The sequence below is a fragment of the Haliotis cracherodii genome, unplaced genomic scaffold (genome assembly GCF_022045235.1).
Source record: "Haliotis cracherodii isolate W230 unplaced genomic scaffold, xgHalCrac1.p SCAF_2, whole genome shotgun sequence".
NCBI classification, from domain to species: Eukaryota; Metazoa; Mollusca; class Gastropoda; order Lepetellida; family Haliotidae; genus Haliotis; species Haliotis cracherodii.
Window position 1 is genome coordinate 34647376 of NW_027266275.1, and position 139579 is coordinate 34786954.

Sequence of the window (139579 nt, forward strand, 5' to 3'; positions counted from 1 at the left end):
TATTCAAAATAAGAAATTGTTTTAATCGATGACATGGAACGGAAATCAGGTGAGAAGAAGGTCAAATTCCAGGAGTATAGTCCAATTACATCCTGGGCTGTTCTCGCTACGGACCATGGACTGGGTGGCCCTTTGTCTCGTCGCCGGGAGGTCACGCAGTTGACCTCTCTTACAGGTCCAAGAGCACAGATTGAGAAAAAACAAACAAACCCATCATCAGCTCTACTATCCCATTATAAACCTCCTTCTCAACTCTAGCATCCCATTCTGACCCCCTTTCAGTTCTAGCATCCCATTCTAAACCTCCTTCTGAGCTATAGCATCCCATTCTAAACCTCATTCTCAGCTCTAGCATCCCATTCTAAACCTCCTTCTCAGCTCTAGCATTCCATTCTAAACCTCCTTCTAAGCTCTAGCATCCCATTCTAAACCTCATTCTCAGCTCTAGCATCCCATTCTGATCCCCTTTCAACTCTAGCACCCCCCTCTAAACCTCCTTCTAAGCTCTAGCATCCCATTCCGATCCCCTTTCAGCTATAACATCCCATTCTAAACCTCCTCCTCAGCTCCTGCACCTCATTCATCACTTTCATCTGGCCTGCAAGGAAGACCCTTCAGTGTTCCCTCTGTAGTATCATGTTATACAACATGACGGAACAAGCGTGATCCAGTCGTCTACGGCAGCACAACTCACTGTACCAAAGATGCGTCCTTTAGATGTGCCATTTGCGTGGGTTCGAATCCCAGGTTCTCCCAAATTATGTTTCACGGTTTGTCATCACCATACAGAGCTCGTGGATTTCACAAAAGTGGCAAACTTCTAAGAAGCGGCATCACACACGACTCACTCACTCACTCATCAAACCTTATACATAGCTAAAGATTACTGGAACTTCGATAATCCGGACCCTGTTAAACTGGAAACCCCGCTGTCCGGGCGATTAGTTGGGGACATCTCTTGGGTATTATTTGTGATTCGCTAACCTGGAAATAGAAATTAGTTAAAACAGGCGATTTAACTTGCAAGGGTATATTCTGGATTAACGGGGCTGCGGTGTGTGTTTGAAGCCAGTGGAAAGTACGCGTTCACTGAAGAGTACCTCTAGTTGTCTAGTTTGTGTGTGTGTGTTGGGTGATTGGACGAATGACTATGGTTTTACGCCGCATGTAACACCATTCCAGCAATATCGCGACGGGGGACACCAGAAATGGGCTTCACATATTGTACCGAAAAGAGGAATCGAACTCAGGCCGCCTACGTGATGGGCGGGCGCGTTAACCACTGGGCTACGCGGCCACCACATTGTTTGTGGTAAGGAAACCATCTTCCTTGGTTTTAATATACAAACACCTCTACTTTGAAGGGTTCGAACAAACCAACTTCGTGCAGTATGTTACATTGGTTCTGTGGAAATGTTATTGTTAAAGGAGATGTTTGGCTGCTCCAGACTTGATCATTTCCTGGCCGCCCTGATTAAGCATGGATCTAGTGCTGACTGTGGCATTAAACAACATTCACCCACTAACTCGAAGGCCATAGCGAGTGAGTGAGTATGGTTTTACACCTCTTTTTAGAAATATTTCTAGCAATATCACGGCGGGGGACACCAGAAATGGGCTTCACACATTGAACCCATGTCGGGGATCGAACCCGGGTCTTCGGCGTGACGAGCGAACGCTTTAACCACTAGGCTACCCGACCGCCCCTCGAAGGCCATAGTATTATATTGATGTGTTTAAGTTTAATTTGTAAGAAATCATGTACATACATTTCTATTATTTTCTTTAATATGTTCGGATACACAATGACATATTCGTGCAAGGAACGTGCACATGCAAGCGACCAGCGAGGCGACTAACAGGATCGGGTGTTCAGGCTCCCTGACTTGGTTGATGCATGTCATCTTATCCCAATTACGTGGATCGATGCTCATGATGTCAATCACTGTATTATCTGGTTCAGACTCGATTATTTACAGACTGCCGTCATATAGCTGGAATATTGCTGAGAGCGCCGTTAAACAACAAACAAACAAACATATTCAAACAATATAGGTTAATTGGCTTATCTTAATAAAATCTTTTCGAGTGACTGACAAAGTTGATATTTAATGGAATGCTGATATAAACAAGACTTATAGTTTGGCAAGAAAAGAGAAATGTTGCCAGAAGGAACAGTTGTGTGGCAAAGTTTGGGGAAAATTGGCCAATGAACTACTGAATTGCTTCTGAATATCAATGAACAGTCGCTTGGTACGTATAATATACTCATTTGTATTCATGCCCGGGCAAATATATGGCCTTGTCTGTGTGTCAAGAAATATGAATATCTCTATGTGTAACATGTACTAGGTTTTACGCATTTCGTCTGACTGCCTCATACTGTCACATCCTTATCCTGACTATGACTACCATAACACACATGTCGAACATGAGAAAAGGCAACCTCCTGCAAGGAATATATTTGTTATCTATTTTCTCATTGACCTGATTGATCTTAAACTGAAAAACATTCTGCCATTGAGGCAGACTGAAAGTAGCAATTTCATGAGAAATATCTCTGGCAGTATGGGTTCGAATCTCGGATGGGACTCAATCACAAAAAGGTACTAGAATCTAGAAAGTGTTATCCCAAACATAACATTTGTTACATTTGATCACTTTCAAAATAGCATTGTGTATTCATCTATTACATATTTTCAGAAAAAATGCATTTCATCACGAAATGCAAAAGAATAATTATTTTAATGGCATTTTGATGTATCAATATGAACTTTATGTTCCATTATTATTGACAATATATGCCACTCACCTTTTCAGATCATAAGTGTGTATTTCTGTTTATATATACACTTGACATATTTTGGAATAAAATGAAAATATCTGTTTTGTGGAAAGAAAAAAATCCTTATCAATAGTGGAGTGCATGGGCGGATACAGCTTTTTTGAAAAGGGGGTTGCACAATTAAGATCTATTTATTGTCTTTGGTGGTAATTTATACAGAAATAAAGATTTTTTCGAAATGTATATTTGACTTACAGTATAACATGGTTATGAGATGTTGCGTTCAATGCTAGCAAGAACCATAATCAGGGTAATCTTGGATTCGAACCCACGCAATGAATATGTCAAATTATGAATAACACAGTTCTCATTTAGGCAGCAAACAACTCGCCGATGGGCTTTACACACAATTCAGGAAATTGCAGTAGATTAGAGTGAGTGAATTGGGTTTAACGCCGCTTTCAACAGGATTCCAGCGTGTCAGCTTAACGTGGGAGGAAAGCCCGAAGTGATGCAGGTCCCAAACGTTTACCACTCCGGTGAAACCCACGAGCACGGGTATGGTGGTGACTAATCTAGAAACAAAATCGGGGCGAAGCGGGAACAACCATAGGTTTCTGGCGTGTCAAAGGGACGCAACTCTGCACAGCGAATCGCGGCGCCTTAGACGACTGGGTCACCCGTGCCCCCTCAGAAAATATGATATGTAGTCACATGATGTTCTTTATGGAAAGTGTCAACGATACACCTTCACCAGGGAATAGTTCTCAAATGTACCTACAGACTGAGGGTCGGACGTTGTTTAGCCACAGAAACCTTTAAAATGTTGTCACATCCTAGCAAATCTGGATCCATTTCAGCTATGGTCCTAGTTTTTACACCGTCGGTAAAATGTCAAGGTTATACGTCATTTGTGTGTGTGACATTTGAAGAAAATGTGCAGATTTTAGCACCGCGTCTGATGTTATTTGTTTTCAAAAGATACACATGCATAGTCATCACACTTACTCACTCACTCTAACCAAAGTTTGTTTGTTGTTTAACGCCGCACTCAGCAATATTCCAGCTATATGATGGCGGTCTGTAAATAATCGAGTCTGGACTAGACAATCCAGTGATTTACATCATGAACATCCATCCACGCAACTGGGATCGATGACATGCATCAGCGAACCTGACCACCAGATCCCGTTAGTCGCCTTTTACAGCAAGCATGGGTTGCTGACAAACCAAGAAACAAAATGGGAGGGAACCGGGATTCGAACCCACACTCACAGGTTACTTACTGGCTTGCCCAAGGGACCAAACTCGGCACAGAGAATTACGGCGCCTTAGCCGAATGAGCCCCTCTAGTCACAAGGGAGGGGGAGTAGCCTAGTAGTTAAAGCGTTCGCTCGTCACGCCAAAGGCCTGGGTCACTTTCTCCATGTGGGTACAATGTGTGAAGCCCATTTCTGATGTCCTCCGCCGTGATACTGCTTCAATAGTGTTGAATGTTGCGTAAAACCATATTCACTCAGTCGTCTAAGGCGCCGCAAATGGATGTGCAGACTTGCGTTCCTTGTGGACGTCACTTGGGTTCGAATCCCAGTTCGCCCCGATTATATCTAGGTTTGTTCGTTTATCAACACCATACCCGTGTCCATGGGTTCAACGTCTTAGCATGGTAAACATTAAGCCAAAACGCCATGATGAAAAAGAATACAGTTAAATTCGGTGTCAATCCCAACTTTATACACGCTGTCTAGTTCCCCATAGCATTGATATAGGTAGGTTTGTGTGTTACACGTCAGACAAAATAGAATAAAATCGATATATTATGCTGGGAGTATTAACAATTTCAAACGGATTTAATTTTACCTTGATGCCCTGAATACTGGCGTTGTCGGATTTATCTCCGACATATGGAAGCCGACAGTGACGGGGTTTTTAACGTGGTCGCGTAGTTCACGGTGATTACAAACGTCAGCTTTATAATCCGTCTGTCGTGAAGTCGGAGTTAGTACCCTTATGAATGTTGAAACTATATAAATAAAAGTCTCGATGACTTCATGTCCTGTCCAAAAGATTAAATCATATACTTACTTCTGTGCCGTGGTTTTATTTCAAACAAGGACTCCACTTGTTATATTTTAATAGGTGTAGCTGCACCCCGTCAACTGGTTGATAAGAAGCAGGTGACGCAACCCTATCGCTGGGTTCTTTAACAATACGCCATGTAATTAAAGGGACCATGCAGTCAGTGTCAAAGTATGGTTTCTCCCCAACCACAAAACTGTTTACAGAATTATTTTGTTGATATTTTCAAACATTTTGAACATTATTTGTTTGTTTTAAGACTGACACTACAACGGCGAGCTCCTAAAATGACTGTTCATAACAAACATCTTATCGATCGCGACGCGAAATTTCGCAACCCGGTCGGTATCGTTTGATGGACAAATAGTTTTTACCGACTTGAGACCGATTTTGCGACAGTTTTCGGGCTCCAATCGCGGGTGAGTAAGTGAGTGAGTGAGTAAGGGTGGGACGGAGGGAGGCAAAGCTCTATATGATCCAAGCTATGACCTTGATGAAACCCAAAAGGACGCCATGTTCACTACACCACGTTACCCGTGAAGATCCGGGTTAGAATAGGTCTTCAGCAACCCATACTTCCCGTATGAGGCGACTATACTTGTCGTAGGAGGCGACTAACGGGATCGGGTGGTCAAGCTCGCTGACTTGGTTGATGCATGTCATCGTATCCAAATTGTGTGGATCGATGCTCATGACATCAATCACTGGATTGTCAGGTACGGACTCGATTATTTACAGACCGCCGTCATGTAGCTGGAATATTGCTCAGTGAGGCTTTAAACAACAAACAAACAAGCAAACACTACACCACGTAGGCGGTTCCTGATATATACAATGCTGATATGCCTTCAGAGTAAAAGCCCCTGGAACGTAGGATTTGACATTGACATGTCTACATACTTTCTTTCTTTGTTGTTTAATGCCGCACTCAGCAATATTCCAGCTATATGACGGCGGTCTGTAAATAATCGAGTCTGGACCAGACAATCCAGTGGTTGACATCATGCGGTCTACATACTAATATTCCATGGAACGTACCGTAATTGCGCGTCGTAAATAGCGTATCTATTACTAAAGCTTTAAAAGACTTAACAATTGTATGCCTATAAAAATGGTTTTGAGAAAGATCACAGCTCGTGTTCCACAGAAAACCCGATGACCTACATTTCCAGAACTGGACAAATGATTCAGCTGCATCCTACGGGGCCTTTAGCATCATTCCAGCCATATCACGGCATGAGGACACCAAGAATGGAACCCATCTCTAAAATCGAACCCAAGCTTTCGGCGAAACGAAACAACGCTCTATCCACTAGGCAAGCCTTCCGCCGAAGAACATGAACGTGGACGATACGTCCCTTTCTGCACCGGAAGTTTTTGATTCTTCTGACATTGATATATGATGGTCGTGTATCTTAACACTATAAGTTCCTCTTCAATAACCTTTTTCTCATACAAAATATATATGTCTTTTTCATCAAACAAATTCAAACGTGATATATTGGGCACGGTCAAAATAGGATAAGCAAGGGTTCTAAGAAAATACGTATTGCGTACCTTTAACGAAATTTGAATAAGACCTAACAGTCACTATGTGAATAAATATGTATAAAAGGCCGTGTGTCTGATCTGAATAACAAACAACACATAACACATAACAATATTTCCTGAAACAAACGCCTGACTGTAAATATGGTTCTTCTCAAAACATTCCCTAATTACTTCCTTGAACAAGTATTCATGTCCTGCTACTAGATTCAAATATTTGATGTCAGTTTCGGAAAAAATGTTGTACCATCAAGTCATTTTCTCACGTGAAACTTCCCTGAATCTATTGTCCTTTTACCAGGAATTGAAATGACACTTCATTTATGCAAACGAGCAATTATGAATGGACTTCCTCTGAATCTTTGCCCCCGTTTACCCCTACCCGCATCTGATGACCAGGAAACCGTTCGCGTCGAGGTCGTCGACGAGTGGCCGAGGTCAGCGTTATCGGAGTGTCACCTGTATCCTGCGTGACATAGATAGGTGACACACGCCACCCCGGCAGTGTGGCATGATAACCCACCATGCTATCTGCAGTGGTGGCAGATCACCACGTCACCCACTCCACAGAAACCTCGTGCTCCTCGTGCTTCTCGTGAGCTGCTCGCGCTCACGTGACAGACCCATTGTTTCTTAAATTGTGATGAATTACTTTAGAACGAGTTTTAGATTTCGTAAACAATATCATATTGGCAGAGACAGCTTAGAAATAAAATAGCAAGTTTTTTTACATAATCAGCAGTGTTTGTTTTGTGTCATACCATGACAGGAGGAGATTTTTGATTATATTATCAAATTAAATCTGTAATTAAAATGATGTGTTGGATCTGCTTAATGGCTGTCTGTGATCAAAGCCACTGCTTGGTTGAACGAACATTAAATCCTAAAGAGTTTAAGGTTCTATTTAAATTCAAATAATTCATTGTTGAAATTATAATTACATCTATAAGCTTTAATTCAACCCCATAAACTCCACATACAGAAAACCTGTTTAATCAAATTCGACAATACAAAGTAAATTGAAATATTATTACTTGAAATAATTCAATAATTTATGGAAGAATGTATGTAAAAGCGACAAAATACATTTCCATAATTATAAGAAATCTCTACAGAAAGCAGAGTCCATTGTACTATTCCGATTATTTCTTACCCATGTGTTTATGCATCACTATTAAACCATGATGATGTCAAGTGTTCGCGAAAGCGTGTGCATATCCTACGCCACGGATTTGTAGCTATATAAGGCATGTGCCTTTAACGTGTATTCCGTCAAGGAAATTTGTTCTGGAGAGCCAAAAAGCAAATATGTTAAAACTTATACTAAACTATTTATTTATTTTTTGCACAATTACAGAACGACTAGCCACCGGAAACAGCTTTGCTTTATGCCATTTATTAGAAAAATAGAATTGATACCTTGCTTGTTTCTCAATGGCGAAAGTCCATCTACTACGCTTATATTAGGACATCCTATCTCAAAATGGCGAGGTATTACAATTGTATGTCTTCTGAAGATTCCTCGCCTTGAAGGTTTTAAGACTCGGCGAAATATAGTTTCAAATTCTAAATATCTGCGAATTCAAAGACACTTCCCCGTATTTAGTTACAAGACTTAAAATAGATGCTATATGTGATATGTCTCGATAATAACATCTAGAGACGTGTTAACATGGCTTCGTTCTTGTCCTTAAACGAATTCTCAATTCGAAATGGCTTGGGATCTTTTTACCAATTGTAGCTCATTATGATCGCGTAACGACGAAGTACTTCGGACACATTGTGAATAAAAGCTCGTCAGTCGCTGCCATATCTATTGTTAACCGGTTATGTGGATTTGAAGCCCAGATTGAACAATGTCATGATGATTTGTGTAAATCGCATCAGGCGATGCTTGGGTGAGTGAGTTGGGTTTTACGACACTTTAAATACTATTTCAGTTAAACCACGCTTCATTTTGATGAAACCCACAGGCATGAATAGGGTGTCGCTAATATAACGGTCTTGTCCGGGAGGGGGCGTGGGGGTAGCCTAGAGGTTAAAACGTCCGCTCGTCACGCCGAAGTCCCGGGTTCGATTCCCCACATGGGTATAATGAGTGAAGCTCATTTATGGTGTCCCCCGCCGTGATATTGCTGGAATGTTGGTAATTGCGGCGTAAAACCATACTCACTCACTCTTCTTGTTTGTGTTTGTTTGTTGTTTAAGGCTGCACTCAGCAATATTCCAGCTATATGACGTAGGTCTGTAAATAATCGAGTCTGGATTAGACAATCCAGTGATTTGCATCATGAGCATCGATCCACGCAATTGGGAGACAATGACATGCATCAACCAAGTCAGCGAGCCTGACCACCCGATCCTACGACAAGCATAGTATGGTGTCCTAGAGAAAGATCAGTGGCTCCAGGTGCGACTAGGGATCGCAATAGTTCTGCTTGAGTCTCTTAAATGAGGAGGTGTCCGATCACTTTACGCTGGTATTTACTGATACGTAGGTTGTCTCTGAATGGCGGCAAGTCCAGTCAACTTCGCTTATTGTACGACATCCTATCTCAACATGGCGGTGGATGAAGTAGGAGGTAATCAGTAGGTGTTTTCAGACATGTTGTTATTGAGTACTCTTTGAAAAAAATCTTTGAACCGACGGCGTTATCTGAAAATAAATGTATTTATTAATTAGGCGAAGCCCACGATAAGACAGTGGTTCATATTCGGGGAATTACCGGATCCAGGTACCAATTCAATACATCTATTTCCAGAAATAATGTCCCAAATTCTGGAAAAAATCTGTATCATTTTTAAATTCAAAACCACATCCGTGGTCTAGTGGATAGGGCGTCTGTCAGTGGTTCGATCTCCGGCCGCGTTACACCAACAGTCGTTAAAAGATGGTATTTGTTGTTCTTTAATAACCTGCCTGGCGCTCGGCATCAGGGGGCTCGGAATCAGTATACTGTGTCTGAGTGGGGTAGCCATGTTAAACTGCGACATGGTATCTCAGTGGGTTAGCACTGTAACCGACATTAGTCCACACTAGTACGCAGAGAGAGAGAGAGAGAGAGAGAGAGAGAGAGACAGAGACAGAGAGAGAGAGACAGACAGACAGACAGGCAGGCAGACAGACAGATAATCCTGAACGCGACCCATGTCACCTCTTGAAAAGATCAAGAAAGGCCATATGTTGTGTTACCCATAACCCAATAACGAAAACAGAAGATAAACGGACAAAACAGTGTTTTTAATATCCTATCTTTAACAAGTTGTCTCGTGCAATGCTGTACTCTCACTAAAGGACATACGAAACTACATGCGAAAAAACTCGAGTAATTCGATCGGAAGCATAGGTAAGTTTACTTACAAACAACTGACATTGAAAGATGTGCTCACCATCTTTAGAAAACAAAAGAAAGGACAAAGCATGCAGAGCCAAGGTTGGTTACAGAAGCCTACCGAACATTTTTTCCCCACAAACGTTTTCTTTTTCAGAAACAAACTGCTTTGGAAACACTGCATTTATTGAAGTTAAATTTCAAGTTCTTCAAAATTGAAAATAGAGATGTCGAATGTTTCAAGGTTGCAGCAGCTCATATACAGATGGGTAATTGTCACCTACTAGTTTTGAGGACATAATTTCTAAGAACTTACATTACTTGGACGTCATGAGGGGGCATTCAAAGAAATTATTTTCAGCTGCAAATTATACCCTACAAACTTGACACTGTTCTCTCTCGATCTTCGTACATCTTCATTAATAGAGATTCGTTGAATCACAGCGGGATCCTGCTTTTGTGAGCCGAGATGTAAGGTGCAGTCGAACATCAGCGTGGCTCGCTCCTGCAGTTTATTAGTCCAAACTAAGAAAGACTTTTACATCAGCAGAATTTACTACCTTGTTTTGGCTTGAATTCTGCTGAAGCCAAGAAAGAAGCTTGAAGGAGAGGTTATTGTTATATAGCAAGCATCTTGGTGAAGATAGTAGTAGTAGTAGTTGTGGTAGTAGTTGTTGTTTGTTTCTGTTTTTGTTTCTGCTTGTTTGAATTTAACGCCGCACTCAGCGATATTCCAGCTATATGTCGGCAGAGCCCAGTGATTGACATCATGAGCATCGATCTACGCAATTGTGAAACGATCTCATGCATCAAGCAAGACCACCCGACCCCGTTAGTCCGCTTACGAAAAGCACAGTCGCTCCTTACGACAAGATTGGGTTATCTCAGTACGTTTGACCCTGGTCAGTGGTAAGTACGGGGTGAATTTTTGTTTTTAAATATTTAAAGTATCTAAATTTTTACACAATATCCATTCAGTCACAATGCTAGTTGCGTGTATCTTGATTCTGATTCAGAGTCGCTGGGAAAGTAACGCGAGATTAACGTCCTGCATCAAGGATCAGATGGATTATTGCTTTAATTACATTTTGCAGCTATGGTGCAAGTGTAAAACATGTTGAAAACTACGAACGTTGTGCATCGGAGTATATTCTGTGGATTTCAATACCTTGCCATACATGGAATATATACAATTGTACACACTCCCCGTGAGTCAATGTGTAATCTGTTTTATCGTCGTTAGTGTGTGTGTGCGTGCGTGCGTGCGTGCGTGCGTGCGTGCGTGCGTGCGTGCGTTTATTACGCTTTTTATTACGGTTTTATTACGCCGCAGTTAAACATGAATACCCCACTCAGACACAGTGTACTGACTCCGAGCCGACCAGTCCTTGTTTTATACCCTTAATGCCGAGCGCCAGGCAGGGTAACAACAGGTACCATCCTTTAACGACTTACAATGGTTTGACTTGGCCGGGGATATTTATCAATATCTTTGTGAAAATTGCGAATTACTAAACTAGAATATAATAAAATATACTTACAGAATTACACAAATGAAGTTGAAGAACAGTTATTTTTTACATTGTTAGTTTTAAACTAATATCCCCGTGTCAAAAGTAAAAGAGATTTCTCAGTTGTGAATGTTTATGGTTTTCTTAAAAAATAAAAATCGGATTTCAAAAAATTCCAAATTTCCAAATTAACTAGATGTTTTTATGCATGCTTGTCGCAATCTTTTCTTCAACAATCATTCATGTATTGTATAGTTTTTAAATACTGTGATCTCAAGCAATAATTTTCCTTTATCATTATCGGAACAAGTGAGTGAGTATGGTTTTACGCCGCTTTTAGCAATATTCCAACAATATCACGGCAGGTCTAATCGGAATTACGTGACCATACCCTACATTAACCTCTTAACTTAATTAGTAAACTAAATGTACATACTGGTCCATGGCTTATATGAATTTAAATGATTCTCGCAATCTAACGACGTCCCGTACATGTTCGAATCTGAATCAGACAAACCAGTGATTGAAAGTATCAGCAACTACCCACGCCATGAGGTCACCGTGACACGCAATCTGACACCAGTTGGCGAACTTATCCCCCGATCCGCTTCAGTCGGGTTTTATAGGAAACATGGAGTACACAGGGTCCAGTCTGAGCTGGAATACCCTCGGGGACCACTTCAAGTGACTCGTTGAAAGGCTATGGGCCTATAGTATACACTTCAGTGGCGGTAACTGATACAGGTGATTATTAAGTACATTCTTCATGTCCCACTGGCTTCCACCTATGTGTCCATCGTGTTGTGACAGTATTATCCCTTGTTGTCAACAGCTTACCTATGTCATCCCACTCATATAGGCAAATGTTGTTACTGTTAAACCTCTACTGTTATCCTTCACCTCCTATATATATTCTGTACTAAGTCCCTCATTCAGTCTTGCTTGACAATGGTGTAAGGATCTATACCGAAACGTCGCTTTTTACAGTATTAAAGAAGTTGTTATCCATAAAATTGTGTCTACCTTGTAAGTACATGCTCTTCTGTTTAACAAGGCATGGTGGACAAACATTGGTCAGTACAGTTGTACATAGAGTTGGTCTGTAGACATTAACGTTATACATTTACCTAAGTTGCGGGTTGCTAGGAAGTATACCAACATATATTTACGACGGTTAGTATCGTATTTGGGGCAAATCAGAAGGAAAATAAATGATTGTCATCTTTGATACATCTTAACTTACACATTTTGTATATCCTTTCTTTTCTATCCATTCCTATTTGGATTAAAGGTTTATGGGAATACGTGTACATCCAAAATGCGCCAATGCGAAACGAAATTTATGCAAACCTCTTTCTGTAAGGTAGGGTTCAGTACGGGGTTATATTGGAAATATATGTCGTCTTATCTGACTATCTAGCCAATGGATAGAACTAAAATGTCTTGGTTGGTTTAATAGACATTTGTCAATATTTAGTCAGTTATTAGCTGTATTGGGGAGGTCGGGTAGCGTAGTGGTTAAAGCGTTCGCTCGTCACGCCGAAGACCCGGGTTCGATTCCCCACATGGGTACAATGTGTGAAGCCCATTTCTGGTGTCCCCCGCCGTGATATTGCTGGAATATTGCTAAAAGCGGCATAAAACCATACTCACTCACTATTAGCTGTATTAGAGACTAGACAAACTAGTCAGAAAGGTGAGAATAATTCGTTAAAAATAAAATCACTAAAACCATGTATGTGTTTATGAATGTGTATTAATCTTGTGTTTGAACCTCAGGCAGATATTTATATAATTTGTCTTTCTATGACAAATATTATCGAGACACTATCATGTGCGTTAAAGATTTTTTTCCAGATGTTGAATGTATCGGGAAAAATGGGGTTCGAACCCGTACCCGCTTCCTGCTGTGGATCACCCACCCGTGTACATCTAAGTGTAAGAGACCCAACTGTCACTGATGGCAGTAGTTCCATTGAACTTTGTCACATTGTAGTGACAAAAACATGCCAGTGGTTTGTGACGTCATGGATTCCGTCACCGAAAAAAACCAAACTGAGTTTCTAACTGAGGTCTTTGAAATATTTGAGACGTATTTGTGTCCTGTGACATCTGAGGGCTCCACCAGAGTAAGTAATTTCCCATTCTCTAATTACAGACCTAAAAAGACACAATAAAGGCAGCGAATGGACTTATTGGAAACATTTTCTCTGATGAACGGCATAATTACAGCTGATCTCGCTTTCTTTGGAGCTGTTTTTATCTGAGAAATTGATCGCATATACATGTTTCAAAGTATTTGTAATCGCAGTCGCTTCCCCTTGATGTAATTACCCAAGAATAAGTCCTCATCCCTCCAACTCACCTGGAATTAAGCGAAGAAATTAATAGCCTGCCCGATCCCTGATTACCTGAAGGGTGTCTTCGCCATGCAGGCAACTTACAATTAGTTTCTAGGCTACTTTCATCAAATTGACCTCATACGATACCTTTGAAGTCGGCCCAGGTATCGCTACATCACTACGATATATTTGCATTAATCCCTCTCCCGCTGCAGATCAAACGTCAGGTTAAATCTTTTTTCTCAAAACTCGTTTAACGGAGAAACGTTGTTATAATCTTTTTATGTCTATCATGCAAAATTGATTAACTCGAGCCAAGTTTCTTTCCTGCTCGCCGAGAGTGGCAAAGCCCATACAGCATATCATTCGAGGGTATTGTTGGGCATCTTTTAAGCGGATGTGACGTCATCGGTTGCTTGGTTACCATGTTCCTTCTTGGCTGATTCAAATGACGTGGTTTTCTTTTCATTTGCTCTATCGACTTGTAAGTTGTTCTTGTGGGGGTTTTCTCTGGCGCTAACAACACCCTATTGTCCGGAGTCCTAGCCTAGGTCGGCCATTGATCTCACCTCAACGCCAGTAGCCTCGGGCGTTGCAGTCATCGTGCACGTCGTCCCTCGGGCTTACGAGGCGCCCGTGCAGTGTGTGTGTAGTCGTCGAAGGTGTAGGTTTTACCTCAGCAATTACAGCGCGATGATTACCAGAGGGAACCCATTGATTTTTAGGGTTCCTTTTCTGGTTTGTTCGGATCAAGAAGTAGAATCGGGTTTCTCCCTTTCTCAAGGAGAATCTCGGGAACACGAGATCCATCAATCATAGCCATTGATCAAGTTAACCCATTGCTCAACCAGTGAGTGTCACTCACCACACCGTGTTGGAACATCACACCCTACTGGTGTTGTACTTACACATCCAAGATGGTGGCCCGGTGCCCGACTTGACACGCCAGTTAAAACGACATAGACATCATGTTCTAAACCATTCAATAAAACGCTTGTCGTTAATAATGACATTTATGATTTAGTAAAGACCCATTAAATCACCCATACGGCGCCGGTTACAGATATTTCCATTATGTCCGAAAAAAATAACATCGATTCCTTAAACGCAGTACAAGATCACCTAATCCAGGAACGTGTTCCGCTAAGCGGTCTGACGTGATTAACATTGATTTGGGCTGGCTTACCAGAGACGGCTTAAGAGACCCTGGGTCCTCACACCCGAACTTTAAACTACCCAAGAGGGTATAGTTTATACGTACCTGATAAGTACATTTACAAAATCGTGATCCTGCTGTAATAGACATTCTATAAATCGTGTTGTCAACGAAACTGAAGTTTCAGACGATATACAACTCGATGTTACTTTTGGCACTTCTTGTGCTGTCAGTGCTTTGATGTCTTTAATTGTGTTTGATGTTGGGAGTATCTATTGTCTATACTGTTGGCCCCGTATTGATTCGGACGACGTTGTGAGGGATATGAACGCCGCACAAAGCAAACATATGTCACAAGAAAAGAATGACGAATCGCAATGGTAAACGTTACTTTTATATTAATAATATACAAAATAACATGAACGTCTTAAGAAAGATTAAATCTATGAATAGACCTGCCATATGTTCCCGGTCACTTGTGATTTTATCGCTTTGATTTGCACGCCAACAATCTGTAAAAGGCAAGTTAGAAAAACACAAATTGTATCTTAGAAGATGGGAGACACCGGCATTCTAAATCGATCAGCTTGGCGAAGTGTTTGGTAGAATTTTGACAAACGAGTGTGGATCTTTGTCATGTAGCAGAAATTAGGAGAAAATACAGGCGCGTGCCCTTCTATAGAGAGGCTACAGAAATATCTTGTGACATGGTTTCCGATGATTTGGCTCGGTTTATGGTATGCTGGGTCACTCCTGCAGTATGTTGTATGGGACGTTTGAACTCTTCTTCTTCATCAGGACAGCAGTGACATGTCAACTCCACACCCATACCAGGTTCATTGGCGGGGTGCAGGATGAGGGGTGGAGGGGTGTTTTGAAGGATGGAGAGAGCATTGTGAAAGACGCAAAGACGTTTTTATGGAGGATGAGGGATGCAGGCAGCGTTGTAAAGGGTGAGGGATGCAAAGAGATTTTCGAAGGGTGCAGGGAGAGTTATGAGGCATGCAGGGAGCATAAGGAAGGATACAGGGGGCGTTGTGAAGGATGTAGGGAGCGTTGTGAAGGATGTACGGGGCAATAGGAAGATGAAGGATACAGGGGGCGTTGTGAAGGATGTAGGGAGCGTTGTGAAGGATGTAGGGAGCGTTGTGAAGGATGTAGGGGCAATAGGAAGATGAGAGATACAGGGGGCGTTGTGAAGGATGTAGCTATAGGGAGCGTTGTGAAGGATGTAGGGAGCGTTGTGAAGGATACAGGGGGCGTTGTGAAGGATGGAGGGAGCGTTGTGAAGGATGTAGGGAGCGTTGTGAAGGATGTAGGGGGCAATAGGAAGATGAAGGATACAGGGGGCGTTGTGAAGGATGTAGCTATAGGGAGCGTTGTGAAGGATGTAGGGGGCAATAGGAAGATGAAGGATACAGGGGGCTTTGTGAAGGATGTAGGGAGCGTTGTGAAGGATGTAGGGAGCGTTGTGAAGGATGTAGGGGGCAATAGGAAGATGAGAGATACAGGGGGCGTTGTGAAGGATGTAGCTATAGGGAGCGTTGTGAAGGATGTAGGGAGCGTTGTGAAGGATGTAGGGGGCAATAGGAAGATGAAGGATACAGGGGGCGTTGTGAAGGATGTAGGGAGCGTTGTGAAGGATGTAGGGAGCGTTGTGAAGGATGTAGGGAGCGTTGTGAAGGATGTAGGGGGCATTAGGAAGATGAAGGATACAGGGGGCGTTGTGAAGGATGTAGGGAGCGTTGTGAAGGATGTAGGGAGCGTTGTGAAGGATGTAGGGGGCATTAGGAAGATGAAGGATACAGGGGGCGTTGTGAAGGATGAGGGATGCAGTGGAAGTTATGAAGGATGTAGGGAGCGTTAGGAAGAATGAGGGATGTACGGCAATTTATTAAGGATGCAGGGAGAGTTATGCAGGGAGCGTGAGGAAGGATGGAGGATGCAGGGAGTGGAATAAATGATGAAAGGTACAGGGGAAATTATAAAGGATGCAGGGAGCGTTATGAAGGGTGTACGGAGCGTTGTGGAGGATGTAGGGGGCATTAGGAAGGATGCAGGGAGCGTTAGGAAGAATGAGGGATGTAGGGCGATTTACGAAGGATGCAGGGAGAATTATAAAGGATGTATGGAGCGTTGTGAAGGATAAAGGATGCAGGGTGAGTATTTGTATTAGTTCGGGCAGCTTGTCGTTCTTATATACAAAGCACTGATTGCTTGTTAATGTGCGTGCGTGTGAGCATGGGTATCCACAAACCCAAATCGAAAAATACAATTCATAATTATGTAATACGAATATAATAAATAGAGGATATTTCATTTGTCGAGTGTTCCGTGAAGCTCCGGGGTAGAATAGGTCTTCAGCAACACATACTTGCTGTAAAAAGCAACTATGCTTGTCGTAAGAGGCGACTAACGGGATCGGTTGGTCAGACTCGCTGACTTGTTGATGGATGTTGTCGTATCCCGATTGTGTCGATCGATGCTCATGATGTCAATCACTGGAGTATTTGGTCCAGACTCGATTATTTACAAACCGCCGTCATATAGCTAGAAATATTGCTGAATTGAGCCTTAAACAACAAACAATACAAACCAAAGAAATCATGTGTCGAGTGAAATATCGCGACAACCAAAATCAAAAGGGTTACAAGCAAACAAACCCACAAACAACGCATGCCTTTAGTAAAAGGATAATTAGTGTACCACCAAACAATGACACGCAGTATGTCCAGATAATAACATCTAATCTATGATCATAATACCTCAGGGGGCAGCTGAGCAGAAAGTGTTCAGTTGAAGAGCTGCCCATTTGTGTGATTGAAGACTGGGTTTAGCAGGCCGTTACGCTCCTCCGGTGGGTTAGCGCAACAATGAACGGCTGTACACTACACGGGACTGGATCAGTCGAATGCTTTCTAGAATTACTCCTTAACTCTGATAGGACTGGGCTCCATTGTGTGAATACCGTGAGCGACGAGCGAAATACACTGGATCCGAGTATTGTGCGGGACCGGATTAACATCGCATTTTCAGTAATCATTCGCCGCAGTCCAAGATAGTGGGAGCGATTATACGTTTTCACTGATTCCGGGTCTATTTGATATAATGGCGACACAAGAAGGCGGAGACTCTCGGTGTGACCACGCTTTGTATATAGTGCGGGCACCCCTATAGCACACAATGACTACTGTACTTGACCATTACCATTATTTGTACAACATGTTATTATGGACTTAACCACGCCTGATCTTATGGACTTAGTATTCAATTTGGACCTATAAACGTTTCGGATTTCTCCGAATTGGTGGTTCTTCTCGTTCATGCTGAGTTAATATTGTATTAAATATTGTGATGAAAATATTTCGGAAGTATGCATTATTAATTTAAGTTCTTCCAATGAAAGAACTTCCATTTTTTAGAAATAAATGTAGAAGAATATTATAAATGTTGACCTGGTATTATTATTTGGTAATTCCATTTTTTAAATTTATTTATTTATACATGTTTATTTTTATTTATTTTTATTTTTATTTAATTTAATTTAATTTTATTTATTTATGTATTTTTTCATTTAAAAAAAAAAGTGTGTGGGGGGGGGATCTTGAGGACTCCATCAACACGAGAGAATTACTGTTACAGTAACAATGATCCCCCGAATCGATTATTTATTCATGACGTGTTTTGTGTAGTCATAAACAGCTGCACGTCCTTTTAACATTACCGTTACAACAAATATGTAACAACATCGAAATAAAATTTACAATTCAATGAGTATTCTGCATGTTTCAAAAGGACAAACTGGTTAACTCCTGGTTTCATTGGAGTAACTTTGCTTAACATAACCTCTGAATTTGATATGTTGTTTACGCTGATTTTTATTGAACTGATTTTCTTGTACGATGCCATCATTTAGAATGAAATGGGCTTTGATAATTAATACAGTGACTGAGTGTTGTTTGAAGCCACCTTTGGCAATATTTCATATCACGAGATCGACGAGAAGCACTAATGGATAATTAATACAAATAACATTAGTATAGTGTGTGCAGGAGTGTTTCAAGCAGCATGCGGCAGTTCAATGTAAACGTTCACATGTTAACCAATGATTTAAAAATCAGCTTTGAAAAATTCAATTTGATAATGTTCAATAAACCGTTTTACGTTTTTTTTAAGAATCGGTATTTTGTTACAACCATTTAGCCGCTGTCATGCGCAGACAGCAAGTGGACATAATGTTTGCTCGTCGCTATGACGTGTAGAGGATTTCGAGACGGGGGGGTTGTCATATCGATATTAACACTCGGCTAGGGTGCAGAGTCGACGGTAATATCCTCAAGTTAGATGGGAGAGCATGTAACGAAGCTCTACGCGTCAACGAAACGCCATTCTTCTAACACCAGCACATCACGATTGCAAGTCGTACGCGACGTGCGATGACTATTGCGCTTCATCGTTCAACGACGGCTGAACATTATCAATGTCAATTTTGAAATTTTCTCTGCTATCGGAATCAGAATTCTCGAATTAGCGGATTTATTTCTCGGTATCGGTGAAATATCCTCTTCGCGGACATTTTGTAAATGTTAGATTGATCGCAACTGCTTAGGCTTCGCATGCGCTCGCCGGGTCTTTTTCTTTGAATTAGAGAGTAAAATGCCCACGGGGAACGAAATTTTAATTTGCAGCAAGTCATGCATTGGCATTATCTTGAATATCCTCACGTCGGGCTCATAATAGGCAGGAAAAAATGGCGGGGGAAGAAAAACCCGCAGTGAAATCCTGACAGTCATCGCCATTCGCTGAAAAACAATCTTATGGATAGTTCCATTTTATACTAGCAAAATTCTTCAACTTGTTAAAGCGGAACTCTCAGCTTTAGCTCCGATTGATTAGAGCGCTTCGTCTCCTGGTCAGCATTGTGTTCGGACAAACTCGGAAATATTCTCCGATGTCGCTCCGAATGCTATAAAACCTCGAAAGACGATAATGATTCGAATGAATCTACTTTGTTCCCGGGATAGTATTGGTGGCGAGCGCGTTACCCTATAGGCGGGGGTTGTAGTGTGAAGAAATGGTACGCAAGTGAAAGCTATGGAAATTTAGACACATTTATGAGTTTCTATTTAGCACTTCTTACGGGTTTTAAATTAACTCAAGTTTTTCATATAATTAATCGGGAAATTCGTTGGGGGCATTAATATCACGTATGTTTTTGTAACAAAATAAGCTATGGCTTGATCAACCATGAGAACAATATTTTTTCCTCTTCTGATTTCAACAAAGGGGTTTTCTGTGCTTTCTCTGCAATCTTTGAAAACATGGAATTATAACCAATGTTATGTAGTATTGCTCGTGTCTGTACGTTTTATTGAAAATAATTCCGTGCGCTCGTTGAATGATATTCCGTCATTGCTTAACAGTTAAAGTTGAAATATTGAGGATCACAATAATATTCATTTAACGATTTCTGGTATATATTCGTACAAATAACAATAAAATAATACAGATACGGGTAAGACTGTGAAATAAAATTTTAATTGTCTAATAATTAAGACTTTTGTAAGTAGTTGTATGACATCCGTATAAACGGATGTAGTGAAAGATTTCTTCATCAATGAATTAACTTAATACGGATACGTATGTGTACACATGTCTGACAAACGGAGATATACATACGTCTAAAGCACCGTGACCTAAATCCTTTGTTAGCGCCAACGAATATACCCAGAACTTGAATATGCAGATACGGTTGTACCTAAATTAATCGGGGTAGCACATTGACATTGACATAATTTCTTAACCAAATTTCGTGCAAAAAATCTATTAAAATCTGAATTTAGGCTATCGCTTCAAAAGATACGGAATTAATGATCAATGATTTGAAAATGATGGAGACCAGTCCGCAGCCATCTTTCAATAATAATGAAGGGGTGACTGGTAATTCCAGGGCGGGAACGACAGCGCTCGCGGGTAATAGGCGGACAAAGCGGCTCCGACCTCGGAACCCGGAGTAAGCGACCGGACCAGACCAGTCGGGAGGCGACCATGTTCAATCATACTCCACTTAAATTTATTTAAACGGCTGTATTGATTTCGCTTACTTCTTACGAGATGAAAATCAACTCAAAACTCACTTTGGCAAATTGTGCATGCGTGTCTTCTCGAAATTATATTTCATGCATGTGCTCGCAATGAGACAGTAAAGTGGTGCTGCTTTAATTTATTGAGTAAAAAGAGCGATATGATGGCAGAATTGCTCATTAATGACGCAGTAGAAGCATGTGAAAAAACGGCGCCACTAGTGACAAAAACAATATTATTGTTTATTTAGAATGTCCTTACACTTTCACCACTATACTTTTTTCATGGAGCTCAACGTTGAGCGATATAATGTGATGGCGAGACTCGCGCCTGTCATACTGGATGAACACCTCACGAATATGTTGTGTTTTTAATTATAAAAGACAAATTACTATACTTATTTTATCTTCAGAGGCGGAAACACACGACTTACAAAGACTATTAATTTGTGATGCCCTTCACATTGTATGGTATCTATAACACTGAATGGAGCGTCTATACAAGACAATAACTTAGTCTTGTATAACGATGCACGGCCGTAGCCCGTGTGTCAGTATCGACCAACTGCCTGCTGGAGGCGACTATGAATGACAGGCTCGAATTATTCCCGCCGTCAATGTACGAAGCTACACCAATATAGTAGAGTTGTGGAGCTTTCGATATTCTAGATTTGTTTCTAATAACTTATTTCGTATACGTTTTGGAACCTTGCCATATAGCTTATTTAGCCCAACCCAACCCCAAATGGAATCGCCTTGTTCGTCTTGAAAGATTACATTGAATCATCTGACACGATATACATGGTTTAAGATAGAAATGATGAGGTTTTAAATTTACCTCAAAGACTGAAACCATATTACCACAATGACACAATCAAATACCTTGACTCAGAGTGGTTAACCAACTTCACCGCCCCCCCCCCCCCCCCCCCCCCCCCCCCCCCCCCCACACACACACACACACCTCATTGGTTCAAGTTATAATAGGGAATTGCATCGGGCATCATGTTGGTCACCGGTGCGTCTAGCTTGGAAATGCCATTGAAAACCATTAAAACTAGCACATAGCCCAAAATCATGACACCTCCAAGACGAGAACAATGGAACCAAACGGTTTCCACCCAACACATGCAGCCGTGGAATAATGGCATATATCTCCAGGAACCACGGAACTTTTTACAGTTAACTACGGTTATAACGAACTCAAATGGACCACTAATTTTGGTTCGTTATAACCGTAGTTCGTTACAAGCATATATACAACATCTATACAGCAAATGTCAAGGACCAAAAATTAAGTTCGTAATATCCGTCAGTTCGTTATAAGCGTGTTCGTTATAAACGTATTTTACTGTACAACCATCAAAGATCTGACTTCATGTCATCATCATCAACCCAATGTCACCGTAACATATATATGCTGCTACACTACCACGTGATCTATTTATCGGTCATGGTGACATGATGATGAAGTAATAATTTCCGCTTGATATTCTGAGCGCACTGCAAAGAAACCAACCGTAAACCTGAATTCTGTCAAACTTAATAGCCGATCAATCAAACGCTTATATTTATTGTGATAAGAAAAAATATGTATTAATTTCTGCGTGCTTTGACAGCTAGTCATAATGAGAATCGTCTATACCTTTGTCTTGATTGTGGGCCCGCCTTTAGTAGGAAAACAGGTACATGTCTGTTCCATCCTTTTACTGGACACCCTACACACATATCAAACAATACCAACGCAAATTCAGTACAAGCTTTCTGTATATAATATTATTGCAGGAACCACAAAATATGTTTATATGTGTAGAAATCACGCCATCGGGTACGTTTGATAAATTGCACTTCAATGGCTTCAGATTAATTCCAGCTTACATCTGTATTTATTGGTTCCGACCCAGAACAGGTGCTCTGGCTGGGTGGGGAATTCTCGTCCCGAGGGTGCGGCGTGCGAACACATCTCGACTTTATCTGAGAGTAGCCCGGGGCGTGTAGTTCATACTCATAGCCGTCGTTTGATGTTGCCAGACAGTTTTTCAACATTTGATTCTTTTCTTAAAAGTGTTTGATGTTCGGAATGCGCTGCCTGTAAACTTTTGGATTTAGGAGATAAACGGGTTATGACAATCATAACATACTTTATTGGTGATTTATCAAGCATTGGCTGATTTACATGAAGGATCAAAGTTGTTACGTCAATCCACGTTCTACGTTAATTACGCACAATAAGAATTGATATCTTGATGGGCCTCGGTTCGCAAGCAGCAGCCATTTTGTGCCGTGCCGCTTGGGTAAATGCACATGCGTGTTAATTGCAGCGAGAAATATTTTGTACGGTGACTGCCAAAGGGGTCTATTATGTGAAGTTATTATGTAGGCATGTATGAAGTAGTACAATATAAATATTTTCCAGAAATAGCACTTAACAAGCTTCCAGTCTGTTACGCATTGTTAATTATACCCTTGGTGTCTGTCAGGGATGGGACCGACGTTTGTCGAATGAACGATCGTCGCTTGGCGTGTTTTAATCGCTAGAAGAAATCCGTCACTAAATTAAATTTTGAAATAATTAAACAGAGATGTTGTAAAAATCAATATTTTTACCCTGTTATTGCTTTGGTTTCAGGACCATGAACTAATTCAGTTAAGAAAATCGGTAATTATGTTTTTTATCTCACAATGAATTCGTACTTTAGTATATTCACATCATTTACCTCGCCAAAATATGCCATATGGCTACATTAGTTGATGAGAAATTATGTTCGATTTCATACGGTACTTATAATATTCATTAACTAGATTTAACAATGAACATTTCATGGACTTGGGTAGTTGTAGAATTGATCACATTTCTAGGGCTCAACTCTACCGCGACTTCACTTTATTACGACAGGTTTCAGGAACACCTGGTGTCTTTGTAGAATTCCATTTATTCGTGAGTGTAATGGTTTTTATGAACTTGTCGCTTCCAGTTTGACTTGTTAAGACAAAAAGTAGTAATGTGTACTCACAAGTAACACGTTCAAAGTTCGCGAAGATGGAGATTTCAAGAAAACAGAAACAGAAACACAACTGGGCCCGCTTGCACAAAGCGATCTTAGTGCTAAGATTACTTATCTCCCATACTTTAACATAGGCTTACAATAGTCTTAGCGCTAAGAATTGTTTTGTGCAAGTGGGCGCTGGTGTCCGTGGCTACGATCCATTCGCAATACACATGAACATTTTGTTAGGAGTGTATTACTTTCTCCTTGTCCACACTGAGCGCGCGAGCACGCACGCACGCACGCAAAGACGCACGCACCCGCAATATAGTCAATTTACAAACAGCTTGATTCGCCACAATAATTATTTGACATATTGACTGATGCTGCCAGTAGGAAAAACCCTACCTAAATGTGATTAAACAGTTTTTCTTCGCCTCAAACAAACGTCACGTAAAAAAAATCACGTAAGACAAGTAGAATATATGGTAACACCAGACAGTAGTATGCATGCTAACACTAGCAAGTAGCACACCGTATGATATCCTGCTTCGTGATCGCGTTTACAACCAGTAGAAACTGTCAATTTGTCATATATATAAAATAACACATCAGGGAAATGAGCAGCACGGCTCTTTTTATGTCACACGAAACTCTCGGGTAGTTTTTACAATACACATTCACCTAATTCAACAAAATAAAGACAGTGTGATGTTTTGAGAAAGAAGAGAAGGAAACGGAAAACACAGGCATTGACATCAACATACATTTAATGCACTTGAGATAGCAAGACATGATGTTTGCATTACACAACATTATTACAACGCATTAGGTAACGTGTTGGTACATATGCGAAACGCGATGCATCAGGACATATGCGAAACGCGATGCATCAGGACATATGTGAAACGCGATGCATCAGGACATATGTGAAACGCGTTGCACCAGGGCATATGTGAAACGCGATGCATCGGGACATGTGTGAAACGCGATGCATCAGGACATATGTGAAACGCGATGCATCCGGACATATGTAAAAAAGCGTTGCATCAGGACATATGTGAAACGCGATGCATCAGGACATATGTAAAACGCGATGCATCAGGACATGTGAAACGCGTTGCATCAGGACATATGTGAAACGCGTTGCATCAGGACACGTGAAAAGCGATGCATCAGGACATATGTAAAACGCGATGCATCAGGACATGTGAAACGCGATGCATAAGGACACGTGAAACGCGTTGCATCAGGACATATGTGAAACGCGATGCATCCGGACATATGTCAAACGCGATGCATCAGGTCCAGCAAATATACCAACAAATCCATGTCTCAAAGATTAACCATAATCTTTAATACATTCAAGGAAGGCCTTGCTCCTATTCACAGATATGGATTCTCAAAAGCTCAAAAGATTCGTTTGACTTTTTGTAGTCTCAGAAAGAACCAAGTGCAATTCGGGCAAAACATTTGATTTTTTAACTTTGTACACCCCTATCCCACATGACAAACTTAAGTGAAAACATCATTCCTTGATCCATGGTGTTTTTTTTGTTACAAAACGTGGTGACCATAGATATCTATCTTCAGAGGTTCAGGATAATATGTAAAAATGAATGCAAATTCCATCTGAAGTTACCTGAGACAACAATATGTGAAATGCTAAATTACATGTTAAAAGCATTGATAAAATACCATGAAACATTAGGGGGTAAAGTATTTTGACAAACAGTAGGTATCACAATGGGCACCAATTGTGCTTCCTTTCTGTTTCTTGATGCATGTGAATCGGAATTTCTGCTCGGACTGACAAGATTATTTGGTCAAGAAGTTTAACTTAAGCTTCAGGTACATCGGTGATCTGGTATCTTTTAATAACCATCAAATAGTCATTTCCCTTCTACTGATTTACCAACCTGAACTCGAAATTTAGGAGACCAGTGAGACCGCTTCATATGTTTCATATTTTGATCTATGCATAAAGACAGTATGACAAGGGGAATGACTTCTACTTTCCAAAAGCCAAGTTTCACTTTATGTCGAGCAATATTCCAGCCGCTCCAGCCTTTGGTGTTTACATTTCACAACTTTTGAGGCACAATCGAAAATACTCCTTCTACAAAGATTTCAAAGAGCGTCATACGGCTCAGAAGTTGTTTGATCAAGGTTACAACATTCAGGGCCATAGTAAAGCTTACAAAAAGTTTTATGGTAGACATATGGAGGACTTTCTACATTTGACGCGTCAGTGACAGAGATGATGTCCGATGCAATTCCTCATTTTGACTGGTACGATATGTTTCCGCGTTTTTCAGGTGAACAATTGACTTTTCATGTATTTGTGACGGGTGCCGCCGGTAGGCAGGATACGCTCACCTTTTCGCAAACACCTGGCATCATCACTATGGTGATTCATAAAGACATGCACGTGATATAGTCGAAATCGTACAATCAACTCCACTTTTAGCACTGTTTTCTTATGAATATCGAAAGGCTTTGTCGCTTTTACTTTGGTAATGTTTGGGCTGTGGGACGATAGCTCAGAACACAACAAGTGTGTATTCCGTGAAGGATTTAAACATGTTCCTAAACGTGTTTAGATCTAACATCTCTTTAATGTGTTCACATTCTGAACACAGTGTAGGAAACCGGAAGCTACTTTAAGACACAAGATGACCGCGACGCATTAAGAAACGGAACATCAACGTTCATTAGACAACGGAAACAGGAAATATGAGAAACATTATGCCTTTGGAAACAGAAACATATTGTCTCGGGATATAAGAGAAACATTATGCCTTTGGAAACAGAAACATATTGTCTCGGGAAATAAGAGAAACATTATGCCTTTGGAAACAGAAACATATTGTCTCGGGAAATAAGAGAATCATTATGCCTTTGGAAACAGAAACATATTGTCTCGGGATATAAGAGAAACATTATGCCTTTGGAAACAGAAACATATTGTCTCGGGATATAAGATAAACATTATGCCTTTGGAAACAGAAGCATTGTGCCTCGGGACGAAAGAGAAACACGGCGATGTGGCAGTAAAGGGCACCGAGTTCTCACTTCCAGACGCTGGTCGTACTGACACCATGCTCGTACACGGTGGTCATTAGACAACAATAAAATTACAACGAATCAGACAGCGAAATACATACTGTGCATTCATTTTCAATAAGTGAAAGAGAACTAATCGGGCAGCAGAATGGTCAAACTGCATATGTAACAAGAGAAAAGACTTTAATTGGGAATCTCAAAACGGATAAACACGACACACCCTCGCAAATGAGAAACACAATGCTTTGGGAATTGCAAGAAAAAATATACATTTGGAAATAAGAGAAACATTGTGCCTTGGAAACAGAAACATATTGTCTCGGGAAATAAGAGAAACATTATGCCTTGGAAACAGAAACATATTGACTCGGGGAATAAGAGCAACATTATGCCTTTGGAAACAGTAACACATTGTCTCGGGATATAAGAGAAACATTATGCTCCCGGAAACAGAAGCATTGTGCCTCGGGGCGATGAGGCAATACAGTGCACCGAGTCCTCACTAGCTGGCACTGGTCGTACCGACACCATGCTGGTACACGGTGGTCAAGGGCCTGTTGAGCTGTTCAAGGCAACACGCTGTGGCCATTCACCATTGTCTGAAAATAGTATATAAACACAATTACGTACATCAAGCCATGTAATAGCTCTCTATTGTTACGCACATTCACTGTGTTATTACACTCGGAAGACATCCTCATGAACGACCAACACGCCGACACTGTGAAGTCGTTACGACATAAAGTTTAAGCGGCTCCAGATTGAAGGATGTGTCGACCGCTAATCTCTCCCTCTATTTTCCATCTCCACTTCTCGACAAAATTCTTGGCCGAAGTATGACAGAAATTCACACGCGGTAATTTAAATATTTATCACGAGTCTCTCATTTCATTAGATCGCGCGTGTTTGCCGTGCAATAAATTACTCGTTTGAAGTGTCGGTCTTCAAAGAGCGATTTATCAACAATATTGGGACCAGACTGAAACGGGTGTCCCGTTGCTTTGAAGTTCCGTCCTAATAGTGCCGTGATCAAAGCTTACACTCAACACCATAAATTTTACTTTCTAATATTTATTTATGCTTTTCACCGAATGACGTTTGACTAACCTTGTAATATAATCTAATTTATCCACTAAACGATCGTTTAGTTTTTTGGCACACAGAGTTGCATAATTTAAGTGAAATCCCTTCCGGGCTACGAAGGTTTGACTAATGAGATTTCCTAGACATTTCGACGACTTATTTGTTTGTGATCATAATATATTTTATTGTAAATGGAAAGAATACATCCCTATCAATGTCAGATATGTATAAAGCTAGCCATCATGACATGCATGGCTATCACTAAAGAACAAAGCCTTTGAAATGGAAAAAAAATCGAAAGGATCACTTATTTCATGTTTTACCCGTCGGCGTTTAATAAACGTATTGATGTTATTTATTCTATTTATGTAATCGTTACTTGAACAACTTCAGGATTAGGATTCAAAAATAATTCAATGCGTGATACAGTTATTTCCCTTTTGGTTGATGACGTCTATCCGACAGTATAAACCAGTGTTGTTCTGGTTCCGCTTTCCTGACGCCCTCTGTTGGAGTTCTTGTAGAATGGGTATGTCCGTTAGGTTTTAGCTTTACAACTTCCGAAACAGGACAGCCAACCATTCTTTTGTTTGTCTGTTTGTTTGTTTTGGGTTTTGTGTTTGTTGTTCAACGCCGTATACTCCAGCTATATGACGGAGGCCTGTGAATAACCAGTGCTGGATAAGACAACCCAGTGATTGACATTATTATTAACGTGCCACGCCGTCGAGGTACGATGACACCAATCAACCAAGTCACCGAGCCTGATCCATTTAGTCGCCTCTTCAAGCTAAGGTTATTGAGAACAATCCTGACCCGGAATCCCAACATTTGAATTATTTTTTTATTTTTTTTATAAAATTTTAATATTTGATAAAACCAAAAGACCTCGAGGATCACATTTGAAATTGTTTTACTTCTTACAATGGAATCCTATAAAAGACAAATGCGACCATGTAAATATATATCGGCAGGTTATGTCTATGTGTGTAGATGTCAAACAATCAGGAGTCTGTAAAGTCGAAAGGTGTAAGTTTACAAGCATCAAATTAAAATATTCACTTTAGACACAGAATGTAATAACAACTATAAAACCTGGAGAGAAAAAACTATTACCAAAAAAAGATAATGACCATTAGCAAGTAACTTTTTTATCTTCTCTGAAACTACTGATCAATATCCAACAAGTTCACCATCAAAATGGAGCTCGTCCTTTAACGGCGTCCAGATGGTGCATGTCGAAACGTCAGTCTTATCTTATAGTTCAAAAAAATAAAATGAAATATTTACCTTTGACTTTAGTATATTCAATTTATGTCATTTTTCTATCCCGTCTGTACAATATTTAAGTTTTAATCAATATAAGCTACAGCCTATTAAGAATGGATCAGATCTAACATTTGTTTATTGTGAAGTTAATGTTCGTTTCACCTGGCGCAACATTTTCCATTTGGCTCCTATAATGGCTTTGCTTGTTAGATATATCACATTTACATATATTATGTAAAATCGATATTCTTATCTTTTGCAAGTAACCCAAATTATCCCATTTCTCTTTAAATGCAATAAACGTGGCAGGGTGGCGCGTGTATTCTCTGTCTCTTTAGAGTACAATAAAATACATATGATTATAGGTTCTTTTTAGAAACAAAACTTTATTATTTTTTTAATTATAGATGACTTACATAATACAGTTTGTGAAAATACCGTTTCCTAGTCTGCCGCACAGTCCCTAGAGTATATTATATTCCCTTCCACCCAGCCCTTTCTGTAATGCAAAAGCCCCAAATGAAGCAAGTCTAGATTTTCCTTAGGTTCTGCCATCTCAGTTATTTGTTTCTGTCAAAATAATATGTTTTCAAATACTATACATTAGTCTACCTGTTTTCCTTACATCTGTCAATATCCTGTGCTCTTCTTAAAATATTTTACTTTCCTTATTTGTTTCACACACCGTATATTCAACATAATAGATAAGGGTTTATTGCTCACTGTAAGATTAATGTTGCGTTTATGATTGTCATAAAATAAAATATGCACTTTATGATATGGCATATTTGATGCATGCATTAAATGCATGTACTTGGGCGCCAGCATGTGCCGTGTTTATAACCAAATATCAAGTATTCATGTTATGATAATTTACTATTGACATTTGTCGACACTCATTTACGACACATATTAAATGAAACGTAATGTTGTCGTCTCCATCGACGAAAACCGTTTCACCGCATCACAGTACCATCCCCTTCAACAACAACCTTACTACCGCATCACAGTACCATCCCCTTCAACGACAACCTTACTACCGCATCACAGTACCATCTCCTTCAACGACAACCTTACTACCGCATCACAGTAACATCCCCTTCAACGACAACCTTACTACCTCATCACAGTACCATCCCCTTCAACGACAACCTTACTACCGCATTACAGTACCATCCCCTTTAACGACAACCTTACTACCGCATCACAGTACCATCCCCTTCAACGACAACCTTACTACCGCATCACAGTACCATCCCCTTTAACGACAACCTTACTACCGCATCACAGTACCATCCCCTTCAACGACAACCTTACTACCACATCACAGTACCATCCCCTTTAACGACAACCTTACTACCGCATCACAGTACCATCCCCTTTAACGACAACCTTACTACCGCATCACAGTACCATCCCCTTCAACGACAACCTTACTACCGCATCACAGTACCATCCCCTTCAATGACAACCTTACTACCGCATAACAGTACCATTCCCTTCAACGACAACCTTACTACCGCATCACAGTACCATCTCTTTCAACGACAACCTTACTACCGCATCACAGTACCATCCCCTTCAACGACAACCTTACTACCGCATCACAGTACCATCCCCTTCAACGACAACCTTACCATCGCATCACAGTACCATCCCCTTCAACGACAACCTTACTACCGCATCACAGTACCATCCCCTTTAACGACATCCTTACTACCGCATCACAGTACCATCCCCTTCAACGACAACCTTACTACCGCATCACAGTACATCCCCTTCAACGACAACCTTACTACCGCATCACAGTACCATCCCCTTCAACGACAACCTTACTACCGCATCACAGTACCATCCCCTTCAACGACAACCTTACTACCGCATCACAGTACCATCTCCTTCAACGACAACCTTACTACCGCATCACAGTACCATCCCCTTCAACGACAACCTTACTACCGCATCACAGTACCATCCCCTTCAACGACAACCTTACTACCGCATCACAGTACATCTCCTTCAACGACAACCCTACTACCGCATCGCAGTACCATCCCCTTCAACGACAACCTAGCTACCGCATCACCTGTTTCACGGAGACGACCACGTTTCTATCGTATCGCCGTACCATCTTCTTCAACGACAGCCTTACTACCACATCACAGTACCATCCCCTTCAACGACAACCTAGCTACCGCATCACCTGTTTCACGAAGACGACGACGTTTCTATCGTATCGCCTTACCATCTTCTTCAACGACAACAGTACAACCACATCACCGTCCCATCCGCCTTAATGCCTACCTTACTACCGCATCGCCATACCACCCGCTTCAAGGACAGTCTTCCCCCATCACCGTCCCATCCGCTTCATCGATAACCTAACTACCGCATCGCCATACCACCCGCTTCAAGGACAGCCGTTTTACCCATCACCGTCCCATCCGTTTCATCGACAACCTAACTACCGCATCGCCATACCACAGCCTGAACAACAACCGACCCACCCCATCACCATCCCATCCGCTTCACGGACAACCTTACTACCCAACGCCATACCGCAACAAATGGAGGCTTTCTCTTAATTTAGATAAATCCCAGATTGTAGTATTTCGGAAAGGAGGATACCTACGCAACTACGAAAAGTGGTTTTACAAAGGAACACAGGTTAAAGTTGTGCCTTTCTATAAGTACCTGGGACTCGTCTTCACGCCTAAGGCAGTATGGACTCGAGCAACAACGACATTAGCACAGCAAGCCGAAAAGGCATGCCAGCTTATCTATAAACTCCATTAAGTGTGGTGGACTGCCAATAAATGTTGCTGCAAACCTATTTGACAGAATGATATTGCCAATCCTTACCTACGGCGCTGTAATTTGGGGGTTTCAACGGATTCAATGTATCGAAACAGTTCAGCTAAAATATTTCAAGAAGATTATCTATGTTCCTCAAAATGCATGCAATGCTGCTGTTCTTGGTGACTGTGGAAGAAATACTGTCTTCGTGACGCAAGTAATGAAACTGTTATCTTTTTGGACTAAACTTATCTCAATGGACAACAATCGACTTCCAAAGCAAACGTACATAGTGTTACATGGACCGGACAGTGTAAACCGTACATCGTGGGTGTCATATGTTAAAGAAACTCTATTTAGATACGGATTTGGATACACTTGGATCATGCAGGACTCTGGAAATAAATCTGTATTATTATCAGAAATAAAACGACGTATCATCGACGTAGATATTCAACAATGGCAAGCAGACATTACAGGCAACTCTAAACTATGTTCCTACTTTACTTATAAATCTGTTTTAAATGTCGAACTTTATCTTACACATATCAATTTACGGACTTACAGACAAGCACTATCAAGATTTAGATGCGGATGCCACAATTTAATGATTGAACTTTGACGAAGAATGGGATTGGATGAAGAAATCAGATTATATTCATACTGTAGCCGTTATGGAATAGATGTAATTGAAAACGAATATCATTTTTTACTTGTCTGCAAAGCCTTCTCTCAACTCTGGGAATCTTATGTTCAATCTATTTATTATAAAAATCCTTCTGTTACAACATTTGTAAAGCTTATTAATTCCAAATGCCCTCAAACACTTTTAAATTTAAGTAAATACATATTCTTCGCTTTTAAACTGCATCCTACACTTCATCAATAATTCCTTGTTGTTATTTATATATATATTGTTTTAATCCTCTCGTGTATATTGTAACTATCTATTTTGTTTTAATATTGACAATGTAGGTCCTGTGGGCCAGTGGCCTTTTTGACTTGAATAAACACACGTTGATACCGCAACTTCAACAACAACCGGCCCACCCCATCACCATCCCATCCGCTTTATCGACAACCTTACAACCACATCGCCGTACCACTTGCTTGAACGACTCGGTGTCCTCATTGTATTTTTCCATTTAATTTATGATGATAAGAAATTTCAAACAGTGTTTGCTCTACTTCATCAGCCAGTAACTGAATATGATAGGATGAAAAGAAAAGTCAGTGCCTTCTTAATAACTTTTAGTCAATCTGAAAAATAATTGTAAAATGATATAAATATTTATACTTTGCCAAAGAGAAAATTATACACATTACTGATTTTACACATTGACTGTATATATATATATATATATATATATATATATATATATATATATATATATATATATATATATATATCGCCAAAACGCATCACGGCAACAGCCAGATAACCAGATAAACGTGAGTTCATTGCAAATTGAAATGCACATGCGTTCCCCCATTTCTTGCCCTATAAAAATCCACCCAGATCGGATAACATTCATTCGTTAATGAATTGCTTCCACATGCCAAGATTGACAAGAGATGAGCAACACCAAGCCCTTGGACGATTGCAAGCTGGACAAACCACCCGGCAAGTAGCCAATGCATTTCAAGTCCACGTAAGGACCATATACAGGCTCCAGCAACGGTACCAGACCACCAAGACAACAGGTGACCGACCACGTAGTGGAAGACAAAGGGTCACCACCCGACGTCAGGATCGTCAGATTGTGCGACAGCATCTTCAAGATTGCTTTGTTACTGCTGCGGAAATTGCTCGACAGACCATGGGGACACACTAGCGACACATTAGTGCGGACACCGTGCGTCGACGATTGACGAGCAGACATCTCCACTGTCACAGGCCACACCGAGGACTCATTCTGCAACCACGTCATCGCTGGGACCGTCTTCAGTGGGCCACACAGCACCAGCATTGGCGCCACCAGCAGTGGAGAAGAGTCCTCTTCTCAGACGAGAGCCGTTACTGTATCTCAACGGCAGATGGCAAAGAGAGAGTCTGGCGAGGTCCTGGGGAATGTTATATGGATGCTTGTGTTGTTGAGAGAGACTCGTGGGGTGGTCATGCACAGAGGGTCGGCCCTGTGGTCGCCACAACCACGAGTTTCAGCATGACAACGCCCGTGTCCACACTGCGAGAGCAACAAGAGACTTTCTCCAGCAGACTGGCATCAGAACCATGCAGTGGCCTGTCCTCAGTCCCGATTTAAATCCCATTGAGCTCCTGTGGGACGAGATTCAAAGACGGCTGAATGACGTCCGACCAAGGCCGACAACCGCAGCAGAGTTTGGGCTCAAGTGCCTATGGCCTTCATCAACTGCCTCATCCATTCAATGTATCGACGTTGCACGGCAATCATCAATGCACATGGCGGACACACGAGATACTGACTTGTGATGCCATTTTCTCAGAGACTAGCGTTATGTTTCACTTTAAGAACATTTGATACTTTATTTTCAACCTTGATGATCAGTTTTACCAAATTTCATCTTTTTATTATGCCTTAAAGTATGTTTACAGTGTTTGGACAAATAAGGCTTCTCATATATCTATCCATGGTGACGTTTCTTTTGCGGTTCAGTATATATGTGTTATCTAGGATTAAGGGACAGATAAGAGTGTGACCCAAGAAACTGTTACCTTAACTGCATGTTCTTTAAGGGATTTAAAGAATGGAACGTATCTTTATAAGACACCTTCACAACAAACAAAATTGTTTTATCCACGTGTTCAATTTAACAACCATATCTGCTTCATCGCCTGTTTCATGCCAAGTTCGAATTAGCTTTTGTAAAATATCATCCATTTGCATAATGTATGTCAAATCAATAATTTTCTCAGTTGAGTAATAGACAACGTATATTCATTCTCTTTAAGGGATAATCAACATGGCTGAATTTCTCGACTTTTCAGACAGGTAAGTGGTATAGGTCGAGTCAATAGATGCTAATTCACAAGCTCTTTTTAGATTTCAAATGTTTCATATATGCAATATGCTTACGATAGGTTAAATAATGACCCTACTTCCACAACTTTTCACTTTCGATTTTCGTTGTCATTAAATTATAATAAACTAGACCTCTGGAAATCACTATATATGATAAGAAATCTATAAGTCGATACAAAAAAATCAAATATACTGAACAACAAAAGTTCCTGTGACATCGAATTAGATTTAATGCAAAGTGATGTTTTTTTCACCAAATCTGAAATAATTTCGGTTTGCAACAGATAAAAGACTCCTCTAAGTGTTCAAATGGTTTAATTCGCCATACCGACTTCAGAAAATGCGTGATTTCATAAAAAAAAAACCATGAACATGCAAAAATGTCAATTTACAAATCAAAAGCGTGTGTGTCCACCTCTGGTTGCGATGCAAGCAACACATCTTCGCCTCATGGAATGGACCAGGCGTCACACAAAGTCCTGTGGGACATCTGTCCATATCTACTGGAGCATGTTTCGAAGTTCCTGGAGTGTCTGTGGAACACGTGGTTGACGTCGAAGGCTCCGATCCATCTCATCCCACATGTGCTCGATTGGTGAGAGATCAGGGGAGCGAGCCGGCCAGGGGATAACATTCACGTTGTTTTGTTGAAGAGAATCATGAACAAGTCGAGCAATACGAGGCCAGGCGTTGTCATGTTGAAAGGTAATGCCTGGGGCATGACGACGCAAAAACGGTAGAACAACAGCGCTGATGATCTCGTCGCGGTAGCGCTGTCCATTGAGATTTCCCTCGACCACCATCAAACGGGTCCTCTGTCTTGCTGTAATCCCATCCCATACCATAACGCTGCCGTCCCCGAACCGATCTTCTTCCATGACACAATGATTGACGTAACGTTCACCTCGACGTCGGTACACTGTGGCTGTGTCCATCGCTGTGGCTGAGGTGAAAATGAGACTCGTCAGTGAATAGAACTTGTCCCTACTGCATGGCCGTCCAGCGTAGACGCTGTCTCCACCACTGTAGACGTGCTTGACAGTGGTTTCCTGTCAAAATGGGACGTCGGGCGGGTCTTATGGTGACAATCCCTGCACATGTGAGGCAACGACGTACGGTTTGTGAAGATATTCGTCGAAGTCCGGGGATGCTTCTAGCAGTGACTGTTGCTGGCTGGAATTCGTAGGTGTGTTATTCGAATCCAGTTGTCTTTTCGATTATTGGTTGCGCGTGGCCTGCCACTCCGAGGATTGTCTGCATTCGTCTGTTGCCAACGTTGCCATAAACACCAAATGGTGTTTCTGTGGACGTTAAATTGTCTTGCAACATCACGTTGACTCGATCATGCTTCAAGCATACCAATGGCTCGCAGACGCTCATTTTCGGACAGGCGTGGCATTTCGTAATGCTGAATAACTGCGTAACTTTGTTGTTTTTTCTGAGTGGTTGTTATCAGCACGAAGCTAAACAATGCATATGTTTTTATACCTCTCTTGGGTAGTGAAATGAAAATCAACTTTAGCATGGAATGCATGCTTTTCTGTAGCAGTTGCGTTTTTGTGACTTGATTCCATACATGTGCTACAATATTGGAAACCAAACTTTACTTGTTTGAAAAATACACTAAAATATTGGTTTCACAGGAACTTTTGTTGTTGAGTATAATATACAATGTTTTCGTATTTTAAAAAAAAATATAAGCGACAAAATCATAATGCATAATCATAAGAAATACCTTGACTTTACGCACTGTATTCACCTTGAAGTCGAAACCGGCCCTCTCTGAAAACGGGCCAGTATTCCAGCCATGACGGCGGCCTCTCTACTATCGGGCCCGTATTCCAGCCTTGACGGCGGCCTCTCTGAAAACGGGCCAGTATTCCAGCCTTGACGGCGGCCTCTCTACTATCGGGCCAGTATTCCAGCCTTGACGGCGGCCTCTCTGAAAACGGGCCAGTATCCCAGCCTTGACGGCGGCCTCTCTACTATCGGGCCCGTATTCCAGGCCTGACGGCGGCCTCTCTAAAATCGAGCCCGTATTCCAGGCCTGACGGCGGCCTCTCTAAAATCCGGCCCGTATGCCAGCCTTGACGGCGGCCTCTCTACTATCGGGCCCGTATTCCAGGCCTGACGGCGGCCTCTCTAAAATCGGGCCAGTATTCCAGCCTTGACGGCGGTCTCTCTACAATCAGGAAAAAAAATAATTTTATGTTCCAGTTTTGTCGTTAAGGAAACATGATGATTTCTATTTAACTTTTTGTGTTATTACAACAAAAGAATCTGAAAATATATTATGAACTGTATTACATGAAAATGAGGGCCCATTGGCGCCTGTTTGAAGACTTCTATCGGAGAATCCCGAACATTGCTTTTGAACTTTTCAACTGTTTAGACTATCAATACATTGCTGGTGTGATTCATTATGTCGGCAGTGGGTTTGCACTGCTTGATGTATGAAATGTGCATACATTATGTCAAATCAATAATCTTCTTGTTTGGTTGCAAGTCAGCCTAACTCTTTCTCTTTAAAGTAAGATGAAATGAACTTGGTATTTACAGAACATCTTGCCAGATCATCGACCTCGCTGCCAGCTAGGTTGGAAAAGCAAAACACATTTTCTTTCTGTATTAATAACACTTACATAGTATTCCATGGTTAAGGAATATCGTTTGAAAATATAATTTTCCTCTGTAAAACACATCTAATCATAGGAACAGTTGATATGATTATATTATTATATTGGACGTTAACCGCTAAAGTATCAGGGAATAGATTTAAAATCTGTTCTCTACTCCTCAACAAAATGAACAGTATTGAGAAGAATCCATGACCCTCGGGATCTGGCAGCAAAGGGACGTAACTCTGCAAATGGAGAAATGGAGTTTTGTTCCCTTAGATCATTTGGTTACCTGAGTACCCGCATTCACTTATAAGAAAAATAACAAATAAATGTGTTTAAATTATATAAATATTTGCATTATCTAACGCATTGTGTTTTTCTGATGTTCCATTCCATGCCAAATGTTGGGTCTGTGAGGTAGCCTAATGGTTAACGCATTCTCTCAAGGCGCCCTCGGTCCAGGTTCAAGTCCCCTACATGATTACTTTGAGTATAACTCATTTCTGGTTTCTCCGCCGTGATATTGCTTGGGTATTACTGAAAGCGGCGCAAATGAATACTCACCCATGCCAAATTGTGAATAGCATTTATTTTATTTTCAATCTCAAATTACGTTGCATCAATGATGTTCCTATTTTAGCTTATCTGCTACATCTTAAAAGCACAATGAAATAGACAAGCTATGTGTTTGGTTGATACACTGATGACCTTTTTCTAATAGTATAGATCTAGTAGAGAAGTCAAGGATTATCGACTTGTCATTCGGGAAATAAGTCTTAATCCATGTATTTTACTTTTTATGTACAGCATACTCTTTGTGGGTTTATTTTGTTTGCTATCTAAAGTATGCATATCGATAATCTTCTTAGTAATTTGCAAGTTTCCATTAAAGTAAGATAAAATAGACACTATCTGTCAGAACAACATGTTGGTTTATCGACAGCCTGCAGGGTCGGTTGGGTGAGTCATATGGCCTTTCATCGACTTCTAAGTATATTTTATATTGTTCATTGAACAGGCTGAATTGAATTATCAGAAATGTGTGTATCATTTGCACATGCATGATAACTTAAAGGCTCAAGTTATGTTCCTGGATTTAAATTATGCATAGATGAGGATAATGAAAATGTTGATTATGAAGGTGTTAATAATGTTGATGATGATGATGATGATGATGATGATGATGGTGGTGGTGATGTGATGATTATTATTATTATGATGGTGATGATAATGTTAATGACTTTGGTGTTGGCGGTGTTGATAATGATTGTTGAATGAAATTTTGCCATTTCATTAACAAAATGTAATATCTTTATACAATCTGATATATTTCAGATGACACTAAAGGCCATTTATATCGAGGTCACACCGGAAAGTGTATAACACCTATTGTCTTTCTGTTTTAGAAAGCTCACAAAAAAGGATATTGTATTAATGTACGAATACTTTGACACCCTTGTCACAAAACGGGACAATTTATCATAAAACAATGTCCGTATTTGACTACATGACATTTTTTATGGATAACAACTTCTTTTATTCTTTGTTGTTATCAATGAAAGTGTCATGTATTCATGTTCTTCCAACTTCTAAATGGCTATCAAAGACTTCAGTGTCCATAGTGCTCTTGCGTCTCATTCTTAGATATTACGTACCCAAGACGTACCTGAAATATATGCCACACACTGATACAATGTTCAAATAGAATTTTATATAATGGTTTATTTCACATAGGGAAGAACAGACAAAAACAGTGAAAACTCTTTAGTCATGTTCACAAAGAGACACTGCACCGTAGCCATTATTCATTAATCCGGACATTCTTTAATCCGGACAATATCACGGGGCACGTTACCTTCCGAATTACAGGTTTCGTTACACAGGACTTAATGCTTTATTTAATTGTTATACTGACACTACAGAGGCTGTGTGAATGGTGGGAATCGTTGTATTATGTAGTGCCACCATCGTCCTCCAAGAGACTACAGTAAACTACGGTTATAACGAACTCAAATGGACCACTAATTTTAGTTCGTTATAACCGTAGTTCGTTATAAGCATTTATACAACATCTATACGGCAAATGTCAAGGACCAAAAATTAAGCTCGTAATATCCGTCAGTTCGTTATAAGCGTGTTCGTTATAAACGTATTTTACTGCATTATACTTTTTACTCCATGTAACGCGATGAAAATGCTTAAGCTGCCACGCTGTAAGCTGCTGGTGTGTTTTTACTGCGTCTATTGTGATTTTTTCTTTTTTTAACTATACAACATTTGCATACCTTATTCAAATCAATCATCTTCTCGTTTGCGTACAATCCGGCTTATCTTCTGTCTCTTCAAATTACAATAAAATAGACACGATATATCGACCCTCAGTGAAGGGGGGACGTCTCGCCGGCCTCGGCCCATCTGCCGTGTTCTGACATTTGTACTCAACACCTGAGTAAAACCAATACACTGTCTCGGTTAAATGTCGGTAACCATCTCTTGGAAAATACGTAATATATATCGAACTAACAGGCCGACACAATGGTGTTTGAGTGAATCTAAATCTCTGTGGCTGCCAGTCTCCCTTTAAGTAGGAAAGATAAAAGTGACAAAATCCTTTTCGTAATCATAACTCCGACTATAGCATATATCAAATAGTCATAATACCAGGTTTTCGCGGAAAGGGGAGTGCATCCTGCCCCACTGGTGCCACCCTCACAAACACATGAAAAGTCAAGTCTAGTGTTCGCATGAACTCGGGAAAATAAGGTAAACGTCAGAATAGGAATTACGGTAAAATACGTTTATAACGAACACGCTTATAACGAACCAGTCAAGGGCGCCGCCTTTCGTCGTGCGTCTCTCAGTCGTGCCAGAAACTCATGATCGTTGTATCTAACCCAGGTTCGCCTTGATCATGTTTCTAGACTTGCCAGCACCACATCCGAGTTCGTGGTTTTCACCAAAATGGTTAACGTCGAAGACCTGCATCACTTAGGGCTATCCTCCACATCAAGCTGACACGCAAAATCCGATTCATAGCGGCATCAAACCAAACTCCTTTCATGCCAGAAAACTAATGCATCTCAGTCGTCCGAGGCGCCGCTACGAAGAGTTGCGTCCCTTAGGCGTCCCAAAGACCTTTGATCGTGGATTCAAATCCTAGATTCGCCGTAATAACCACCAGTTTTTGTTTGTCAACATCCCACCTGTTAGATAATTGAACCAGATTTACCCAAGATCCACCACGTTATGAATCATAGTGTGAAGATCCGGGATAGAATTGGTCTTCAGGAACCCATGCTTTTCTGACGAAAAGAGGCGACTAACGGGATCGGGTGATCAGGCTCGTTGATTCGATTGATACATGTCATTACTCTGCCTTACTCTGAGAGTGTTGGTTCGAATCCCGGCTCGGACATCACCCCCCCCCCCCCCCCCCCCCCCCCCACCCCACCCCCCCACACCCCTCCGTCGGTGTTCATAATGTCTATCACTGGATTGTCCGGATCAGATTCGATTATCTATAGGCTGCCGTCATATAGCTGGAATTCTGCTAAGTGTGGCGTTAAACAACAAACATACAAACAAGTAATGATTCAATGCAACAACCAACTCCCCCTTATAGATCAAAGTGATTTAGCCACAATCATGTTACAAGGCTACCCCCCCCCCCCCCCCCCCCCTCAACCACCACAACCACCACAACCACACCCACCCATACCCAACACACACGCCTACACCCCACCCCACCCGCCACTTATAAATCATACTGGTTTATCATTAATCCTGTCAAAGCGAACGCTTATGTTTGAAAGCAAAGGTTCTGATGAATAAAGTTCTGATTAACCTAAGTCCAGATTATCTGTTTATTAAGTCAAATTGTTGTTTGCGCCATCACAACACGCACGCACACACGCACGCATGCGCACGCGCACACTCACAACCGTTACTGCCACACGAGCTGACGCTTTTAAAAAACAGTTCATCAAGAGCAGTCATATCTTTGAAGTATCTGTGAAGGTCTCTTTCCTTCCTTTGAAACCGTCTGACACCTGACATTTGAAAAAACAACACTGAGCGAACTGAGAGGCGGAAATGACCGTCACGTGTTTACGGTGCTATAACCACGATTGATTGTTTGGGGGGGTCTTTGTTTACCCAGCGATAATCTGTATAACGACTTGCCCAATAGTGGTAACACAATCACTCAGACAATTTTAAATCGATTATATCATTTCATACCCCCGGCAGAATGTCCTCGTTTCCTCGATAGATAATACCCACGTTAAACGTCAAAGTCAGGGTGGAAGGTTGCATCGAAAATCTCGCATATGGAAATTAAGAGTACAACAATAAAAATGATGATAATGATAACAATGATATTACTACTACTGCTTATAATAATAATAATAATAATAATAATAATAATAATGATGACACTGGTAGGGATGATTATATTGTTGCTGGTGGTGACGGTGATAATGTTAATGATGGTGGTGATAATGTTGATGATGATGATGATGATGATGATGATGATGATGATGACACTGGTAGGGATGATAATGTTGATGCTGGTGGTGACGGTGATGATGATGTTAATGATGGTGGTGATAATGTTGATGATGATGATGATGATGATGATGATGATGATGACACTGGTAGGGATGATAATGTTGATGCTGGTGGTGACGGTGATGATGATGGTAATGATGATGATGATGATGATGATGGTGTTGATGGTGTTGATGATGATGGTGTTGATGGTAATGATGATGATGGTGTTCATGGTGATGATATTGTTGGTGATGATGATGATGATCTGGTGGTCACAATGGTCACGTTTATAATAAATGACTTGTATTTTAAAACAAACAAACACTTAACCATTATTTCAGAATGTTGATCCAATTTCGTTTCAGATCCTTAGCATCCTTATCTATTTTTGTCCGGGAAAATAATTCTAATTCCTCGTAAAAAACTAAATTAATTACAAGCTCTGTGAACAAAGTTTTGCCCTGTGGATTATTGAGAAATACGAAGCGCGTTTCAATAGTAACTCTAATGAACGCACCTTAATTTAATTACTTTGGGTAATAACATTATTCTCGTCATAAATATATTACAGTGCATGCACACTCCTTCATTATACACAGTTTCAAAGTGGATATAAAAACAAACAAATAAAACAGAAACGAGTTTAGGGGTGTTCAACCAAAAGTGCTACTAAACACTCTGAAACATAATTAGAATGCTAATTTGAATAAGGACACGACTATCGGTGTCCTAACTGAGCTGTTTTCGTCACTGCTTCAAAACACAATTGTTTTCACATCAAGCTTATCCGGTAACAGTTTAGTTGTATACTCTGAGGCAAAAGTATTTTTGAACATTTCCTGGAAGGAATTATTTAAAAAATAATCCGAGGCACTACCCGCCAGACTATCGAATGGTCGGTGCAGTAGGCGAGTGGTTAATGCTTCCGCTTGTCACGCCTAACAACCTAAATCGACTCCCCACATGGGTGGAATGGTTTAAACTCATTCGTGGTGTTCATTTTTGTGGAGTAAAACCTCACTCACTCACTCACTCACTCAAATACTTACGATTGATTGACATGCCATTTACACGAAGGATCTGTAAAGATACATGCAACTACATCGACACAAGTCTGTGGAGGTAATCGCGCCTCGGAAACTTGAATATGATATAACTATGATTTATAGAAACATCAATTTTGACTTATTTTGACCAAAACCTTTCCCAAGCTGGGCCCGATCCTGAAGTATCTGCAGAGTTTAATTATAACATCAATACTATTTGAGAAAGTGTTACCACTAAAATTTAAGTGAGACTTTTCTATTTCGTGGCCTTGACCAGCTCATGTCATGTGCAAAAACAATTCCCAAGGTCGATGAGGAATAAGTTCATTGTAAGATTCTCAAGTCAATAACCTCTGCCCGACATACAAGAGAAAGTATGCTACAACATTTCACAATTACCTCAAAGGTAACTTAAATGCAATTGAAATGTGATGTGGTGAGATGTGTTACGAAAAACGTAAGCATGTCTCAGAAACTGACAACGATTTATACATGTTTTACCCAAACCTAAATGCTTACCTTGACCTTTGACTAATCTTTAACCCAAACCTTTTCCAAACATGGCCCCGTCCTAGGGAAGATGCACCAAAGCCTTTTCGTGTAACCACAACGGTTTTTGTGAGTTTTCCATCTCGTAACCTTGACCTTTGACCTTTACATGATCAATGCCAATATTTCCCCAGGTCCAAGAAAAATCTCTGTCAAATTCCAACAAAAACGTAAAGAAGTCGTGTTTCACGGGAGTACTAATGAACCTTAGAAGGATAGCTTAACATATCAGTTACAACAAGTTACTTCGGCGTAAACCAAACTTTCGAGTCGTGGAATGGTCTGATGGTTCAAGCGTTCGTCCGTTCGACAATGGGTAGATTCCTCATATGGGTATACATGAATCATGGCCCCGATTTTTCGTATCCATCGTCTTGACATTGCGGACATATTCCAAAAGGTGACGCAAAAGCATACATCCTAAACAAAGCTGCGGATGTGACCTTCACCCCACACAGCTGGTGTGTGGGATCCATTCATTACCTCACACAGTGCCGTAGGGCGACCCCTTTTTTTCTCTTACTCCCAACGATGGTTGAGTGAATGAAAGCGCAAGTGCCTAAGGGGAATTCATATTCGTGTCACAAGTAAACAAACAAACTGCAAGCCGTAATTCAAAATTATAAGTTTAAGTTTTGACACATGGTGTTTGAAAAAAGTGAATGTGCCATATCCTGCCGCCAGCACCCTCGTGCGTGAAGGCCAAGGTCAGCTGACACACGAATACCATCAGGAAATGATTATTATTCAGTTGTTGTTTTTCATTACGATTTTCTCGATGTGAAACATATCCCATCGTCATAACGGTCAGATGAAACCTTGGGCCATCACTTTGTCCTTAAATTGATGTTTGGAAACTACATTGGTTTACTTCTGCATGTCTAGTGGCATTCGTGACCAACTCGTGTTATTCCGGGACAAGCCGAATAGCGACACTACACGTGCCCCTCTCATGGCCATATTTGCGACCGTGTTCCGTCTTAGCGCAAACGGGCATACCTAAAACAATTGTCAAATCGTTGCCTAATGGTGCACATATTATATATATATATATATTCATCGACAGGGGGACGAGTCTTCTTGCACGTTACGGAAAGGGGCAAGTGATGACGAATGGTCTAGTGGATAGAACATCTGCCAGGAGAACGGAAGTTCGACATCTCCCCGATGCAAGGGAGTTGACTGTAAAAGTCAAGTTTCTACCCTTGAATTTCCGGGGTCGATCGTAGCGCCACCAGTGGATATTGCGACTTATGTCCTTTCTGACGAGTGGCCCAGTCGTCTAAGGCGCCGCGATTCGCTGTGCAGAGTTGCGTCCCTCGGGCACGCCAGGGACCTATGATTGTGGGTTCGAACCCTGGTTCGCCCCGATTATGTTTCTAGGTTTATATACCATACCCGTGCTCGTGGGTTTCACCGAAGTGGTAAACGTCTGAGACCTGCATCACTTCGGGCTTTCCTTCCACATTAAGCTGACACGCTGTGATATAACTGGAATACTGTTAAAAGCAGCATTAAACCCAACTCACTCACTCACTCATGCCAAAAGGAGTTAACAGTTGGTACCTGTTGTTACCCTATCTGACGCTCAGCAATAAGGGGCTAAAACAAGAACCGGCCGGCTCGAGTCAGTATACAGTTTCTGAAAGGGGTATCCATGTTAAACTGCGGAATGGTGTCTCCTAGGGCTAGCGCTATAAAACTGGCAAAAATTCAAACTTGTACAAGCAGACGCATACACATTCACGCCTTGTAAGTGAAATAATCTTTAAAGCGACGATAATCCCATTCAACATCACTTCACCTATACACATTAAACATACTTTTTCATAAATAACCATAACGCGTCTTGTGGTAAAGGGATACGCCACTGTAAAACCCTCTGGGGCACGTCAATATGTCTGCAATATTGCTGATGCGACGTTCCACATTGACTCACTCACTCTGGGGTACTGGGGACAACTCTTTGTGCAGGGTTATGATTCTTAGCCACACAAGGATCCGCTGGTCGCACATCCTACTTTCCCTCTGCATATGAACCTTAGTTCATGATTATAGCTTTCACCAAAAGGGAATCGTTTATCATCAACATCAGGTTAATCCCCGAATAGGCCGGAAGATGGACTGACCTTGACATCTGGTCACATGACATCAACTAGATGTGTTTGTTTTATGAGATTTCCAGAAAGCTGCCAAATAAATTTTGACAATATAACCACATTAATAGGTTCTTTGAAAATCTGTTGTCCGTTAAGAATCTGACACGTCGGAATGTGTACAATTGCTGTGCAAAAACACCGCCACTTTAAGCTGGTGCTAATTCTTCCCAGCCAACCCCACTATAACAAGGTGTCAGATAATCTCATCAGCATTCGATGGCTTGCATTTCACTATCGAATCTCACACCAGTCACATAAGTCTACAAGTCAAGACTCCAATTTCAAACCTGGTTTAACAAGATAAAAAAATTCAACTGTTTATTTAACATTATTGACGGTGAAAATTAAACGATAAAACTGGAAGCCGTTGCCACGTCTTAAACTAGTCCTCGTCGTCTACAAGTACGGCATCAATCTCAGTAACTGCCACACCGGTGAGGCCGGGTCGCGTACATTATTGCAGCTCAATGGCAAACCTCATTAGGCTTTTATGCCTACATAAAAGTGTCAGAGGCATATGCGCCATATCTGTTGGCTGCTGTCGGCGGTTTACAACGCCTTGTAACCTTCAATAGTCGGACTAACAATAGACTAACTGACATTCATGGTTGCGATGTCACTACAAATTTATCATCCATATGAAGAAAGTGTATTCTTTTGAGATAAAAATTATATCGTTGAGTTTTATTTGTATTTCATCAACTGGCTTCAGACAGTCAATATTACTACATTCTTGTGCTAGTTTCTGTCACGCGTAAGGGACTGAACTCTGCACGGCGAATTGTGACGCCTGGGACATCCATGCTCCCGGGTGCTTACTAGACGCTGGTAAATTAACCGTAAATTATTCACATTTAGAAACAATAATGAATTATCCCTAATTCACGGTAAATAGATAGAGATCTCCCCAAAACTGTCAAAATAATGTCCTGAGAAAAAACGAAGGCAGCCTGTATTGGAGAAACTACGGCATAATCTAACCTTAAGTGGGTTTTGAAAAAGTACGTACCATAAGTTTGTGACTTAATACCACAACACACCTGTGAGATCATTTCCTCTGAATACCATGGAAGCATGTCCTCGCGATAGTATTCAATTATCGTGATGTGGAGTATCGTGATTAATCGTTCTACAAGGAAACATCCTCTCGCATTGAAACAATTAACGGCAAAAAATCAGAAACAGAGTCTGTATGACTAACTTGTTGTGGTGTTACATAATTTTCATAAATTTCTGTTCTATTGCGCATCAGGGACCTGTAGGAAAGTTAAGATTTCGTATATCTCAATCAGCGGAGGCCATGGAGTGAGTGATTGAGTTGGGTTTAACACCGCTTTGGACACATCTTTCCCAGTTGAAGGAATTAAGTGACTGGAAAAGTCCAGTAGCCGAACTAGGCTGCAGTTTCGTGGTTCGATCGTAGCGCCATCGGTAGCGATTACGGGTTATGTCCCTTTTATGTCCCTCCTATTGACCAATGAGATTCCAGTTCTCATATTACTTGCATTTGATTCAAACAAAATGGCGGCGCCCAGTGAAGACAATCTGACCGATAATCAAGATCTTTTTGTGTAATTAAATGGGCCTTACCTCGCGAAGTACATCAAATCACTTGAGCACCCAGATTAAAAACATGAAATGGAAATCATCTGTCGACGCCCAGTTGACGGTACACATGCACTGCAAATCCTGCAGTCGCTTGTGTTAATAGTCCGATAACTGGGTTTCCCAAAGTGTCGCCAAAACGTGGCTGCAAGTCATTTGGTACTATTTAATAAATTGGGCGGTTCACTCAAAATTGAATTTATACGCGGTTTCTAAAGCTACTTCATTAAGCGAAATTACATCTTACACATTCCATAATTTAAGAATGACATTAAATGACAAAGACATTATTACCCTTGTGTGTTTCCGTACTGTAAATATCGTATATAAGGAATAAAAACTATGTACCCTAATGTTTGATATTTACGGTACGGGAACAATCGAGGGTAATAATCAGTACTTTTCACTACACATTGTTTTCAGGACATTCAGTATTTCCAGCAAACAAATATTGTTTTCGTGTGAAGACAAAATTATACTCTTCCAAGTATTTTCTTGAAAAAATAATTAAAAAGAAAATTCAAGTGAACATGAAACCTGGTTCTTCGTGTTTTCGGGCGCGTTCGTTTGTTTTTTAACGCCACACTCTCCGATATTCCAGCTACATGACGGCGGTCTGTAAATAATCAAGTCTGGACCAGGCAAACCAGTGATTGATATCATGAACAACATCCCATGTGGTCGGGGTACCACGACACGCAATCAACCAAATCACCGTGTCGTGGACAGATCTGTTGCAGGATCGGATTCCAGATTCAACCCAGATCATCGGATCACCTCAAGCCTCTTCTGATTGCACATACCGTCTCTGTGGTCTTGTGGATACAGAGTTAGTCCGGAAAGTTGATGGTCGGTAGTTCGATACACTGTCCGCTTCACATTTAAGACAGTACAGTATGGTACTTCCTCTGCCTGAAGTAAGGCATAAGGGGGGGAAACAGGAACTGGCCGACATGGAGTCAGTATAATGTGTCTGAGTGTGGTATGGTATCAGAGTGGGTTAGCACTATAAAACCGCCATAAACCATACACACATGTGTATGCACATCGCCTAACAGCAATAATTATGAACGCTAGGCGATGTTAAGCTCCATTTCACCTCCTCTCAAAACCAAACGTAAACATTTCTGTATCTCGTGACTTCTATATACGACAAATGTGGTTTGGGAACAATTTTAATCGCAAGCGCCAACGGAAACTAACCCATGCAATAAGAGTATGATATTGTAACCCTCCAGTCGTCATCTAACTCGACTCGTGCTTGTTGTTTAACGCATAACAGAGCAATATTCCACTTATGTGAAGGAGGTCACTAAGTTCTCGAGTCTGGGCAAAACCAGTGAATGATATTATGAGCAACGTCCCAGGTCGTCGGGACCTGTGAAGATCCGGAGTAGAATTTGTCTTCAGCAACCCATGCTTGCCGTAAAAGGCGACTATGCTTGTCGTAGGCTGTGACCAACGGGATCGGGCGGTCTGGCTCGCTGACTTGGTTGATGCATGTCATCGATCCCAATCGCGTGGATCGATGGTCATGAAGTCAATCACTGGATTGTTTGGTCCAGACTCGATGATATACAGACCGCCGTCATATAGCTGGAATAGTGCTGAGTGAGGCTTTGAACAACAAACCAACCAACCACGTCGTCGGGGTAGGTCGATATGCAAACAACCGATTCATTTAGTCGTATAGGTTAATGGAGACCTCTTCCATTTCGGAATAACCAACTGAAGGAAAGGGACATTATGTCTCCCAGGTTACTCAAAGAAAACTGACCAGGTCTATTTTCTCAAACATTTCGAGCGATCCCATGTTTTTGTTAGCAGCTTCTAGAGATATACTAGTATTTGTTTGTTGTTTAACGCATTGACACCCTGAGAATAGACCCACGCAATTGGGATACGTTGACATGCATCGACTTCAAGAGGTACTACGCAGAACTATCGTCATGCATTAAAGTCTGTATGTTCATGTACTCATCAATAAACACTGCTACAACTTCGTCAGGAGTTATAATAATGGATATAAACCTGAGAACATCGGAATCTCGAAAACAGACTTATTTTCAAATATGGATGTTCTCGGCAGCACATACGCATTTAAGCACATCGAGTACCGTACATAAAAATGGTTGACGCTCTTAGGTTTGTCCGTTCTCTTCAAACATCCATTATTAAACGCCACTTGGTATCATCTTCCGGTTTCTTAGTTCATAGATTTCTCATGTTTATTTATTTAAGTCATGTAATTTGTCGTAATCACATCGGAATCTTTTCATGGCATATGAACATAACACTTGTATATCAATATATCCCATGGCGCATCTGTTTTTTTCCTGACGCTATTCTTGCATTGACTCCATGGCTCAAGGCACGTTAATATACGTTAAATGGTAAATGATATTCTAATATGACATAGGAAGCTAATCACGGGAAACAGCACACATAAGACTTGTCTCACGTACTTTCCCAGCTGCGTCTCTGCACTGACAACAAAAGAAATGATGTTTCAACTGGATGTTTATTACAGAAATGACGTGATAACATATAAATACACGAATGGATAATAAAATGAGTGATGATTGTGAGATGAATACACCTGGAGCCAGTGTTTACAGTCACACACGAGGGTCAACAGTGAGGAGGAGGATATGCACCATCCCTGTAAGCATCATCAGTACAGAAACATCCATTCTGGGGGTGGGGTTAGAAGCAGTGTGCTCCTACCGCCAAGGTAGGGACTGCTGTCGGTATCTCGGGCTGGGACATGCTATACTGGAGACCCCTGGGAACTAATACAGGGACATACTCTGATCAGATAGAATACTACAACCTACAGGTAAATGCCAGAATCTTCAGGACATGCCAAAACTTCGAAGACATGCCAGAACCTTCAGGTCATGCCAAAACTTCCAGGACGTGCCAGAATCTTCAGGACATGCCAAAACTTCCAGGACATGCCTGGATCTTCAAGTCATGCCCAAACGTCCGGACATGCCAGAACCGTCAGGTCATGCCAAAACATCCGGACATGCCAAAACTCTCAGGACATGCCTGAATCTTCAAGCCATGCCCAAGCGTCCGGACATGCCAGAACCTTCAGGGCATGCCCAAACATCCAGGACATGGCAGAACTTTCAGGTCATGACCAAAGGTCCAGACATGCCAGAATCTTCAGGTCATGTCAAAACTTCCAGGACATGCCAGAACCTTCAGGTCATGCCTAAACTTACAGGACATGCCAGAACAATAAGATTATCCTTGAACCCTCAGGACCTGTCAGTATGTTCTGGACACACATCCTTCAGGACATGCCAGATTGAAATAGTCATGCCATGTGGTCAGAACACTGAAAATTGATCACGATCTACCTTTGCACCTGTGTTATTTCATATAATCTTTACACTAACCGTAAATTGGGAAATACTATAGAAGTTCTGACTAGTATCAAGATCTTAAACTTCTCTATATTAGGCTGTCACAGTACCATTGGTGTAGGATTGGTAAGCTCAAAGCGTATGCCATCTTGAAACAGGCTGATCTGTTGCCAACTTCCCTGGGAAAGTGCTATTAAAAACTGGATATCCCTGACCTGTACTAACTGTGGTCAAGTCATCAAAGCCTACAGAACCAATAACAGCTCTCTTCCAAATGAATGCCTCGTTAGAAATGTGTAAAAAGTTTGAATTTCACATACTTGTGGAGATGAAATAATGCAATAACAAGCTAATAACAATTGACTAAAACAAGAATGTTTAATAAAATAATAATAATAATACCGATGGTAAAATCCTGTGTGTTAAATTTGTTGTTTGAAATTAGTTTGGACAACTCAGTTATTTCCAGGTGTTCAATAGCACTATCCCGGGACACAAAGGAAACACACACCTAGTATCCACACAGTTTAGAATATCAATCTGCATGGTCTCTGGGACGGCAATGTGTTTATCAGATATAATATGGCCATAGTAGAAGTTGACCTAACAGTTCAAGAAGTGTGTCCCAAAGAAAATGACCATGTCTGTATGTAGCATTTACAATTAGTACCTTGAGTAGACTCCAGTAAAGTATGGCAGGTCAAATTAGGCCATGGGGATCAAGTGTGGCACACCATTGGGGCAGAAATGAGATTCAAGTAGGGTAAGACAGACCATTGGTGCCTTGAGACTCCAAGGTGTTACAGGCAACTGATGCCATGAATCCAAGACAAAATGGCACAGTTTAATAAAGTATTTCAGACCTTTAGGCCAATAAGATTTCAGTAAAGTATGGCAGACTATCAGGGCCATGAGACTCCAGTAAAGTATGGCAGTACATTTTGTTCATGTGACAGGATTAAGACAATTACATTTACTGGGAAATTGAGAACTTACCGAAGCGTTTACACATCATACTTTTATCTCTGCTACTGAGTCAGTGCAGGTAACAAACATAATCTAACAAACAAAAGCATTTTAAAGTATTTGTACTACTTTAAAACTACCATTATTTAAATCATGATTTGGAATAAATGTCATAATAATCTCTTTCTGGATAAGAAAAAAATGCTCGTAATAACATGTCAGTCCATTACCACTTGGTGGCCAAATTGTGTATAAAATCTTCAGACAATAGCAAAAGGTCCATGCCTTGTAAGCACAAAACATGACAAACAATTTGTAAACTGTAGTCCATCTATGCTCAAAGTAAACCTTGGTCAACTGAGGCGTGTCACTATACAGCCTAGAGTAACAAGTAGACAGTAGAATATAGTTCATACAGTACAAACAGAACAGATCACCAATGACTAAAATATTTCATTGCTCCTTCTCTGTGATAAAGTCTGAAGAGATGACATTAATCCTTCTTTAAAAGCTAATCATTTCATGAATAGGTGACGGATTACATCCAAATCAGTTTAGAACCTTTTTACCCAATGTAATTTGCAGTGAAACGTGTATGTCTGAACACAATAGGACGCTTTCAATAAAGTTTAAAATGGCACCTAAAAATTGAGTAACATTTTCGATCACAACACAAGTCTTTTTTGTAATACCACTCAGAATAAGGCACAGAAATATTCTAATGCAGCACACAAATATGCCAATGTTGCTAGAAAAAATAAAATGCCGGTATAGTTCTACACCATATGTTCATATATTTCACATAGTATAAGGGTCAATGTTTTGATAGTGTACAATTGTGTTATTCTGCCTTCTGATGTGGTACATTTCACCTATTTTAACTCTCTTAAAACATTTGTTTAGTGTCAGCAAGGACAATCGAAATATCAAAACTATATTCTTATCAGGTCTGCAAGCATCATGGCACATAAGAGTTACTGAATGACTGCAGAGAAGGACCAGTCGAGCGTGTACACTCTGACAACAGTAACAGCAGACACTCCACCACACAGTCGTGATTCCTACCACAGGACTGGCTTCAGGGACATGATAGTAATGGTAGAGACATTTTGGCCGTTTCTTCGTAAACCTTTGGCATTATACGAAATCTACAAATCGGTAAAATCTAAAACAACCGACTAGGAACATTCTAAAAATCATAACACAATTGGTCAAATGTTCAATAAAACTGTGATAGACGAAGAGACAAAAGTGATGAGATAGCTAGGTCTCTAGGAGTGTGCACGAGACCCGACCTGGTCTCATGAGGACAACAACAGATAGACAGACAACTGCTGTAAACAATGGCTCACTCTCTGTGACACAGGGCACATGCTGGAATTACGTTCTTCCTGAAGAATGGGAAATGTTTGAATGTTGTGTATACATACATACACCTATGATACACATATATGGTATCTACAGTTGAACAGATCAACATTGTCAAAGACTGCAGGAGAAGAGATCCCTGTCACTGTACATGCAAACTGCCCTCCCTCCCTCCCTCCCCCCCACTCCCAATACCGGCCACACCAAAGAGTGTGTTGGTCCAGTATCCCATATCAAACAACCATCTATGAGGTAACTGTAAACTAATGGTTTTCACATGTTTTGGAATTAATTCAAGTTAATCTTGTGACTCAAAATACAAAAATAAATACCTGCAAATTTGCAGGTACCGCGGGCACACACTGCAGTGCATGATGTTGTTGCAACACACTGCAACACTAACCAGAGACTTGCACACACGGTCACACACTCTTGTGACAGCAAGGCCAGAAAACACAATTTCGATGGCTGATTTTGATACATGACAACTTTTAGCATATTATGCAAATGTTATGCAAATCTAGACCAAGACAGTCTGTATACACTTGCTGGCAGAGACGACATCTGTATATACTAGATGGCAGATATGAAATCTGTAGACACTGGCTGTCATATCTGCAAGCTGTATACACTGGCTGGAAGATATGATCAGTATACACATCCGGCAGATATGACAGCAGTAGACACAGCTGGCAGATATGACAACAGTATACACAGCTGGCAGATATGACAACAGTATACACACCTGGCAGATATGACAACAGTATACACACCTGGCAGATATGACAACAGTATACACAACTAGCAGATATGACAACAGTATACACAGCTGGCAGATAAGACAACAGTGTACACAGCTGGCAGATATGACAACAGTATACACAGCTGGCAGATATGACAACAGTGTACACAGCTGGCAGATATGACAACAGTATACACAGCTGGCAGATATGTCAACAGTGTACACAGCTGGCAGATATGAGAGCTGTATCCAACATGGCAGTGTGTCATTTCAAAGTTCAATTTGATTTTCTATGTACCAGTGTGCTACCCAAAAAAGGACAATCTTGTGACAAGGTTACTATGCATAAGGCTGAGGTCAGTAGTTGAAAAGTGAAGGTAGGGGTTAAATGAGACCACTTGCAGAGACCATTGTTGACATGTTGTTGGCAACACTAGTGGAGACTTGTGGTTGAGGCCAGTGGGGACCGATAGGAGACTTGTGCAGGGGAAGGCAGGTGACTGATGATACTTGTAGCAAGGGCCAGCGGGACCGATGGAAGAGACTTGTGGTAGGGGTCCGTGGGGGCAGGTACTAGCCCTTATCATAAGGGTTAGTGGGGACCACTTGAGGAGACACATATTAGTTTTCAGTAATAACAAAATTTGAATGAATCACATTGGGCAGCTACGAGTCAGCAAGTGACCCTGACCTTCACTCTCCACACTACCGCCAACAAGCCTCAGCACACGATAAACAAAGACCTACTTCGTGCAACGGCAGCGCATGCCCCTCCCTCCACGTGGTACAAATGGACACTTAGAGTGTACTTGAAGTTACTATTTGTCAATACCTAGAAACAGAGATCACATAGAACATACGAGATACACAAGTCTGGTCAAACCAGTGGTGCTACCACCAATCTAGGTCCAGGCACATGGTGGCTGTCGCCTGCAGTAGGCCGCCCCGAGGGGAGCCAGCGACACTCGTAGTGGTACACATGTATTATGTAGTAATGCTAAGATGGTGTGAGCCTCTTGCTGCAGTCTCTCAGCACACACAACTCTGGCACATACAAATTGAGTGTCCATTTCACTCTCTTCTTCGTTCACAATGACTTGATCGATACTCAGATGAAGATGTTTGTTCTGGATCAAGTGCTCGGTCAGTGCCAGTAATGTCACAATCTGGTCTCAGTGATGTCCACGCTATACAAAAATAATCACTTTCCGAGCATCACAAGTAGCAGCTACTGTCTCTGCTGGACTCAGCCTTCACACAGCCAGTCTAAATAGCACGGTCACCCAGTCAGGTGCAGACAGTCACACATCAGGCAACGAGTCAGTCAATCAGGTGCATTCTTGCAAGGTCCACAAGCTCACGGAGACTGTATTATGCTACACACACCCAGCTGCTGCTGCTGCTGCTGCTGCCCTGTTGTGGTGGGAGCAAGGAAACACCTGTCCCGCTTCCAGGTGGGCCCGTCCATCCCTTCATCTGTCCGTCAGTCCAGGCGTCAGGATGTGGGCACAGAGGGTGGTGTCTGTGGGAGATCCATACACAGCTTGGACTCCGCGTGAAAGTCAAGAGCTTTCTCGGCTTCCTCCAGGTCTACATCCAGGGCATCACCACTACCTGGGCCAAAGGGTGAGGACAGGTGCCGAGAGTTATGGCACTTCTCCGAGGGTTTCAAATGAAAGCTGTCACTTTGTGGGCCTGGCAGTGGACTTTCCACATTACAGTCACTGTCCACGCCAGATCTCCCCGACTCAGCATAACTGTCATTGCACAAGTCGTCATCCAATTCTTCATCCGAGGTTCCCCCGTCTTCCCCCTCCCCACGCAGGAAACGAACACATCTCTTCTTCCTCCTGAAATAAACACATCACTGTTAAGTCACCAATGTTGAATAAAAATAGGAGAAACATCCACTGACGTCTTTTGAAATGAAAAAAATTACTGTTACAAATTGTCCACTTATAGTTTTATGAAGATGGATATTGAAGCTGTTATGGCTCTACCAATGTTATGAAAAGCAGTAACAAGCAAGATGTGTATTATAGTTACCACAGGATTACTATACAGCACACTAGATACTAACTAGTACATTATATTAAAGAAGCTCTACAACCTCAAACCTCACACAAACATCTACGAACTCATACCTCACAGACAATTTAAACATTTCATATTGTGAGAATTCCAATAAAATCTACTTGTAAATTACAATATTTAAAAAAAGGAAATCTTTCCAATAGTCAAGTCACAAGAGGCTTGGTACAGTAAAGCCAAAACATTGTTGCAACATGCTGAGAAGGACCAAGCAAAAGACACATGCCTAGACGAAGGACGATGGTTGAGACAGTCCGACAACCAAAGAAAATGCCAACCACAGAATATGAAAAAATATGTATCGGTAATGGACTTCTGCAGCACATGCTTGTCTCGAAGTGCAATGAATTTAATCTCAGTGCATGCTCCGCAACCCCATCCCCCAAAAACGTTTGGTACACAAGACACAGATACATCGACATGATATACAAATATATATATTGTAATATGGGCAAGACAGCAAGCAATATATGTGGTTAATGGTTACTGCAAGCAAGCATAGTGTCAGTCACGCCACAGGCCGTTCATCCTGCAAGAGAAGAAACCTGATTGGTCAGGCAGATCAGTAGGTGGTCATGCAGGGGCACCATGCATTGGTTGGACTGTGGAGGTCATGGCTGCTACCCATAGTGCACTGTAACAAGCTTAGGAAGGTAGCAGAACGTAGCTATTTTTTAATTCATTTTTTAGCAATTACAGAAAGTCTTTTGGTAGCCACGTTTGTCAATAATTTGGAAATTGTGTTTGTAGAATTGCCTGTGCCAAAAAATGAAGGCCTACCATTTCCTGCTCTATCCTTGACAAATCATAGGGAGAAGTAAAAGAAGATAAGAAGGAGCTAAGGTGCTCAAGACACATTTACAGCAAGATTGTAAAGAATCGATCGTAAATTCAATGTGAAGGACTACAACGAAGAAAGGGACAAGAAAAGAAACATGGTTGACAGGTGGAAGTGTTTGAAAGGGGGCATCGGTGCCCCCACTGACAGGGCGCACACAAACCAGGTTACTGGGATTACATGAGTAGCAGCAGCTACAACAGATGGTACAGAAGTGAGACAAGCTCAAGCAACAAAAGTGAGTATGTATATATATATACACTCCATACAAGCAAGTGGTCAGTGTAGTGGTCAGTCCGTCCCTCAGTCTGTCCGCGGTCCTGTCAGGACAGGCCTGCCCTTCACCAGACAGCCTCATGCAAAGCTACTGCAAGCTGCTCACAACACTCAACAAGCAGCCACTGAGCATGCTCCATCGAGATTTTCAAGAATACCTTACTATTATACGTCGGTGGACTTTTTCGTTTCTAATTCAGAGGAACTGTCATGTTCACACTTTGTGTCATGCATCGATCTGAAACGAGACAACATGGCCATTGCAGAAAAGTTCAGCAGAAAAGTTAACAAAAAAATAATAGAAACAAAAAAAAATCCTGAAAATATGGTTATTTTTGCTGACAGTTTGAATGAACCAACTTCTGCTGAATCTTCCTGTATAGGTCTACACAACCATCCTCATGGAACACACTCATCGAAGACAGAAGAGTGTCTCGTCCAGTAGAGACAGCTCGGGGCATCCTTGACAAGATCACTTGGGCATGAACAGTCTGACCAAACGTTACTCTTCCGAATCAAGTGTCTGCTGTAGTTTCACCTCCTACAAGCCTACAGCCTGTCCGCCGGGAGAAAGTTAGGTGGCTAACAACGGCAGTCGCAGCCTGCCTGTGAGGTTGAGGCAACAACTGATGGTGGCGATGGGCGGCTAACTACAACTTTTCTGCATTAGCCACTAGTGCCTGAGGAAGCTAGGCAGATGCACTCACCTGCAGGGCTTGCACCACTGAGTCTGCTGCTCCATCCCAAACCGTGCGCGGCACTTCTTTGCGTGTGTACATTCTGAAACATAAACTGCAGTGCCTCAGATAACATGTCAATTCAAACAGTGGCCGAACCTGCCCTTTGCAACTTTTTCTCAAATAGATAATGACTTGAAATCATCTAATTGCCTTTTTTCGTCGTTCATCTTGTTATTATCATTTCACTAAATTACGTTAAACCTACACAATCCACTTCCCAGGTGTCACCGCGGCAAAAGCGACGACCAAATAATCAGATAGGCAGAAGAGACCACACAGCACTGAGCACAGCTCTTGCTAACTAGTTCTCACTGCTTCAAACCAGGGGACATGTTCAAATATTGATTTCCAACTTTTTTCCCAAATTAACAGAAAAAAAAGAGTAGCCAGAGAGAGAGATCTAAGTTTGAAGACACCTTCTCTGAGAGCCAAGACACGCATGAGATTGTACGAGGGAAACAGTGGACAGGATAGGTGAGCCAGGACGAGAGAAGTACTTGTGCCAAGGACAGATTTAGGGTTTCATCATGCACATAACCCACCTAAACACACTACCCCATCACACATGCAGTTTCCACCAAATTATCAGTCTCAGTCCAGAATCCAGCAATTTCACAAGTTAGGGTAATGATTTCCCATACTGGAAACTGTGAGAGTGTAATTGTATTTTTTCGGTATTTTAATCCGCATTAACCCCCATGCTAATCAATATCAGCAGCAAGTTGGACTTCCACTGGTGTTTCCACACGCTCAGCCCTCTCGCTGCAGGAGTACAGCAGCCCCCACTCACATCACTGCCACTATTGTTCATCAGCACGACTTACGGAACAAATCTATAGCAGGGTTTCCATTACTCTCTTTAATTTAACTTTCTACATGATGAAACATAGCCAATAACTTGACTTGCCAATCGTAAGAAATCCACTAACATGTTCATTTGCTCAAAAATATAGAACACTCACTGGGCCATGGGAGTTCATTTCTCTCTCTGCCCAAATGGCCATTTTCCTGCCCTCACTCTACCACCTCTGACTGCCCCACCAGTAAGCATACACCCTAACACATGGTACACCCACTCCTTGTCAGAATTATACAACATTGAACTAGCAGGACAGAACAAGCCCTATTACACCTGGGTATGTTCATCTAGGTAATGCTAGTTTTTAGGGGTGGGTATTGGATGTTTAAAGTGTATCACATTATTTTACTATGCACAAGGCCATATTGAGACACATATCACAATATATTGAAAGTTTAAAATTTTGAATTCAGAAGCAATTTGAACATCAATGCAGGGATTGAAGTTCATAAATGGAACAAAACAAGATGCTGGAACAGCATAATGTTTATCTATTCAATAAAAACGCACGGATGCACGATCTGATGACAGTGGTGACTTGGGGTAACAGCACTGCCACAGAATTTTGGAATTATGGAAACATTACGAAAGTATATGTATTTGGCAAGTGTATAACACTAAAAACATGATAAAAATCGCTATTTGAAATCAGCCAATATACCGAGCATTGAAACATGATATTGTGATATGTATCATGGAAAGAATGAACCTAAATTTACTGATATACCTGTAATACTGTGCACCCTTACCAGTTCTACAAGGACGTTGGGTTCTAGGTCACCTAGGTCTATGTTTCACATACTCGATTATTTCAAGCGGCAAAATTTTAAACCTTAACATCACACCCGGCCAATTTCGAGATGAAGTTTCAAACATTCAGAAAATCAGCTTATACAGTGCACAACTATTGAAATTTCCGAAACAAATTTGTTATGATTACAACACAAATATTCAGGAAGAAGTATTACCTTTGTATTACAGTCAAATAATAGACTCTACATGCAATTAGAAACTGCACACTACATACTGGAAAGAGTTAAAAACAACTTCACCAAGAGCATCATTCAAGCATGAGGAATTGGAGTGTGAGTGAGTTGGGTTCTACACAGCTTTCAGCAATATTCCAGAAATCTCATAACAGTAACACCAGAGACAGGCTCCACACATGGCACCCATGTGGGGAATCTAATCCAGGCCTGTAGTACTGAGCGACTGCCTTAACCACTGGGCTATCCCACCACCCAGAATCTGACTAGAACAACTGGATGCAGGTAACTGGAGGTTACAAACAATCAACATCAATCCGAGTGAGTTTTACCTTTATTTTCACCAGGGCCATCTTTTTTCCGTTTCTTTTTCTTTGCATGTGACGCGTAGTTATCTCGGGCTGACCAGCCAGGGTACAGCTGTAGGTGGAGCTCCTTCTCTTTCCGTGCCATGTCGTAATATTTGGACTGTTCACCCCGGTCTAACGCATGCCACTGGAAAACACCATGGTTCACATTCAAACCCCCATCGATGTAAAACACAACTTTAAACTAAACGTGTTTAGGTATTCCTTAACTCCAATCTCATTACCTCATAAGACTCTTGACAATACACTTTGACAGCTACAGGTATCAAATGCATCTCATCAATCACAAATAGAAAGATTACTAACAGTCAAAAAAATGTCTTGAACATGATCGCTTCTGAATGTCAGATGTGTGTTTTACTGAATATATGAATATACAGATTTTAGTGTTAAAGGACAAAATGGATCGATAATTCTTGAATGTCAAATTCAATAAAACAAGCTCTTTCAACGAACTGCATGAATGTTAAAAAAAAAACATGAACTGATGTTAGTATCAAAGATGTTTAAACATATATATTAATATGCACTATGAATTGCCAAACTGAACACACTGGATAAGCCTCCCTACTTAAGCCTGAGAGGTATTCTACCAAAGGCCGATTCGTCAAAGCAGGAGAGAGAGAAACACTATGTCTTGTCTGGTATACAGGTCTGAAGAAGTCAGCTCAGGGCTCAACTCACCTTCTTCCCTAATATCTGATTAATAGCTGCCGATTCTTTCAGCGTACAGTCTGCGATAACCTTTGCTCGCATTTCTTTCATAAACAACATGAACGCATTTAGAGGTTTCTTAACATAGGGCTTTTTCTTCTGGGTATTTTCCCCACTTCGGCTATTACTGGCAGAACTCTCTTCACCAGGGTTCGAACTTAACTCGGGCCTGAAAAATGACAAGAAAACCATGGACTTAACACTCGGATCCCTGGTGGCAGGTCTGAATCAGTAAAGAGTTAGTTACATGTGGCTTATCTAGTCAGGCTGGGAGTCAAGGCTTTCATGTTCAATTTGCCAAAACATAGCAGTGATGGGAACCAACGTGGACCTACCCTTCGGCCTAATATCTGGTTAATAGCTGCCGATTCTCTAAGTGTGCACTCAGCTATAACTTTGGGTCTCATTTCTTTCATAAATAACATAAATGCATTTAATGGTTTCTTTATATGTGGCTTTTTCTTCTCTGGTTCCGGATTGGGGTTGTTCTGGCAACTATTGGCCGAATCTGGAATATTGCCATGCCTGAAAAGAGACGCAAGCTACATGTAAAACTCTCACAGGTGCCCAGAACCGAGCTCCCCTAACACCTTGACATCAGTTACAGAGTGGGTGAGTGGAACAGCGGTCAGCAGGATCAGCTATGTTGCGGCAGTCTGCTTAGGTTCTGATCCTGGTGCAGACAAACCAGTTGAAGATTGCAAGCATCACTCATGGGTGCGGTGAAACAATAAGACATTCGCAGCTGTTGCTGGACATCCAAACCCCAATTAGAATTTGTGACAACAAGCACTGCTTATTGTGGATGTCTTTGGACCTTTGGTACTGGCACTTGACACAATGTCAACAGCGATGTAATACTCACCAGAAACTGGCTCGGCTAAAACTAAAGAAATTAAACCCAATTTTATAAATCTCATATTTAAGCATCTGTCATTTAACAATACCAATCTGTTTGAAATTTGTAACAAATATGGACAACCCACTTCATAAATTTCAGATTCTTTACATTTCCTAAAAGCATAAAACTGTCATGAATGTTTTGATGTTTATAAACAATTTAATATTGCCCCCCCCTCCCCCATCACAATCTTATCAAGAAGACAATCTGAGGAATGTGTGGCAGTCAGCTCAGTTGGTTCTGTTCAGTGGTAAGCTGAGAGTTTGTCGGTCTGGGGAAAGCATTAACGATGATGATGCAATAAAGAATGTTTAACGAGGTGTTAAACGCAGCACTCAATACAGTACTTGCTGCTCCCTACAGATGTATCAGATACTCTCGCTTCAGATGCTGCTCTCATATTTCTGCATCTTCTTGAATTATTATTGAATCTTAGTTACTGAATGTTTCTTACAAAAATGTTTTTTAAATCATGAGACACAGATTTGGTGCATTCTAATCCCAATTTTAAAGATGTTTTCCCCTTATCTTCTTTGGAACTGTAACCGATACCATGAGGGTTCACTTGCACAAATCGTAACAATCGCTTAACATACACTACACTAGTCATAGCATTACAGTCACTTTTTGCCAGTGGGCCCTGGTTAAAATGCATCTACTTTACATAAAACTAGGCACAAACAAAATATATTTCTTCCCTGAGATGCTTCGACAAAATATACGATAGCAACTAAATTTGCTTGTCATTTTACATAAATTGATTTATTTTAAAAACAATACCATTTCTTCATTTGAAAATAATAATAAAGATAATAGATTTTTTTTCTTCTTCAAATATTCAAATAATCCCAAATTCATTTTGCTTCATTTCCCCCACCAACCTGTGATTGTCGACGCCCATTGTTTGCGCCCCCATCATCTCTTGTTTTGGTCCCGGGCTCATGATAGGGTGGGGTGGCATGCCGGGGTGAGGCAGACCAGGGTGCGGCAGGATCCCTGGGGGGCCCAGCCGTGATATTGAGTTGATTAATGGTGGATAGGAGCCTGAGAATCCGCCTGAAGAGATTGGGTACCCTGCTGGCCGATGCCTGAATAATAAAAGCAATATTGTTAGTTTGAATAATTTCTAGTTCTTAACAAAGCCCGAAGAGATTTGATATCCTGCTGGCTCCTGCCAAAATGATGGAGGAAGCATTGTCAGCTTGCTCGTAATGTCGCCTGAAGAATACCTTGCTTGTCACAGAATATTGGAAAAATTGTTAGTTTGAATAATTTTCCGTTCTTAACATTGCAATGGACAATAATCACCTTATGCCAAAAATAATGTTGGAGATTTGTTTCATTAGAAATCAGACGACTGTAAGACAACAGAAGCCTCCTCCACAGTCAAAAGGGCTATCTCATGACAAGATTTAAAAAAAAAATTAATCCTCCTAGACAGGGTTTATGAAATACAAAGCCTCTTATATTGCCTAAATCCACTGGCATATGTTTCCAATTAATTCAATCTTTCAAATTTTGAGAAACAAATTTCAACATCTGATTCACGAAGGTGTTGCATGGTAACACAGTGGTATGAATATCACAAGTTTTGTAGGAACCAGTTGTAGCATAGGACACAACTCACCGCAAACTGATGCACCCTTACATATAATGATCCACATGAGATGCTTCAAAAGTACATCAAATTTTCATAAAACAATATACAGCCAACAATAGTTCAACGCAGTAATCAACTTCAAGAATATCTATCTAGTGTGCGAACAATGAATGTGATATATTTTTACTCGGTCATCCAGACACAATCAAAATTTATTTTAATCATAATAAAAAAAATACACATGAACTCATCATTCGGATAGTTGTAACCAGTTGATTAAATAAACCAATAAAATGTTTTATGAAACGATGCAGTAACAAAACTCAATACAATTTATAGTTTTGGGGGAATAACAAGCAGAGAAAAAGGAGTCCTTCAAAAAAAATCCAAAAGCAAGGACAGTGATTCTGTTTCACGATACCATTAATCACTACTGCCACATTGTCTAATTTCAAATTAATTCAGCTGTTATTTGACAATGGATAAAAGAAAACAACAATGATTCCCTTTTAATAATAAGCTTCGATTCATTTCATTTAATCACAGCATAAAACCAGTAAGTTGTTCAGAGTGCAATTTCTCATTAATAATAGCAGTATGGCGTTACACCTCCAGGACATTCCAGACCTTTAGGGTACGATGCAACACATGGGTGTGTAACCCAAATCACAGAAAACAACACTACAACATTTAAACCAAGCTTAATAAATATTTCAGCATCTTGGTCTCTACCTCCAATACAGTTAAAACATGAACACCGGGCAACACCATATTCATTTCTTAGATATTAACAAATGTTCTCTCTCACACAACTTAAACATGAGCTATGCCACAATAAAACTGTCAAATAAACTTCGTAGAAATGAAAACACTAGCATGTCTGACTGCGTGGCCTGGCTTGCTTGACTATGAGTCAACGGGCTGGATTCATGAGAGACCTCTTAAGATTCACATGACACAGGCTTTCTGTCGATGTAAATATTCTACTTTAACCCCCACTCTTAACACATAACGACAAACTACTTTATGCCATTTGATTTTTTCCGTCTCTCACAAAATGTTGACATACCAATTTGACAAAACTTCAATTCCCTGTACATTATTATAAAAGGGCACATTTAAGACGAAACACTAATAAATTGACATGTGAGTAATCTCAACAGGACTCAGATGTAATGAATCTGGTTAAATATAATACAATGCTATCTTATTAACTGATTGAGAATAAAGCAGTTATTTTCATATTAAATAATCCCTAATTAACAAATTTTCACAATCAGATTTTCTAGGTTTAATGTTTATGAAATTAGATATTCTGTGTTTTTTATACACTTTTTTTTCATTTAAAAAGAAAGCTCTTTTCTGTAAGGGAGATAATTTTGTAGCTGTTAACACCATGTAGTACCTTCCCCTATCACAAATCTCCCGCCACCCCTAAAAGAATTACTGAAAAAAACCCAGATACCACCACACAAATATATAATTAAAGGCTTTTAATTCTAATCATATTCATAATCTAATAAATTTCCACTTTCTATTACCTGTTGGACAACATCACAGATAAAATGGAATTATATTTTCATCAAAACCAAACATCTAGCATGACAAGTGAAATTTTTTTCAAGAAAACCAAAAATTTGGCGACACCAAAACTTGCCAGGCTGATCAATAACCACAGTTTCATAAAACCCTTACCCAACACATGATATTTGTTAGTATTCATAACAGATTAATTTCTTTACAGTGTGATGTGTTGGAGAGATAATATGAAGGGCTGTTGAGGACGTTTCCTCTAACACTGATACAAGGGTGACACTGACTGACAGAAAGCATGATAAGCAAGATGTCCCTGGTCCTGTACACAAGTCCTCACATCACATCCCTTAACAAGACACCATGGCAGTCCGCATTCCCATGTTACAGCATGTGGGCATTACACCCCTTGCTTGTACACACTATCATGTACAGATCATACTTGTCAAAAGCCCTGGTCACAATCAAACTTAACATGGTAAAGAAAACCCCACAGGGCATGCTCTAGCATTATCATTGGATGAAGTATGTCAGGTGTTGCCAAACAGTTTTTTTTAAAGGCACGGATGAAGCCATTTGGCGTGTGTTTATGTGTACCAGACTCGGAGGGCCAACACCGTTACCAGCCCACCGCCCCGGACAGTGGGCTCCGACTCAACAGATGACACAAGTCCCACAATTTTACATTCTATTTATCTTTTCATTTGCTGCGATCTATGCCGGGGTTGTATGGGTACGCAAAGCCATGACCTGCACTTACGCTAACTTCATAATTGACACTGAATGGAGCCCATATGTTGGACATACTATTCTTATTGCAAAATGGTTGTCCCTGCCATTAATGCTGACCGGCCAGCCATGCTTTTTCCTTTGGCAGCTTGATAAGACAGCAAAAAGCACACTTCCAATTTGGAATGCGACAAAACCAAATGGGTACCAATTTGTCTGAGAGCTGTCTGCGATTTACAATAAGCCTTAAATTGAAAATAATAAGCAACTTCTAGTTGTCAATCCCAATTTTATTCAAGCAATGTGGCAGAAAAGAACACAAGACAATAAAACGTGGCAAATCTTTGACAATCTGTACAGCAGGCGGAGCAGTTTTCGGGCTACATCTAGAATTACCAGACGAAAGCTCTCTTTTAATAGCTCTGCTTAACAACACTTCATTCTCGCATTTCGCCTTATTATGTCCATATTTAAATGCTCAGAATAAAAACAGGTGGAGGCTGTTAATTTTGTTACTAATAAATTGTAGCTTCCCCTGCGATTAGCGTCAGTGCCGACCGAGGTGGCCAATGTTGTGAGTCGGGCTACAGCAAGGGTGACACAAAGATAGGTGGCTGTCACCTCGCGTCACTGTACACGGCGTACTTCCATACCAGTAATAGCCCCAGCTCAGTGACGACCTGACTCGGACCTTTCCCAAACACTGTCGGGGTGTCACCACTATCGTATCAATGTTGCCCGATAATTTCATAACAACATCAAATTTGTGAGGCCCAATTTGCCTTTCAGTTTGGCGTGACACTTATACGACAGTGAAAATTGTACAATAAATGTGATCAAGTGCTGTGTGTTATGTCTGTGTGTGCCACAATCTCTGGGCCCGACCAGTTTATGGTCACTTTCTGTGACATTAATGTTCCTCCCCACCTGTCCGCCTATCCTACAATCCCGTTTCTGTCAATATTATCATCCAACAATTATTACAAGTACGATGTTTAATGGTGCTTCAGTTGCTATATAACTTGCTTCACTGGATCTAAATACATTTTTTGTTTAAAAATCTAACTAAGTCATCCTGTTATATGTGCTTCTAAAACTCAGAAATCTTAAAAAAACACCAAACTGTTTCACAAAACATTCTATTTCCCCATTATTAGAAATTGACTAGTTTATAGATACTTTACTCTTATGACATTCTTAGCTTCCTGATATAGACAATCTCAGGAATAGTATGTTAGCAAATAGACCCAAGATTCAAAAGTATAATGGTTCTATAATTTACAGCAAAACAATAATCAAATGATAACAAAACTAGACTCCTTCATCTGTACAAGAACATTCCTCACGGAAATAATTCTTTTAAAGCAGTAACATTTACACCTATAGATATCAAATCCTATTTCAATAGTTGTCACTACTGCCTATAACTGATGACAGCAACAACATATCAGCTGACTCATAATCAGCTGGTAGAACTTAACGACAACCGTGCCATGCCAAAAGCAAGTCCCTGAATACCATTCTTCTTGAAGAACATAAAGAAAATCTCAAGGGTCACTGATGAAGGAGCAGTAAGAAGCCCTGAAACGTGACTAACGAATAGATATTGTATTTTGCATCTCTATGGCCTACCAACATGCCTATTAAAGACATTAACCCTACTTGTATAACAGAGATCCGATAATACTAACTTACACCCATCATGCAAAGAAACTTGTGTAAAGATACGTCTATCGTACATGAACATATCGTAGACGTAAAACAAGATATATAAAAACACAATCAGTTTGTGAAGCTGTAGGTAAAATCTACAGTTTAAAAATATCTTATGTTAATCACGCAGTCAACTTACCATTGCACTTGCGAGAACTCCGGGTAGAGGTGATGGGGAAACTGCCCCGGAGGTGCGGGATATGTCGCATACATTGGTGGTCTTGGCAACCCTGAAAGGTGAAGAGGAACCTAATGACGAGTATGTTTTCAACAGAATGATATAAATTTCAACAATGCCCTTGGGTATTGAAAAGATGGTGCTTTTCTATCCCAGATAAAACCCTTGATATATGCCCCCAGGACGACTGTCAGAAAGACGGCCAGGAAGGGTATCAGCCAATCACATTGTAGATCACGGACTTCAGGTACATCACTATTGGTCGATAAGAGCATACTACAACATAGTCTTTGAAGCCGAATCAAATTTAATCACAAAGCTAAGTTAAATATCCATAGAACTTTCATTTCCAGCAAACCAGCATCAAATAACATCACATGAAAGTTTGAAAGATAATTATCTCACAACAGGAGAATGATGAAAATACGTTAATTCATTTGAAGACTCCTGCAAAACAAATTACCTAACCTCTATGAACAACAATGTCTACAAATATTTCCACAGAGGGGGAAAAAAATGCATATTCCTACTGTGATGTGATGGTACGAGGACTTAGAGGTTACCTGTTTTGGGATCCGTGTGGACAGGCGGTATGCCCATGTGTGCGGGTGGTGGCGAGCCGAAGTCATTGTACATGACCAGCCCTGGGTACGGCGGCTGCACCATCCCCAGTTTGCTACTGCCCTGCAAAATACAACATCAACACCACAAATTAGCCAACATCAAACGCAAAACTTAAATACCATCGTGATGAATACAATGTACATGAAAGCCTTTTTGTGCACACTAAATGGCCTAAGTTGAAATAATACTGTCTAATTAATTTGTAGAAGAGAGCAATTTTTCTTTCATTTGGAAGCTGTCTGCATGCAAACTATATGGGTAATTTGTGTATGACATCACAGAGACATTGCACGGCTATCTCAAGCGAGATCAAAAGCAGAAGCCAGAAAGAGGGAAGCTAGCATTGAATCGTGCTCTTTTCCGTTAGGGTTATAATCCCTAATTGACGTTGTAACTTGATTACGAGATGACTCTACAAAATTACCGTTCCAATTAAGGCGAACTAGGGTTATGGCTTGAAATCAAAAGGTTACCTGATCACCTGGGCCTCGGCCTACATCAAAGGCATCACCCAGCTAGTGGGTCTCCGAGCATTTAATAATCTCATTTCAAACAAAATACACATCAAGCAATCCTTCTACCACTAGTAACACGGACAGGAACCAACAATGGTATGCTGGTGGCTGTCCGTGGCCTATCCTGTTGGCTGACCAACAGATTGGTGAGGGCGCTTTCACCTTATACAATTAATTTCTCAATAAATAGGGGTAGAATTAATATAATCCAAATAGTAATAACATAAAAAAACATCAAAATAATTAGCTTTCAAACAATTTTCCATATCAGACAAACTGGCTTGGGCAGTTCTGACTCCCAGAACTGATTAAGTGTTAATATTATTCCAAAGTCAAGACGAAATATAAGACCTAAACTTGACAAAATAATGTCTATTAATTATCAGTTCTGAAGAGTGTATCTAAGTTATGGAAAGAAAACACTACTTCCTCATGAACTAGACTGACAAGCAGATCATACAATTTTCGAATAATAGGTTCTTTGAAAAACAGACATCAAAGTTCAATGAATTATTTCATGTTATTGACTTCCGACACTCTAATTGGGTTTACATAGCAATAAATTTCTCTACCCTTATTTCTTGATCAATCAGCCCCAGTAGTTTCAATGACATTCTTTCCCAATAATCGTAAATATTTTGTTCCAACATCTGTAATGTATGAAATTGGCATATCTGCTTCCAATTATACAAATCCTAAATAGGGACATAATTCTATTGGGTCTATACTATTTACATCATTTGGATAAATAAAATCCTAGATGTAAATTCCAGTCGATAACAGTATCAGTCCACCTGCCCCACTGTGAAGTGGAAGAGGATAGATACTCAACGTGTACTCTGTGCTGCAACCTGTGGCATTAGATGAAGTTTACACAGTTCAAACCAGAGATAAAAAGCTTCCAGGCTGGTCCAGAACATCCATTAATAAATCATGACTTTAAAAATCTGCAAAATATTTGTCAGACTGATATCAATTTCAAATCTGTTATCCCATAATGTTTTTTTATTTATTATTTACATAGTTTTGGCCTTTTTTTGGATAATGGCTCACTCTGCAATAATCCAGCTATACGACCATGGCCTGTAATTAATTGTTCCTGGACGACATACCAGTGGTTGATATAATGAACAACAACCCATGTTGGGGTACAATGACACGCTCAACCAAAATTCACCTAGCCCGACTACCTTTGTATGACAAGCATAGGTTGCTGGGAACCTATACTAACCCAGAAACCTCCCGGGAGAATCTAGGGGTGTTACAGAAGGGCAAACATCAGCAATATAATGGACCTCTTCAAGGTACGCAATTCTAACTGTTAGGCAATTCGTAAAGTCCAGTGTTTCTCCAAGTTCAATGGTCATTGGGCTTGTTGAGTCAACATGCAGCTGAGAACTCCACTGGTAACAAATATAACCTGTGCCCCTAATGACAGCTAACTTATCATGAACTTATGTGTATGTCACTGAATGTAGCCAATCATACCAAGGTCAGTGAATAATTTCCAGAACAAACACTGGTCCAGTGACCATTGGCTCCACAGCAAACATTCATCGAACTGGGAGGTACATATTGGCATATTCGACTCCGACTCCGTGCTGTGTGCATCAAGCAGGCTGGCTCAATGTGTAGAAGCACAAGCAGAATGATCATTTTAAGGCCTGTGTTGTTCACAACACGAGGGGAGTTCACCTTGGAATGTGTCACACACCATTGACTCCTATACAAGTGTAATTATGGCAAACATATTGCCCATCTACAGCATCTAAATGTGATTTGTGATGTAAGTCAAGCATGAGCTCTGAAGAGATGTGCAGAGAAATCAATGGCTGGCTCGATGCTAGGCTTACTTCTACCAGAGATTATGCCACACTCACAACTCGTACTGTAATAACAGTTCTAAATGCTCCCCTGTCGACATGCCAAAAAACTTGGGATGATGCAAATTGGTGTCGGGCCCGCCTTGGTCACGTAGATGTGTAGACTCTGGAGCATGTGCATTACCATGCTGACATGAACAAAGAATGAGAATAATATTCTTGCTACTTAAAGCTGGTGGGGCCTCTTCCCCCGACAAAAACCCTACCCCTTGGGACAGATCATGAAATCTGTTTTAGTGGAGAGAGCTAATATTTACAAAGCCAGCCTCCCAGGAGATATGAAAAGAGTCTTCCTAATCAATTGTATTTACACATTGCAGTCAGTGGGATTCAACTGCTCCTCTGAAACAGCCCACAGCTCTGACGCAATCCCACCCCTCCACCATGGGAGATTTAGAATCAGACCCCGGGCAGCCTCACAATAAAACACCAAGCAAAATTGAGCTTTCCAACAACCAGTTTGTGCATACTGTGGAATACACCGTGGCCAAGCTTGTGGGGTATTTGTGTAGAAAACACTGGTATTGAATGGTAGCTAAATCCGTGCAAGAGCATCAGTATTTAATAATAGCTGTGGGTCTATTCCACAAACATGCTGATGATGTTGGTTTCATTGGACACCTCCTCCAGCAGCAGTGTGCGACAGACAGACCGGTCCACGTGAAAGGAACTGGGACCAACGGTGCCACACACACATCTACTGTCAATACAAACGTGCCAGTCAGTCTGTCACCGTCTTAACACATAATGGTGTCAATCAACAAAGATCTGCCTTGTTCTCCCGATACCACATGGATCGTACAAGGACCATCGTCATCAGTTACCTTGCTCATCTGCAAAGCCCCAACCACAAGGATTCAGTTCCAACACATCCAATATCTCCATCAGTCTGATAGTGGACACATAGCCTACACTGATACAGTTCCAGGACACTGTCCAATGCCTTGTTGATCTACTGACGGATCCCTATCAAACTTGGATTTTGTTCCTATTATAAGTTTGTAAGCTGAATCTATGGGACATAAGATTTGGTTCCAACCATTCTCTGGTACAATGCTGAAAAGGCCAAACCCAAGGACTTCCAACCATTATGTTTCCTGTCAAAATGGAAGCCTACACACCTGGACATAGCACAATCCTTACCTTGCCAGGAGGTTGATAGTGACAACCATGAGATACATGTTTGAGGTGTCTCACCAGGTGAACTACCTCGGAGGATCCCTATGAGATACAGCATGTTTGAGGTGTGTCTCACCAGGTGAACTACCTCGGCGGATCTCTATGAGATACAGCATGTTTGAGGTGTGTCTCACCAGGTGAACTACCTCGGAGGATCTCTGTGCGATACAGCATGTTTGAGGTATGTCTCACCTGGTGAACTACCTCGGAGGATCCCCATGAGATACAGCATGTTTGAGGTATGTTTCACCAGGTGAACTACCTCGGAGGATCTCTATGAGATACAGCATGTTTGAGGTGTGTCTCACCAGGTGAACTACCTCGGAGGATTCCCATGAGATACAGTATGTTTGAGGTGTGTCTCACCAGGTGAACTACCTCGGAGGATCCCCATGAGATACAGCATGTTTGAGGTATGTTTCACCAGGTGAACTACCTCGGAGGATCCCTATGAGATACAGCATGTTTGAGGTATGCCTTATCAGGTGAAATACCTCGGAGGATCCCTATGAGATACAACATGTTTGAGGTATGTTTCACCAGGTGAACTACCTCGGAGGATTCCCATGAGATACAGTATGTTTGAGGTGTGTCTCACCAGGTGAACTACCTCGGAGGATCTCTATGAGATACAGCAGGTTTGAGGTGTGTCTCACCAGGTGAACTACCTCGGAGGATCCCTATCAGATACATGTTTGAGGTGTCTCACATGGTGAACTACCTCGGAGGATCGCTATGAGATGCAGCATGTGTGAGGTATGTCTCACCAGGTGAACTACCTCGGAGGATCCCTATGAGATGCAGCATGTTTGAGGTGTGTCTCACCAGGAGAACTACCTCGGAGGATCCCCATGAGATACAGCATGTTTAAGGTATGTCTCACCTGGTGAACTACCTCGGAGGATCCCTATGAGATACAGCATGTTTGAAGTATGTCTCACTAGGTGAAATACCTCGGAGGATCCCTATGAGATACAACATGTTTGAGGTATGTCTCACCAGGTGAACTACCTCGGAGGATCCCTATCAGATACAGCATGTGTGAGGTGTCTCACCAGGTGAACTACATCGGAGGATCCCTATGAGATGCAGCATGTGTGAGGTATGTCTCACCAGGTGAACTACCTCGGAGGATCCCTATGAGATGCAGCATGTTCGAGGTATGTCTCACCAGGTGAACTACCTCGGAGGATCCCCATGAGATACAGCATGTTTGAAGTGTCTCACCTGGTGAACTACCTCGGAGGATCCCTATCAGAGACAGCATGTTTGAGGTATGTCTCACCAGGTGAACTACCTCGGAGGATCTCTATGAGATACAGCATGTTTGAGGTATGTTTCACCTGGTGAACTACCTCAGAGGGCCTGTCAGCTGAGAAGATATTACTCTCTAGCTACCAACCTACAGCACAATTTGTGTTTCTTATCCAGAAATGAATTGATACTGACTCTACACTGGAAGGAGAGGATGCAAAAAAACAAAGCAGTTGATGAAAAATTGCCCCCATGGATTTTAGGAAAAGGAATTAAGTGAAAATATATGTTTACCACCATGAAGAGTAAAACTGATGGTGTAACATTCAACTGATGGATTTTTCGCTCTGTGGTCCTTTAGTTGAAAATGAAAGAATAGAAATTTCCAATGACAAGATTATTTGTTGAAATCTCTTTTCACATCACCAAAACAGTGTCTCAAAAATATTTATTTTTTCAAACAGATGCTAAAGTGAAAAAGGGTTCATCATCATTCTGATTTCTTACTTTCATTTTAATGTCAAGATTACAAATTTCCCTTCAAATTAAAAATAACAGCAAACATATTTTTAAGATTGATGTGCCGAACAATAAGAGATTCCTCATCAAAACCAATGTCCTCATATCCTTAATATTCCCAACAGTTGTTTACACTGTTTGAAATTCAGACAGCATTCACAAGTTAAACCTTCACACGACAATGGAGTGTGATCATTGTGATTTGGTCGTTGACTTTTTCATCTGATTGATTAGAACAGGTCGTTCCATATTATTTTCTACTACTTTCATATTATGAAGATGTACAGATTATGAAATTATTCGAATCATACCAACCTACCACAATAACTAATTCTTTCCTTCCACTGAATCCATTTTACTTGAGCATGCAGCACACTACACCCCAAACCTCTTGGAAACATCACACAGACATAGAAATCCTTTTATCTTCAAACTGATTATTCATCGGCTAAACTATTTTAAATACTGCAGGATGCCTAACTGAAATTATATCAATAGTTGGCAGAACATTAGCAACAGAAATACAGTGTGGAAGTTTTCACTTTGCAGCCTTGTGCTCTTTCTTCATTAATAATTTCACTAAGTTTTGCATCCCTACTAACATCTGTGAGACAGACTCCACTTCAAAACTACATCAATCAAAAGAATAGAATTCCCCCTCGCTGCCAGACTAAGATCGAAGCCGAAGAAAAACTTCAAAATATTTTTAAGACAACAGACCTAAAACTGGAATAACATTTTTGAACGTTTGAAGCAAGTGAGTGACTAAGGTCCACTTTGAAACACATTCTGTGCATGATACTTGGCAGTTTTCATACTATCAGGTATTTAGTACCATTCAAATGAATTCAAACTACAATGGGGTTATGGAGGTGCTGGCTCCTCAAGCTATCATGCACTCTTTTTTCTGTACGCCTAATTAGAAGTTGTAAAGGGAGTGTGCATTTATTTAGGAGGCTGTTAATACCTCTAAATTTCAATATGAACTATGCCTAAGTATCATTCGCCTGATGAAGGAATAAGCATATACTCCGAAACGTTGTACTCTTCATGATTAAGACATTGACATCCATAAATTCTCTTCCTTATGTTTATCACTTCTAAATGCCTTTCAAAGACTTTATTCCTTAGTAATCATAATTGTGTGGAAAAGATAACACAATTTTTAACAATTTCAACAACTGTTACCATGGATAGATAACATTTAACCACTGTCATGAAAAACTGCTATGCTGCAAAACAGATCTCAGATTGCAATATAAAATCCATCCAAACAATCTGCAACAAGGTTCTTATATCTGAACATAAAATAACCACCATCCACAAACAATATCACCTCAGAAATGTTTTCTATACGGTAATGTTTCAATGATTATTAAGTGGATGTTTCAAATTGCAATGAATTAATTAAATAATCTTGATATATACATAATTAAAACAAAACTCACAAAGCATATCAATTTGGAAACTGAATAAATAATTCAAATTCATTTGAATAGATTTCAAAAATTTTAAGCAGAAAAATTAATGTGAGGTATGTAAGGAATTTTATTATATGCTGAACACTCTATTCACATAGGTTCGACTGCAATGCCTTCCCAAGCATTTTATAAGGCTTTTGATTTTCTGTATATCAATGTTGAAAAAACATCTACAACTTTATGGAAGATAAGGTGATATTTCTCATGAACTTCATAAAAAACAAGCATCAATTTTTTATTGTAAAATTTATCTCATAATTTCACTCAACCAGTTATCATGAATAACTTATCACAAAACGGGATAGCATCAAATTGTTGTCATAAATGGATTCATATCTCACTCATAATTGCAAAAGTTTCAACTCAACAAAACAGTCGGTATCATTTAAGCTACAATTTTGAAATAATTCAAATTTTGAATTACAATATCAATTAAGTAAATTTTGAAGAAACATAAGGCATTTAATTGCACAAGGAAGAGCTTTTATTTGATTTACTATTTGTTCTAACCCCACCAATCTAAACAGTCATGATTCATGTACTCTGTTCCAACTTTGCCCAGTAGGAAGCACCTGACAATGTTTGTGGACTTGATATAAGATGATATAAGATATAAGCATATACCACTTACACATGGCATACATGGACCTAGAAGCACCTGTTCCAAGTTTAGGTGAAACAGCTAGATTACTGTAACTTTCAGATTTATCAACTTTCTCTAATGATTAAATACATCTCAAAAAGTATTAGAATTTGTACTTAAGAAAGTGTAATCCCAAATATACATAACAGTTATTGCATATTCCAAAAAGACTATTTAAACTGTTTTCACATTTTCAAGACATTCTATTTGAATTTTGTTTTAATTCTAACATTTATATACACTATTCCTGAAGTTTTAAGTTTCAAGAATTCCAGCATCCTAACTGCATACTGACATCTTTTACTGAATGAGACTGATTAAATTAGTCATTTTTACAAAGAATTCCAAATATTTTTTAATGCTCTTTCAAATTAAGTTCATTGAAGATTTGTTTTATCTAACAGCCACAACCGTGCCGTTCTGCTACTTCTGACAAAAACTGCTTGACTTCTTGCCCTTACACACTGCATTATACGTTTTCACACATGATCTGTATTCCAACAAACAGTTTCAATTTTGTTTATTTGAAGAAAATATGTTTCCCCACACTTCTGTTTGAGGAACATTACAGATGTTTTGCAGGGATATTTGAGAACACAGGCAGTCTCCGAGGCAGGATCTGCCTGAATCACCACTTTCAAGTATCTTTAACCGTGGTACGTATAACAAATAAACTTTCAACATCTACTACAAGCGATGATTATTTAGGTGTCAGTGTTATGGTGGTGTGTGGGGCCATCCCTCAATCGGCTGCTCCCTCTCTCCCTATGTCCAGGTGCCACAAGCACATACTATCACCCCACTCCCGCCAATTTATACTTGCCTACAATGGCCATTTGACTGCCACGAATTAATATCACAAAGATTTACTGAAAACAGCCGCCTCAAATTGTAGAGTTTTTGTTTGGTTACACGATCATTAATCACTCCCGCAATGGATATTGATGTTTCGTGTCAAGTTTACAGAGCATGACAAAAATGAAAATTTCGCTGGCACTTGGGTCAGCCTGGAGTGGGGAGAGCAGGCTCCATTCCTCAGCTTGGCTCGGCCTTCAGAGTAATTATCTTACACCGACAATCATGCCAAACAATAACTAGGCTCTTGTTTTATCATCCCCAAGTGGTATTAGTGTTCAGGAATGTTACTTGTTCTGTTAAACATTCACAGGAAGCAAGGAAGGAATGCCAACCTCCCCTTCAAAACAGCCCAACTTGGACTGGTCCATTGTGACACACGTCCATCAAAGCAAATGACTGCAGGGGTACATCAGGGATGTGTCTCTAAATATGAACTGCACTTGAATTTGGGGGGCCAAATCTGTGTGTTTTAGTCAAATTGGACTGTGGAATATGCAATATTATGCATGGCAACTGTGATGAGGGGCTTAAGAGTCCTTCAGAGACACAAAGAGGAGAATAATATCAAGAAAATAACCCAACAGTGCCCCAGCCTACATGTAACCATGGGTGGCCTCAATGCTAATTCACTTCCTGAGGCCCTGTTAGGGAGAAGCAGTTTCTTAAATTGGAATTTCTCATTAGAAAACTCATTAAGTAGTAATCGGTCAATAAATTAAACTTCGAAGTTGTCATTTAATGAACACTAAATAAGAACTTGACATCCAAAATTAAAATTTACGAGGTACCTTAACTCCCACCCCTCTTCACCCTCACCTGTCACCTCTGTATCTTGCTATCTACATCTCACTCTCATGTGGAAAAATTCCGATACTAAATTTTCCTATTTTTAAAAAACCTTGCGAACCTTTTTCGCCTTAACTAACAGAAAATATTCCAGTCAAAAGAAGTATTTTTTCAATAATATTTCATAGAAGAAACATCATGCAACAAACACACGAAACATGTGACCAATATTTGTATGATTGTTTGCCACCAGGAATATTATTCATCTAACACAAAGGGTTCCTTAACAGGCAATATTAAAAAGCATTATTATCAAAATGAAATTGATCCTGAACTCTCTGTATCTCATATTGAGTATAAATCCCCGATAATGTGATGAGATTTCCAATTAGCTTATTCCACACGAACATGGCAATGTGGGTAGAATGAGGTGAATTAGGGGTGGCTATACTTCATGACATTAACCATTACAAAATCTCAACGTTCTGTAAAACACATCTAAGACAACTGACAAGTCACAGGCATGTTAACATCCGTGGTCACAGTGTCAAGGTAGGTAACAATTTTTTACCACTCATTTTCGTAAAATATACCTTCAACATTCATTGTCATTCAACAATAAATTTTAAAAACAACATTATCGCACTGACGATTCATTCATCCAAACGACAACCGGCCATTTTCCTCGGAAACACGAAGATGTACACCAACAAGATACGAATTCATTGATGTACATCCAGAAATTATGAAAAATCAACATTGTTTAAACTTCTTACCAGGTCGAGAATACATCCGAGGGTACAAGTTTCCGGTAAGAGACAACATACGGGTGGCATCTTGTCCGCAAAAGGCATGAGGGATGCCGCGGTGGCGGCGGCAGTGGCGGCGGCTGCTGCTGCACTACAGGTAGAACACATGCTTTGATTGAAGTCGGCTCCCACATCCCTCTCCGTCACTCCATTAGTGTTTTGACTGCCAGTGTCTAGTGGAGGAGAGCCGAGTGGGCCCCCTGACCCCGACCCCCAGTGACGGTGGAGGTAATATATCATGTCAGTTGCTAGGCTATGACACTTGACAGATTGCCAGCCCGCTCAGAGAGAGAGAGGGGAGTAGAGAACAGTGTAGCAGAGTGAAGGAGAGAGAGGTGGAGGAGGAGGTGGCACAGGTCCTCCTAGCTGGCCAGATAGACAGATAGAGGAGGGATGAATGAGCTGCTGTCCGCGGACTGGTGTACTGTTACTCAGCACTGGGGGTGCCGACGGAGACTGGAGGGGCTACCTCTTCCTTACAACAACGGTGGACAGACAGCAAGCTGCTCGGGGTTACATACACAGATGATGAGCTCTCTCTCTCTCTCTCTCACCCTTGTATAAGCTACTGGTATTGGTGTTAGCAGGCAACTTCACCAAATCAATGGCCTACGTTTTCCCCCAATTGTTGGCCGTTGTGTTACCTTGAGGTGTTTCACATGGTAGGGCATGCAGGTAACGTGGGCTGAGAGAGAGCGGCTGAGAGTGAGTGGAGAGGGTTTAGCTGCACCTCAGCTGCCCACTTGAACACTGTGGGACTGCGCGATGAGCTGCCAAGGAAAGCCTGTCACCCCTGACAGTAATACTGGTCCTCCAATACTCACTACTACTACTACCACAGGCCATTCAACTATTTCGGCATCAAACTGTCACTGAAGGCACGGCTATAAAATCACACTAAAGGTCTTTTTTTGCTTGAATCAATTCACTAAATGATAGAAATATCCTGACTGACAAAAAAGACTTTTAACTAGTCCTTAACACATCAGCAATAGAGAGCATCAGCGATTCACGTCAAACACTATTTGTTTCTTGTCATTTATCAGCACATACACATACACAAGACACATATATATTTGCTGAGCAAAACAAATATGATTAGATTGAACAATTATGCCAAAGCTTCAGGTTGAACATCAAATAGCTTTCTTCCCTGATTAAATATGTAAATATTTAGTCAATTCCAGTTCTGTTTGAATGCCTGTTTCAGTAATGATTAGTGCAAATTCCTTTTTACAACTGTTGTCTGTTATGTTTATTTTTCTTTCTTCCTGCAGAAGCTCACAATTGTTTCCAAAACCATTAGCATTTATTTCTTTATATCCCTTAGTATTTAAAGAAAATTTCATAAGAAGATTACGCTAATGTATGGTAACTTAATAGTCCAATCTTGTCCAGTGTCAGATAATGTCAGACAGGTTGAAGTACTGCCTAATCTATAATCCGCAATCAGCATTCACAGGCTCACAAGTGTAACAGATAAACCATATTACAAGCTCTTAAAACAACTGTTGCCACCAAATAAACTGTACAAAATTACTTGGTTCATTTCCATGGTTACTTACTTTTTTTATAGAGAAAATAGATAGGCTATGTTAATTGTTTTAAAGTCTTGAATTTCATTTTCTGTAACAATTTTTTTTTTCTGTGGACGTGAACAGCTATGGGCTACCATGGGTTAAAGTGTGGAGAAACAGGGTCAGTCAAGTCAAGAATGTTTTATTTATGTGACACAATGAAATGGGTAGGGACTTGAGCAAAAACTAGGTAGGGTCAGGTGGCCGGAACTAAACAGTTATTTCTCAGGGCTCCTAGGCACGTGATAACAATCAGATGAATATTGTTCCCTTAGATTATTCATTTCCCCCCTCCTGAAATATCAAATTTTACAGTTATATGTACTTGAACAGGTATTCCAACCTGAATAATAGGTCCCCTCTTAGATTTGAAAAGAAACTTGCTATTTTCAATAGAAATCTGCTTGAAATATTGACAGAATGAATAAATCAAGGCAATAAGTCTCCCTGTTCTTCTTTTTTCTTTCCACTTTTTGAAATCTCGAACTTCGGAGATGAAACGAACCTATTATAACTGCAAGGTGAAACATCATTTTTGAAGCTTATAATTTTCTTTCACGCAAATTCTTCAAGAGTGTCTATAAAAGGTGTTTCATCTTCAGTTTGCAGAGATAGGAAAGTTGAGACGGGCCAATTCCACGAAGCAGAACAAATTGCGATCATCGGCAGTCACAAGGTGTTAGTATACACAACCTATATTACACTGTAATTCACCTACAGGGAACAGTAGACGCTAGTTTTTGTTGAGAGTCTACTGACTGAAATTCAATAACGTCTGACATGTGGTGATGGTGACACGTGGAGACGAAAACTTGCTCCGACGTCTAAGTACGCTTGGGACTTGTGATCGAGGGTCACACTCGATCCATAATCAAATCTTACAAAATACAATATTTAATATTTTGCTCATATAATTCCATCTAAAAAAGACTATTTCTGTGTAAAAAGTGACATATGCTAGACACGTCAAGGTTGGTTTCGCAAATTTGCATCTTTGAGCAATTTCTTAGGGTGTTACATTCTTCTCAGACTTGATTCACATGGCAAATAATAACAATCAAAGAGAAAAAATGAAAACGTCTCACATTGATCAACCTTCAGATTTAAACTTCACAGATAGAAATCAGACTTTCTGACTATTAAAACTTTCTGAACCCCAGAAAATTGAGGATTGAGATGACGCCATGACCGTATCTCTAATCCAATATAGAACTTCTAGGAACCCCTCCAAGATTTCACCACATTTAAATGTCATTAGGTTTACGAAACGAAGACAGATGATCAGGAGGATTGTAAGACAGACAGTGTTGTGGTGAAAGTTGCACTGCTTGTCATAGCATCATGATAAACTGCCTTGGTACCTGTCTTCTTATCAACTCCTGATAGTGTTAACCTGGAAAAGGATATCAGAAACTTATGCTTACTGCTTTGAGGTATTTCTTCCAGATAATTTAAAGATATTCGGCCCTAAAAACTTACCGAAGCCCCCCAAAATGATGAAATTATGTCATTCCTCAGGGTAAGAAGTTAAAAACAAGGGATTGGCTAAAAGGTTAAACCAGATAATCTCACCAGCTCAAGGTACAATATCTAAGTAAGTTGGCAAATGGACTTTTATGCAGGTCATCAGTTATACAGCAGTATCAAGGTAGATTGGTATGTAACAAGGACTTGAGTGGGCAAGATAGTGTTAAGATCATTCCACATCATTGGGGTATGATGATGAAAGGCCATTAGTCTAGTCCTGGCACTCTGTTCTATGGCCTTAATGATCATCACATTCCCATGCAGTCAGTCCATGCGGATATTAATGCGTAGGCAATTATTTATTTTTTTAAATGAGTTTTTGGTAAACTGAAGAGCCTTTGCTAATTTGTGGCCCAAATGTTTTTATCACTGCTGGAAAGGGTCGTCAAGGAGATTCAGTGAGATTTGTATTTGGGCCCGTGATCAGAGGATCCTGTTATTGCTAAGGGATGTAACTCTGCACTAAATGGTGAGGAAGTAGCAATGTACTTTCACATCATGATGGGCTTTTATTCTGAAAGGCTAAGACAGTATATTGCTGATGTAACTGTGAATACAATGGTTATGCCAAGTAGAGTCAGTGGTGGAACAATCATGGTTTCAGTGTCATTTTTTGAAACATCTGACACATATTTAGGATCATTACTAAACAGTTAAGTCCTGATAGTGTACCATACACTTGGCATCAACCTAATAATCAAGGTATTACATTTACAATGAATCAAGGAAAAAATATTTCTGATAACAGTTGCTTTGTCCATGCATCACAGAGTGTCCATGCAGAGTGATTTCAATACCAAAACACACCATTAGCACAAAGTCACACCATTAGCACAAAGTCACACTATTAGCACAAAGTCAAACCATTAGCACAAAGTCACACAATTAGCACAAAGTCACACATAACAAATCATCTGTTTAGAAGTGATGAGAGAATGTATCTAACCACCTAACTGTGAGTCTTGTACTACTGAAAACTTGTACTCTAACCACCTAACTGTGAGTCTTGTACTACTGAAAACTTGTACTCTAACCACCTAACAGTGAGTCTTGTACTACTGGAAACTTACGTAACTGCCTAGATTTGAGCTTTCTACTACTGGAAACTTACGTAACTGCCTAGATTTGAGGCTTCTACTACTGGAAACTTCAACTCGAACCTCCTAACAGCAAGCCTTATAGTACTGGAAAATGTAACCATTTAAACTGAATTAAGTCCACAGAGATAGCAGGATAATTTATTTTTTTAAATGGTAAAAAAAAAACGCAAGTAGGATCTCAACATCTTGACTTTTCCTCACAAAAAATGTTAATCCCCAAATAGCTTTAGAAGACCTATAATTTCTGTCAAATCCATTTTTTGCATGTAGCCCATAGGCAGAGCGAATGTCCTGGTGTTGTAGTGTATGAAGATAGGGAGCTGGGGAGAGGCAGGGAAGACCCACATCCACAGTGAGCATTGTCACACAGCGAAGGACAGGTTCAACACACTGGAATTAGCTAAGGAAACCTAACCAACCTTTGTCATCTCTACACTGTCATTAACTTGTTTTCCTATTTCACACCCACAAAAAAATCAAGCCATATTTCTCTTAGAAGACCTTCTCTCCTCATTTGCCAAAGATTTATTGTTTGTTTTTATTCCCCTGCCGAAAGTACAAGGCAGAAAAAAATGACCCAGATTTTTATGCTTATTCAATCTGCTATACTTTTATTACTCTATCCTTGTCCATAACATGCATAAACAGCTCTGACACTGCATTACTCAGGAGCACAAGTACTGCTCGTCATATAACAACATGTTCAAGAATATTAATCCCAGCTTCACAACTTCTCGGGACATCATCCAACGAATAATCGTCAGAGTCAATAATAGTATACCAAAACAACAGGCCAACTAGGATACAAACAATTTAATTTTAGACTGCAAGTGTGTTAACTGCCCATATCGCCCAATAACTGGCTTACGTGTAATACCTAGGCGAAGATTGTATGGTCATCACCCGTATTGAAGGCAGTTGGAAGGAAGGTTCAATGAACGTGCACCAGAAGAACAAACAAAGCATGCCCAGTGAATGACTCCGGCTATTGAGCTTGTCCGGATCAATAGCCAATAGGCTGACCGGGCCCACGGACTAGACTGGGACCCTGATTCCAGATGTCAGGCCTACAATAAACACAAACACTAAATAGCTGCACTTGCAGTGTCGCTGTGTGTGTGTCAGCCCCTTCGCGGGATTTAACCTTACACTTTTATTGAATGATGGGTGTCAGGTTCCTGATATCAATCATCTGCTTCAGACAATATTGGATTTGTGTCAATAGAAACAATCAAATATATTTAATGAATTTGTTATGCATCATTGTTTAAAAAGATTTCGTAATTGTGCTGTGTTCTATGTGGCTGCAAGTGCTTGCACAAAATAACTCTCTATGAAATACATCACTTTTAAGATATTCTGGAGAGCACACACACATCTAATGGCATAAATGTGCCTGGAGTATCAGCTGGCAAAAATGATCACATTATCATTTTGAAAAACAATGTTTTTAGAGAAAGTGTTCTGTTTTGTAACGACCACCTGAGCTGGACAGCAGTTACCTCCCTTTATACAGCTTTCCAAGTTGAGTGAAAACAAGGAAGAAGACAAGTTAAAAAAGTCCCAGTACTCGTAGCTGTAATCTTCCAGAAAACCACATTTGATTTAAAAAATAAGAACACTGAAATCAGTAAAATTGCCATAATTCTCCACACACAAAATCATATTAAGGAATCCAAATGCTGTTATCATAAAATCATGTTGCAAGTGAAATATGGCACCAGATATCAGAACAGGGAATGGATTGGGTTTTGTGATGGCAATATAATGATGGATGGGTGGGGGATGGAATGATGCCCTATGATTTGGTAGGGGGTGGAAAGATGTCCCTGGGATGGGTGGGTAGGGTGGAATGATGTCCCTGGGATGGGTGGGTTGGGTGGAATGATGTCCCTGGGATTGGTGGGGGGTGGAATGATGTCCCTGGGATGGTTGGGGGGTGGAATGATGTCCCTGGGATGGGTGGGGGTTGGAATGATGTCCCTGGGATGGGTGGGTGGGGTGGAATGATTTCCCTGGGATGTGTGGGGGTTGGAATGTTGTCCCTGGGATGGGTGGGGGTTGGAATGATGTCCCTTGGATGGGTGGCGGTTGGAATGATGTCCCTGGGATGGGTGGGGGGGTGGAATGATGTCCCTGGGATGGGTGGGGGGTGGAATGATGCCCTATGATTTGGTAGGGGTGAAATGATGTCCCTGGAATGGGTGGGGGGTGGAATGATGTCCCTGGGATGGGTGGGTGGGGTGGAATGATTTCCCTGGGATGGGTGGGGGTTGGAATGTTGTCCCTGGGATGGGTCGGGGGGTGGAATGATGTCCCTGGGATGGGTGGGGGGTGGAATGATGCCCTATGATTTGGTAGGGGTGAAATGATCTCCCTGGGATGAGTGGGGGGTGGAAGGATGTCCCTGGGATGGGTGGGGGTTGGAATGATGTCCCTGGGATGGGTGGGGGGTGGAATGACGTCCCTGGGATGGGTGGGGGGTGGAAAGATGTCCATGTGATGGGTGGAGGGTGGACTGATGCCCCAAGGATAAGTGGGGGGTGGAATGATGCCCCTGGGATAAGTGGGGGGATGGAATGATGTCCCTGGGATGGGTGGGGGGTGGAATGATGTCCCTGGGATGGGTGGGGGGTGGAATGATGCCCAAGGATAAGTGGGGGGATGGAATGATGTCCCTGGGATGGGTGGGGGATGGAATGTCCCTGGGATGGGTGGGGGGTGGAATGATGTCCCTGGGACTGATGGGGTGTGGAATGATGTCCTTGGGATGGGTGGGGTGGTGAAATGATGCCTGTGGGATGGGTGGGGTGGTGAAATGATGTCCCTGGGATGGGTGGGGGGTGGAATGATGTCCCTGGGATGGGTGCGGGATGGAATGATGCCCAAGGATAAGTGGGGGGTGGAATGATGTCCCTGGGATTGGTGGGGGGTGGAATGATGTCCCTGGGATGGGTGGGGGGTGGAATGATGTCCCTGGGATGGGTGGGGGTTGGAATGATGTCCCTGGGATGGGTGGGGGTTGGAATGATGTCCCTGGGATGGTTGGGGGTTGGAATGATGTCCCTGGGATGGGTGGGGTGGTGAAATGATGCCTGTGGGATGGTAGGTGGTGGAATGATGTCCCTGGGATGGGTGGGGGGTGGAATGATGTCCCTGGGATGGGTGGGGGGTGGAATGATGTCCCTGGGATGGGTGCGGGATGGAATGATGCCCCAAGGATAAGTGGGGGGATGGAATGATGTCCCTGGGATGGGTGGGGGGTGGAATGATGTCCCTGGGATGGGTGGGGGGTGGAATGATGTCCCTGGGATAAGTGTGGGGTGGAATGATGTCCCTGGGATGGGTGGGGGGTGGAATGATGCCCCTGGGATAAGTGGGGGGTGGAATGATGCCCCAAGGATAAGTGTGGGGTGGAATGATGTCCCTGGGATAAGTGTGGGGTGGAATGATGCTCCAGTGGATGATTACCAACAAACTATGATGTCTCATAATACAGGAACTATACAGTTCTTGCATACCCACCTCAAGCAATCTGCTTGCCCAGTGTTTAGGGCATCCTTCAGGTAAGTAGGAATCTCCAAGTTTTGAAAGTTTGCCCATGTTATTATTTGGGCTATTGCTTAAATAAACCCATTTATTTTCCTGTATTTATACTTATCAGTTAATTTTGAATCTAATAACAATTTTGTACCTCCTAGACTACAACACCTACAAGTGCCTCTCTCCTAGGCAAGCATTGGTGACAGAGACTAAACACTGCATGAAGGAACATGGCGCCACAGTGCCTCCACATCTTTGCCTCCTAGCTACTTGCAGCATTTGGCACTGGACATATTCAAAATATTTGTGGGTGGGTAGAGTTGGCCTTAGGGGAGACACAAGAACATGGACAAGAATACTCCACGAGGAAAACACGCCATGAGGCTGGACAAGTACTGTGTGATCACGGTGTTGGGGGTCGTGATAAATGTGATGGTGTCAGGGTGGTGTATGACTGTACCCCACAAAACAATACATCCCCCGTCATGGAGGGCTACTGATAATATGACCAGTTGCCTTGGTATTATGTCATGGCGCGAGGGTGACCTACAATGCAATGGTGTCAGGGTGGTGTATGACTGTACCCATAAGACAATACATCCACAGTCATGCAGGACTACTGATAACATGGAGGAACGGCCAGTTGTCTTCCTCTTCTTCAGATCTTGTCCCTCAAAACACTAGCCGAGTGATATTGATTTCTGTTCTCAAGACTTCAGGCCACTTGCACAAAAGATGTGGTTTTCTTCAAATGATTAACCAAGTCTCCATTTGGGTCAGCATTTCTTTCCTAAATTTTAGTTATTGATTATTTTCAGTGAGATGAGAGCCTCTTTTGCCCATTGTTGGAGAGCTCTTAAGCCATGGGACATGCTGTGTAACATTACTGGAGCTGCTAGCATGTGAAAAATACATGCATGCTCCACGACACATAGTTTCTAGAATTTCATACAGCGCGAAACTCAATAAACTCAAGTGGGTACAATTGTCCCGTGTCACTTAAAACTCCGAAAGTCTATATCAATTTTAGCGGGAAAGATTTAGCTGGGTATCCACGCTAAAACGTTTACCTGATATCTTCTTATCAGAACAGATTCCCGTGGTATAAAGGGTAGCTTGGAAAGATTAGTTATCGGAACAGTGGTATTTTCTCTAATTCTTAACAAAACATAGCAAGCACTGATGATCCGTGTACTGTCTTCATTAACATCTAAACATCACTTACCGTAAACAATGCAGCTCCTAAAGGTGTCATGACAACTGATAATGCATCATACGCTGCACAGAGCCAAGTCACATACAACACGTTCACATGAATTCTTCACGCTAACAAGAATCATTAATTCAACTTACTTCAAATCTCTTTTCCAGCACTAGATGACTAATTGATGTCATGTTGTAAGTTCAGCAAGAATTTAATGCCATACAGAAAGTTGCGTAAAATTTTAATGTCATACAGAATGTTGAGTAACACTTTACTGGTTCCTGTGACATTTTAAACCTCTTTTTTTTAGCAATGGTATGTGAAAAACATACATAATCACATCAGATACAGCAATGGAATTTCTTACAGTTCCCCAAAATATAATGTTCAAAAATGTGATTTTATTTGAAAAAATATGGTACGAGTGAGAAATGAATTGTGTTGTATGGGACATGAATCTATGGAGAAAGGCAAATATTTGGTAAACTTACCATTGAAGCACCGTTGGCATAGTAGGGAGGCATAATGAACCCAAGGGAGCCCTGCCCTTGACCTGGGGGCTGTGCGGCTGACTTATCTGAAACAGCAAACAAGAACAATTAAAGATCCCTGAATCTCAGCAAGGCACAAATTGTGTTTTTATGAATTAGAAAATCAGAAACCACATGTGGTCTGGGGGCATTCAAAATGATTTCACAATATCATTTCATCATTTGAAAATAATTAATCACGACAAATTCGGGAGAAAAACTATTTAAGTATTTGGAAACACAAATGGTAGCACTGTTCCACGACTCTAACATGGGTTATTATACCACCGTAGTGCAGACTCGCCACCTGGTGATCACTTAACCAACTCGAGTTTTCGGCACCACACGTCTGCGACATGGTTGCTGGTCTACGCATTCCGACAATGTTTTATGACAATGTTTTATGACAATGTTTTATTTCTCATGTGCGACTACTGGCTGGTTGAACTTGAGTCTACTCTTCAAACATTGGATCAATCTAGAAATCTACCTCCGTTAAAACTCATTACCCCAGCATTACATGGAAAATAGGAGATGAAACGAAAAAACAAACATGACAAAAGCAATTAGATTTTTTGTGACTGAATGAAAACAGATAATTACAGTGTAGCATATTAGCAGTGAACGAGCAGTAGGTAATCATTTGCTTTGTACTGCAACTGCAGCCAGTATCTTCTATATCTTTCAAGTTGAAACAAGCGTGTTTGAATTTCATTTAAAAACTGCTTGCCATAAGATCATATTTCTGCTGAAATGAAGCAATAGGAAGCAGGACGGAATCCAATAAATGATGCTTATTAAAAGATACTCGAGTCTAACGTATCAATTTTGGTATTAGCCTTTGAAAGATGGACTCCTGAGAACATGAAAGCTTCGCCCCAAGGCCACAACATTGTCAGTCTTTTGTGCCTCCTACTTTCATCAAGTTTCTCTTCAAAAAAGCTTTAACCAGGTAAAAATAATAGAACTACTATAATGCCATGGCATTCTGTCAGAGACACTGACTGAAACAGTGGTAGGTCACAGGGGTCCAGAAACATGCCCTTTCCTAACCATGCGACAAACAGTTGCCTTGTTCAGCCAGGAGGAATAAGGGAAGTAACTCTGCCTTTCCCAGTTGCCACACAACTCACTGCCTGATCATAATCGGGCCGTCTGCTCACATCACTTAATGGGGTAATCATATTGCTTTATTGTATTTGCTCAAGGAGATCAACTTGAACAAATATTAAATAAACCTTTCATTTTCTTTCGCCCCAGCATCTTTCTAGATCCATGTTTATTTATGAATGCGTATACTGCTTCACCACTGTGCTAATTGTGTCTGCTATGTTAACATATATATCATTGCATTTTCGTGCCCATTACGTTGCAGGTAATTGCAATACACTGCATACCCTTTATTATTGCGCCTTGCCTGCCGATAATAGACCTATCAATAGCCAATGAGGTCACAAGACCATTATTACAGACAATTATCCCCCACATGCACTTTGAACCGCCATCGCAGTGACACAGTCAGCGCCCTCGCAATGAGAGATGGGTGATGGCAACATGTGTGTCAAACAACAGAACTGTCACTGGGCACAATGGCTGCAGTCGGGGGAATACCAAAGGTGATTTTGTTTTTTGTACGACAAGGTCACCAAACAAACAGTATTCCGAAGTCATCGGGAGAAAAAGGACGAGGAGAGAATGGCGAGAGGGGAAGGGGAAGGAGCCAGCGATGGCCGCAAGCATGTCAGGGTGATAGAGTTACACAACACACTCGATGTACAGCTCACATGCACGATCAATATTACCGATCAGTTGGCCGAGAAGAGCCGGCGAGCGAGTGAGCGGGCGGCATTGGGCAAGCCACCAGGCAGTGGTGTAACCAGTCGTCGGTATCAAGATGACCAATTACGCCATAGCCGACTCTCACCCAAGTGCTTCTCACACACAGCCTCTACCGCCAATTATCAGCACATCAATTTTTTAATGCAAAACTAAAAGCAGATCCTCCATATTTTATTCTCATAACCAAGACCTTTGTTAAATAATTCAACCCAAAAAATAATCTCATTTCTTTATTAAACTATGAAACAAAACATGACTCAACCTTTCTTTCAGCAATTGTATAATAAGCCCTATGTTAAGTGTGGCAAAATATTTGCTTTCTACAGCATTACGAAAAAATTGGTACAAAATGTCGCCATTAATAGGATATTTTTTACGTTAATGTCCTGATTAGTCGCAGTTTCTCTAGACTCCCTGGACCCATGTTGTCCCTACCAAGCTCAACTGAGCCTCAATTAAACAACAGTAATTATGCCAGGGGCTGTCGGCCTGCCTGATTGTTATGCAGAAGGGTGTCCAGCAAATGTTACCCGTGCACTAAACCGCCATTACTGACCATCCCAGCCTGGCTGGTAATCCCCACGGTGGCCCCACCCAGCCCCAGTCCTACTGTCAGTGTACGAGGGGACATGATCAATCATCTACCGCTCTCGTTACAGTAACAGCTGTGTCATACACTCAACCAGGTCCGAGATTATTTTTAACTTCATGTTTGATTTTGTTTTTAATGGAGTTTGGGTTTTTCTAAGTCTTGGATTTCCTTAAATTGTTGCCCTTTCTATGTCCTGATCACGTTTATTTATCTATAAAAAAACTGCCATAAACTAGATTGTCGAAACTCTACATTAAAAACATTGTCCCAATGTAATCAATGTTCCATAAACACTAAACTGAATTATTTTGGAACTATAGTGTTACCTTTACCTTATTTTTACAGAAACCAAGCCATATAAATAATTGGAGTTATAAAAGTCATATTATTGTCATATTTCTGATAACGACAATTTCATCCTTACAATAGGTACCACATATGTTAGTTAGGGCAATGGGTTCACGTGCACAAAGCACTCCTAGGGCAGGGACCATTGTAACTCCCATCCCTTAACACAGACTTACAATAGTCATATAGTCCTGCACAATGACTTTGGATCATATGCATTTTATGAACACAAAACCAATCTAGATTTAGACATAAAAACAAGTCTAGCCAACTCTAGTCCACATGAAATCAGCATCAGTGAAATCTAATAGTCATAGTGCTAAGGTTGCATTGTGAAACTGGGCCCACTATATTTCTTTCAAAAAACAACTTTATTTCTTCTAAGAAACTGGCCATCAACAAAACCATACACGTTTCCAACAGAGATATTTACTTTCACTTGGTAATTACAACTCCATGTGTTTACTTCTCAAATACAGACAACTATTTTTATCTATGAACACACCAATCTATATTCATCTTGAGGATCATACATATTTAGGCCACAGGAAATTATTTATTTGTTTGTTTTTAAATCATATTTATTTATCTTTTATTGACGGTGCATAGATGTAATCCACATGAAGCACAAAGAATGTGTATTTTTACAAACACAAAAATTCAATTTAGTTGAACTATGTATAGGGTTGTTTATATTTTTGCTTTTATTTATTTATTTGTTTGTTTGTTCAGGGCTGAGGAGATTGCACTTTATAAATCATGTAAACATTAATAGCCAGACATTATTCAATAGTTACAACTTCATTATGCTACTGCTTACATAAACCAGGAAAAGCGACAGTCATTTTCGTGCATTTAACAATTTCATGATACACTGTGAAGACATTTCTGACACTGATAAACCTAATCTGATGTTCTTTACAAAAACACCCAAAAGTAAATGATACTAAAACAGATGGCCTAGCGGCCTGCTGGACCCAAGATATTAGCTCTCTTAATGGAAGTTGCAGTCAAGTTTTATCCAATGGGAAATAGTGGGAAATGTTTATCATTTCCCTCAGGAAGGACCATGTAATCGGACCTTGACTCCCAAGCTGATAGGCCGCACAAGGAAATATCAATTGAGTTTCATTAAAACAGGAGCAGTACAAGATCAACAGAGTGCAAGGTTGTTTTCCAAGATGGCAAATGACTCTTTGAAGTTGGTGACCCAAATTCTTAAGTGCTCAATTGAGTTTCACTTGAATCGAGACGAAGATGTGGCCGCTTGAGGTATGGTTTTGGAAGATAGATGTCCACCGCATGAGTAAAGTAACCAGGAGAAAAGTTGGACATGCTGACCATTAAAATATGATAGGATACATTCTTCTTCGGTGAAGAAATAGCCCTGTTTCAGGGATGCAAATACGTTCATCATCTATAAATGGATATAATGAATCGAATACTTGTGAACAGTAAACGTGTACTAAACTGCTTCTAAATGGAATGTATTTTTATCAAATTCTTTACTGTTAATTCTCATCTTACTTGAAAAATTATTTCTTTACAAAACATGAAATAGTGTTCCTTTTTTCAATCTCTAAATGTTCATCCCACATCTATATGCTCACTTATTCCACATCTACATGTTCACTTATTCCACGTCTGCATGTTCAATTATTCCACATCTACACGTGCACTTATTCCACATCTACACGTGCACTTATTCCACATCTACACGTTCACTTATTCCACATCTACACATTCACTTATTCCATGTCTGCCTGTTCACTACTTATTCCATGTCTACATGCTCACTTATTCCATATCTGCATGTTCACTTATTCCACATCTACATGTTCACTTATTCCACATCTACACGTTCACTTATTCCATGTCTGCCTGTTCACTACTTATTCCATGTCTACATGCTCACTTATTCCATATCTGCATGTTCACTTATTCCACATCTACATGTTCACTTATTCCACATCTACACGTTCACTTATTCCATGTCTGCCTGTTCACTACTTATTCCATGTCTACATGTTCACTTATTCCATATCTGCATGTTCACTTATTCCACATCTACACATTCACTTATTCCATGTCTGCCTGTTCACTACTTATTCCATGTCTACACGTTCACTTATTCCACATCTACACGTTCACTTATTCCATGTCCACATATTCACTTAATCTACATGATCCCTACTTGTTCACTTATTCAAACGCAACATGTTCATGTATTCCATCTTAACATGTTCAGTCATTCATCCCATATCTGCATTTGGTCAAATTGTTCATCTACTGTGCAGAGTTAGATCCCTTAGCAAAGCCAGGATCTGCTGGTCATGGATTTGGATGCCAGATGTGAGCTAGTGGCCCTAGGCCTGTCAGCATGCAAATTACCATGCTTTTAGCCACTTGTTTTCCCTTGGAGCTTTCTTCCTATAGGCTGAAATACTGCTGTTCAAAATACTGTAAGAACTCACTCAATATGTTCCTTCAGTGTGTTCTATCATATTCCCTTTAACCACATCTACATATTTCTTTATTGCATGCCACCTTACTCTTATTCCACATCTATATATTCCACTTGCAGATTCTGCATTTTTAACAGGAGGGAATTCAAAACTTCAAGTATCTGGAAGGTGGTTTGAAGGAAGGTGAAATGTACATGTTTTGTTTGTTTGTTGTTTAACGCGCACTCAGCAATATTCCAGCTATATGACAGCTCTCTGTAAAATAATCGAGTCTGGAACAGACTATCCAGTGATTGACATCATGAGCATCAATCCACAGGATCGATGCCATGTATCAACCAAATCAGCAAGCCTGACCACTTGATCCCATTAGTCGCCTTTTATGACAAGCATAGTCGCCATTTACTGCAAGCATGGAAATGTAAAATTTTTTAATGATACAAAGATCATATTTTGCATTCATGTCATTGGAGTCCTTATGACATATATCCTTGCCTTCCTTCACCTCCTCCCCCCACCCCCACCCCTCCCAGCAACTTGATCTGCCACCCGTGATCTGCCATTGCATTCTGTTGGGACTATGTTAACAAAAGTTCTGTACCTTACATCTATCCCCATCTTGTCCTCTGCCCCCCTCCAAGTGGCCTGTCCCCTTGGTAGCACTGACACTAATCTGTGTGGTGCAGTTATCTGGGGGGACATCCTGCCATCCTGTTGGTGATCAGATCATCTGTCACCGTGCGACTACAACGACTTGAGCAATCACTCCGTCTCGTGATAATGCTGCCAAATACAGACCTTCAACTGTTATTGGCCCTATTCTCCTGCTTGTCATTCAGCCCAATCACTCTATTATCACCTCTCAAGGAACGAAACATGGCTGAGCTCTGGGACATCCTTTCAAATATTGATATTACCCATTACAAATAACGTAAAAACATTACACACTGAAACTGACAGCCCAGAATGAGAGTGAGTGAGTGAGTGAGGGATTTTACCATAAAACTACCTCACTGACATCCTTAAATATTGAAACAATTCCCTTGCGGCTAACTTTTAAAACATTTTATTGCAAGTAATGTTGAAACACACAAAGAACAAACAAAAATGTTTTTGACATCATGCTTTTTTCATACGTAATCTGAAAAAACATACATCCAAATCCTCATTTGCTGGAAGTAATATCAAATTTCAATAATAATATGCTAGCCATCTTTCACCTACAACCAAATAAACTACTGAAAGCATGGTATAAATACCACAGGGTAAAAAACATGTTATATCAAACGCATGCAACATTAAGGCACATTTTGTTGTTGTAATAAAATTCATTTTCTTCATCCTGGTATTTCAAAGCGTGCGCAATATGATGGTGAATATCAGATTTTGCCTTTATGACAGATCACCAAGTACAAGTAGTAGTAAGTCTTATCAAACCATTAGATGGGTCATCATCTTCCGCCTGAATGATGCGATACTGCCAATGTTATCTATCCTGATAGTTGCACTGACAAATTTTGATATTAAATGTCACCCGGCTGATACGAAGCTGTCAACAACAGGAGCCAGACGGGGCACAGAGGGTCAGATTCGTTCTGACGTCTGCTGCTGCGTCTGCCACTGCCCCCCACAGCAAGTGGAAGTTTCTTGGCCACAGTTACACCTATACATACACGTTCAGCAACATACTCACAAACACGCTTGCACACATTCAGATACACTCTCGAAATACCATCTCGAGTGACAGTCGGATCAATCTTGACGAACATCAACACACATAAAACTGTTTACTGCACCCAGCACCGATTCATTTCACTCCTGATAAATTTGCACTCAAATCAAATGAATGAACAATTCTTAAACAGATTCTTTCCACAAGATTTGATATTTTTGCAATCCATTTGATACAATCTCTACCTCATTCAATCTGTTTTGTCACTGAAGTGTGCAGCGCAGCCAGGATTCATCATGTTCATGTGCGGAGGCAATATGTGAGCCAGAAAGCAGCTCCTAGACATGACGGGAGCCGGCCCTGGTCAGGGGAAAGGAGACCCTAGGGGCCACATGCTCATTTCCTCATTTACGGAGTTGAGCAGCAAGGAGGAGGGCTCGCTGCTGACCTAATCCCCTACTCAGCGGCACAATAGCATGGACTAGCGGGGACAATGGCTCCCAAAGACACGGACATTGTCGGGCAGATTCCTTCCTGACGGCAACATGCTCATAGCGACAGTCGGACAGCTCCCAAACATACTCTGGTTCTTGTATGCACATGAACTTGATCTCAGGCATCTTTGAATGAAAACATGCAACTGACACCCGAAACAGCGCAACATGCACAAGAGCTGTCAACTTGCATATGTCTGATACAAGTTCATTGAAAACATACTTTTGTCAGTGATAAGGTTTGCAAGCAGATGTGTGTCTGCTAATCCAACTGTCAAAGGCATTATACTTTTTTTGGGGTGGGATTTGAGTTCTATGAAAACACGCTTGTGAATGTTTAAAGGTTTCTGAGCAGACTTGGTCTGACTCAAACTCTCCAATTAAACATAAATCATTCAAGTTGTGGGCATATAAATGACTTTTTCTTTGTCAATGTTGATATCTTGGATTGGAGGCAAACAGAATCTGGCCCTACCATGCATAACTTAAAAAATACATCTTTGCGCATGCACGAACCTGCCTCAACCATGCCTTGTAGATTTCTCTGTGTCTAGAATCAGATATACAGACACCATATGGGAAAGAATCAAACGTACGACTACAGACACATTTAATGTGTATCAGGGCATAAAAGGAAGACTTTGGCAGGAGCTGACCTGTGAACCATTTATTTCATTTCTCTGCAGAATTGTGCCCAAGAGAAACATTCCATCTGCCAATCGTCCACGGAAAGCCATGAATATATACTTGTGCATTTTCAGGCAAGCTTGTAGGGCTGCTTCAATGAACACTGGACGATACAGCAATCCATTTCGGTCGTTGTTCTTGTAGGCCACTGTGCAAAACACCATCACCCTTTTCTTTTACACCTTGAGTAATTTTTTTAATAACGACCATTACCAATCTGACACTTCTTTCTAATCTTAGTCTCCAAGGTGAACTATACCTGCTAGCAATGCCAGGAAAACACCCACAAGGGTAAAGTTCTGTCTACAAGAGGCAAATAACATTCTCAGGAAATGTAATTGTGATGTAGTACCATCATGTAGAAAGTAGTGGAAGGTGTTTGATTACAGTCAACTCTTCACAATCTGACATACAGTAATATGTGTGCTGGATTGGCCAATCAATGGATACGCTGTCTAATTTGACAAGGATGTGATGCATTACGAAACAATGACAGTTGCCGCTGGCTTTTCCATCTTCAATGCCAGATGATTTGGCTGGGATTTGTGATGGACTGTGATCACCCATTTTACTGGGGCTGAAAGAGTGTCCAGAAAATCTGTAATCATGGCTAGCGCTGACCATACAATGGCAGCATCAGACACGTCCACTGACAGACAGACTGACATTAGATAAGGTAATCATAGAAGGAGCGGAGAAAAATACAGCCTCAATGACTTGTATAGTGGAAAAGCAACCTTGATCCAATTTTGATAAAGACTAAGCCTTTATTAATATCACATACAGAAACTCCTTCTTTGAAACGCGTCTGTCATGAGGCAAAAAGGTTCATTATCATAACTGTATTAAACTGGTGGCTAAGGTGACACAAGCATAACTGAGATTTTACAAATAATACATCTCATGGCCGTCCATGCCAATCCCAAAGTCATTATCATATCTGCTTTGTCCAAACAATATTACAAAGATTCTGAGCATTGTCAAAAGAAAATGGAGATTTGAACAGCTCAACAATTCCTCAACAATGGCATTATACGCTTCAGCTTAAATCAGAAATAGCCTGAGAAAATGCAGCTGCTATAGATCTTTATTTCAGGATTATCACAAAAAAGAAATTCACAATTCCTCCTAGTAACAGTATGGTCAGCCAACAAATTAACAAGAAACCTGAATAAGATCTGATGTCATCAATAAAGCCAATACCAGTTGAGATCATGTACTGTTTGAAACTAAGCACAGGCCAAGGGGCCTGCCTAATATTAAAAGTTACATTGGTCCCTAGATTCAAATAACATGGCAGCTAACCTCAAGGACCCCAGGACCCACATTATTTCAATGCCAGTCTCTGCCAAAACCCTTCGTGTGTACTGGTACAAATTTGTATTTTGACATCATTTTCAGTAGATATTAGTCTTTGAATATGAACTATGAACTAGTACAAGCTCATTTTACTGGACCGCAAGAGATGTTTCCGAAAGACACATGCGTCGTTGCTATGGTCACAAGGCGGGACCTTATAGACACATTAGGAAGCTGTTTGCGAATAGTTTCACTTTTCCGATCACATGAATCAGAAGTTATTTCATAATTTCAAACGGACTTGTCTCTTTTGTAAAGTTTGCCAAATAGAAAAACACAATAGACTGGTATTGTGATACATAAGCATTAGTATTTATATTGTGCTAATTACACCGGTCAATACTGTGCATTAGTAATTGGTAGTGGCCTGACTTTAGTATTGCAATTTGGTGCATTAATGGTCCATGTATTGTGGTACATATCACAATATATTGCATGTGTTCTTCCATCTTCCATCTGTAATTCCTTAAGAACCAGAATGAACACGCACGCACGCACGCACGCACCATTTTTGACAACTTCATAATCATCCTCCACTTTGTTAGATGTTGCCATGTTCACAAGTATGCGTGATAGACAAATAATGTACAGGAAGATGGTCGTGAATAGTTTTGCTTTTCTATCACAGGTAACAATTGCATTTTCTGAATATCATAATTTCAATTTGACTTGTCACTTTTGTAAACTTTGCCAACAAGATGAAAATGGGCATGATTTTGAGAAACATAATATACCAGTATTTTCCAAACATATTGTGATACATATTTATCAGTATTTCATATCGTGGTATACTGGTAATACCACGCACCTCTACACTCATGTTTTACAGACAATCTTGAATACCGTATATCGCTGTGTATAAGGCGAGTTTTTCGTACCTAAAATGAGGGGGCTAAGAAGGGGGGTCGTCTTATACACGGAGTCGAAGATCTCACATTTTTTTCCACTGGCGATGTCAACCGGCGTCCGATAGCCAGCCCAGCATTTGACAATAAAACTTCGCATTTCGTCCTAAAATAACTGTTCAAATAACTATTTCCATACATAAACATGATTTGTATCTCTTTTCCTTGAATAAAGTTTAATAATTTCTGCAAATAAAGATGAAATGACCCTCTCCTCGATGCAGATTGTCAAACCAGCTGACACGGTAAAACAATCAACATCCATGAGTAGAGAGCCGGAAGTACCGGTAATCATTTGCATATTGCACATGTGACCTAACATGTGATAACCGGTGAAGCTGAAATCAATTCCCGCTCTTTTTACAGTTGTATTAACAAGTGTTGGAGACGGTGTGTACAAGTGATTGTGGAATAAAAACGCTGAATGTGAAGCAAACATAAGCCTAGTTAGTTACAACATAGTTAATTGGCGATTAAATTACTCACCATTGTCTCTTATATGTTATTACTTCATAAATGAATTTTATTTTACGGGCACCAATTTGGTGTCGTACCGTGTAAACACAAAATGGCGACGTGTGCCGGAGTTACACACGCGACCTATCATTGTAGAAAAAAAAACAACGCAAGATAAACATATTTTTATTGCATATATAAGGTTTGTGTGCGCACTTGTGATGTGTGCGAAATACGCATCAGTCGGAAAGCGCACATTCAATCTCCAAAGTAACTAACTAACTAATTTGTGATGTCCGTGTGCGAAATACGCTACAGTCGGCAAGAGCGCGTTAAATCTTCTACCGGTATATCAGTCAGACTTGTGATGTGTTTCATTCCAGGTCGCCTTATACACGGAGTATAGGATTTTGGGTTGATTTTTAAGGCGTGTATAGGGGGGTCGTCTTATACGTGGGGTCGCCTTATACACAGCGATATACGGTAGTCCTTTTTTGCACAAAATGCTCCTACTTAACCAGCGGTACTGAAAGTAACTCAGACACTGCTGCGGCCCATGGAGCCAGTCTCTAGTGGGTGGTTGGTGTCATCGGTGATTAAGGGTGTGACTGGCAGGTATCAGTGGAGGGTGTGAGTTCCAGCTCGGCACACGCTCTCGCTTACCATATCAAAGGTCCAAAGAGAGGAAATCACTCAAATCATATATCTGCATCCCAATTCATTTTGCACTTCCTTCCTGGGACGGAAACATACACTTGTGGGTATTTCTGTTTCAGCTTGTAATCAGTTTAGATTTTCCACTCCCACGCAGGGTCCAGATCCCGTGAGCTGAAGTGTCATGATGATGATGTATTGCAACAGTCACACATCTCCACTACTACACCATGGGAGGTCAACCAACCAATGTCACACATCTCTTGTAAAACATGACCTGATATTGAAATCAACGGTCTATCAACACATCTCTAGTACATGTTATAGGGCCTAATGTCGACATTAACCAACAATCACACATCCCTACTTACTACAGGTTACATAGAGCCATATGTCCTTCTAGACAACAAACATTAACAGCCTTGTATCGACAACCACCATCCACTGTCACACTTATTCACCGTGACACAGGACCTTGTATCGTTACCAACCATCCACTGTCCACATGTCCACATTTCCAAAACTATACAGGATCTTATATCGACACCAACCATCCACCGTCACACATTCAACACTACACACAACCTTGTATCTCTATCAACCATCTACTGTCACACATATCCAACACTACACACGATCTTGTATCTCCATCAACCATCTACTGTCACACACATCCAACACTACACACGATCTTGTATCGACACCAACCATCCACCGTCACACACATCCAACACTACACATGATCTTGTATCGACACCAACCATCCACTCTCACACACATCCAACACTACACACGATCTTGTATCTCCATCAACCATCTACTGTCACACACATCCAACACTACACACGATCTTGTATCGACACCAACCATCCACTGTCACACACATCCAACACTACACATGATCTTGTATCGACACCAACCATCTACTCTCACACACATCCAACACTACACACGATCTTGTATCTCCATCAACCATCTACTCTCACACACATCCAACACTACACACGATCTTGTATCGACACCAACCATCCACTCTCACACACATCCAACACTACACACGATCTTGTATCTCCATCAACCATCTACTCTCACACCCATCCAACACTACACACGATCTTGTATCTCCATCAACCATCTACTGTCACACACATCCAACACTACACACGATCTTGTATCGACACCAACCATCCACTCTCACACACATCCAACACTACACACGATCTTGTATCGACACCAACCATCCACTCTCACACATCCAACACTACACACGATCTTGTATCGACACCAACCATCCACTGTCACACACATCCAACACTACACACGATCTTGTATCGACACCAACCATCCACTGTCACACACATCCAACACTACACACGATCTTGTATCGACACCAACCATCCACTCTCACACACATCCAACACTACACACGATCTTGTATCGACACCAACCATCCACTCTCACACACATCCAACACTACACACGATCTTGTATCGACACCAACCATCCACTGTCACACATCCAACACTACACACGATCTTGTATTGCCATCAACCATCCATTGTCAGACATGTCCAAAACTATACACGACCTAACATCAATATCAAACATCCACTGCCACACATTTCCACCACTATACAAGATCTCACATCAATATCAAACATCCACTGTCACACATCCACCACTATACAAGATCTCACATCAATATCAAACATCCACTGCCACACATTTCCACCTCTATACACGACCTCACATCAATATCAAACATCCACTGTCACACATCCACCACTATACACGACTTTGTATCTTTATCAACCATCAAACACATTTAGAAGTCATACAAGGCTCCATCCCCGTGAAGCATCTGTCACCCAACACTAAGTATTATCGTATGGAGCTATGTAATTTACCACAGTACATGACTGTTACTATCACCAGCACGAACCACTGTTACAGTGCAATCAACTCACATCAACATGATCAATCCAATTATTGATAAACAAATGTGAGTTTGAGCCACAATCTGATTGGTGGAAGACCAGGGCTAAATGGATTTGAAACGTGGCAATCTTGGGGAATCTTGGGAGTATAAATACTTTGCTTTCATAATCTCAATTTATATTCCCATTCCCAAATGAAAATGATGGAACCAGGCAGGCTGACATGAATACTGGATTCATCATATATTCAATCAGATATTGGTATAAACTTGTTTTCAGATCTGTTGATGTTTGCAGATCTAAGTCAGGCACAGGGCTAAGTCAGGCACATCCACAGACCAACAACAATATCTTGACATTCACAACTTTACTATCACACTACATTCGCAAACTCACTGTCACACATGACATTCACAACCTCATTCAGTCTCACACAACATTCACAACCTCCCTGTCACACAACATCCACAACCTCGCTGTCACACACAACATCCACAAACACGCTGTCACACACAACATCCACAAACACGCTGTCACACACAACATCCACAAACACGCTGTCACACACAACATCCACAACCTCGCTGTCACACACAACATCCACAAAGACGCTGTCACACACAACATCCACAACCTCTCTGTCACACACAACATTCACAACCTCTCTGTCACACACAACATCCACAAACACGCTGTCACACACAACATCCACAAACACGCTGTCACACACAACATCCACAAACACGCTGTCACACACAACATCCACAACCTCGCTGTCACAAACATCCCTAGCCACAAACTCCACCTGTTACAGCAAACACAACCTGGCCCCTTGACACAGAGCAATCAGTTGGTCAAAGCATTAATCATCATAAGCTTCCATTCTTTATTACACTACCATGGTGGGAGCAACCTGGGTAAGTTTCAAGTATGGAGTCCTCTGTATTGATCCAGTGTGATTAACTAATGGACATATGAAGGCCTGTTATTACTGCGACACAGGTGCTATCTGCCTATGTGGAAGAACACAGGCAGTGATTAAGTCACTTATGGTAATGGCCATCTACACGATAGATCCGCACCATACCAGGATTACTTTTTCATTGAAATGTGTCTCATGTCACTTTGAAAATTCTAAAATATTTCCACAAGCCCACAACAGGGGACTGTTATACAAAGAGGTCCTTAATTGGGCCCATCTAACATATACAACACGACTTGTTGAAACCAGATGCTTATGACAAAAAAAAATTCAAAATCATTAATGTTTTACATACAGTTTACAAGTTATACACATAAGATATGATTACAGGAGTGAAAGATATTTGGATAACAAATATCGGAACTAGAAACCTCTGAATTTCTGGTTAGCAGGGTTAGATCCCATTGGTCATTTCCCACTTTGGTCATATACCCCAATGCTCATATCTTCCAATGCTCACATCCCCCAGTGGTCACACACCCCCAGTGGTCACACATCCCCCATTGGTCACATCTTCAACTGGTCATATCCCTCAGTGGTAACATCCCCTAGTGGCCACATACCCCAGTGGTCACATCTCTAACTGTTCATATCCCCCAGTGGTCACATCTCTAACTGTTCATATCTCCCAGTGGTCACATCCCCTAGTGGTCACATCTTCAACTGGTCATATCCCCTAGTGGTCACATCCCCCAGTGGTCACATCTTCAAGTGGTCACATCTCTAACTGGTCACATCCCCTAGTGGTCACATCTTCTAGTGGTCACATCTTCAACTGGTCATATCCCCTAGTGGTCACATCTTCAACTGGTCATATCCCCTAGTGGTCACATCCCCCAGTGGTCACATCTTCAAGTGGTCATATCCCCTAGTGGTCACATCCCCCAGTGGTCACATCTCTAACTGGTCATATCCCCTAGTGGTCACATCTCCCACTGGTCATATCCCCTAGTGGTCACATATTTAACTGGTCATATCCCCCAGTGGTCACATCCTCTAGTGGCCACATACCCCAGCGGTCACATCTCTAACTGTTCATATCCCCCAGTGGTCACATCTCTAACTGTTCATATCTCCCAGTGGTCACATCCCCTAGTGGTCACATCTTCAACTGGTCATATCCCCTAGTGGTCACATCCGCCAGTGGTCACATCTTCAAGTGGTCATATCCCCCAGTGGTCACATCCCCCAGTGGTCACATCTCTAACTGGTCACATCCCCTAGTGGTCACATCTTCAACTGGTCATATCCCCTAGTGGTCACATCTTCAAGTGGTCATATCCCCTAGTGGTCACATCCCCCAGTGGTCACATCTCTAACTGGTCATATCCCCTAGTGGTCACATCTCCCACTGGTCATATCCCCTAGTGGTCACATATTTAACTGGTCATATCCCCCAGTGGTCACATCCTCTAGTGGTCATATTCCAGCTATATGACGGCGGTCAGTAAATAATTAAGTCTGGACCTGACAATCCAGTGATTGACATCATGAGCATCAATCCAAGCAATTGGGATCGATGACATGCATCAACCAAGTCAGCGAGCCTGACCACCCGATCCCGCTAGTCGCCTCATATAGCAAGTATGGGTTGACCTATTCTACCCGGGATCTTCACGGGTCAGCAGCTTATGTGAAAGTATAAGAGTTTAGTATAAAGCAACTAATCCTGTATATATGTGCTTGTCTCTAACAAATTAGTGGCCACATAACCTTGCTTAAGTTCATGAAGATAGTAGCTCTTAGAACTCTACTGACACCAGTATCACTCCCAAAATGTTCTTTAGAATTTTCCCCTCTAAAATCTCTTCCTCTATACAGTATGACCTGCTTGTCCTGCCCCCCATCCCCCACCCCTGCCCTACGTCTCCCTGAACAAGACACAGGGCTAAGTCAGGCACATCCACCATATCTCCCAGCTACACAAGTTGCTAGAATGGGCTGATTTGTCTCCTTAGTGGGAATATTGTGTCAGGATTGACAGTCAATGTGCTCACTTGTCCACCAATCCCCACTAGAAATTGGATCGGGGCAGTGAGTCGGAGGAAGCCTGCGCATCAGTGATGCAGGGCAGCCCTGGTAATCAAAGTCTAGCTATACTGCTGTATTTGTAGTCATGCACAAATCTGCATTATCTAGCAGCCACCTGCCGCACAAATCTCACACACAACACCAAACACGTAATGTTCCAACTTTCCTCTCCATTTACATAGATAATTATAACACCAAGCTTTGATTATATCTAAATAATGCTTGCTTTAACAACCTACAACTGGCGCGATACATGTCACAGACTTATAAGTAAGATATAGACAATCCTTCCAGGGGAAATAACATTCATGATCGCACAATAAAATGCATGCGGTACATTTTCCGAATAATATACATGTTAAACGTGCTTAATTGTTTGGTTTCCAGGCAGTCTGACTGACAATCTGACCTTACAATCTAACATTCGCCCATTGCTGTGTCAGCTATGACAGCGCCGTGACACAAGATGCTTAACACATCGAGGTCTATTTCAATGCGTAACTACAGAGACGGCAACCACCATGGCGCTTTTAATCTGGCAATTTAGCTCATCTAACGCATCTGTCACCAGCACACTGTACTTTCCCCATCCAATCCTCAAAACAGCTTCTCGGGAAGTGATGTTTGATTGAACCTTGTGGGGTAACCAAGATGTGCTTCACGTGCCACTGCCTGCAGTTGTGACGAGCAATGGACTGACGACCCGAATCTCCCAAGGGGCAGAAATCAAAAAGTATTTCAGGAACAGCCTTCAGAGTTTCCACCATGTTTGTTAGAAAGGCATAAAATAATTTTCAAAGGAAGGAGAGTCCAGAAGGCGAAGTAAAGCACTGCTGCCTCTGTAACAACAAGACAAGCACTGCCGACCGGAGGGAGGTACATATCTGTATTACAACACAAAAAAAACAGAAAAACTTTAAAATATATTATCTCAAATATCAAATTTACATTGTATTCCGTTTAACCCCTGATTATTTAAAGATTCAATATCAATAATGAAATTGGTAAAGCATATTACATAATCATGGCATCGTCACACTTATCGAGACAAAAAGTGTTTTGAAAATTTTTAATTTTTCAATTGAGTACACAAATGCAAGATGAGTCCTTTGGGGCAGCAGTTGAAAGCTGTGGAGACAATGAGCGCCAGTGGCCCAACAAACAGTTACCACCTTCTTCAGGAGGACCAGGATGCATATTACATCTCAGCATGGAATTATTCATGAGGGCTTTTCATACATGGCTGCTCACCATCCACAAGCTAATTAATCTGATCCTAGCATAGAACAGGGCCACTCTTGCATAGCCGTGCTTCCAGGAAGCAAGCAGGTACACAAAACCAGTGCACATCTTCAGCCAATTTTCCCAAGGCGCATTTAGATTTGACAAACTAAAGCCACAGCTTGTTGCTGTCTTAATTTTCCACTTGGCTGGTTGGCAATATGGCCGACTGCCATCATGTGCAGTAAATGCTCTTGTATCAGTCAACAGCCCTTGTAATCAGACAGATTTCATCTCCATTAAGGGGCGGACAAGTGGCACTCCAGCAAGCCGCGGTTATCATCCGCTGGGAGACCGCTGGTCAGCCAAGGACAACCACAAGACCAAGATGGGCTGGACATCAAGCCTGCTTTGTCACTCGATGCCTCACATTGAGGGACTCCGAGAGACAACCGCTAGTGGATAACATTGTACTTGTGTTAATATCCAAGTGTGTGGTCAGCTCCAGGCGGTCATTACACGGACAATGCTATTACAGATGATAGCCATCGACGATCTGGACAACATGAAGCTGATAAATCGCGTAGCCGCTTCACCACGTACAGAGCTTAGAATTGATGTACTCCACAATGGATGATGATCAACTTAGGTTTGAAAGAAAATAATCATACCAATTTGCACCAATAAACTGCTTTTATTATTTAACTGTTACTAGATAATGTATTTACCCAAGACTAAATTAGAGCACTCAAAAGGAGAAAAGAATAGAAGTCAATCGAGTTACACTGGCTACAAGTCATACAATGTTCCAAGGAGGAAGCAAATTCATTGCCAGATCTTTTAGTTATCGGCAAACTAATCCGGAAAAATTCTGGATATTTATTTGACATTCTACTCTTTGTGTTAGGACAATTTAATCTGCGACTTAAGCTACAGTGAGCTGAAGGTGGGTAGGTAGATAGGTAGGGCGGCAGGGCAGCTGTAATAGGTGGACAATTAGCACTGACAGAAGCCTCACATCAAACGACTACTGGATGGAGGTCAGGTGGTCCGTGGAGCAAATTACAGACATCAAAGACGATGAGGCTAGCGACTGACTGCCCGGGTTTTCCTCCAAGCAGGGCTGCCTCCTCCCTGCTCCAGCCACAACTCAAGCAGGCCTATGTATCCCTGCTCGCAGGAAACCAGACTAGGACATTGTCACATTACAGCCTGGACATTGTCTAGCTTTGGGTTTTCCTCGGTTTCCTGTTGCCTATAGTGTTCAAAACAAGATCATCTTTGTTGGTGCTTTGATTTGGATGTTTATTATCAAAAGTAAGATTTATGTTTTATTTAATTCTAGGGAATTTCACCACAAAGATGATGTGTATCCCTCGGTATTGTGTCTATGTATTTGTTAATAACAAACTCAAATGAGATCTTGGAAATGGAGCTCGCGAAAATATTTTGTAGGAACATTGTTATAATACTTATATTTTTTCAAGTATTTAAAAACAAAACCATATGTATATTTAAAATGTTCAACAAATTTGTTATGCATAGTTCCTTGAAATTTGATTCAGATTCTACAAATAAACATTACTAATGCTATTGGGATTATTCCCGCAAAGTTTCAGCTTCATAGGTCTTGGCATTTCAGAATGTTAAAAAAGTGCAAGGTTATGACAGGCAACAGACATGACATTTGCTCACGTCAATCTTCAGTTTAGGTGAGCTTTAAGCTAATTATTGACAATATGGACAAATGTAAAAATTCAAACCAATTTAAATCTCACCAGCAACTTTGTGTTGCTTTCTCCAAATATTTGTAGAAATGTTGTTATAGAAACATTATTTGAAACCTCTTAACAAAAGCAATTGTGAAGTCTGAAGAGCACTGTTTGATGAAAGCAAACACACATTTCAGCACCACATGGCCACGGAGGGTCTGCTACAGCTTAACCTCTGATTTTCCACACCATTAAACTGTAGCATTCTCTGTAGAAATTAACAGCCTGTTAAATTGTTAGTTTTAACAAATCATCTTTCATTCCATATTACCAATTATCTTTCTTGATCCTGAAAATTACATCACATTTACTATTTCAAATGCTTTTGTTTTATTTTAAAATTTGGTTGGATTGCCGAATATAGGATCATATTGAAATGTATACCGGAAATTGTACAAATAGTAAACCTTACACATCTTGACCAATAAAATGAGCTAGGTTCTAATACAAGCAATGAAATTTAACAGGGTTCATTAGCACTGACCCTTTCCACGGGAGATTTTATGTCTATTAGATCCTGTTCACACAGCAATCGATGGGTCAACATTTCACTTGGTAGTCAAAGCACCTGGGGTAAATGCCATTGGTTAAAGGTACATGCATCTAGTCCACAGCTTATTTCGGACTAGTGGTTTATGTAAAATAACTTTACTTCTTAGAAACCTAGTTCCCTAAATTTTTACTACCTCTTACTAACAGACTATTACTAGTATTAGACATGTCTATCCCTGTGTACCCTGCCTCATGGACATGTCTATTCCTGTGTACCCTGCCTCATGGACATGTCTATCCCTGTGTACCCGGCCTCATGGACATTTCTATCCCTGTGTACCCGGCCTCATGGACATGTCTATCCCTGTGTACCCGGCCTCATGGTCATGTCTATCCCTGTGTACCCGGCCTCATGGACATTAGCATGTTCATATGGTCATCATTTCTGAAGGGCAATGTGATGGTACTTTCACCAGGGACTCATTTTAATGGCATCATGTTGATTTGAACCATGCCATTGGCACTATAATATAAGGAATTCTGAACCCTGGTTTACAATTGTTTAAAGTAATGCCTTAACTCAAAGGTGTCTCCTCACTTGGTACTTGTACTGATGTAACAAGCCCATACAGAGAAGTCAGCCTGCTCTGAAAGCACAGCCATGTCCTGAATCATGTCTACTGATGTGCATAATACAGTGTAATAGTAGGTACTTTATGAATGCATATTGCCAAACCGGACACTTGATACAGATGCAATAAATGCTGCCGGCATGTTGAAAGTTTATGTACTGCGAATATCAATATTAAGTCAACTCATCTATATGACAACATGTCACACTAAAAACATCCACTTGTCCTTAGAATACCTATGCCATAATTTTACAACAAGCTGGTACGAGCTTTAGTGCTAATGCCCATTCCTTTCCTTAACTGTACATCTAACCTTATCAGCATATCACTGAGTGAGTTGAATGTAAGTAGTAACTTCACATGCTTTGGGAGAAAGGATCTACACTTGGTCCCGTGGACACAATCACTACAAGGAGGTGGTTGAACAGTGATTTGGCTCATCAAAGAACGGAATCTAATTCACGTTTTTCACACACTCCCTTGTTGCAGTGCAAACTCAAATTTATGATGTATAAAACTCCAGCAGTCAGCTTACTCTACTTACATGATATTAGAATAAGTATCAACTTGACTGACACAAAATAACACGATCAAGAACAGGGCTGTGGAGCTTAGTCTCCCAGGCAGCAGAACCATGGGTAGAAACAGGTAACAACCACAACCAGTACACATAATATTTATGTCGTTAGTAAAATTTCAAACCACCAGAGCGTTCTTATATACCATCATTGTTTAGGGCTCATAGGACTGCCATGTTACTTTGACTGGAACCAAGGCCATCACTGCTGACTACAAGGTATGTGGTTGTAGGCATGCATTAAAGCTCCCCCTCCCCTCCCCTCCTGCATGTCTGCCCGGCTACCCATCCTGCTGACCCTGACATGGACCCTAGTTTACTAGTTATTAGTGGCATTTCAAGAGGAGACCTTGGACACAGGGTCCAGCCAAGCATGACCTATAGGGCAACAATAAACCTTCTCCTGCTTGCCAGCACAAAGGTTGTCCCGTTCTTTTTAACACCTCACTAGCTCTCACAAACAGAAAATGACAGGCAATTCCGGGAAATCTACCATGAACCAATTTAAGGTTGAAGCTATAGTCTGACATCAAGAATCATTATAACAGACAGCCATCACCCTGACCATTGTGGACGCGATCACACGATCATTCTTTGATGCAGCTAATACACTTTATTACATATTTACTCATACTGGTCAACCAAAGCTCCATAAACCAAAAGACAAGTAGTCAACACTAGTGAATGAGAATCGTCAGTCGTGTGACACAGGCAGACATGTTTCAAGATGCCCCTATCAGCGGCCCGTTGGTTTCTGGGCTGCTGTCATGCCCATGGTGCGGCCTACACATGTTGCACAGTCAATAGGCTCATCAGGGTCTTCCGCCATCAGTAAGCAAACTGACTGCAAAGAGCCATGGGGCCTATCAGGTCAAACAATAGTGCATTATAGTGCCAGATTGGCCATGACAATGTACATAAGATGCTGTGATAGCGGCGTGGAGAGGCCCGGTTTAATCTGGTGGCGGAGATGTGACTCGGCTATCACAGTGTTTGTTCAGGGACTTCATTTCCCTTGCTTTGTTCTGTATCAAGTCCAGGGAAGGAATGTGGATGGGTAAGGAACTCCTACAAGTCATCACCCCCTCTACACGGGGTGGGGATGCCATACATGTCACCAAGCCCTGGCTTCTCGTCTCAGGGTGGGGGACACACACAAAACAAACAGAATCCTTTAAAGTGCTACACTTGGTCATGTTTACATTTAGAATCCACACAATTCAAACACTTGATGGAGAAGAGCTTAATAAGTCCATGACAAAGAAGAAAAAGTATTCCTGTAACCTCCAAATAAGTTTCTCCCTCGAACAGACTTAACACATGCATCAAAATACACATATGTATTATCAGTGTCCGAAATAGAGTCCCCCAGTCAGATATTTGAGCGGTAACTTTCAAGTCTGGTAACATTTTTCAAATTTTAGGTCCATTATATGACTGTTCACCTAGGGACTGTCTGCAGATTGAGACACCTTTCAAGCAATGTCTGTTTTCAGAAACATAAATAGAACATAGAAAAAACCCCGCAATCTATCTAGTTACAAATACCACTTTCAGACGCTTACATTAAACATAACATGAGGGCAGAGACTAAAGCTAGCATGATAAACAGTCCAAGAAATTGGATCACAATACACTATTTCACGCAAAATTGCACAATTGGATGTTACAAAGGAAAGCAAAGCTGCTATTTATTCATATTTATATGTCAAACGCTCATGTTATGTTAAAACACCGATACATGATCAGATTAATGATGGATCATAAGATATTGACAAAACAATAACGTCGATAAATAGCATAAATCACCTGATGTGAAAATGATTAATAAACTTAGTGAAACGATATTAATACAGATTGCTGTGCATTGTGTATCCTGTTTTTCAGTTTTAGCTTAATGTCTCCATGCACCCGTTGGTGCATTGTTTAAGCCTCAGCAGATATGAGGCGTTGGTAAAGCTGCCCCCCTCCTCCGGCAACACATCAGCAATTCTAAATCAACTGCTTGTTATATTCTGTGACATGTTACTTGCAGGAAACAGTTGGTGCTCACTGTCAGTGTTATCGCGGCACCTGTTGTATGCACCATACTCAACTCAAAATAAAAATATCATTTTTCACTTCATATGTTGCTGTAGTTTAAAATGTCAATTTCCAAACCTCATAAACGTTAAGGGGCTTACATTGCATCTCAACAGATATACGTAAAAAGTATTTGATACAATTAAAGAGCAGAGTAGCACTCCACATGACACTTCCATTTTCAGATGTCAAACAAATAGGAAAAAAGAAAATCAAGTAAATTGCAGAACAAATCAACACAAATATATCTTCAGCTGATAAATACACTACACAGGGATGAGAATGGATATTTTCCTTTTCAGCTGAAACTTCTTCAATGGAGCCATGTCCATAATTTGGGGGTGTTTATGGGGAAAGCCATCAGATTTGAACAAATTTGTTGTCTTTAAAATTCAGGGATCCACTGAAGATTCTCCTCATCCCTTTAAATATCTTTTTCCACAGCAATACCATAAATGTATCATATAAAATCAAACATAATAAGAACCAAATAAAATCATGATCTGTTAAACATTATAACCTTCTAAAAAATCTATGTTATAAATACTACCTTCTATCCTATGACATACATCTGAACGGAAATTTGACATACATCTTCACAGAATTTTGTGATGAAATCTTTCTCAATAGTGCCACACAGGATTCCAAGTTCACGTCCACAAATAGCACAGAGTACATGATGTACACGGAAGAGGAAAGATGATATTAATAAATCAGCATGATGTCGGTGTGCGTAGGTACGAATGTGATGTGCAAGTCAGAAGGTGAACCAGTGTCTACCTGCGACGACAACGTGCCTGCCGTAGCACCTGACATACATGTGTCACCGCCGATGGACATTTCCCTGCCCGACAGACACATCCCTCCACGTCAACCAAACTTCACACTGACAATATTTACTCACTCACCAACTGCACATATGCCTTTCTGTTAACCTATACATAGTTGTGTAAACATGGCAACACTTCTAACAGCGTATGCTTAAAAATTCAAAATTCAAATAAACATTCACACATGTTGCAGAAAATTATACTAGTGACTAATTTCATGCATTTATGTTACAATCCCAAAACGTGAAACCCAAACAGTTTTGGAAATTTACCACGTACAAAATTGTCTCTGTGCTTATTTTCAATCAACCTCACAGGAAATCAAAATCAAAGAAATTCACCTAACAATTCTTTTCAATGCTATTTTGCATTTTTTAGCACTAAACAGTGCAATCAGTGGTAACTCATACCAAGAAATAATCTGTCAATTGTACAGTTAGAACTATGAAAAGATATGTTTACCCAAATTCAGGCAGTGATATATCGGTTCCATCATCCCCCCTGCCCCCCTTTCTCAATATCCCCCATCCCTGTGCACCCCCCCCAATCTTCTGTATGGTATATGAGTCACCGCATGACGGCTTCCTTTGATGTTCTGGTCTCCCACCCCTGATTGGAGCAAGTAGAGCACACTGTTTTCATTGACAAAACGCCTGCCGCCTTTGAAGTAAGCGACTCACTTCATCGTACATATCACAACTGTTCGGCCTGCATCGGCCCCTTCATATACACCCATTTACATCCCAATAATTACATCAGTGGATTAATAACTCTTAAAATGATCCTTAATTAAATTAATCAGGCCCACAACTGTCTTTGATCTGCAACTTGGAAAATCCCAAACAAAATGTGTCCAAATTGCTATTCTCTGCAACATGTTTACCAGTCAATAAGTCATTTTCCTTATCAAACTTAGTTCTACTGAATTGCTGGTATATTCAGGTCTCATGAGATGTTTAACGGATTCATGGACAAGTTTCACAAGGGTTTCTTAGGAAATCATCTTCTATCACAGCAGGATGTTTATTCTCAAGTCCCCTACTCGTGTGAAAATTACCCATAGGTCAGGAAATTGTCCCAATTCTTACTAAATGCTGCGTAATGGCACCTTTTGACATCCGTGTCTTCTCAGGACAAGAAATGACACAACAGATTTTTTTCAGAAAGTATGTTCAACATATCTTTGAAGGATTTGGTGGATACTCACAGAAGAAATCCATCTTCATATATTCAAAAGACCTTCAGTAACTTAATTCCAGCATCATACAGGGAGTTTGATTATCATTAAAGGTCACGCAGAGAGATCAGCAACAATCAGATAGACAGTGTAACTAACATATTACTGACAAATACAATTTGCGGAACTGCTCCCCACACAATTATTTAATTTTGGTTCAGTGTAGCTGTTATTCTATTCAACTGCCTATTGGATATAGTATTTTATTGTTGGCAAATATGGAATATGGTTTTCTTCTCATTTAGACAATTTGTAAAAGCTCAAGATGACAATGTGTCATCAGAGAGCATCTTTCTTTCACAATCAGAAAACGGTTTTAATCACATTCCGTTTTGCATGTAATAACATCTTTCTGAATCACCTAATGATAAAACACTTCTGCAATATTACTTAAACCAAAGCTTGTTTAAACTTAAAGCCTGATTGACATGATGTCTTGCATGAACATATTTCATGTGAAGCGGAAAGATTCAGCATGCCTCAGTCATGCATATCATAACAACAAAAGTTACAATTCCAAAATTTAAAATATCAATCCTTCAGCTCCTCACAAAACACTCACAAGAGCAGCACCCTCCTCCCTCCTCCCTCACTCCCCTCTCTCAATGTACTCGACCAGTTGCCATCACAATTGTTCCAACAACTTGTCCCCAGTTACCAGTTGCCAAATAAACAGTTCCATTACCCTCTTCAATGTAACCCAGTATGAAATGAAGCCGGGTAAATAAACATATGCTGGCAACTTTTCCACAGGACTGGCGGCAATAGAAGTCGGTTTCCAGCATTTGTATACTATATGCTGCCGACAGAATTAACGTTAAAAGGTCTTTCTCTCCAAACACCTGGTAGTATTTTTACTGTTTTTTGCCTTGCCAGACCCTGCTTTGGACCTACACATACTTACAATGCAATACATATTATACAGGAATAACGACTGTGTCACTTGGAGGAGCAAACAGAAGGATTTGGTGAACTTCAGACAGGAGAGAGTCACAGTGATAAAATGTTAACAAGCCATAAAATTAAGGTTGAAAAAATAATTATAAAATTCTCACGTGGTTCTCAAAAAACGGACACAAATTTCAGCTGATACATGAAAGGAATTGGTTCTCTGGAAAATATGATACTGTTGATAACTCAATTGTTCAGATATGAAGCAAGCTACCTCAAATAAGAAACATCTTATGTTTTACCCAAACTGAATTCACACTACTCTCATGCAGGTTTGGGGGTGGTTGTTAAATACCCAGAAAATATCTTATACAGTAAGTTGGATTAAAATAAAATCAAGAAGACATCAATTTGTAATGGTCAACACTAGACCCAAGGGTAGGTCAATGGGTAAATATTGACCTTGGGATTGAAAACTGAACCAGCGTCTGTATATAAACATGACTGGTTTAACAAGTGATTATTTCTTTGACTATTTCTGACAGGACAGAGCATAATTATCCAAACTTTGATATGCCAGCATTTTCTCTTTTAGATGAATATGGAATATCAAGGATTCAATGTTAATCTTATACAACTATACTCTTTTTACTGAATAACAGCAGCGTCTATTTTGTCCTTACATATTTTACAAGTCTTTGTTAATGGTAAAGAAGGAGCAAAAAATAAACATCTAAAAACATACTCTTGGAGCGAAAAAATGATGATTCCAACAAGCAAATAAATATATATATCCAAACCGATCACATCTCCTGAAAATATATTTCAAGATATCATGCAATTTAATCACTGAATAATTTCTTTTCAGACATATACTGTTTTTGATCATAAGATATATTTGTTGAAACAAGAATGCCAAATATAATGCAGATAGTAAGTCTGTGCTCAAAACTTTTTAGTTTTTAGTCCAGAATTGTCTTTTGGTATCAATTTCCAGAGTTTTAGTATCAGATAATAGACTTTCTTGGTGGACTGTACCAGACCAAACACAGATGAGGTGTTGCAAGCTGTTTGATTATTGACATCAATAATATTTGATTTTCTTCAAATATTACATGTGTATTTTTTGTTTTTCAAATCAATTGAATACATAATTGGTACGCATGTGATAACTTAATTTAACAATGAGGGCACACAAACGTGGGACAGCGACAAGAACAAACACCCGCCCACCGAACCACCTATTTCGACCAAGGCTAACAGCTTCTCGGAATGTCTTGTCGATTTTAATATCTGGTTTGACATGAGTACAATATTGCTGGCCTTTAGGACATGTGATCGTGACAGCTTCATTCACCATAATTCTATCATTGCTGTCCAGTGTCAGCGGAACAATCTCCACTTGGCCTGGTCAGGTTGGTTCAAGTATGACCACTTGAGCCCATGTCCAGCCTGATCAGCAGCTGAATGTCTGCTAAACTGGACAGTGAGCCGAGATACAAACACCCTTTATACGCTACTAAATACAAGGCAGTTTGTTGCAATAGCCAGGGTTTCTGGGGGTCAGGGACAGGTTTTAGTTCCTGATTGTATAATTTATAGTGTTTAAATATCTTATAACCACATCAATACAAACATGGATGTGTGGACATTCGATTTAAGATGGTTGTTTCCTGTAGCAAAAGTCCTACAATTTATTCATTAGAGTCTATGGACCTGTATTTTTTTCATCTATAACACTGGGGTTATGACAAACCCTGTCGACTTTTATACTGAATTGTATTGCATGAGACACTGAACTGAATAATTGTACATAACAGGTGTGGAATATCTCTTTGATTGACAAAAATCATCTATTTATAGCATATTCCAGTTGGCATCAATTGGTTAGTGTCAACATTCCGACCGATACCATGAGCCCCAAACTGCACATTGTATCCATGGGAACAGAACTCAAATCACCTTCATGACTAGCAAAAATACCATCCACAAGGATACATGCCTACTTATTTAGCAAGAGAACCACAGACTTTGCTTTATCATTGATCAGGTCCAACTATTAGACTTCCTCCAAGTCTCCACTAAACAAAGAAAATGACATTCATGTTTGAAAAGCATCCGATTGTTGACCACAGGACATCAACTAGACTGGCTGCTAGGAGTCTATATTCAAAGCTAGACAGACAAGAGAGCCCAAGGCAAAGGTCCCATCACCGACAAGTCCAGCAAGTGACCTTACGTCCACCGACACATAGACATTCTCCTCCCTGGTCCTCCCTGCAGGGCAAGCCAGTAAGGCCAGCAGGTCCCGAAGGCCCTTCCTACCACTGCTTATACCGATCAGCCAGGGGATTTGCCATGCTCTATTTCTTCAAAGCCCTCACACCAGCCACCAGGCAGTGGCTGCTAGCTATTTTTGTTTCATTTTCTAATCTGGTATGACCTGAAAGGGTTTTGTGAAGCTAAAGTGAAAGAACATGATGTACATTAATTGTCTGTAAGCCTGCCTTTGGGTTATTACAATATCCAGTTGACCAGACACCATGCAGGATGGAATATTGGGACAACTTTAGAAAGTGTACTTAGGAAATTTCTCCTTGACACCAATTTAATAATGAACACAAATAATACTGGTATAAGTAAAATAACAATGTAATATGATATCGTACTTCACTTGTTCCGAATTTTGAAATTGTGATGTTCATATTTCAAATTATATTATTAATTTTAATTTTGGTGATATTAATTCATACCTATAGTGTGACATGTTTATTTTCACACCAGGATTCGTTTAAAAAAAGTTAATATCATTAAATCAAAATTATTTATTTTTTTACAAAGAAAAAAAATAAAATATTTACAACCCCATGTGCAATAATGAACGCTTATTACATGCACAATAATACCCGAGTGCTTTGATAATATAACAGTCCAGAGTACAAGTGTTTAGCATTACAGAGAAAATATGAGGCACTTGCCACATATCAATCATCACAATGCTAAAGGTATCCTTCAGCGGAGTGGATATTTCTTATTGTGAATTGTTTGCCTATGTCATTATTCTGGCCATTACTGGTAAAAAGGAATTGCTTCTTGTTGTTACAAAACACATATGGATCAGCAATCATTACTAGTATCACAATATGCTAAGCTGAAAAACATTAAAGTTTTTTTTGTTTTTTAGCATTACACTGTTTTGGATGATAATGAAGAAGCTATTTACATAAAAATATGAGCTGGGCTATACGATTACAAAACACACCACAGTGCAATCAAATATTAGCAATGCTCTTTCTCACTCAAAAGACGATTCCCTTTCCATTATTTATACACTGCTCTACTTTCGATAGGGATATTTATATTTGTCCAGGGCACTAAAAACATATTCTATGTCAAGTGTATATTAAATATATGACACTTCCCTATCCAATGTTGAGTGGTATAGTAACAGCAATGCATCCTCACAACTTATGCTAAAAAACTAAAAAGGTGTAAAAATGAGTATTTTTCTTTGCCACAAAACACAAAATGATCAAATCTACAAAATGCTAAGTCTAGTCAGATTACAGGAGTGCTACATCAAAACGTCAACCTAACTGGGATCTGATAGTTCGCCAATGTCCTCCCCAGTCCAAAACACAAATAAACGTAGTCATAGCAACAAAAATCTTTTGCTTCTTAGTGTGTGCATAATCACCGCTTATGGATAAGGATTATATGAACTATGATTTTCTTTTTGTAGTGTACACACGTGATCAATTGCAATAGTTGAATTGGTACAAACATGAACTCTTTGCAATGGGCTGTGAAAAGACACAAAAATATACTACCATTTCTACAGTTCATTATGAAGATTACGAAGACAATTAGGACATCTGAAATAAGTGTTTGTAATCGTGTAATAATTAACTGTCAGTGATTTTCTTATTGACTCCAACATGTTTACAGTTCAGCATATTTATAACTTAACTCATGACCAATAGAAACTTCTTGAATTATTCACTGCTTTTTTCATACATTTCACCAACCTCTCCAGGTCCCTTCGTTTAAATGTCCTAAGTAACGACAAAACAAGATAAATAGGACAACTTAATGGCCGTGAAACAAGCTTACGTATTGATCTGTCAAGAGCAGGGTTTCGAAAAGCACTTAAAATATATCTCCCCTGTCATTTGTCATTAAGGTCACTTGTAGCATTTGTCCATCATAATTGCAATTAGCAGTCAACTGTGTCAAACAGCATCTATCACAATGAGTACCCTAAGGATCTAACATGTCTACTTTCTGCCAGCATATTCCAATTCAATGTGTTCATTGCAGTTCATCCTTTTTTTATATCACACATTTAGAAAAGTGCCTTTTCTTATCCATTGTTTAAATTTCTTTTGAACAGTTTGAAATAAGATCACCAACAACTTTGTCTCTTTGTTTTAAAAAATTACATTATTTAACTATCCAAATATTACGAGTTCTGTTGGTTGCTGTGTCGTTCTTTCTAACTGCTTTACACTCCAATAACCATTTTTTTTGTCTTTTTGTTTAAAATATTTCAAAATAATTTTTATATCACATATAATATGTTCTGATGTTTGCAGTATCTCATGCATGAATGTACATAGTGACATTTGAAAGATATTATAAATCCCAGATATTGCTAATATAGATAACATGTTTAGCAATAACGATGTTATTAAGCCTGGTTCATTATCCACCACGTTGGGTATATGTAACAGGGTCTCAACCAGATTACTAAGCTAAGTTGACATCAACCCAGTAATCTTCACAAATCCCACTAATGCAATCACCAATGTAACGCCATTATTCTAGCAAAGAAAACATCCTGTAAGTACTTCATATGCTTTTCTTTCCAACAGAAAAAATGATAATACTGTATATAGTATTTTCATAAGAAATAAAATACTGTTTTGACGTGTGACAATTTATAAACTTGTGTGGTCATTATAGTAAAGTAATGAACATGCTATTTGACTTTCCGATGCATAACAAGTTGTATTTCCTATCTGCCATTACGTCTCCAGTGTATCCTGTCCAGTTAGACGTACGTATGTTTACCAGAGAAATATAAATTCTTATAGAAGTGAAAAGCAAATCACAGGGACTTGGGGCCTGGTCATTCTGGTAACAGTTTCCTGTAGTAAACCCTAGATATGTGTGTCTGGTTTCAACAAGGTATAGAGTTAACACTCCAACGTAGACAGATTTTTCACAGACAGAAATTTGATCCCTCTGATGTCATTGATTCACTGAAATCTTCAAATTATCACGAAAATCTTATTACACATTCGTTGCAGTATTTCGTTAATGATGTAATGTGATTTCACTTCCTTTTTTTACATAGTAGCTTTCCATGCGATTGTTGTGATAAGTATTCTGTCACACGATGATCCAAAATTAATACCAATAGAAAAAATGTCTTCACTGCTAAAATATTGCACAGAAACGACCATTTTGTAAACAGTTACTATACACTGGCATTTTGATGGTTGAGAATCAACTGGATCGCTAATTTGCTAATATTTCCTGTTGACTGGGTTGCTTTGAAGTTCACTATGATACACGTTTGAATGTCCTATCGCAAACGCAATGCCACTATAATTAAACGGGGAAAAACAAGACATTTTATATATCAAAGCAAACTTGTTTCAGTCTGATTACTATCAAAAGATGTTGAAACATTAGGACAGCTATGTTCACTATTTTCTCAGGTCCTAATGAAACTGTACTGCGGATAGCTAGATGAGGAACCTATTTATTTATTTTATACATGACCCAAACATATTGATCACAATTAATTTTAAAAATCTCAAACCTTCACAAAAGAGGGTATTTGAAGACATATAAACAAGAAATTGAAAGCTTACATAATGACACATGGGGCTTTTTTAAATAAAAAGGTGATAATAATATAATCATCTTTTAACCTGATGATGTTTTCAATGACTGCTTTGATTCCCTACATAGAAGTGAATACTGACAACAAACACCAGTTAACCCACCATTTATTTATGCCAAACACTGTTCTTGTTTTCAGTTCACAAAATATATTTTAGAGAATTAAAAACTTTAGATTCTGGGGTGTTAGTTCAAAATGGCCAAACATTATTTACTATCTTTGTTTAAACACAAGAGTACAGAACCAATTTCAAAAGTATATAAACAATATTTGGATTACAAATAAGAAATATGTTCAACATTGAAATGTCACATGATAAATCGTCTTTGTTAAGATTATAATAATTCATTAATTTCCAATAATAGACGTAGAACCGAGTAATGTTCTTTTTTTAGCTTATTTTGATTACACCACTACAGATATCACTATTCATAGGAATGTTTTAAAGGTACTTGAAGGCACATGTTGACGGACCAAATAAGCAAATAATGAAAATGAGTGAGTATATTATTATGTTTGCTGAAATCATTCAAATTTGCTGTTTAATAGCCTAGCACTCTGTATTTCATAGCAGTGGTATACCCGAGTTGTATCTGTCCCTGGATGTTATTGTTTTCAATGCATACTGTGATTCAATGTGGCAAAATGTATATCGCCTATACCCTGCCTATATCTCATTGGCAACCTGTGCTTTAACAGAAAATCAGAATCAAGATATTCCCTCAACACACACAGGGCAATCCCTCCAACCCACGCAAGCCGAGCCTCATAACATCAAAGGGTTCGACTCACTGGATTTACTGACCCAGAACATCGTCAAAATAGGGGCCGATCGCATCAAAACAATCCGGAAATGCTTCATATATCCTCTCATTTTTGACAAAATAACCTTTAAAATGGGATATGTAAACGTCAGGGGTATATTGGAGCTTGTTTGCTACACTCTGCCCGTCGCAATGCTGGTATGTGCAGGGCCATTGTCATGCATATTGCGAACAATGGACGGCAGACAATAGGTGCATACTTTTACACATCAAAGGGAAGCCGTTGTGAACTGTATTTGCTGCAAATCGGGGCACATATACGCCATATTATCAACCTCAAATATACAGTAAAGCCTGTGACCTCTGGCTCGTTTCCTGATACAATCATAGTATCCATGTCGGTAATTGTGGTGGTAACTTTTGGCCTTTTCATGGCTGTTAGCAGAGCTGCCTGATTAGCACCTACCATCCTCTGGTCGTGTTGTCCCACTCTTCTCGCTGCCAGAGTAATTTCCCGGTAAACTGCCATTTTTTCCCTAAAACAAAGCAATATGAGAGATATGAGGGGAAATATTAAGCAGATAAGCAATGGGAAGGCGCGATCTCGTAATAGCTCCGTCCTAGCTGACCCCAACAACATCAAAGAGAGATGAAAGACTAGCACTCACCTCTTCGGATTCGGTGACTAAACCCAACTTTTCCTCCGAGAGGTTTTCCGATGATCTTTTTTCCTCTTCACCCTCATCTTTATATACTTTGACCTCATCTTTCGAGTAAAAATCCTCTGAGCCGCCTGAACTCATATGCGGCATGGTCAAAAGTTCTCCACTGCGATCTAATTTTCGCACAGGATATTAACGACTCTCAACACACGTTTTGAATCCGCCATGAATACTACGTAAAGGCTAGCAAATAGAGACCAATCAACGCCGCGCTCTCTGTATCGGCGACCAATGAAAAGCGCCGTTACGGCTGGGGTTAGTCATTCGTCATGTAGCAGTATAGCAACTAAACTGTGCTGTGTTATTCTCGTCTGAACGTAAAGTTTGCCTCCTCTTATTGCAAGATAAAAGTGAACTGGATCAATCAAAGACTAGGGATGCTCTAGGCTGTCTGCAGTCACATGCACGGCTAGTTGTGAGCGTCTGGTCTCTCGGTCAAGCACCATTCCTATGTATTATCCATGCTGGTTTCCTCGATGTTTTTTCTGTATATCCAATGCTAATGGCCACATTTGCACATATAAACATCAACAAGCGCCTATCAATAAGTTCTGAGGGCAGATTAAATTATGGCTGCTACACCGACATGCATTCGCTCTCTTTGCCAAGAACAAAGCTCGGGTCTGGCCCCTGCGCTGTCGCCCCTAACATTCTTGTTATGCGCTAGAATTAGATGTTTTCAGCGAGCTCCCTTTGATCTAGCCGCGTATCTACAATCTCAGCCATCTCTCGTGAGTTGCTCGCTCCGAAAGGTCAAGAGGCGTTCCGCTTGGAATTTCTCTTTCTTGATCGTGCCTAAACTTCTACGTCCACGCAAAATCATTTCATTAAAGTTTGAAAACGATATTCAAATAATATTAATTTATTTGTGCTCCGTGAATGAGGCCAACGCGGAGAAATTTAGTTGAGACCGAGCACTCGGCGGCTCCCTTTGAAGTGTCGGAACGCCTTTGTGATACCTTATATGGTAGTGGCGCCCGAGCAATGAGACAAGATTTGTTTACACTCCATTTCCTTTGTAGCTACCGCCACCTAGCGGATGTGCTCTGCGAAAATGCTTATCTGAAATTCATCACTCGAAATCGTTCCTTAACGAATTTTTAACATGTTTAATATAACTGCGTTTTCATGAATGACGAATTCAATTTGCATCGCGTGCGCCATATGCAGTTCTTACACTGGTGTAGATCGCTGCCACTTTTTACAGCATGACATCGCTCGAAACACTGGATTTTCTATTTCTTAAATTTAATTAATATGGATGTCAAGAAGTCGTGTTGAAATCGTGAGACGGGGCGGGTCGGTTGACGTGGAATTAGAAGCATGGACGTAAGTACTATCAAGCGTAGACGGGGTCTGTGGTCGAGCGCCTCAATCCCAGGGCTGATGGACTACGGGAAGATATAAGCCGTTGATGTATGTATAGCACTTACTTATTCCGTCACCTTAAATGACATTCGTCGACATGTCAAGTCGAGGTTATTAACAATAATTCTTTCACATTTTCATGCATGGGTAGGCTGGACCTATTGTAATTGGAGATATTTGCTAATTTTGTATGATGATCGGATAAGCGGTCGAAAATATTGGTGGCAATTTCATCGGATATTCGGCTACGAAGGAGAATTATGTCGCTATGAAACGATCGGAATTATTGAAATAGACAGTTGTTGATTTTCGTGCATTCCATGCAGCAGATATAGTTTGAAACCAAACTGCAATATATTTGAGTTTATTCAGTGCAAATAAAACATAAACTCACACATGCTTTGCAGAGTTCTCATTTCTCTTGTTTCTTATTATTTATATAAGATAGGTATCGGTTCAATTAGTTTATAATTACAAATGAATATATATATCATGTTCATCATATATAAGAAATATTATATCTTATTTGCGCATTTATATGAATCGAATCAAATAATATCTTCGTAATTTGATAGAGGAATTCAACATGACACTGGTTGGTACACATGTATACTGTTTGAATAATATTGTCTTTTTGCCTACAGAAACAAAATTGTATCTAGAAAGACCGATCTGCTTTATTCCTATACAGTAATCTAAGAGTATACGGACATTATCGTGATGTGTTCGTCAATTGTCAATGATCTTTATAACCTGCAACGCGTTTGTATGTGTCGTTTGAACTTGCAATTTTAGGCTCCAAAGGCAACACAGTTTAGGCTATTTTAATGTTTATTTATAAAAGGCTAAGCCACATCATTTATGATGCTCCAATACTAAAAGCAAAGTAACAAATTTACTTTAGAAAGTCGTTATTTTTATTATGTCGACTTCAAAAGAAAACGAAATGGTTTGAATTAATTATTCAACTTCTCAACACAATTAAATGACTGGAGGTCGTTTGATCGGAAATTAGATTCACTTGACGAAATATTTTTGTTTATTCACCTAGTACGCACTTAAATAATAACGTAAGTGAATATATAGTTTAACATATAAAACACAAAAGGTATAGAAAAGGGACACAATCATGGCCCTATGCCCTTATTAATACTTTAAGTTAACAAAATCCGTTGTAGCCAGATCGCTGTCGGTTCTAAATGGGTGTACTCATTTTGAGTATTTTATTCTTCAGCTCGACACAACAATTTTCATTTCAACCAAAGCAGGTATATCAAAAGCGATGATGCGCAAACTGCAATATGACAAAAGGTAGGAATTATCTGAAACTTAATACCGTATGTTTTGGAAAGCATTGTTTTTCTTAGAAATAGTTTCACCAATGGCGACCTGGCCCGAGCGGAATAGCTTGTGTCTGTGTTGGTGGGGGACTCATGTGTGAAATCCACAACGACAGATCCATTGCAAGGTCCATCATTATTTATAATTAGTTTAAGAGTCCACATCGCTTCGCCCTTTGAAGATGGTGGATGGGTGGTTCGCTCAGAATGACTGTTAATTGTTTTACGAATTTCCTGCCGAAGATTCCACCTGACTCGCCTTGTCCAGTTAGCTAATGAGACCAACCTCCCCCTCTCTCCCCCTCCCCCGGCGCCAGCCCCCTCCCTGCCGACCATGTATTGTTGCATAGAGTTGCGTGCAATCGTGTGAAGCCCTGGGGGTACGTATCCCTGCACGGTTGGTTCGCGCCTGAATGGGTTCATGCTAGTTGAAACCATTCGCAGGGGTCCCATAAAACCTGTGGGTTATATATAACACTGGACATAGGTACACCCGAACACACCAAAGTTGTTGGGTAGTCGCACCCGTAATGATGGATAAATGCAGTGTTGTGGAGAACACATCCCGGCGTTCCCAGCGCCGCTCGGAGCGTCACCAGGGCAGGGTCCCGCTTGCTTTATATCTCCCTTTTATTACTTTGAAATTGAATAACCGTACGCTTTAATTAAGTGGGGAGAAAGGTCTTTATGAATCTGGGTTTTCCATGGTTGAATGCGGCATTAATAGACTCGGATGAAAATGGAGTACAGCAGGCATTGCATATACGGGCTTAAAAGAAGAGCGTGTAGGCATCCTGTTGGTATTCCCTGTAAGACGATATGTAGTTTATAACAGCGGTTGAGCTTGATACATAACACTACCTAAGATGTTCTATCTTTTATATCCACATGCTTCAAATAGGCTCTATCCATAGAGAGGATAGACGTTGGAGGACTTTATTACTATAGAAAATATGAGTCACAACAAAGACTCGCCAGAAGTTAGTTTTCTTTGTCCAATTTTGACACTTCGATATCAAATATAATTATGTCTAAGGTTTCTCTTAAGACGACGGAAAATGTATATCCTGTTATATAAGTTTATATATTTGCACAACTTAATGAAGTATATATATATATATATATGCATGTGTCTTGGATATAACGTACAGCATATCGCACAGGAACAACCCAATATATGCTAAGACTATGCTTACAAGGGATTAATATGCGCGTATTTATCATTACACGTTAACTGTTTAGACGGCCGTGATATGAAGAGCTTGTCACATAACAATCGTCATTCCATTCAAAGATGTTAGCATTCTGCATTGTCAAAAGGTTTCAATGGCCCCATACACGTGTATGTTCAAAGAGCTATATAACATACATGTACAGCATAAATCTACGTGGATTATATATGAATTACATCACTTAAGAAAACAGTTATAATTGTTTGCGCCAATATTAAAAAGAATGTAGATAAGAAATGCATTGTTAAGATCTACAAAATCATTTCATCATGCCACGGTTCAGTGATAATCCAGACACACTATATATGCACGTGTGTGTGTGTTTGTTTGTGTGTGTGTGTGTGTGTGTGTGTGTGTGTGTGTGTGTGTGTGTGTGCATGCGGTTCACTTCCGACACTATAACTTAAGTGTTTCATATCAGCATGTGAAACGAGTAATATAAACTTGTTGCAAAGTAAGTATATATTTACACATCACAGTAGATAATCTATTATGTATTAAACATCCGTCGAGCAGAAAGAAGGAAGTCCGAGATTAAAGCACAAGTGCTAATTTCGTTACTAATAACACCACACTCACTCTGAACAGGTCGGCAATGTATTACACACTGGATTACATACACACGAGCAATAAAACAATAGAATACGCCCCATAGCCGAAGGGGGAACATTTCACCTGAATAATGCTATTACGTCATCAAGACTTTGGGATCGCCAAGCACTTGTCCACCTTGAGGTATACACAACCTGACTTGACAATTGAACGAGTTACTGCTAATGGCTGTTCTTACCTTTTGCTTACTTTGCACTTATCATCCAAGTGTTTGAATCGATTTGCATTGTTAAAAATATAAATTTACTTTTAGTAGAGACTGCAAATTGTTTTGTTAGTATTTCTATAATGTTCCTACACCCGTAAATGTTATTTTGTACGGCATGATATAAACATTAAATACCATTTGTCAGACTTTTGTGACTATTTGTGTATGTTTGTTGAAAAAACACCAAAAACAGTAACATCCCCGAACTACAGCAAGAATATTTAAAATGTCAAATTGGAGTTTTATTAGATCACAAATTTTAAAGACCCGCTGGGCGTATTATGAGATGTTAATGCATTTACATTATAATGAAATCCGTACAATAGCGGCATAAACGTCTTCACGGTATATTTTATATATTAAGAGTAATACTGTATGTTATGACGCGGGTAGTGGTATGGGTTGTCACGGCTCAGGCACAGAACATTGTATTGATTTATAGCGTTTTAATTATATCTCGCGTGTAAGGTCGAGTTTCCTCTTATTTCATATTTCTGACGTACCTGTATGACTCAACCATGACCTAACATTTTCACCTGTCCAATATATATTGTTATTAGAAGGGGTTTGATAGAGAGACTATCATGCAAATATACCGCGAAAACTTTTAACGTCGTATGGTCACACTCTGCATATGCATGTGTCATACATGTAAGTGTATGCAATATTATATTATTATTTGTATTACTGTGAATTAATCTATATGCTTGAAATTGCGTAAACAAACTATCTGATTTGTGAGCAACAAGTAATAATTGTACAAGCTTATATATAACAGAAGTAAATTAATATATAAAAAATATGAATAAAGTATATAAACCGCCGGGCAAAAGAAAGTATATATACACTTAAAAATTGGATTTCACCAAAGAGTAACGTTATCAAAGCGTTACAAGGCTGATCTGCGTGAAATACTCATTGATTTGATGCATGTAATATCTTCTATCATACCCGCATGAAATACATCACCATGGAATAACCCATAGGTGTGAACTTTCCTTTGTCCGGCAGTGTATAATATTTTAATTAAATTCAACAGTGAATTGATTGAAAAGAATAATTAAAAAGGTACTGACAGTAATAATAATAATAATAATATATATATATATATATATATATATACATATATATATATATATATATATATATATATATATATATATATATATATATATAATAAAATAATAAAGTCCACGTTAGTCCATCATCTTCTTTATATCAGTTTCATACATAGTACTTTCGCTGTCACATGACAGCTCTTCAGTGTAACAGCGAAAGTACTATGTATGAAACTGATATAAAGAAGATGATGGACTAACGTGGACTTTATCATTTTATTATATATATATATATATATATATATATATATATATATATATATATATATATATATATATATATATATATATAACAACTTCTGTTTGTCTATCATACATAAAGTCATTATAGTGCCACTGTGCCTTTCGATTATGTAGACTAGGTATGAGAAGAAAATAGTCTTGAAGTGACGTTATCTGCAATGTACATGCAACAATATTTTCACCTTGGAGGAACTTGGTTTTCCCTGAGTATACGATCAGTATACAATAACGTACATACTCATATTGATTGTTTGACGTTAATATTCTTCATTGTGCTATTATGGCTTCTAAATTGTCACTTATATTTACCTAACAGCACTCATTTTCGTATTTAAAGAAAACGTTTTGTATGATATTGTAGTAAGCCTAGTTTGTAAGTTTTTGTCTTCAACCAGTCAGTGTAAATGAGTAAAGACATCGGATCTTTTCAGTCATATAGCGTCGAGAACACATTTTACATTCATAAAAACTTATACAGTAAAGCATTAAAGTAAATGTCATCGATTCAATGAAAAAAAACAAGATAGATAAATAGAATAAAATAGCCATAGGCACTACAACAATCCATTCATAAGGGTGTACAGAAGTTATCATGATAACTTTAAGTCATTAGCAATAGATCTTAATTTTAATTGCCTGTAGTTAAATAATGTATATATCGCAATCTTTTGTGTCGTTTTTAATACCTAAATGGAAGCCAGAACACATAAAAAATCCATTTATCGGTCTTGTAGAGTTTTTATACCGTCTATCCCGTCATCAAAAGAAGACCAGTGCCACGAAATGTAGACACCGGATGTGACCATTATAGTAACCACGTGATTAAAAGAACTGTTTTTTATGTTGTTTCCATTGATACAATACAGACGAGCATATCCCTCCGAAATAAACTGATAATTTGCAAAAAAAATGAAGCATTGGTTTTGGACAAGACATTATTAGTATTCAGTTTCCGTGTAGGGAAATGTCGAACCCATATACGCCAATAGAAATCACGATATTGTTTAACATGTTAAATATTCTGTATTAAACTAAGGTCAGACATTACGTGAAAGTAGTTTGGGTGAATTATTGCGTAGTTGCACGGAGTGAGTGGAACTCTTGTCAAAACACCATGATGAATTGTACATATGCACCGTGTGCTTTAGACGATTTCTTCAGACCCCAATACATCATTAACATAATGTAATATCTGTTATATAACAGGTCATTTGGTGCAGGGGAGTCGCCACCGTTCAAGATGCATAGTGTTAACTGGTGTACATAGCTAATACCATCCTTGCATGTTAGGTTAAACAGCTATTAACGTGGTTACATGTACGCGTTTTAAACGTAAGAAGTTAGGAAATATATCTAATAAAATTATTGTTTACTGCTATGTCCCGTGAATATGCTTCATATAAATAAAGTATGTTACCAAGTGACTGTAGTATAAGGTCTGTCACAACAAATTGTTGAATAATCTCTTTTCGTTATGGTACACTGAAATGTAATACAGAATCATTATATTCAATATATCATACATTAAACACTGAATATAATATATCCTACGTTCAACATTGTATATAATGTTCCGTTATTATTTGCCGTCAGTATATACATATGATCAATGTCATGTTATCTATTAGATGGAATCTCGTTACCTCGAAATCCATTAACTCGATTTGATGCTTAAAACGATTGAATTTCTCCATATCGATACTTTCATATCATATTGATACTTCTGTCCGATACTGGATATAGTAAGGAGTTAACGCTGGTTCATTTTACGGGTTGTCTATTACCAGCACTGTTTATACACAATTCGTTTCACTGTTCCGGTTTTCTAAAATGAATACAGGTTTTAGTCAGTTAGTGTCGCTGTACTGGTTGTTTTGATTAAGTAAGTGAGTGTGTAACGTTTTACGTCGCATATGCCGATACTCATTGTACCCATGTTGGAACTGTCTTGGAGAAAGAGCACACGCCCGTTGTTGCAGATGTTGTACAACACAGAATGCTGCATGAAAAGTCACACATCAAACAATAGGAATACACGACTTTAGGATATTTATGTACAAATTCGTTTGAACCTGCACCAAGCGAAACAAGCGCAATACAGCTGAAACCCGACACCAAGAAGGAAACAAATGGAGACCCGGTTGAAATAATGCCAGGTGCATAACATTCCCCGTAAATCAGAGAAACAAAGCTGTTGCGATATTTCGTATCCGGTTATTGCCGACTTATGATACGTCGTAACCGGATATTGACGAATTGCGATATTTCGTAGTGGCGATATTGCGTAGACGGATATTGCCGAGTTGCGATATGTCGTACCCGGACAACACAAAATGTTGCATATCTCACAGTAACCAACTAGAGACCAACTATCCCAGTACAATATGTTTTTCTGTATCCCGAATGTTATCTTTGCATTTTCCTTTGCACATCCTGGGTCCAGAGGCAGAGGGAGGACGAATGTGACTTGAGGCAAACGATGTATGAAGTAATTGCAGTTGAACATGATCCCACTTTTAAACATCACTAATGGTACTTGTATGTGAACATATAGGATATACAGTAATAAATGTACTAGTATATACTAGTACTTACTAGACCATACCACTCCCAGTGTTGAATGTATGGTGTAAGGTATATAGTTTCGTGTGTAGGATATATTAAATGCAGTGTTGAATGTAGGATATATTGTATATAATGTTGAATGTAGGATATATGAAATATTATGTTTAAAGTAGGATATATTATATACAATGTTGAATGTAGGGTATATTAAATACAGTGTTGAATGTAATATGTATTATATGCAATGTGAATATAGGATATATTAAATACAGTGATCAATGTAAGATATATTATATACAATGTTGAATATAGGTTATATCAAATACAGTGCTCAATGTAAGATATATCATATATAATGTTGAACATAGGTTATATTAAATACTGTGCTCAATGTAAGATATATTATATACAATGTTGAATATAGGTTATATTAGATACAGTGCTCAATGTAGGATATATTATATACAATGTTGATTACAGGATATATTAAATACAGTGCTTAATGTAGGGTATATTACATACAATGTCGAATGTAGGAGATATCATATATAATGTTCAATGTAGGATATATTATATACAGTGTTGAATGTAGGATATATTTTATACAATGTGGAATGTAGGATATATTATATGCAATGCTGAATGTAAGATATATTATATACAATGTTGAATATAGGTTATATTAGATACAGTGCTCAATGTAGGATATATTATATACAATGTTGATTATAGGATATATTAAATACAGTGCTTAATGTAGGGTATATTACATACAATGTCGAATGTAGGAGATATCATATATAACGTTCAATGTAGGATATATTATATACAGTGTTGAATGTAGGATATATTTTATACAATGTGGAATGTAGGATATATTATATGCAATGCTGAATGTAAGATATATTATATACAATGTAGAATTATTTATACAGTGCTCAATGTAGATATATTACATACAATGTTAATATAGGATATTATCTATAATGTTGAATGTAGGATATATAATGTACAATGTTGAATCTAGGCTATATTAGATACAGTTTTGAATGTAGGATATAAGGTATACAATGTTGCATTAGGATATAAGGTGTACAGTGTTGAGTGTAGGATTCGAGGTATACAGTGCTGAGTATAGGATATATTATATACAGTGTTGAATGTAGGATATAAGGTATACAATGTTGAATGTGGGACATAAGGTATATAGTGTTGAGTGTAGGATTTGAGGTATACAGTGCTGAGTGTAGGATATATTATATACAGTGTTGAATGTAGGATATAAGGTATACAATGTTGAATGTGGGACATAAGGTATATACTGTTGAGTGTAGGATTTGAGGTATACAGTGCTGAGTGTAGGATATATTATATACAGTGTTGAATGTATGGTATTACGTATATGGTGTTGAAAGTATGATAAAGTATATACAGTGTTGAATGTAGGATATATAAGACATATCCATCGTGGCATATTGATATTCGACTTTCTTTTAAAGAAAACATATTTTATGAATGTATTTTAAATTTTGAATTTACTTTTTTTACACAATCATAATGACTCCCCGCGGAACTAGGTTATATGTATAAAACTATCAAATATGTACTTTTTTATCTAACCTTACCCGTGGGGAATCCGGATTAGAATATAGGTCCCCAGCAACCTATGTTTGTCGTAAGAGGCGACTAAATGGATCGGGTGGTCAGGCTCGGTGACTTTATTGATGGCATTTCACCGTATATGAATCACTATCAAATGGCGATGATGTCAGGTGAAAAGGTAAACGTATGAAATAGTATGTTTTGTGCAACCGGAAAATAAATGAGCACCACCCTTCTTTGTTCTATATTCTTTATAGCTTATGTCCCGAACTTCTATATATCTTTTGGTAATATCCTCACGTGACATTGACCTCAGTTTGACCCATGTCTCTGATCGCACCTCCATCTGATAAGTTGGCACGTGTTACGGTGGCAGTGTGCTGTGCCATGTTGTATGAGAGAAAGAACATGAAGAAGAGATGAAAAATTGGTCAATTATATATTGTCATGGAACAGCTACAAATAAAAAGCGACGATAAACATGTTCACGATCGTAAGAAATATCTACTAAAAACGGAGTCCATTGTACGATTCAGACTGTTTCATAAGCAAGTGTTTATGAATCAGTATCAAATAGTGATGATATCAGGTTTTCGCAAAAGGATGAACCACATCATCTGATAATCTGCTTCTATATGTGTCTGTCACTAGGGCAAATATTAGTAATATGGTGCGATTCTAAAGATGGATAGATAATATGAAAATGTAAAGTAAGCGGGAACGTTTTTCCCAGTTGTATATGTCGATGGTATTATAATTCGTACACACGTGCTTTGTATACAGGCACACAATTGAATAATAATTGTCATTATGAAACATAATACAATATTATGCGGCATATAAAATATATTGACGTGTGTGGTCATTTTTTTACATTTTGTCTCTGTTAGCAATCCTGAAGTAATGTCCCTTGACATTTTGCTTGGATCCCATGAATAACACATGTTATATGATCTGATTACAGAGGACAACTTCCATTTAAACACATGTTGACTGCATGGATCGCATCATGTGATATACGACCGCCTCCGTGGTCTAGTGGTAGAGCGTCCGCACGGAGAGCGGAAGGTCCGGGGTTCGATCCCCGACCGCATCATACCAAAAGACGTTAAAGATGGTACTTGTTGTTACCCTGTCTGGCGCTCGGCATTAAGGGGCTTAATCAAGGACTAGTCAGCTCGGAGTCAGTATACTGTGTCTGAGTGGGGCATTCATGTTAAATTTCGGCATGGTATCTCAGTGAGTTAGCACTATAAATCGGCATCAATCCTGACTAATACAAGCAGCCACACACACAAGCACTTGCATGCACGTCGCTAAATAAGTGCAATAATCTTGGACACGACATCAAACCACATTTCACCTCACCTCATGTGATATACAAGTCAAGACATGATAGGGATACGAGATTTTCAAACAATCCACATACAGTGGTACCCCATTAATCTGGACGGTAGTATTAACAATTTTCAGGATTAACGAATACTTTGAGCATTACCAGTAGTAATCGCCAAGAAGATGAAGTATCTGGATTAACCAGGTTTCACTTTACACAGGTGATCAGTTTGATGTATCATGGAATGAGTGAGTGAATGTTGTTTAACGCCGGTTCAGTATTATAGCTGTAGGCGACCTGTAAATAAGCGAGTCTAAGTCGTGCAACCGATGGTCGATAGCACGAACATCGATCCACGCGGGGTACGATGACACGCATAGCTACTCACATATTTTGTCCAGCCAATCCTCATTTCAGTCGGCTGTGAAGCATGAAGATCTGAGTGTGAAATAATCGTTACAGTCGTATCTAAGTCTGATAGAGATTGGAATTTGAAAGAATATGTGTTCAACACTCTGGACATGGGGAAGTATTTTTTGACACTTGAAATTTGGACTGGTGATCCTAAACATGATTTAAGTTTATTACAATCGGATGGACTATGCAAAGTCACTGTTCATAGTCCCGCGTTTAACGGACATTGTTTCGTGGACATTTCCGACGTAGATGCTGCATTGCTGCCGATAGACACGTTCACGTCGTGACACCATTTCCGCGTGCTCAGTTATGTAGGATGATCGGATGTTTAAATTTCAGTTTTGAAACAATATTTCCGTACAAAGATCAAAATAACGTTGACATTACTAGCACTACGGTAGTTGATGCCGTGAGGGGATGCGTTCACGCTGGAAGCAGGTCAATATGAAGGGATGCTGTTGCACATGAGTGAGTGAGTGAGTATGGTTTTACGCCGCTTTTAGCAATATTCCAGCAATATCACGGCGGGGGACACCAGAAATGGGCTTCACACATTGTACCCATGTCGGGAATCGAACCCGGGCCTTCGGCGTGACGAGCGAACGCTTTAACCACTAGGCTACCCGACCGCCCCTGTTGCACATGAATGTCCCATATATAATTATTACATTAATTATATGGGCCTACTTTCACAAAGCGATCTTAGCGCTACAACTATTGTAAGCCTATGTTAAAGTATGGGAGATAAAATCATCTTAGCGCTAAGATCGCTTTGTGCAAGTGGGCCTTGGTATTGTAACCTAAACTCTATATAATTACTTTTTCTTGAATAAATGTTATTTATACTAGTATAAAATGAAATAATAAGCTATGTAAAATGCTATTTTGGGATTGCGCGTCCTTATTAAAGTATAAATTCTCGTACTTTTTGGGGGGTGGAGTCCCGGCCGGGATTCGAACCTTCACTCTCAGAGTAGGGCACGTAATCGCCAGCACGCAAAGTCTGTGATCTACCCCAATCAGCCCACGAGGCTTCGACAAAATTGCAAGTCCGACAACTGGCAGTCTAGATCACGTATTTTGGGCACCATTCTGACAAGTGTAAAATGGTACGGCTGCCATAGACGAAAGCTGCGAATAGACAATGCCTTTCAGAAAGTGATCAAATGTAACATATGTTATATTCGGGATTACATTTCTTGGTAAAGCACAAATTCTAGTATTTGTGTTGGGTTGAGTCCTATCGAACCCCTACTCTCATTAAATAAACATGTTATTACGGTATTAACTGTGAAAAACCTACGATTATATTATGAACTATTTAATTGTCCTTTCTACCAGTATAAAAGGAACTAAATATATGCTGTTGCAGTATAAACTAAACTGTCCACCGTACATACAAGTTTAGTATGAACTTTATGCTCTGACAATATTAATTTGTCCTATTTTTAAGTTTACATGAATTATATGCTTTAATAACACGAACGCCATAAGGTATAACATAGGCTATATAATGTTATAACAATAATTAACAAACATGAAATATATACTTATTGAAGGCCCAAGCTACTGTTCTATCATGAACTATGTTATTACTACCGAAGCTAAACTGTTGATGGATGCTCACAGAGCGCGAGTACCTCACGTACAGTTGTGCAAGGCCATGCGAGCGATACGCCTGTTGTTCGATCTTGCTTGTTGCAGATAGTGGGTCAATCATGGACGTCTTGTCATAGTCGTCATAGAAGAAGAATGTGTTTTATAACATTCGACACACAACTTTCACAGATGATGATGATGATGATGATGATGATCGACACCTTGTGCTGGACAGAGAGTAACATTAAGTCTCTGATATGTGTTACAATGTATTTATATATATAAATAGGAAGGATTCCAACGAAACTGACGCGTAGCCATCAAAACCAAACAGATGACAAAATCGTCCTTTCTTTGTTTCTTGTTTAACGCCGCACTCAGCAATATTCCAGCTATATGACGGGGGTCACAAAATCGAATTCATTACTTATTATTCATAATCTTAGATCGATGTGTCTGTCTGTTATTGTTTGTCTTCTCTCTGTATTGTTTGTCTGTCTGATTGTCTGTCCCTACTGATTTTGTGTGGTTGTCCGCCCTGTCTGTGTGATTGTCTGTCTGTTAGCATGCCTGTCTGTTCACTAACTCCATCAGAAGCCCCATCCATCAGAAGTATTAGCGCAGGTTCACAATAAGCGTTAATTGTAGATTACAGTCATTGCTCGCGTTGGTAATATAAAACTATATTCCCAAATTATACAATAATTAACCATACCAACATACGTATCAGCGTGCTAAACGCCATTAAGATTACAACCACCTCACGCAAATAACAGTCAGTGTTTATAGTAAATGGTTAGGGGGACTATTTTACACAGTAAAAATGCCATATTGTGGCCCTCGTAACCTTGATCAAGTGATAACCACGTGTCAGCCACGTGTTACTTTGTGATGTCCGGCTCAGAGCTGACACTTCCGGGTAAGGTCGTATCACATATGTCCGTGTATAATTAACCATGCTTGATCTACTTTCAGGTTGTACTGGTGCTTTGTCAGCATTTACCTATAAACATGCGGATTAAAAAAACAAACACAACGTGCAGTGCCACATCGCCGTGTTGGCATTCATTCATTCATTCATTCATTCATTCATTCATTCGTTGAACTAGTACCCCATTAAGCGGGATCACGTCGCATATAAGTATAATCGTATCCTAAAAATCATATATTTAAAATGAATGATCTGTTCATATACACACAGGTTCATTAAATGTTTGTCAATAAAAACATTAACTTTAATTAAATATATGTGATTTTCTAGTCATACAGCCGCCATCATATAGCTGGAATACTGCGGCGTTGAACAACAAACATAAGTCATGACACAGCATAATACCACAACTTGTAGCTCCCAATACAGATGAATTATTTCCGTATACCTTGTTTGCGAACTTTGTTTGAAGAAGCATATACCATAGTGTCCCATATACCATGACTATCTACAACTGACCGTATTCATATAGGGTATCTGAGTATAAACACTTGTTTATTTGTTGTTTAACGCCGCACTCAGCAATATTCCAGCTATATGACGGCGGTCTGTAAATAATCGAGTCTGGACCAGACAATCCAGTGATTGACATCATGAGCTTCGATCTACGCAATTGGGATACAATTACATGCATCAATCGAGTCAGCGAGCCTGACAAAAATGTTCAGAAATATGAAAAACAGTTTACCACTTTAATGCTTAACTGCGCCCGTTCTTTCCAAACCAAATTAAATGATTTCAACTTGCAGTAAAATAACTTTAATAAGTGGCTGTTTAATTTGTTCGTTATATCCATAGTTCCTTTCTGCGAACTCTGTCCGCCATTTTGGATGCTATGCTTTTACATATTATTCACTGTCTAAAATGCAGAACTTGTTTTTATATATGTTCTAGACATCTGAAATGGATTCGTTTGTTTCGGGTGTCACCGGTCGGTCAGGATACGGTCAACTTTTGGCTATCACCTGGCATTATCACAGTTGATAGTGATTCATAAACGTCGGAATTGTACGATGATTTCTTATGAATATGGAAAGGGTTTTCTCGCTTTTTTTATATATATTTTTCATTTTATTCAAAATTTTCAACCATAAATTATAATTAAAATGTTAGCTCTGTGATGTTTATTACTGTAATTATTTCTGTTTGCAAACACCATCTGCATGCCAAGCTACACTGTCGGCAGACAGATGAAATAACATTCCACGGAGTCGTCGGTCAACATTATTACATAACTTTTATAAAACGTCTTTTATGTGCAAAAATAAACTATGAAAACTAGAGCAATAGAATATGATGTCAATTCAAAAAGCAGGATCTTGTTTCAAAGGTTTTTCTATGTACGCCAAGATCGGCACCGGGCTTGAATTGTTGTTTTTTTTCTCGTTTTCTTTCCCCGCGACATCAAAATGCTACTGATATATAGCAACTTTGATATGTGATAGCGTTCAAATATAATCCTAAACTCATGAAGCGGACACAGTAAGAGCAAGTTTTTATTTTCCATATATTTGGTTGTGTGTGTGTAAACCAATCACATAGCCCCGGGCATAATTCCATATGTCTGCTTTGAAGTGCGGGCGATCGCCGTTTTGGCAGGTAGCAGTGTTGGGAAACACCGGTTTATCAAGTACACTTTGATGCTAGTTCGGGGCTCGAGTTTCAAGCTTACGCACCTCGGGGCAGTGAAGACAGTTCATTTCCACTGCTCCAACACGCATGTTGTATTTAATTCCCTCTGTAAATTAATATTTAGTCCAGCACTAAAATGTTCTTGTGATTTAAGCGAATAAACAGGCAATAAAAATATTAATATATCTGAACAATATCAAAACACTTCTGAGTCATCATGATCGGGAAACAGGAATATATTGTGTCTAGTGCCCGGTTTCTTGATCGGGGTGATATTTCACATGCTACAATTACTGTTAATGAGAAGAGACATCAGGTAGCTAAAAGCCAATACCGTCTAAAAATCAACACCTCAGCAATGCCTTTGGTGGCAACGACTTCCACCAGTGTTTTCTGAACAAAACTTTTCATTCCTTTTGAAAAATATAGAAACTTTTCCTGTGCTAATAACTCATTGCAAATCACAATAGACACGAAACATACAGCTTGATTCAACGTTTATTATAATTACAAGCCCGTCGATCGATATAATCGTTTGAAAGTGGTTATGTTTGGAGGGCGGGTGTTCCATTCTAACCACGTACCGCTATGAACCCGTCACAAACGCATGCAAAGGTATGTAGCATGGTGCCGTTTCATGTATCGTAACGAAGGAATCCATTTACACACAGAAAACAGTCAGCTGAAAATGTATATAGTTTTAAAGTGATTGTAGCTAAAAAGGCTTGAATATACTACAGAAGGAATGTGGGAATAGTAGAAGTAGTACTAACGTACATAAAGAAGGCAATGTCCATTTATTCACAATACACGCAGTGTCTACGCTAAATGTCCTAAAGAAATATATCCAATACAGCCCATGCAAGTCTAGATTACTGCAGTTTCTGAAAATGAAGAGGTCTCTAGGGTCCTTTTTATTATTTTGTATTAAGATATTTAAAAACTGCTTTTTTGTAAATATTTTCATTTTAGAGACTAGGTGCTAGTCCATGCCTACACATCACACTGCTAATGTTGCTGTTTTATCTAAAATATCAAACACCAATTGCATTTCAATAAGTCTTTGAATGACATTTAGTAGTGATACACATAAGGAAGAGAATTTATGGATGTCAACTTCTTTATCACGAGGAACACAACGTTTCAAAGTATACTCCTGAAGGAGCAAGCATATACTCCGAAATGTTGTGGTCCTCATAATAACGAAGTTGACATCCATATATTCTCTCTCTTACATTTCAATACATGGCATAACATCTACACCAGAGGGAACGTTCTGCACGGCTTTCTGTATATTTCCATATAAAATAGTCAGTATTAAAATCGTATCCTGTATTAAATTCCTGACAATGTGACATTCGTGTACTCATTTTAAAACACAAAAACCGAAATCGATTATCCTATAGCATGTTTTGAAAAAGTACCATGAAAATGCAAATGAATAGTTAGAGACCCTTTCAATTGCTTGTCCGCTTCTTCGTATCATATACTGACTGAGTGAGTGAGTGAGTATGGGTTTACGCCGCTATTGGGAATATTCCAGCAATATCACGGCGGGGGACATCAGAAAGTATCATATACTGTGAACCAGTGCGTGTGTTCATCTAGGATAGCATACAGTGCTCCTTTACCAACGGTTCTAAATGTATTGGTGGCGTCTTCGACGTTTATTCAAGTGAGATCAGTACCACATGCAAATGTTGCCATTTGTTCCATGGATACATGAAAATAAGAAAGGAGCGGGGCTTATTTTTCCAAGTTTATTTATTAAAAAATGTTATATAGTTTTTGATCCAATAGATTAGGTGTTATCAAAGTATCGTGTATGGTGAGGTGAGGTGAGGTGAAATGGGGTTTAACGTTGCGTCCAAGATTATTGCACTTATATAAGCGACGTGCATGCACGTGTGTGTGTGTGGCTGCGTGTACTAGTCAGGGCTAGGGCCGATTTATAGTGCTAGCCCACTGAGATACCACCCCGCAGTTTAACATGAATACCTCACTCAGACACAGTATACTGACTCCGAGCCGAACAGTCCTTGTTTTAGCCCCTTAATGCGCCAGACACGGTAACAACGTGCATTGAACGTCTTTTTGTATGACACGGCTGGGGATCGAACCCCGGACCTTCCGCTCTCCGTGCGGATGCTCTACCAATAGACCACGGAGGCGGCGTATCG

General features: G+C 40.0%; 2 protein-coding genes across 5 annotated transcripts; one reads left to right on the forward strand and one right to left on the reverse strand.

Annotated features, from left to right (window-relative positions):
* Positions 1–15927: 15927 nt before the first annotated feature.
* LOC139467583 (SUMO-interacting motif-containing protein 1-like) lies at positions 15928–16620 on the forward strand. The gene has a single exon (XM_071249118.1). It carries the CDS (start codon positions 15928–15930, stop codon positions 16618–16620), a length of 693 nt encoding a protein of 230 aa, XP_071105219.1.
* Positions 16621–50097: 33477 nt separating this feature from the next.
* LOC139468022 (protein pangolin, isoforms A/H/I/S-like) lies at positions 50098–121466 on the reverse strand. 4 transcript variants are annotated; one of them, XM_071249686.1, is made up of 12 exons: positions 121083–121323; positions 120881–120950; positions 87543–87628; positions 68113–68233; positions 67511–67601; positions 62678–62884; positions 61761–61781; positions 61231–61420; positions 60146–60308; positions 57936–58020; positions 57392–57466; positions 55783–55873 (listed from the first exon to the last, which is right to left on the reverse strand). In XM_071249686.1, exons 1-11 carry the CDS (start codon positions 121224–121226, stop codon positions 57394–57396), a joined length of 1251 nt encoding a protein of 416 aa, XP_071105787.1. In that variant the 5' UTR covers positions 121227–121323; the 3' UTR covers positions 55783–55873; positions 57392–57393. The 4 variants fall into 4 exon arrangements, with proteins under 4 accessions (XP_071105784.1, XP_071105785.1, XP_071105786.1 ...); XM_071249683.1 differs by lacking the exon at positions 57392–57466 and having other exon boundaries at positions 50098–55873; positions 121083–121466; XM_071249684.1 differs by lacking the exons at positions 57392–57466; positions 61761–61781 and having other exon boundaries at positions 50098–55873; positions 121083–121457.
* Positions 121467–139579: the final 18113 nt, after the last annotated feature.

Coding starts and splice junctions, on each gene's coding strand:
- LOC139467583 (XM_071249118.1), top strand. CDS start 15,928: ATGAGAGATACAGGGGGCGTTGTGAAGGATGTAGCTATAGGGAGCGTT.
- LOC139468022 (XM_071249683.1), bottom strand. CDS start 121,226: ATGCCGCATATGAGTTCAGGCGGCTCAGAGGATTTTTACTCGAAAGAT. Junction 68,234..87,542: donor ATGCCAACGGTGCTTCAATG/GTAAGTTTACCA, acceptor TGTATTTTGCAG/GGCAGTAGCAAACTGGGGAT. Junction 60,309..61,230: donor ACCAGATATTAGGCCGAAGG/GTAGGTCCACGT, acceptor GGTGTTTTCCAG/TGGCATGCGTTAGACCGGGG.